The sequence below is a fragment of the Monodon monoceros genome, unplaced genomic scaffold (genome assembly GCF_005190385.1).
Source record: "Monodon monoceros isolate NGI ecotype Baffin Bay Population unplaced genomic scaffold, NGI_Narwhal_1 Super_Scaffold_14, whole genome shotgun sequence".
NCBI lineage: Eukaryota > Metazoa > Chordata > Mammalia > Artiodactyla > Monodontidae > Monodon > Monodon monoceros.
This window is the reverse complement of record NW_021703770.1, coordinates 64,295,639-64,418,178: the sequence shown is the minus strand read 5'-3', so window position 1 is coordinate 64,418,178 and position 122,540 is coordinate 64,295,639. Positions and strand designations below refer to the sequence as shown.

General features: G+C 38.4%; 2 protein-coding genes across 4 annotated transcripts; both read right to left on the bottom strand.

Moving 5' to 3' along the window:
- Positions 1-45,237: 45,237 nt before the first annotated feature.
- MYBL1 (MYB proto-oncogene like 1) lies at positions 45,238-79,264 on the bottom strand. 2 transcript variants are annotated; one of them, XM_029222425.1, is made up of 16 exons: positions 78,837-79,264; positions 70,269-70,374; positions 69,880-69,951; positions 68,348-68,440; positions 66,740-66,960; positions 64,538-64,709; positions 62,049-62,123; positions 61,336-61,440; positions 57,951-58,181; positions 56,204-56,572; positions 53,872-54,014; positions 53,330-53,444; positions 49,970-50,086; positions 49,777-49,881; positions 49,156-49,335; positions 45,238-47,865 (listed from the first exon to the last, which is right to left on the bottom strand). In XM_029222425.1, exons 1-16 carry the CDS (start codon positions 78,854-78,856, stop codon positions 47,740-47,742), a joined length of 2,250 nt encoding a protein of 749 aa, XP_029078258.1. In that variant the 5' UTR covers positions 78,857-79,264; the 3' UTR covers positions 45,238-47,739. The 2 variants fall into 2 exon arrangements, with proteins under 2 accessions (XP_029078258.1, XP_029078259.1); XM_029222426.1 differs by lacking the exon at positions 49,156-49,335.
- An 11,119-nt stretch (positions 79,265-90,383) lies between these two features.
- On the bottom strand, positions 90,384-116,928 carry VCPIP1 (valosin containing protein interacting protein 1). Of its 2 annotated transcripts, XM_029223199.1 has the most exons (3): positions 113,968-116,928; positions 103,835-103,921; positions 90,384-95,722 (listed from the first exon to the last, which is right to left on the bottom strand). In XM_029223199.1, the coding sequence occupies exons 1-3, from the start codon at positions 116,678-116,680 to the stop codon at positions 94,854-94,856; spliced, it is 3,669 nt and encodes a 1,222-aa protein (XP_029079032.1). In that variant the 5' UTR covers positions 116,681-116,928; the 3' UTR covers positions 90,384-94,853. The 2 variants fall into 2 exon arrangements, with proteins under 2 accessions (XP_029079032.1, XP_029079033.1); XM_029223200.1 differs by lacking the exon at positions 103,835-103,921.
- Positions 116,929-122,540: the final 5,612 nt, after the last annotated feature.

Below are 122,540 nucleotides of genomic sequence, written 5' to 3'. Positions count from 1 at the left end.
GAACCTACAACCAAGATTACCCTACCCAGCAAGGATCGCATTCAGATTCGACGGAGAAATCAAAAGCTTTACAGACAAGCAAAAGCTAAGAGAATTCAGCACCACCAAACCAGCTCTACAACAAATGCTAAAGGAACTTCTCTAAGTGGGAAGCACAAGAGAAGAAAAGGACCTACAAAAACAAACACAAAACAATTAAGAAAATGGTAATGGAACATACATATCAATAATTACCTTAAACGTGAATGGATTAAATGCTCCAACCAAAAGACACAGGCTTGCTGAATGGGTACAAAAACAAGACCCATATATATGCTGTCTACAAGAGACCCACTTCAGACCTAAGGACACATACAGACTGAAAGTGAGGGGATGGAAAAAGATATTCCATGCAAATGCAAATCAGAAAAAGCTGGAGTAGCAATACTCATATCAGATAAAATAGACTTTAAATAAAGAATGTGACAAGGACAAGGAAGGACACTACATAATGATCAAGGGATCAATCCACGAAGAAGATATAACAATTATAAATATATACGCACCCAACATAGGAGCACCTCAATACATAAGGCAACTGCTAACAGCTATAAAAGAGGAAATTGACAGTAACACAATAACAGTGGGGGACTTTAACACCTCAATTACACCACTGGACAGATCATCCAGACAGAAAATTAATAAGGAAACACAAGCTTTAAATGACACAACAAACCAGATAGATTTAATTGACATTTATAGGACATTCCAACCAAAAACAGCAGATTACACTTTCTTCTCAAATGCGCATGGAACATTCTCCAGGATAGATCACATCTTGGGTCACAAATCAAGCCTCAGTAAATTTAAGAAAATTGAAATCATATCAAGGATCTTTTCTGACCATAACACTATGAGATTAGAAATCAATTACAGGGAAAAAAACGTAAAAAGCACAAACACATGGAGGTTAAGCAATACGTTACTAAATAACCAAAGACCACTGAAGAACTCAAAGAGGAAATCAAAAAATACCTAGAGACAAATGACAATGAAAACATGACGATCCAAAACCTATGGGATGCAGGAAAAGCAGTTCTAAGAGGGAAGTTTATACCAATACAAGCCTACCTGAAGAAACAAGAAAAATCTCAAATAAACCATCTAACCTTACACCTCAAGGAACTAGAGAAAGAAGAACAAACCAAACCCAAAGTTGGTAGAAGGAAAGAAATCATCAAGATCAGAGCAGAAATAAATAAAATAGAAACAAAGAAAACAATAGCAAAGATCAGTAAAACTAAAAGCTCGTTCTTTGAGAAGATAAACAAAATTGATAAACCTTGAGCCAGATTCATCAAGAAAAAGAGGGAGAGGACTCAAATCAATAAAATTAGAAATGAAAAAGGAGAAATTACAGCGGACATGGCAGAAATACAAAGCATCATAAGAGACTACTACAAGCAACACTATGCCTATAAAATGGACAACCTGGAAGAAATGGACAAATTCTTAGAAAGGTATAACCTTCCAAGACTGAACCAGGAAGAAATAGAAAATATGAACAGACCAATGACAAGTAATGAAATTGAAACTGTGATTAAAAACCTTCCAACAAACAAAAGTCCAGGCTCAGATGGCTTCAGAGGTGAATTCTCTCAAACATTTAGAGAAGAGCTAACATCCATCCTTCTCAAACTCTTCCAAAAAATAGCAGAGGAAGGAACACTCCCAAACCCATTCCATGAGGCCACCATCACCCTGACACCAAAATCAGACACAGATACTACCAAAAAAAGCAAATTACAGGCCAATATCACTGATGAAAATAGATGCAAAAATCCTCAACAAAATACTAGCAAACAGAATCCAACAACACATTAAAAGGATCATACACCATGATCAAGTGCAATTTATCCCAGGGATGCAAGGATTCTTCAATATACACAAATCAATCAATGTGGTACACCATATTACAAATTGAAGAATAAAAACCATATGATCATCTCAATAGATGCAGAAAAAGGTTTTGACAAAATTCAACATCCATTTATGATAAAAATTCTCCAGAAAGTAGGCTTAGAGGGAACCTACCTCAACATAATAAAGGCCATATATGACAAACCCACAGCAAACATCATTCTCAGTGGTGAAAAACTGAAAGCATTTCCTCTAAGATCAGGAACAAGACAAGGATATCCACTCTCACCACTATTATTCAACATAGTTTTGGAAGTCCTAGCCACACCAATCAGAGAAGAAAAAGAAGTAAAAGGAATACAAATTGGAAAAGAAGAAGTAAAACTGTCACTGTTTGCAGATGACATGATATTATACATAGAGAATCCTAAAGATGCCACCAGAAAACTACTAGAGCTAATCAATGAATTTGGTAAAGTTGCAGGATACAAAATTAATGCACAGAAATCTCTTGCATTCCTATGCACTAATGATGAAAAATCTGAAAGAGAAATTAAGGAAACATTCCCATTTACCACTGCAACAAAAAGAATAAAATACCTAGGAATAAACCTACCTAGGGAGACAAAAGACCTGTATGCAGAAAACTATAAGACACTGATGAAAGAAATTAAAGATGATACCAACAGATGGAGAGATATACCACGTTCTTGGATTAGAAGAATCAATATTGTCAAAATGACTATACTACCCAAAGCAATCTACAGATTCATTGCAATCCCTATCAAATTACCAATGGCATTTTTTACAGAAGTAGAACAAAATATCTTAAAATTTGTATGGAGACACAAAAGACCCCAAATAGCCAAAGCAATCTTGAGTGAAAAAAACAGAGCTGGAGGAATCAGACTCCCTGACTTCAGACTATACAACAAAGCTACAGTAATCAAGACAATATGGCACTGGCACAAAAACAGAAATATAGATCAATGGAACAAGATAGAAATCCCAGAGACAAACCCACACATCTATGGTCAACTAATCTATGACAAAGGAGACAAGGATATACGATGGAGAAAAGACAGTCTCTTCAATAAGTGGTGCTGGGAAAACTGGACAGCTACATGTAAAAGAATGAAATTAGAACACTCCCTAACACCATACACAAAAATAAACTCAAAATAGATTAGAGACCTAAATGTAAGACCGGACACTATAAAACTCTTAGAGGAAAACATGGGAAGAACACTCTCTGACATAAATCACAGCAAGGTATTTTTTGATCCACCTCCTAGAGTAATGGAAATAAGAACAAAAATAAACAAATGGGACCTAATGAAACTTAAAAGCTTTTGCACAGCAAAGGAAACCATAAACAAGACGAAAAGACAACCCTCAAAATGGGAGAAAATATTTGCAAAAGAATCAATGGACAAAGGATTAATCTCCAAAATATATAAACAGCTCATGCAGCTCAATATTAAAGAAACAAACAACCCAATCCAAAAATGGGCAGAAGACCTAAGTAGACATTTCTCCAAAGAAGACATACAGATGGCCAAGAAGCACATGAACAGCTGCTCAACATAACTAATTATTAGAGAAATGCAAATCAAAACTGCAATGAGGTATCACCTCACACCAGTTAGAATGGGCATCCTCAGAAAATCTACAAGCAACAAATGCTGGAGAGGGTGTGGAGAAAAGGGAACCCTCTTGCGCTGTTGGTGGGAATGTAAATTGATACAGCCACTATGGAGAACAGTATGGAGGTTCCGTAAAAAACTAAAAATAGAATTACCAGATGACCCAGCAATCCCACTACTGGGCATATACCCAGAGAAAACTATAATTCAAAAAGACACATGCACCCCAATGTTCACTGCAGCACTATTTACAACAGCCAGGTCATGGAAGCAACCTAAATGCCCATCGACAGACGAATGGATAAAGAAGTTATGGTACATATATACAATGGAATATTACTCAGCCATAAAAAGGAACGAAATTGGGTCATTTCTAGAGATGTGGATGGATCTAGAGACTGGTGTACAGAGTGAAGTAAGTCAGAAAGTGAAAAACAAATGTCGCATATTAATGCATATATATGGAACCTAGAAAAATAGTATAGATGAACCAGTCTGCAGGGCAGAAGTTGAGACACAGATGCAGAGAACAAACGTATGCACGCTGAGGGGGGAAAGTGGCAGGGGTTGGCGGTGGGGGTGGGATGAATTGGGTGATTGGGATTGACATGTATTCACTGATGTGTATAAAATGGATGACTAATAAGAACCTGCTGTATAAAAAAATAAAATTAAATTCAAAAAAAGTAGCCAATATCCATGTATATTAAAGCAAAATAGGAAAAAAATACATATTTACATGGATTATCTGAAATTTAAAAATAAAGTAAAACATTCTTGGTATGTGTTCATGTACTTTAATCCGTTACTTAGTCATATCTATCTAACTGAAATATTTTGAAGAATGTATTTTTTATTGCAGTCTTGAAGATTTTAATTATTTAATGAAGTTGCCTGTAATTTTCTGCAAAGTTGCATTTTACGATTAATAAATTTTAAATTGTTTATATCTTCAATTGGTTTCTCTATAGACCACAATATTTTTATTTGGAAAAATACTCTTTCTACAGATGCTAAAGTACTTGGTAAACTGAGAACAAATTCTGCTAAATAGAAGAATTTATTCGTATAAATTCTAATTCACAATTCTAATTATTTTTCTACATTGAAATATGTAAATAATTCAGACCAAATACGTTTATAGGTACTATCTCTTTTCTTAGGTCAAGGTACATTTCTTTTTTTTCTTTTTTTAAACTGAGATATAACTGACATACAACATTATATTAGTTTCAAGTGTACAACATAATGATTTGACATATACATATTGTGAAAAGATCACAATAAATCTAAACATTCATCAACACACATAGTTACACATTTTTTTTCTTGTGATGATCTACTTTCAGAAACTTTTAAATATACAATACAGCATTGTTAACTAAAGTCACCATGCTATACATTATATCCCCATGACTTATTTATTTTATAACTGGAAATTTGCAAGTTTTGACCTCCTTGACCCATTTTGCCCAACCCCGACCCCAAAGTACATTTCTTTTTCTCTTTTTTTTTTTTTTTTTTTTTTATGCGGTACGCGGGCCTCTCACTGTTGTGTGCCGTTGCGGAGCACAGGCTCCGGACGCGCAGGCTCAGCGGCCATGGCTCACGGGCCCAGCCGCTCCGCGGCATGTGGGACCTTCCCGGACCGGGACATGAACCCGTGTCCCCTGCATCGGCAGGCAGACTCTCAACCACTGCGCCACCAGGGAAGCCCCCAAAGTACATTTCTTTAACAAATACTGTGTAAGATAAATCTGATCAAATTAAGTTGTATCTATTTATGATTCTTTTTAATATTTTGCCAAATGTAGATGCTGCAAAATTGTAAGCCTTCTAGATATCATTCTATTCCACTTCAGAATCTAAATCTGTACAATTAAAAGTAAGAGTTTTGTCAACAGAGCGCCACAAATCAAGATCTTCCAAAGCACAAGCATGAGTATAGATTTTTAAAATTAAATCTTGTACAACATCTGAGCCCTCAATGTTTAATTGTTCAATTTCTCCTTTGCCTTTTTAGGGATAATTTTCAGTATCTCCCTATTTGCAACTTGGTTTTTGATGGTTTCAGTTTGTTAAAAGCTTCCAACATTAAATTTTTTTGGTCCTTCCTTCATTGACTACTTCGATTAAACATTTAAAATTGATTTTAATCCAAAAGTAATCAGAAGACTTATTTATAAAAAAAAAAAGTTTCTTCTGCTACCAATGAAGCCACATTAATGTCAATTGCTTCTCTTTTTAGTATATATATAAGAAAACTTGGAATTGAAAATGAGTGAAATTAATCTAGAAGAAATGGTATTTGATCTAAATAAAAAGTCACGCTTCACTGAGCAATATGTAAATACATCTTCTGCAGCTGAGCAAAACTTTTAAGTAGATGCTGATGCAGCCTCAACAGATGTGTGTCTTCCGCTTTTTCTGTAGTCAGTGATATCATTATGGTTCCCCCACTGTGGACAATAAATGTCGACAAATGCTTTGTTCATGTTATAGTTTCATTATCGACTATCATTAAGACACAGACATCTAAGCATCTAATTTTTCATTAAGTACGAACTTTTCATGTTTTTAGCTGATTGTTGGCAGAAAGATTTACTGCAAAATAAAGAGGCATTCTTTTTTTTTTTTTTTTTTGCGGTACGCGGGCCTCTCACTGTCGTGGCCTCTCCCGTTGCGGAGCACAGGCTCCGGACACGCAGGCTCAGCGGCCATGGCTCACGGGCCCAGCCACTCCGTGGCATGTGGGATCTTCCCGGACCGGGGCATGAACCCACGTCCCCTGCATCGGCAGGCGGACTCTCAACCACTGCGCTACCAGGGAAGCCAAAGAGGCATTCTAAATGGGCTAGTTTCCCATTGCTGCTATAACAAATTACCACAAACTTAGTGACTTAAAATAATACGAATGTATTGTCTTACAGCTCTGGAGGTCAGAAGTCCAAAATCAGTCTCACTGGGCTAAAGCCAAAATGTCAGTTAAGCTGGTTCCTTCTGGAGGCTCAGAGGGGAGAATCCATTTCCTTGCCTTTTTCAATTTCTTGAGTCCACTTGTATTCCTTAGCTCATGACCCCTTCCTCACATCACTCCAAACTCTTGGTTTGGTGATAACATCTACTACTGACTCTGAGCTCCTGCGTCCCTCATATAAGGACCCTCGAGTACATCAGGCCCACCTAGATCATCCAGAATAATCTCTCCATTTCAAGACCCATAACTGACCTACATTTTCAAATGTAATATATTCACAGGTTCCAGGGATTGGGACACGAACATCTTCAGGGGGAGGAGGACATTATCCAGCCTACCACACTAAACAATATAAACACTAGATGCAGATTTACACAATACGGTAAACGACACAACCAATGTAGCAGCAGCTTTCAGATACTCCCTATAAGCTCTGAGGTAGAATTTCTTAGCCTCTTTCCTGAACATATCTCAAGTCCACCTATATTAGCCTGTATTTTCTCATATTTCACCTTGGCCCCATTGACTGCAGACTGGCACTTTGAGGGTACAGCATCACACAGACCAAAGGATGGGTCACAGCACAACTGGCTGGTTTACCAAGTCAGCAGCGGCAACCAGCACCTGGTCCAGTGGCATCAACTACCAGCACCTGGGAAGAAAGGGCGTTCGTTATCCCCAGCTGCCCCTGTCCAGAGCGCTTCATTTTATCAGCAAACATGCTGCATAATGTCTTTGAAAAGGAGTCAGGCTACATCTGGAAAGCTACAAGAAAAGAGGCCTGATGCTTAGCTGTGTTTCAGACTTAACCATGCATTGAAGGGAGAACTCTGGCTGCTGCACTGTGTCTCACATACGATTGGTCAAGGAGTAAAAGCTACCAAACCCACCCCTGCTTATCTCTGTACTAGTAGAAACAGTACCTCCTTTAAAAAGGAACATCTGGGGACTTCCCTGGTAGCGCAGCGGTTAAGAATCCGCCTGCCAGTGCAGGGGACATAGGTTCGAGCCCTGGTCCAGGAAGATCCCATATGCCGCAGAGCAGCTAAGCCTGTGTGTCACAACTACTGAGCCTGCGCTCTAGAGCCTGCGAGCCACAACTACTGAGCCCGCATGCCACAACTACTGAAGCCTGTGCGCCTAGAGCCCATGCTCCGCAACAAGAGAAGCCACCGAATGAGAAGCCCACACACCACAACGAAGAGTAGCCCCCGCTTGCCGCAACTAGAGAAAGCCCACACACAGCAGTGAAGACCCAACACAGCCAAAAATAAAGAAATAAATTTATTTAAAAAAAAAAAAGGAACATCTGGGACAAAGGCTAATCCAGACAGGATGCCAGAATAAGAGGCAAAATCAGGGACTGTCTCAAGCAAACCTAGACCTATAGTTTTACTCTTAATAAGTATGATTCCTTTAAATTAGAAAAATTCCTTTCAATTAGGAGAAAACAAAAAAGCCAAGACTTAGCTAAGGAAAGACTAAAAATATAATTGAGCTTAATGTCAACGGAATTTAACCTATATTTAGTTACTCTAAATTATGTAGCACTTTCTTTATAAGCAGCAGTTAATAATAGCTTATTTTTTACAAACGAGATACATATTTTACAGGAGATTTCTATTTTAGAGGAAAATGCTAAGAGACTGGATGGTAGAGCGATCCATCTATGGTCTCCTGGTTATTCATGAACCAATCAAACTTAAGCAGAGCAGTACCTACTAGCAACTATCCAAACTGCAATAACTATACCTGGCAATTCAAAATCTAGCAAGTGACGACAAAATCTAGTAACTCCCCTTAGATCAAAACCTACCTTCTAGGGCTTCCCTGGTGGCGCAGTGGTTGAGAGTCCGCCTGCCGTCTCAGGGGACACGGGTTCGTGCCCCGGTCCGGGAAGATCCCACATGCCGCAGAGCGGCTGGGCCCGTGAGCCATGGCCGCTGAGCCTGCTAGTCCGGAGCCTGTGCTCCGCAACAGGAGAGGCCACGACAGTGACAGGCCCGCGTACCGCAAAAAAGAAAAAAAAAAAACACCTACCTTCACTGTGTGTGTTTATATCCCATACTGGCTCCTGCACGGAATCCTCATGATTGCATTCCCTTTCTTCAAATTTGCTTCCCAGGCTTCTGGCCCCAGAGCACTCCCGGGTTTCCTTATCTTGACTTTCTCTTTCCTCACTCCTTGGCTGGTTTCTCTTCCTGCTTCCACACCCTAACTGTAGGTGTCCCGCTAAAACCAAGGTCTCAGTCCTTAGCTCCTCCTCTTCACAAGCACCCTCTTGGAGCTTCACTTACCATCTGTCTCACTGAGTAACATCTCCTCCTTTCTTGATTCTCACACAGACTCCAGGTCCCGCGCTCACGTTTCAGCTCAAGTCTGTCTCCAGACCTCACTATTTCCTTTCTGTGAATTCTAATAGCATTTATAACCCATACCACACAATCTGTATGTACACATGCAAACATATATATGTATGCGTGTATGTATCTCCTATGTTTTTCTCGACACATTTCCTGTGTGTACCTTTGCTCCCTTCCCAACCAGAGAGAAAGGTTTTCAGGCATGAAGGTGAGGTCTTTCATTCATTCATTCAACAAACATTTATTGAGAACCTACTGTGTGCAGATACTTAGATACATAAGTAGATAAATAGAAGATCCCTGGCTTACAGAGCTTATACTTTAGTGGGGTGGGGTGAGGTAAGGGCAAGGAGAGACAAGGAACAATAAGCTAATAAATAAGTAAATTGTGTTTAGTACATTACTGAGTGGCAAGTACTCAACTCACGTGGCTTGTAGCTATCGTATTGGATAGCGCAGGTCTAATGTCTTCACTCCTTGGATGTCATTTAACTTAACCTGGAGAAAAGTCAGAAACAAATCAAGCTGCCGTATTAGCATTCATTTTTCTCAGATGCAAAGCAGCCCCCTGCATCCACGTTTATCCTACCGCAATGCAGGCGGTGGGAGCAGGCTGGGGGTGTTGGTTTGTTTGCTTTTTCTGTTACACAAAAAGCAAACAACAGCACGACCACATTAGCAAATTCAGGTGCACAGTCCCCGGGGCTCACACCCCCCGGGCTCAGAGCCATCAGATGATCCCCTTTCTCAGTTTTAAAAAATGCAACAAAACAAACTGTCTGGCCGACTCTGAAGGCCAATTACAGAGGAGAGGTTCCAAAAACATTTGAGAGATGATGTCACCGGAATGAATGGACTGCTTGCCAAGGTCTTGAAGAGAACAACCCTTAGATTATACAGCTTTCACAGTACTGTCTAATCAGAGACAGGAGCAGGCTGTTCCGATACAGCTTTGGGGGGCAGCGATTTTGCCGGAACTGCCTCAGAACCACCCTGTCAAACACCTCTCTCGGGTATCACCAAACCCCATTTGCACCCCTGACCTTGCTCCATTCCTGCCTCCACCATTTATGGGGGATTTTTGCCTACTCTATTGTTTTCTGTTCTGTGTTAGTCTTATATTTTATTTCCTTTTAATGAAAATTATATATAACATGCAATATTTGTATTTAAAAAGATAGATCATATTTACATGTGCGTGTGCTCGAGGAGAATATCTCTGGAAGGATATTTTTTAAACTGACAAACATCACTGCCTCCGGGGCGGGATGCTGAGGACTGAGGATCAGAAATGGGGACAACTCCCTCCCCACAAACTCTGTATTTTTTTTAAAATAATTTTTATTGGAGCATAGTTGCTTTACAATGTTGTGTTAGTTTCTGCTGTACAGCGAAGTGAATCAGTTATACGTATACATATATCCCCTCTTTTCTAGATTTCCTTCCCATTTAGATCACCACAGAGCATTGAGTAGAGTTCCCTGTGCTATATAGTAGGTTCTCATTAGTCATCTATTTTATACATTATACATTTTTTACCATATGCATCTTTTACTTATTTTCTAAAGCCTTTTTTTTTAAATTTATTTTTGAGCAGTTTCAGGTTTACAGAAGAAATGGGCAGGAAGCACAGGATGTACTCCCTCAGCTACCACACCCCATCACTAACATCGTGCACTGGTGTGGGGTTCCCATCTTACAACTGATGAGCCAATACTAATAAGTGATTACGAAAGTCCACAGTGCACATTAGGGTTCCCTTGATGTTGAACATTCTGTGGGTTTTGACAAATGTATATCGCGTGTGTTTGCCCTTATCGTATCACACAGAACAGTTTCACTGCCCTCAACATCCCCTCTGCCCACCCATTCCTCCCTCCTTCCCTCTAAGCCCCAGCAAAGACTGATCATTCTACTGTAGCCATAGTTGTGCGTTTGATTTTTCTTTTGCCGTGTGTATCTTTCACTCATTTTTCAAAAACCACTTTTAAGGCAGCAAAAATATTTTGGAAAAGTCTATTCAAACTGAGTCTCACAGGAGGGTCCCCTCCAAACTGTCATCATAAGGGAATTTAACAATATTGAACAAACCTCTATAAAATGTGTATTGAGAAAATTATTAAAAACAAAAATGAACATTTTCCGGACAGCCTAAGGAAAAAGGACTACATTGTGTGCCAAATAACTTCCTTTCCTTCCATCCCCTCTAGTGTCTAAGGAATAATTAAGTTGACATAATCAAGAAACTTACACAAAGCAGAGGTATTTGCCAATCTATTATTAATCGAAAGTAATAATTATGGATGTTGCAACTCAAAGAGCAAAATTAGAGGACACGAGACAGAGAACTCCCAGATTCTCAGACAAGAAATGACACTCAGGATGACAATGCCCTTCCTGAGGGCACATAACTGCTGTGTCGTTACTAGTGATTTTCCAACAGCTACCGCCCACCCTGACGACCTGACACACCCCTGGTGCCCAGCTTAGTCCCATCTTTACATCAGAGGAGCTCCGGAGGATTAGCACGGAGGTGATGTTCTGGGACTGAATGGGCGGGGATGGGTGAAGCTCTTTGTCTTACTTCATTTGGTAATAAAACTAAAAAATAAGAGATTTTTTAAGGCTTTTTTTTAGGCTTCATTTTTAAGCCTGTATCAAATGTACTTGTATAAAAACAACGGTGTCAAAATGCCATGTGCCCTCCTCGACTTAATGGGATGCTAGTACGCCTCTTGCTCCAAGGACAGGAAGTGGAAGCAGACACAGGTGGAAGGACCGTTCGGCCCCCAAAGTGCACGTCGTAACTTACACAAACCGATTTCCCTGGATTAAATGCGCTCCACCCAAACAGAGTTGATTCATTCATTTTGCATTCCCTGTAGAGACGCTCAGAATTTCTGAATTTTCTAAATCAATGCCAAATAGCAATATCAGAATGAATCTTCTTGCTTGCTTCTAATCACAGGCTGTGATTTAAAACCCCATTGCTGCAATTCTACCGTCTCCACGGTCTTCCTTCCAAAACACATGTCAGTTCACCACCTTCAGGCTTAAAAGGTTTGTATACAGAAACCAAAAAGGGGTGTGACAAATGCCAAACATGGGTCTGAGGTCTCCTGAAGGAAAAACCGTGACCACAGCAGGGAGACTTATTTCTCCACAGCACCTTTTGTTAGTTTGACTGAGTTAAGAAAAGCAGCTGAGTCATCCTAAACTCTTAATCCTTATAAGAATCACCCGATGAGTTTGTTTCTCACTAAGTTACACCTCCTTTCTTGATACTCACCCAAACTCTAGGACTCCTCAGCTAGAGATCATCCTAGGTTAGGATGGGGCATTAAAGGGGATTCTGACGCTAGTGGTCCAGTTGGCTTTCAATCCTCAGTGAGTGAATGAGTTTCATTCATTTTTATTTTACCTTCACTTCACTGTGGCCCACATTCTTCTGGAGAAGAAACAGAAACCCAAAGGACAGCCTTATTTAAATATTCAGTTATATCATGGATTATTTGCTTGTAATTTATATCCAAACTCTTTCTAGAATTGCTTAAGCACTTCAGTGCCTGAGGAGGATTTTGATGAGAAAGAAGCGTTGGGGAAAACTAGGTGCTGGGACCTCAGGTTCGGCAAATATTTGTGAGCAGCTACTGTAGGCTCAGCACCTGTTTTCACAAATGCGTGCTCGCAGGTAGTCCCCCCAGCAACCTCATTTTCTAAATGAGGAAGTGAAGGCTCAGAGAGGTTCGATCATTTGTCCAAGGTCACACAGATACTGGGTGTGTTTGTGTTGTATCAATCCTAGAACCGTCAATTACCCACAAGTGCAATCTATCTAAAGAAGGAAACATGCAAGCGTGAAATCACCTGTCTTTAAATTAATGGCAAAAGAAAAAAACCTCTTGAAAATATTTTGAAATGATGGCTCCATGAGCATGACCAACAATAACCCCTCTGGAAAGAGGAAATAATCTGGCTACTTGTGGTTCGAAAAATGCTGCCCCACCCTCAAAGTCATACCTACCAAGTCCGCGAGCTCCCTACATACCGTGCGCTCCTCTTGAGTCATATAAAGGAACCAGGGACAGGAAAGAGGGGGAATTCCATTCGACACTGAGGTCTTGTTTCAGGAATGAGTGACTCAGATGCCTCTGACAGACTTCCTACCCAACCAACAGCCTTATTAAGGCGGCACCGGCTTTCAGCACATACTTTATGGGACTTAGGCTTCCAGAGCCCCAATTTCTAGCATATGGGTCCCACATCTGCAGACAAAATCTTCAGAAAGCTCTGGGGCAAGTGACTTAGCTTCCCTGAACCACAGCATTCCCGTGAACACAGTAAGGTTAATAACACCTACCACGCAGAGAAGTTGTGAAGAAGAAATAAGACAGGAGGTAATGAGGTTGGCACAAAGCAGGTCCTGGATTGATGGAAATTCCTTCTGGACGGCCAGGAGAAAGGAAGAGGGATTATCGTGAATAGCGGTGGTTAAAGTGCTTTCCCATGGACTCCATTTCTTCAACGAGCATGAGTTGGGTGCCCACGGTGGGGCTGAAGACAAAAGGGGAAGGTAGGTGGGCCAGAGTAGGGCTCCATCGATAATGCAATGGGATGAATGAAGAAACAGAGGAGCATCAAAGAGGCAGGGCCCCCGGAAGACTGACTTGTTCTTTCTGGAGTTTCAGGAGGACCCCAGGGGAAGGTGGGATTGGACGATTGGACAGGGCGGGGAAAGGGAGGTTGCCAGGTGGAGAGAAGGCATTTTAGGCAAAGCAAACAGGAAAAGCAAACACACGGAGACTAAGCATGTGCTCAGGGATTGGAAAACAGTCTTTTTGGAGGGAGTGGAGATTATGGTGGCAAAGGCTGAAAGATAAAGCGGAGAAAGGCCACAGGGCGGGCACCTAAGGGCCTAGGAGGCCCTGCTCAGCAGGGGTCTTGACTCTGGTTGGCAGTGGGCAGGCATTTGAAGCCCAGGAAGACAAGGGCTCTGAAGAGATCTCTGTTACAGTAAAGCTCTCACTAGCAGCTCTGCACATGACATGATGAATAGTGCCAAAATGTTGAAAAGTGACCAAAAATAAACAAGGAGGGAGAAATAAGCAGAAAAGGCTAAGAGCCTGGATACTCCATGGGTTCTATAATTAGCATTTGAATAATTACACAGGATTGTAGTGAGAAGTTGCCAGAGGTTCATAACACTAAACCCCAGTGTATGGTGACTGCCATATGTTATGTGGTGTGTCCTTCCTAGTGGCACATTCCAAAGTATAACTGGGAGCCTATGGTATTCAAAAGGGCATATGGTCCAGTCAGTTCAAAATGGTCCCTCTCCCTAAGCAATGAGGTCAGCTCCTGACAGAGGTCAGTTTCCATCAAACACCTTGATTTGTTTTCTTGGACTCAGCTTTCTCTGAGGGGCACAACTGTGCCCTGGAATACAGTTTTATAGTTTTGCTTTGCCCATTCATTCACTCACTTATTCATATAACAAACATTTGTGAAGACTTACTGTGTGCTGCTAGTATGAGGGTTATAAAAGAAAATGTGAAGATAACAGGAAGAGATGGCTTCTACCTTCAAAGCAATTGCTCCTAACGTATACATAGCTATAACAAAATGAAGTCTCCTAATGGGCCTTAAGAAGAGTGCCAAAAAATTTACCACAGCCAAGACATTGAAGCAACCTAAATGTCCATTGAGAGAGGAATGGACAAAGAAGATGTGGTATATATATATATATATATATATATATATACACAATGGAATATTACTCAGCCATGAAAAAGAATGAAATAATGCCATTTGCAGCAACATGGATGGACCTAGAGATTATCATACTAAATGAAGTAAATCAGACAGAGAAAGCCAAATATCATATGGTAGCATTTATATGTGGAATCTAAAAAATAATGATACAAAAGAACTTATTTACAAAACAGAAACAGACTCACAGACATCAAAAACAAACTTATGGTTATCAAAGGGAAAACGTGGGAGGGGGAGGGATAAATTAGGAGTTCGGGATTAACAAATACACACTACTATATATAAAATAGGTAATCAACAAGGACCTACTGTATATCACAGGGAACTCTACTCAATCTTCTCTAATAACGTATATGGGAAAAGAATCTGAAAAAGAATGGATATATGTATAACTGAATCACTTTCCTGTACACCTGAAAGTAACACAACATTGTAAGTCAACTATAATATAAAATAAAAATTTTAAAAAAAGGACAGCACCATTATGGGGGCTCAAAGTGAGAAAGGTGATTTGAGAAACTTAGTTACTGCACATAATTTGAAAATCATGTATTTCTCAAGGTGTGGTCCACAGAACCAGAGCACAGGCATCACCTGGGAGCTTGTTAGAAATGTGAAATGATAGACTCTACCCAGACCTACCAAGTCCGATTCTGCATTTTAGTGAGATCCTCCAGAGGTGTGTATGCTCATCCAAGTGTGGAAGGCACTGGCTTAGAACCTCCAAGGTCCTGAAGTTTGTTTTAAATATGATGGTTGTCTTTTTTAAGTAAATGATAAGCAGAAAGTGATCAAAACTAAACTCCTCATATTGTGAGATTAACCTAACCACAACATAATCTTCAAAATTAGTACTTCTTTTCCTTAAGTGCCCCTTGTATTTCCAATTCTTCCTTTATTCAATATGAGAAGGAGGCAGGTGTGTGGGGCTCAAAGAAGAAAAGAGAAGGGGAAAAAAATAGGTCCCCTCTGGGAGGCAGACAGGGCTGGCAAGCTACCAGCAAATTCTGTTCTGGAAAATAAAGCCTCTGTGCTTTGAGGTGGTCTGAGGCCATTTGCTCTTAGATCTTTGTTTCACCTGGCCTGGCAGCTGTCCTGCACTCCTACATCAGCACCAATGCATGGGCTTTTTTGCCACTTTTATTTCATATGTGGATCTAGAAACATTTGTTGAGCACCTACTAAGGGCACAGCATGGGCTAAATGCTCTAAGTTCCACATAGGCATAGTCAAAGGTGTGTAGAAATAATTATAAGAATAGATAGAAAGCAAGTTGTACCAAAAGAGAGATACAAACCAAAGGCTATGAATGCTCAGATAAGGGAGGGAAAATTCCTGGCTCAGGAAATCCAGGAAGGCTTCATGAAGGAGGCACCAAAACCAGCTGGGCCTTGAATGATGATGAGGATTTCAAGAGGTAATTCTGGGATTAGAGTTTTTGAGAAAGAGTATCTAGTCCAGAAAAAGTAAGGAGGTGGGAAGATGAAGGATTTCTCTGAGGAGGAGTGTGAGAGAGAAAGATGGAAAGAAGATTTGGGGGTAGTTATAGATGGCCCCAAATGCCCAAATGTGGGCAGCAGGAAGCCACCAAGGATTTTTGAGTAGGGCAATGACATCGCCGTATCTGTGCTTTGGAGTTATACACCAGGCACTCTTTTCTGGGGAAGGAGGGAGGAAGAATTTGTGAGACTCTCCTATTGCTTCCTAGATTCCCAGTTGAAGACACAGTTATTATCCTCTTCTTTCGTGTCCTTCTATCTCCCCACACCAGTACCACCCTCGCCTTCCTGCCAACCATGTAGTTAACAGATGCTCAGCATCTCAAAGTTAACTGGGGCTGGATGACACTCCAGCCCCAACTGAGGCCTGCCCTGAGGCTTGGGAAGCGGTACCAGCCCTGTGTCCAGCAAGACAGCCATGGAGCACGGGTGTGCTCTGACGGCAAGTATGAAAGCAAGAGATTTATCAAAGTCAAGGGCTGTGATGATTGTCATTGGGCATGTTTATCATCAGAAAGGAGGGCTATCAAATAAGAAGCCCCATATGACAGTAATCTCCTTTCACCTATACTTGTTTCTGGGTACGTGCTGTTCTAAGAAGAAACGTTCAGTCCTTTTTCCCGTGAACCTGGTTCCCCTGAGCCGGCTGTTTCTTCTTTCTCCTAATAGTATCACAAAACTTGGGGACTGGATGGAACTGGCGAGTCCATCTTGCCAATTCCCTTCTTTAATGGGGAGGCTGAATGACTTGTCCAGTTGCAGTTGGCCAAGCCAGAGGACAGCCTTTTAAAAATATATAAATTATAAAAGCTAGAGGGGGCCCTCCCATCCTCCCACCCTTGGAAGTGAGGGTTTCTCTGTCAACCGTGTCCACAAGGCTGTTTTGTGTCCAGGAAGGGCCAGCTCCAGCCTTACTCTGGGCCGCAGGCCAGTGGGAGGGTCCTCCCACCAGGTGCCAGGGCAGCAGTACCTCTGACAGCAGAAGAAGGCGTCCCACCCGTGGGACCCAGCCTGGACATCCCAACCCCTGGACTGACTCCCATCCAATGTTCTGAGACCCTGCTTTCACTCTGAAAAACAGAAATGTAATGGAATTTTAAACTGTCTAGACGAAAATTTTAAGCTAAGAAAACGGAACTTATTCTGCCTGGCCTAGACCAAAGTACAAAGAGGTTGGTGTGAAATCACTTCCTTGGTGAGAACTAAGTGAGACATCCTTGGTTGCTTCCCAGAGGGGGTGAGAAGTAGTTATTCTCCCTAGGCATTCTTGTGGAGAATCACTGTACATGCGGGGGACAGTCACTCCTGATGAAGTGCTCAGAGAGGGAAAGAAAGACACCTTCTCCAACATGTGGCCACGAGTCTCACTACATCAAAACATTCCCTTGGGCCCTAACCATCTTCTGCTTTGATTTAAACTTATAAAGGAGAAAAGCAATGGCCAGTTAAATAAGGCATGAAATACAGGAAGGTCTTGGCAGATTTTCCTTTTGTCCTGGGCTTTCTCTAATCACCTGTGCTAACACGTAAGGTGCAGGAGCCAAAGCCCCATTTCTGAAACAGCATGGGTCAACCTGAGGGCAGAGCTTTGCTTTGGTCTTGATTTATAGAAACAAGGCAAGACTCACAGCCTCAAAACAACCTCATGTCAGAAAACACTGAAGCCAGAAAAAAAATATAAAACAAAACAAAACAAACAAAAAAAGAAAAAGAGAAGAAAACACTGAGGCCAGAAAGACTGAGTTTCCTAAAGAGTAACATAAAGGCAGATCAGAGCATTCTGTCACCCAACCAGCCAGGCTCATGAGGGAGGATAGGGCCGGACAGTAAGAAAGGTAAGCTGTCCTCAGTGTCCATTGGAGGCTGGTGCCAGAACCCTCCACGAACACCAGAATCAGCGGATGCTCAAGACCCTTATATAAAATGGCATAAATTTACATATATTCTCTACACACATCCTCTTGTATACTTTAAATCATCTCTACATTACTTACAATACCTAATACAATGTAAATGCTATGTAAACAGTTGTAAATACACTGTAAATGCTGTGTAAATACACTGTAAATTCTGTGTAAATAGTTGGAAATACAATGTAAACACCATATGAATAGTTGCTGGAGTAAGGCAAATTCAAGTTTTGCTTTCTGGAACTTTCTGGAATTTTTTTTTCTTAATATTTTCAATCCATAGTTGGTTGAATCTACAGATGTGGAACCTGAAGATACAGAGGGCCAACTGTAGTCTTCCTGATATTTATGTTAGTGTCCAATTTAATATAATGCATTCCATATATATAATTTTAATTTTTCTAGAAGCCATACATAAAAAAGCAAAAATAAACAGAAAATTAATTTTCATATTTTTATTTAGCCCAATGTATCTAAAATATTATCATTTCATCATGTAGTCAACTTAAAAATTATTAGTGAAATCTTTCACATTCTCTTTTGTACTAAGTCTTTGAAATCTGGCATGCATTTTATACTTAGAGCACACACCATATGATCCAGCAATCCCACTCTAGAAAAGATGAAAACTCTAATTCAAAAAGCTACATGTACCCCAATGTTTATAGCAGCACTATTTATAATAGCCAAGACATGGAAGCAACCTAAACGTCCATCAACAGATGAATGAGGAACATGTGGTACATATATACAGTGGAATATTACTCAGTCATTAAAAAGAATGAAATAATGCCATTTGCAGCAACATGGATGCAACTAGAGATTATCATACTATGTGAGATAAATATCATATATCACTTACATGTGGAATCTAAAAAAATGATACAAATGAACTTATTTATGAAAGAGAAATAGACTCACAGACATAGAAAACAAATTTATGGTTACCAAAGGGGAAAAGGGGGGCAGGGATAAATTAGAAGTTTGGGATTAACAGATATAAACTGCTATATATATTAAAATATATAGATATAGATAAAATAGATAAACAACAAGGACTTACTATTAGCACAGGGAACTATATTCAGTATCTTATAATAACCTATAATGGAAAAGAATCTGAAAAAGAATATGTACATATAACAAATACATATAACTGAATAATATAAGAATATATAATATATATAACTGAATCGCTTTGCTGTACACCTGAAACTAACACAACATTGTAAATCAATCAAACCAGCCACATTTCAAGTAATGAACAGACACATGCAGTTAATGGCTATTGTACTGAACCTCTCAGAGTCAGGGAATTAAAAATAAAGGGAAAAAATAATCTAAGGACACCAGTATTCATCTTGCCTGCCTACTGCAGTAGGGGAAGAGGCCATCGTAAGTATTGATGGAAATATCACTGCCATCTGCATGGTCTTCAGAGAGCTTGTTCCACCTTCACCCTGACCCTGTGAACTGGGGATTATTCGCTCCTGATTAACAATAAGGAAACAGGGTCAGTAGTCTGAGGGTTGGTCCAAGGTCACACCATGAACAAGTGGATGTGGGATTCAAACCCAGGACTCCTGACTCCTCGAGCTGGTCATACAGTGCTCTGGAAGAGCCTGCTTCCAGGCGACAATTCCTGAAACTCCAAGGGACTCTCGTGGCTTTGTTCTGTCCTGTCCCACACAGAATTCACTCTCTTTTTAGATGACCCATGACACACCACCCCAATGCAGATGGACACCTATGCATATCATCCAGGGTTACTTCTTAGAAATGCAGGGTTAGGTGGGAAGCTGGGATCCAAGCAGGCTCTCCCGGGGCACACGTGTGGGCAGGGGCTTTGGGAGTCCCCTGGTGCACCCTCTCTCTTTGCCCCACCCCCCAGTAGGACCTGCTGGGCCCTCACCTGCTCTGCCTGCCCTCTCTCACACTCACCCCAGGCCTCTCCCAGCTCCTCGAGTCCCCGTAGTGCATTTGCGCTGGGAGCACAGCTCTCCGCTTAAGTGCTGGGATGTGCTAACGTGCTAGACTTGGGGACACCACTGCCAGCACAACAGGGGCCTCCGGAGGGAATACCTAGACCTGAAGAGGGCAAGGCAGTGGAGCAGATATTCAGAAGAGAGAGAGGGGTTTTCACACAGCCTCCCTCATGTCTACTGGTCCAGGACAGTGATGCTCTAGAACTCAACGCTCCATTCAGATCTAAACAACAGGGCCTTCACCACTTCATCTAAACGATGCCCAAGCTGCAGTCCTGGATAAGTCACATTTACTATAGTTAGAAAGGGTCACCCCAGATGGTGGAGACCCTGGGGCATATGGCAACAGATAGAGGAAGCCTCTGCTTTCCTCTGCATCTCCCACCACCCTCCCCTCATCTCATCCTCACACACACACACACACACACACACACACACACACACACTCTGCAAATCAACAGTTGGTCAAGGAGCTGCCACATCTCCTACCTGCCAGGTCTTGCTCTGCCCATGAACACTAGGTTAAGATGTAAATTGGGGGATTCTCTCTGGGGGTTCCCTCCTCACCACCATCCTTTCTCTCTGCACGTGCAGGCCCCCTGGACCCGGTACAAATCCACCCCTCGTTGACATCCTTTGCATTCTGTCCTCCTAACAAGGGCCAGCCGTGCTCACCGGAGTGCAAACACCGCTCCGTGCTCCGCTCCCTGAAATGCCAGATGGACAGCCCCCCACCCCTCATTTGTGGGTCCACATCTGACAGAGCAAAAGGCTTTTATCTCAGAAGGAAAGAGACCGGTTCTGAGCGGCAACCCCGCCCCCAAGCACACATGGAGTCAAAAAGACATTTGTCCAAAGGGCCTGTCACAGGGAAAACTTTTGTTTTGTTTTAAGCATTTTCTCTTCCCGCCAAAATATCTTGTACCCGATGCAGCAGCAGCAGCAGCAGGTCCGTGGAAAGCCTGCCATCTGACCTGCTCGCACGTCCCTCTTCGCGTCCCATCTGGTGTCTGGCGCACACAAAGGCCCCCGGCCGCCCCGCCCCACCCTTTCTGCAGCCTGGGGTGCTTTGGGGCGGCCGCACCCCGCCAGCGGCCACCGGTCGTCCCGTCCCTCAGGCCCTCCCCATGCGAGGGGCTGGTCCCCGCGCGCCCCGCGGCCCGAGGACCGACAGGCGATGTCAGCGGGTGTCCGAGCCCTGGGACCCATCAGGCGCTGGCACGAAGGATTAACACGCGCGCGCCTCTGACTCAGCAGTTCCCAGCTCCCGGGAACGAACGCGGCCTGGACTGCAATTTACGAGGGCGCAAACACTCAGCTGCCACGGAGCCTCTGCACTACCTTTCTGCACAACAGCAAAAATCTGGAAACAACTCTGACAGTTAAGAATGGGTTGGGTTTCATCGATCGTGGAAATAGCGATTACAGATGACGCTGGAGACCTGTGTGTCTGTTGGCATCAAAGGACATGCACAAAAACACTCTTAAATATCAATAGCAAGTTTCAAAGTAATATGTATAATGCGTTGATTCTGTTTTGTTATATTATATATATATATATATATATACACACACACACACAAATATATGTATGTATGTAGAAAAAGTATCTATGCCAAGAGGTTAAATGATTATTTCTGGCTATTGAGTTTATGATTGATTTTATCTTCCTATATTTGATCATATTTTCTGATTTTTACACATGTCCTTAATTGTGTAATAAAAAAAGAAATTTAAAAAATGAATGCTGGAGACAGCTTTCTCATTTACTTACAGATATTATTTAAAGCCATGGACCAGATAAGGGGAAATATAGAAAAGAGAAGGAGGTCCAGGACAGAGGCCTGGGGACTCCAGGGTTTAGAAATTGGACAGAGGAGGAGAAGACAGGAAAGGAATCCAAGAAGGGGCAGCCAGTAAGAAGAGAGAAAAACCAGAAGGTTCCCAGAAGCCAAGAGAAAGAAGTGGCTCAGTCACTATCACTTGTCCCTGAGAGGTCAGAGAATAAGATTAGGACAGCAAAGTGGGCATGGGTTGGCAAGATGGAATTTTATCAGATAAGAGGGAAGGCAAGGAAGTGGAGTTCTGCAGAGAAATGCGATATGTGGAGGGCAGTGTCCACCAAGGGAGGGTTGTTTTCTCAGAGTGGGAAACATTTCAACATTGCTGTAGGATGATGAGAACCGTTAGGTAAAGAGGGAGTCAGTGATCCAGTAGCTAGGGATGCTGGGCAGAGAAGGAGGATTTGCAAGGGCAACCAGCTAGGGCGGGTGAGAGACCAGCGGTCCAGCTCCTGGGACAGCTCACCCTCCACAAGGAGAAAGAAAGCAGAGCTTAGGTGCAGGCAGTTCGGGAGGTGTGGCCGGGGTGAGATGAGGTATTTCTAGGATGTGTGGCAGCTGCCTGAGCTTGGACATCGATGTACATTTTACAAAAGATCAGCTGGTACCGTTGTGTGTTTGCCTCTAGCTGCTCTGCAAAGTGCTTCAGCCCATTACTGGAAGGAGCTTCTCCCACCCCTGCCTAAAGCCTATTCTGATTTAAGACTTAAGGGCTGCACCCTCCAGAAAGGTGAGGGAGGTGCTGTCACTAAGCCTGTTTCTAAAATTAAACTAGGAGGTCCTTTATCTCCTGAATTCTTAGTACAGAACTTAAAAAACAAAATAGTAGGAGCTCAATAAATAGGTGTTGAAGGAAGGAAGGGAGGAAGGGAAGAAAGAGGTGGGGGAGGGAAGGAGGAGGAAGCGTCTGTGTTTTAGAATTGAGGAAATCAAAGCTCAGAAAGGTAAACATAGGTCTTCTGATTCCAAACCCTGCATATAAAATCAACCAAGAGTTGCACAGAAATATGTATTGTATTATCAGACACAGTTAGAGCTGCAGGGACCTTGCATATGATTACTGTCCCCATGCACCACATTTCAAGCTCCACACTGTCCCTGGGTTAGGTGATCAATTATTTGGTCTCCCAGTTATACTATATAGAGCTACTATAGCAAGTCAACAAAGGCCCCCTGAGTCACTGTCCCTTGAAAACACTCCCTCCCATTGGCACCTTGCCAACCGAATGGAGTCATCAGTGGGCACTGAGTTCCGACTGGGGGTGGGTACTTGAGTCAAAGCATTCAGAACCACCTGCAAACTGAAAATTCAACCTTTATCATACTCTCATTTGGTTCAGTATCAGATTCTCCCTTTTAACCATCCCTGCATAGCCCTCAGTATTAAATATGAGTGTGAACTGGGCTACCTTATTTTTATTTTATTATTATCATCACTTTTTTTTTGGCCAAGCCTCGGGGCATGTGGGATCTTAGGCCTCCCCCGACCAGGGATGGAAACCGCACCCCCTGCAGTAGAAGCATGGAGTCTTAACCAGTGGACGGCCAGGGAAGTCCTGCTGTATTGTTTTTTCAATGTTTTGCTCCTACTCTCTTATTTTGTTACTGTTTTACTGATTATACATTCCAAACAAAACTAGATGAATTCTTAACACCTTTTTTGAGGTATAATTAATATACCATAAAATTCGCTCACTTTAAGTGTTCAGTTCAACGATTTTTAATAAATTCACAGAACTGTGTAACCAACACTACAATAATTGGATTAATTTTATTTACACAATGGAAATCATTCACATCTTGAGTTTCCTATTAACATGAATTACTTTATGCACACAACTCCATCCCCAAATATATACTCCATATACCTCTCTCTCTCTCTCCCCTTGAATTCTGCACTAATTTATATCTGTCTCAGGAAATGACTTCATCTCAGTGCTTAATAAATGGGAATTATAAAATAATGATTATATTCTCGAGCATAATAGTCTGTATTTTTTTCCAGGACACACCCCATCTTATGTTTTCATGCAAAGGGGGGGAAATATCATAACTGAGAAGACAGCTCTCCCCTTACAATGTAGGAGACAGGCAATGGCTGACAACTGATGATTTAATTACGTGCCTCAGAGAAGTTCTGCCTCCCAGGTCCCTCTCATCCCTCTTCTCAAGCGCTGTACCTCCTCAGCCACCCACTCACCCTTTATGGTTATTAGTAAACATACACACCACCTTGTCACTCAGAGCCATTTTCTCTGCATTATAAGAGAGGATAATGCATGCAGCTGTGGGGAATGCAATGAGCCTTATTTCCCGTGAGCCTCTTTGATATTTGTCACAGTCAACATTCTATATGAGGATTAAGGTTGAAATTTGCCGATTAACTTCTCTTTCATCACAGGACCTAAAAAGACATCACTGTGGCTGCACTGATTTCTACCACCACCATGTTCTTCTACATTAATATTATGAAATCAGCTACTCTGCTGACTGCAGTGTCTGATATCCATGTGCCAAGAAAACTTAACGGCAACAAGGGCTAAATCCTAACCTCTCACCAAGCTTGATGTCCTAGTTCACTGGCCACCAAACACATTCAAGAATATCAACAATACAAGGAAGGACTTCTCTGGTGGTGCAGTGGTGAAGAATCCGCCTGCCAATGCAGGGGACACAAGTTCAAGCCCTGGTCCAGGAAGATCCCACATGCTGTGGAACAACTAAGCCCGTGTGCCACAACTACTGAGCCTGTGCTCTAGAGCCCGTGAGCCACAACTACTGAGCCCACATGCCACAGAGCCCGTGCTCTGCAGCAAGAGAAGCCACCGCAGTGAGAAGCCCGTGCACGGCAACGAAGACCCAAAACAGCCAAAAATAAATGTTAATTAATTTTAAAAAAATACAAGGAATTGCCTAGAAGAGGGTAAAAGTCTTTCTAGAACCCTCCAGCAAAAAGCTATGGAGATGATATTTCTTACCCAAGAGCCCCAGGAGTGGTTCTCAAACTTTCAAATTTCATGGACCTGTAAGATTTCAAAAATATTGAGGATTTGGGGGAGTGACATAGATTTGAAGTCTGGCATATTTTGTCAAATAAAGACATCCTCATTGTTTTAAAAAGAAGGATTACTATTTAAACACCCCCAAAATGAGACGAACATGTTCTCAGAATAAATGACTGTTTGATAAGTGAATTAAATTTTGTTTTATAAATGAGAATATATATATGTATAAATGAATCACTTTGCTGTAGAGCAGAAATTAACACAACACTGTAAATCAACTGTACTTCAATTTAAAAAATCTTTTTTGTTTTACTTAAAAACTTATGCCCACCCACTTTCATCAAATAAGAGCATATCCTCACCCCAAATAGACCAATATTGTCTTTCATGTAGACAATGGAATCAGAAAAACATTTGTTTCTAATTCTCTACCTAGATCAAAAATTTATAAAAACGATTCCAAACTGAATGCTAGAATTCAGGCAATAAAATATGGTGCTGCAATTCTAGTGAATGCCAGAGATCCTATGTTCTTATCCTATCCATCCCCACCTCCTTAATTTGCATGATGGCCTAGGGAAATAATTCCCTTTGCCACTCTTTCTCCATCAGCAAACCTAAGAAAACGTTCATCTTTATCACCACATCGTGAAAAGTTACAGCAAAAGAAACTGATTAAAAGACTCAAAGCCACACAAATAAGTTCCCACTAGACCTACAGAGCTCAGCCATTGCAGGAAGTATATTTTATCATCACGTCTATCCCCCAGATTCATTTATGACACCCTGGTGACATCATACACTTTCTCCTTTAGAAAGTAAACAGTAAACCAAATATGAAAGTATAAATCACATTTACTCCTTTACATTGGTTACCTGATGTTTATCAACCACCTGCTGGTGCACTGCCCTTCCTGTGTCCTGTGAGGGAACAGACGTGAATTTGATGCTGTCTCTGAGAAGGAAGATGAGCTGTGGACACAGAGCACAGGGCTTCTGAGCCAAAGGGTGGAGGCCCCACTGGGGGCACAAGTTTTACATTATTACGATTATAGTTCTCATATCCAACTTTTTTTTCACCTGATGTTCTCTTTATACTTTTCTGTGTTTGTATCTACATAGTCTGAAAATAGAACAGGCCTTGGAATCAGAAGACCCAAGTTCAAATGCAGCTCTACCACTTACCACCTACCTGCAAAGGCAGATGTAGGTCTTATGGGGCCCAAGGCTTGGGGGCCACTCTTTAAGAATACAAAACTGAGAGCAGAATTGAATATTTCTTTGGAATGAAAAAGGAAATCACAACACATTTCTCGAGATTTCAGTCTTTTCTTCTGAGATCTCTTTAGACAATTTACCAGAAATGCTAATACAGAAATGCTCTCTGATTACAATCTGTTCCCCCCACCCCCGTCCCAGCCACCACATCCCACCTCCCCATGTGACTTCCCTGCTCACAGGGACCCATGCAAGTGGGAACCCTGAAGTTTAAGCTTCATTTGCTTTATAGTAAGTCCACCCCCTCTGTGTGATCTTGGGCAGGTCACAGAACTTCTCTGGTCCTCAGTTTGCTCATCTACAAAATGGAGTCATAATAGCTACCTGCGAAGGTTGCTGTGAGGACCAAAGAAGACAATGCAGAAATCAGTGCTGGAACCCGTGGGGACCACACAGTCTGGTTATTATTCCTCTAATGCCAATGACTGGGAGGTGGAGGCTATGTATGGGACACCCTGCACTGTTCCTCATAGAGACCAGTTTCCTTCCAGTTACATAGATTATTGTCATTTTTCAACAATCTATGCCTGCCTTCCTTATGTCACTTTTAATGGATTTTTAGACCAATAGATTTTGTGAGTTTTTATAGAGTCTTCTCTAGCAATTTGCAGTTAAAGGAGGAAGTAGGTAAAGCAACAATTTATCTGGGTCATCCCCTTAATTATTTCTTCTGAAAACAATGCCTGAAAAAAAATCTTTTTCTGGGGGGGCGGGGATGCATTGAAGCAATTAGAAAAATGTTAAAGGACTCAAGAGATTCAACGGCTCTGGCCTGTGAGCAGACGGGCCATTCATAACTTTGTAGTTTCTAATTCAGAGCAGTCTCAGATGAATTTCCTACCCAAGCTGGTCTGCTTATGGAACAAAAGCCTGGAGCTGTGTCTGTTTCACGCCCCATTGGAGGTGCACACTGCCAGGGCTGGCCTCTCTGGTGGCCTATATTCAACAGAGGGACTCGCTGCCCTCAGCAATTTGGCTTTTACAAATCACTGCAGGGAAATCCAGTTTAGACAACACATAAATGCTTTCCTTTATACCACTGGGACTTCGCCACAGTCCTTTTTATCTTATAAGTAACCCACAAAGGTTTCAATGAACTATTTCCTGTTACTGCAGCCTCACCAAGAAAGGCACCCTCTTCTGGGGCAACTTTTCCAAAATGCTAAAATCTGAAGGTGACCTCTGAAAGTTGTCCCTAAGTGATCTCTTCCAGGTTTATACAACATAGAGCCCTCCAACGATCATTTTCATGCGGCTGCATTTTACCTGATATCCTACTGGCTCTGACAAACAGGGATTAATTAGGTACCTGTAAAATAATACACAATCTGGGAATGGTGTTAATACCTCAACAGGCAATAGATGCCAAGTGTCTCATTTTAAACAATTTACCTCGGTTTTAGTCCTGCCTTTATGAAAAAAAAAAAAAAAAAAAGCTTCTGCAATTACAACTACTCCAGCCTCAGCTCAGTTACCTTACCTACATAACAAAGGAGGAAGGAATGGAGCCCAAGGACCACACGGTGGGCAGGAGAGATGAACGTAACAGGGAGGCTGGGCGCCACCTTCCAAGCAGATCAGACTAAGGGACAGGAGGACGGGCCAGATACCACCTCTGTGTGCTGGAGAGAGGAGACAAGAAACCAATTAACTAATTTTAAAGAGTGGGTGGTGAGGCATAACTATCACTTCCCAGGATTTTCCTGAGACTACAGTTTTTGCTTTCTAATTTTAAAAGTATATTTTTTTAATATTTGGAGATAATTGAATACTTATAAGTGAATTTCCTTAAATACTGAAAGTAAATATCTAATAACGGTGCCTTCTGTTAGAGAATTGACCTCAAATTTTAAATTAAATTTTCCGAAAGCTTCAACCCAGGTTTCTTCTCCACATCTTGAATTTTGGCTTTCATAGTCTTCAAACGTTAGGCTGACCTGATTTTTCTTTCCGGTTACATCAATGTAACATGATGAATTCCTAATAAGGAGAGTGTATCCAACTTTGTAAAAAAAAAAAAAAGTTAAGAATGGAACTAAAATACCGTAATAGAAAAAAGAGCATTTAAGATAAAGACCAAACAAATTTTTTAAATTCTTTAAAGATAAAATTCATCTTACAAGGGGCTATCTGGATAGCTTCTTTTCATTGACTACAATTCCTGAGCATTATGTCATTTGTGTTATATTTACTCCATTATTAAAAATTTGCCCATGGACTACATATCTACCACAAATGCAACAATTCACACTGTTAGAGTAGCCTAATATGAGAGGCTGAATAATGACCCCCCAAGATGTCGATGTGCAAATCCCTAGAACCTGTAAACATGTTACCTTACATGGTAAAAAAGGACTTGGCAGGTGTAATTAAGTTAAGGGTCTTGACATGTGGAAGAGTAGCCTAGATTACCCAGGTGGACCCAGTGTAATCACAAAGGAGACAGAGGGAGGTTTGACTAGAAAGAGAAATGTCAGAAGGATGTAGCATGAGGAAGGTTCCACCAACCACTCCTAACTTTGAAGATGGAGGAAGGGGCTAAGTGCCAAGGAACGCAGGCAGCCTCTTGGAGCTAGAAAATGCAAGGAAATAGATTTTCCCCTGGAGCCTCCAGAAGGAATGCAGGCTTTCTGACACCTTGAGTTTAGCCCGTCGAAACTGACTTCAAATTTCTGACTTCCAAACTGTAAGATAATAAATTTGCATTGTTTTAAGCCACTGAATTTGTGGTAATTTGTTACAGCAGCAATTGGAAATTAATACAGCAGAGTATAGTGTATTAATTCCCATTTTACAGAGAGAGACCTAAGATCTTTCTATTTCAAACTTCTATGAGCCAAAATAGTTGAGCACAGTGACTTGAATAAGATGAGTTGATATTGTTACCAAAGCAGGTCCGTTGGCCAATTCACAGCAAGCCAAGTGCTGAGATGCCAAGGTTCACAACCAAGAAAGAATTTACTCACAAGGCAGCCAAGTACAGGGATGGAAGAACAAGTCTCATAATCCACCTCCCTGAAGTCGATGGGTATATGGGATATTTAAGGGATAAGCAGGGAGGTCTTAGGCGTGGAAAAAGGTGACTGGGGGCAGGGGAAAAGGTAAGATAATGTGTTCTGCACAGGCATATCTGGGTTACATGCTTCTCATATTCAAAAATGGAGGCACTTGGGACTTCCCTGGTGATCCAGTGGGTTAGACTCCACACTCCCAATGCAGGGGACCCGGGTTTGATCCCTGGTTGGGGAACTAGATCCCACATGCATGCCGCAACTAAGAGTCTGCATGCCACAACTAAGATTCTGCGTGCCACAACTAAGAGTCTGCATGCCACAAATAAGTCAGCATGCCGCAGTTGAAAGATCCTACATGCCACAACTAAGACTGGTGCAGCCAAAATAAATAAATAAATAAAACTATATAATAAATAGCAATATATAATGTTATAAGCAATGAATATACTGTGTATTAATTGATTGATAAAATTTTTTTTAAAAAATGGAGGCACTTAACATGATCTTAGGGTAGAGTTCTCCAGTCCTCTGATGTCAAAAGACCATCCACTGGACACCTGCACAAGCCCAGTTTTAGGGTCAGTGGTCCCAACCAGCCTTAGCCGGCTGGCACTGGACAAGAGCTCCCTCCAATTTCCTGTAAAACAATGGGGCTATGTGAAGCTGGGAAGGCATGCAATTAAAGAGAGAAAAAAAAGGAAGGAAGGAAGGAAGGAAAGAAGGAAGGAAGGAAGGAAGAAAACAAAAGCCAGCTTAATCAGCGAAGGCAGTTTAAGAGCAAAAGGGTTTTAACAAGCTGTTTCCCTATCTGTTGCTCTGCAAGGCAATCTCAAGAATTCCTGTTAGCCACCAGCTTCTGTTCACTCTATGGGACCCGGTTTCAATATTCCTTGAGCAGGAATGACAAGATTATGGGCAAGAGCCAGGTGGGTGATAAAAACCAACCAATAAAAGCCAACCAACCTAGAAGTTAAAATTGTCTAAGGAAAATCCGTTAACATAATCCAATGAGACCCTTTACTTATTATTACATTGTTTTTAAAGAAAGAATTCACCCAAAAACTGCTTTTATATGCCTCTCAAGCCATTTCAAGTTTTTAAAAAAAAAATACTATTTCAATAAATTCTAGAGTCCTATGGGACTTAATGATAATAGTAAACACAGTATTCTGACAATTACAATAACTGATAAGGCCCCAATAGTATATGTTGAGCTTGATTTTTCTAGATTCAATATAGTTATAGTAATAGACTGCACATGTTTGGAGAGGAAGTTTCGGCCAGAAGTAGCTAGAGGTGGTAATTGAGAACCAGAGGTCAAAGAGCTTTCCTGAGAGCTGGCATTCCTTCTTCCAACACTCCCCAACTAGGTGCCCTCCTGAAACTTTGAAAGATGCTGAGGTCATGTTCAGGCATGCACCCTACACATCCTGCAGCTGTGGCCTCTGATCTTAGAATGCGGTGTTTCAGTGGATGCAGTAGAAGCCGAGAGAGCCTGCCCTGCTGAGGGGGTGTGCAGACTGGAGGTGTGTTCAACATAGAGCCTGGAGAGCAAACGCCAGCTAATAAATAAGTTTAGCTTCATTCTGTTCATATTCTTATATTTTATCTCTCTCTCTCGGGAGAGATTCTGCTCAAGCATCATTTCCCTGGGGAAACCTTCTCTGCCTGACCACCCATCTAGTTGGCATTGTAGACATGCATAAAACATGGCATTCCTTTCCTTCAGAACGTTCATCATGGTTTGTGGTTATACACTCATTAGGGTCATTGTTTGTTTAGTGTGTCTTTCTCCCCACTAAACACTAAATCAGGTAAGACTGGAACCAGGTCTGATCTGTCCCTACTAGTTTACGGTTATGGTCAACACTTGTTGAGAGAATGAATGAATAAGAACATGGGATGTAATCCTCTAAAGCAGCCCCGCTACTGGCCTGTCAGGGAGAACGGTATACTCTATACAGCTGGAGCTTGAAACTCTCCATTTTTGGATCCTAGAATAACGCTTTCCTTTGCTTCTGAACCAAACTTGGTCTCATTATATTGGTGAGCAAAACATTGGTCAGGAGGACCCTTGTTCGGCCTGACTCCAAAGGGTCAGTAACAATGGCATGAGATTGAAACGAAGACTTCCTTTCTAGAAACCCAGGTTTCTCATCCAAACATATGTATAATTCTACTTAGTTTGTAATCATAATTGTTGGTTCCCAAAACGGCCCCTGTACACAGAGGGAAAGGAGAGACTGAAGAAAGAGGCAGACCACCTACCTCAGACTGTTCCAAGTGACCCAGCTTACATAGTGTCAAAGCACTGGGTTGAGGGGGCTGATCTACAGTCATCATCTATCCAGACTGTCGCCTCGCTGGCACGATCTACACGGAATGAAAAATTCCTTAGGGGAGACCCTCAAACGTGGAGATCACCCTCCTCCCCACAAATACATAAGAAATACATCTACTCGTGGAACAACTCCTACAGAACACCTACTGAACGCTGGCAGAAGACCTCAGACTTCCCAAAAGACAAGAAACTCCCCACGTACCTAGGTAGGGCAAGAGAAAAAAGAAAAAACAGAGACAAAGAACAGGTACGGGACCAGCACCAGTGGGAGGGAGCTGTGAAGGAGGAAAGGTTTCCACACAGTATAAGCCCCTTCCGGGCGGAGACTGCGGGTGGCGGAGGAGGGGAGCTTCGGGACCGCGGAGGAGAGCACAGCAACAGGGGTGCGGACGGCAAAGCGGGGAGATTCCCGCACAGAGGATCGGTGCCGACCGGCACTCACCAGCCCGAGAGGCTTGTCTGCTCCCCCGCCGGGGCGGGCGGGGGCTGGGAGCTGAGGCTCGGGCTTCGGTCGGAGCACAGGGAGAGGACTGGGGTTGGCGGCGTGAACACAACCTGCAGGGGGTTAGTGCGCCACGGCTAGCCGGGAGGGAGTCCAGGGAAAGTCTGGACCTGCCAAAGAGGCAAGAGACCTTTTCTTCCCTCTTTGTTTCCTGGTGCGCGAGGAGAGGGGATTAAGAACGCTGCTTAAAGGAGCTCCAGAGACGGGCGCGAGCCGCGGCTATCAGCACAGACCCCAGAGACAGGAATGAGACGCTAAGGCTGCTGCTGCCGCCACCAAGAAGCCTGTGTGCGAGCACAGGTCACTCTCCACACCTCCCCTCCTGGGAGCCTGTGCAGCCCGCCACTGCCAGGGTGCCGTGATCCAGGGACAACTTACCTGGAAGAACGCACGGCACGCCTCAGGCTGGTGCAACGTTACGCCGGCCTCTGCCGCCGCAGGCCCGCCCCGCACTTCGTGCCCCTCCCCCCCCCATCGGCCTGAGTGAGCCGCAGCTCCCGAATCAGCTGCTCTTTAACCCCGTCCTGTCTGAGCAGGAACAGACGCCCTCAGGCGACCTACATGCAGAGGCGGGGCCAAATCCAAAGCTGAACGCCTGGGAGCTGTGAGAACAAAGAAGAGAAAGGGAAATCTCTCCTATCAGCCTCAGGAGCAGTGGATTAAACCTCCACAACCAACTTGATGTACCTGCATCTGTGGAATACATGAATAGACAACGAATCATCCCAAATTGAGGAGGTGGACTTTGTGAGCAACCGTAGACTTGGGGTTTGCTTTCTGCATCTAATTTGTTTCTAGTTTTATGTTTATCTTAGTTTAGTATTTAGAGTTTATTATCACTGGTACATTTGATAATTGATTTGGTTGCTCTCTTCCTCTCTTTTATATATATAGAGAGATACAGATATTTTTTTTCCTTTTTCTCTTTTTGTGAGTGGGTATGTGTATGCTTCTTTGTGTGATTTTGTCTGTATAGCTTTGCTTTTACCATCTGTCCTAGGGTTCTGTCTCTCCTTTTTTTTTTATTACTTAAAAAAAATTTTATTCTTAATAATTTTTAATTTTTTTAAAATAACTTTATTTAATTTTCTTTCTTTCTTTTTTTCTCCCTTTTCTTCTGAGTCGTGTGGCTGACAGTGTCTTGGTGCTCCAGCTGGGTGTCAGGCCTGTGCCCCTGAGGTGGGAGAGCTGAGATCAGGACATTGGTCCACCAGAGACTTCCCGGCTCCAAGTAATATCAAATGGCAAAAGCTCTCCCAGAGATCTCCAACTCAACTCTAAGACCCAGCTCCACTCAACAACCAGCAAGCTACAGTGCTGGACACCCCATGCCAAACAACTACCAAGACAGGAACGTAAACCCACCCATTAGCAGAGAGGCTGCCTAAAATCATAATAAGGTCACAGACACCCCAAAACACACCACCAGACAGGGTCCTGCGCACCAGAAAGACAAGATCCAGCCTCATCCACCAGTACACAGGCACCAGCCCCCTCCACCAGGAAGCCTACACAACCCACTGAACCAACCTTAGCCACTGCGGACAGACACCAAAAACAACGGGAACTATGAACCTGCAGCCTTCAAAAAGGAGACCCCAAACAGTAAGTTAAGGAAAATGAGAAGACAGAGAAACACACAGCACATGAAGGAGCAAGGTAAAAACCCACCAGACTAGGGCTTCCCTGGTGGCGCAGTGGTTGAGAGTCTGCCTGCCGATGCAGGGGACATGGGTTCGTGCCCCGGTCCGGGAGGATCCCACATGCTGCGGAGCGGCTGGGCCCATGAGCCATGGCCGCTGAGCCTGTGCGTCCGGAGCCTGTGCTCCGCAACGGGAGAGGCCACAACAGTGAGAGGCCCGCGTACCGCAAAAAAAAAAAAAAAGAAAGAAAAAAAACACCAGACCAAACAAATGAAGAGGAAATAGGCAGTCTACCTGAAAAAGAATTCAGAGTAATGATAATAAAGATGATCCAAAATCTTGGAAATAGAATGGAGAAAATAGAAGAAACGTTTAACAAGCACCTAGAAGAACTAAAGAGCAAACAAGCAATGATGAACAACACAATAAATGAAATTAAAAATTCTCTAGAAGGAATCCACAGCAGAATAACTGAGACAGAAGAACATATAAGTGGCCTGGAAGATAAAATAGTGAGAATAACTACCACAGAGCAGAATAAAGAAAACAGAATGAAAAGAATTGAGGAGACCTCTGGGACAACATTAAACCCACCAACTTTTGAACTACAGGGGTCCCAGAAGAAGAGAAAAAGAAAGGGACTGAGAAAATATTTGAAGAGATTATAGTTGAAAACTTCCCTAATATGGGAAAGGAAATAGTCAATCAAGTCCAGGAAGCACAGAGAGTCCCATACAGGGTATATCCAAGGAGAAACATGCCAAGGCACATATTATTCAAACTATCAAAAATTAAATACAAAGAAAAAATATTAAAAGCAGCAAGGGAAAAACAACAAATAACATAAAAGGGAATCCCCATAAGGTTAAAGCTGATCTCTCAGCAGAAACTCTGCAAGCCAGAGGGGAGTGGCAGGACATATTTAAAGTGGTGAAGGAGAAAAACCTGCAACCAAGATTACCCTACCCAGCAAGGATCTCTTTCAGATTTGATGGAGAAATTAAAACCTTTACAGGCAAGCAAAAGCTAGAGAATTCAGCACCACCAAACCAGCTTTACAACAAATGCTAAAGGCACTTCTCTAAGCAGGAAGCACAGAGAAGGAAAAGACCTACAATAACAAACCCAAAACAACTAAGAAAATGGTAATAGGAACATACATATCAATAATTACCTTACAGGTAAAAGGATGAAATGCTCCAACCAAATGACATAGACTGGCTGAATGGATACAAAAACAAGACCCGTACATATGCTGTCTACAAGAGACCCACTTCAGACCTAGGGACACATATAGACTGAAAGTGAGGGGATGGGAAAAGATATTCCATGCAAATGGAAATCAAAAGAACGCTAGAGTAGCAATTCTCATATCAGACAAAACAGATTTTAAAATAAAGACTATTACGAGAGACAAAGAAGGACACTATACAATGATCAAGGGATCAATCCAAGAAGAAGATATAACAATTGTAAATATTTATGCACCCAACATAGGAGCACCTCAATACATAAGGCAAATACTAACAGCCATAAAAGGGGAAATCAACAGTAACACATTCAGAGTAGGGGACTTTAACACCCCACTTTCACCAATGGACAGATCATCCAAAATGAAAATAAATAAGGAAACCCAAGCTTTAAATGATACATTAATCAAGATGGACTTAATTGATATTTATAGGACATTCCATCCAAAAACAACAGAATACATTTTCTTCTCAAGTGCTCATGGAACATTCTTCAGGATAGATCATATCTTGGGTCACAAATCAAGTCCTGGTAAATTTAAGAAAATTGAAATTGTATCAAGTATCTTTTCCGACCACAATGCTATGAGACTAGATATCAATTACAGGAAAAAATCTGTAAAAAATACAAACAAATGGAGTCTAAACAATGCACTACTTAATTACCAAGAGATGACTGAAGAGATCAAAGAGGAAATCAAACAATACCTAGAAACAAATGACAATGAAAACACGATGACCCAAAACCTATGGGATGCAACAAAAGCAGTTCTAAGAGGCAAGTTTACAGCAATACAATCCTACCTCAAGAAACAAGAAAAATCTCAAATAAACAACCTAACCTTACACCTAAAGCAATTAGAGAAAGAAGAACAAAAAAAAACCATAGTAGAAGGAAAGAAATCATGAATATCAGACCAGAAATAAATGAAAATGAAATGACAGAAACAATAGCAAAGATCAATAAAACTAAAACCTGGTTCTTTGGGAAGATAAAAAAAATTGATAAACCATTAGCCAGACTCATCAAGAAAAAAAGGGAGAAGACTCAAATCAATAGAATTAGAAATGAAAAAGAGGTAACAACTGACACTGCAGAAATACAAAGGATCATGAGAGATTACTACAAGTAACTATATGCCAATGAAATGGACAACCTGGAAGAAATGGAAAAATTCTTAGAAAAGCACAAATTCTTAGAAAAGCACAACCTTCCGAGATTGAACCAGGAAGAAATAGAAAATATAAACAGACCATTCACAAGCACTGAAATTGAGACTGTGATTAAAAATATTCCAGCAGACAAAAGCCCGGGACCAGAAGGCTTCACAGGCAAATTCTATCAAACATTTAGAGAAGAGCTAACACATATCCTTCTCAAACTCTTCCAAAATATAGCAGAGGTGGGAACACTCCCAAACTCATTCTACGAGGCTGCTATCACCCTGATACCAAAACCAGACAAAGATGTCACAAAGAAAGAAAACTACAGGCCAATATCACTGATGAACATAGATGCAAAAATCCTCAACAAAATACTAGCAAATAGAAACCAGCAGCACATTAAAAGGATTATACACCATGATCAAGTGGGATTTATCCCAGGAATGCAAGGATTCTTCAATGTACGCAAATCAATCAACGTGATAAACCATATTAACAAACTGAAGGAGGAAAACCATATGATCATCTCAATAGATGCAGAAAAAGCTTTTGACAAAATTCAACACGCATTTATGATAAAAAACCCTCCAGAAAGTAGGCATAGAAGGAACTTACCTCAACATAATAAAGGCCATATATGACAAACCCACAGCAAACATTGTTCTCAATGGTGAAAAACTGAAACCAGTTCCTCTAAGATCAGGAATAAGACAAGGTTGCCCACTCTCACCACTATTATTCAACACAGTTTTGGAAGTTTTAACCACAGCAGTAGGAGAAGAAAAAGAAATAAAAGGAATCAATATCAGAAAAGAAGTAAAGCTGTCACTGTTTGCAGATGACATGATACCATACATAGAGAATCCTAAAGATGCTACCAGAAAACTACTAGAGCTAATCAATGAATTTGGTAAAGCTGCAGGATACAAAATTAATGCACAGAAATCTCTTGCATTCCTATACACTAATGATGAAAAATCTGAAAGAGAAATTAAGGAAACACTCCCATTTACCACTGCAACAAAAAGAATAAAATACCTAGGAATAAACCTACCTAAGGAGACAGAAGACCTGTATGCAGAAAACTGTAAGACACTGATGAAAGAAATTAAAGATGATACAAACAGATGGAGAGATGTACCATGTTCTTGGATTGGAAGAATCAACATTGTGAAAATGACTGTACTACCCATAGCAATCTACAGATTCAAGGCAATCCCTATCAAACTACCAGTGGCATTTTTCACAGAACTAGAACAAAAAATTTCACAATTTGTATGGAAACACAAAAGACTCCGAATAGCCAAAGCAATCTTGAGAAAGAAAAATGGAGATGGAGGAATCAGGCTCCATGACTTCAGACTATACAACAAAGCTACAGTAATCAAGACAGTATGGTACTGGTACAAAAACAGAAATATAGATCAATGGAACAGAATAGAAAACCCAGAGATAAACCCATGCACATATGGTCACCTTATCTTTGACGAAGGAGACAAGAATATACAATGGAGAAAAGACAGCTTCTTCAATAAGTGGTGCTGGGAAAACTGGACAGCTATGTGTAAAAGAATGAAATTAGAACACTCCCTAACACCATACACAAAACTAAACTCAAAATGGATTAAAGACCTAAATGTAAGGCGAGACACTATAAAACTCTTAGAGGAAAACATAGGCAGAACACTCTATGACATAAATCACAGCAAGATCTTTTCTGACCCACCTCCTAGAGAAATGGAAATAAAAACAAAAATAAATAGGACCTAATGAAACTTAAAAGCTTTTGCACAGCAAAGGAAAACATAAACAAGACGAAAAGACAAGCCTCAGAATGGGAGAAAACATTTGCAAATGGAGCAACTGACAAAGGATTAATCTCCAAAATTTACAAGCAGCTCAGGCAGCTCAATATTAAAAAAACAAACAACCCAATCCAAAAATGGGCAGAAGACCTAAGTAGACATTTCTCCAAAGAAGATATACAGATTGCCAACAAACACATGAAAGGATGCTCAACATCACTAATCATTAGAGAAATGCAAATCAAAACTACAATGAGGTATCACCTCACACCTGTCAGAATGGACATCATCAAAAAATCTACAAACAATAAATGCTGGAGAGGGTGTGGAGAAAATGGAACTCTCTTGCACTGTTGGTTGGAATGTAAATTGATACAGCCACTATGGAGAACAATATGGAGGTTCCTTAAAAAACTAAAAATAGAACTACCATGCGACCCAGCAATCCCACTACTGGGCATATACCCTGAGAAAACCATAATTCATAAAGAGTCATGTACCACAATGTTCATTGCAGCTTTATTTACAATAGCCAGGACATGGAAGCAACCTAGGTGTCCATCGACAGATGAATGGATAAAGAAGATGTGACACATATATACTATGGAATATTACTCAGCCATAAAAAGAAACGAAATTAAGTTATTTGTAGTGAGGTGGATAGACTAAGAGTTTGTTGTACAGAGTGAAGTAAGTCAGAAAACAAATACTGTATGGTAATACATATATATGGAATCCAAAAAAAAAAAAAACCAAAAAAGATTCTGAAGAATCTAGGGGCAGGACAGGCATAAAGACACAGATGTAGAGAATGGACTCGAGGGCATGGAAAGGGGGAAGGGTAAGCTGGGACGAAGTGAGAGAGTGGCTTGGACATATATACACTACCAAATGTAAAAGAGATAGCTAGTGGGAAGCAGCCACACTGCACAGGGAGATCAGCTCCGTCCTTTGTGACCACCAGGAGGGGTGGGATAAGGAGCGTGGGAGGGAGACGCAAGAGGGAGGAGATATGGGGATATATGTATATGTATAGCTGATCCACTTTGTTATAAAGCAGAAACTAACACACCATTGTAAAGAAATTATACCCCAATAAAGATGTTAAAAAAAAAAAAGTAAATGAACCAGAAAAAAAAAAAAAAAAGAACATGGGTTGAGGATCCAGGCTCCTCTCCTCCTCCCCTAACAAATACTTGGTTAAGTTATAAATGGAGTCAGCGTAGGTGAGTCAAAATAAAACCGGAACACAACATCCTGGAACATTTAGAGAATATATGTTGACGGCCCAGTGGGAGCTGGAACTCTTCAGAGAGCTACAAGTCCGCAAAAGGAGCTAAGGCATACATAAAAAACTACAACAAAAAAACAGAAGTGGGCTTCCCTGGTGGCGCAGTGGTTGAGAGTCCGCCTGCCGATTCAGGGGACACGGGTTCGTGTCCCGGTCCGGGAGGATCCCGCATGCCACGGAGCGGCTGGGCCCGTGAGCCATGGCCGCTGAGCCTGCACGTCCAGAGCCTGTGCTCCGCAACGGGAGAGGCCACAACAGTGAGAGGCCCGCATACCACAAAAAAATGCCAGAAGTAATGACAACCAGCAGTGAGGGACAGATAAAGTGCATTGGGAAGTCAGAAGAGGCAAAGTGAGTTCCAGTGGAGGTTACCCTGCCTAGTCCGTGAATTACCTCTCTTGATAACGTTCCACAGTCCCTTGCCCCTCAGTCTTTTTGTCCCATACATTTGGCAGATGGATACGCTGTCTGCTTCCTCTGCTGCTGCATGTGATCAACGGGCCCCTGTGGTGGGCACCAAGGGCAGAGCAGACACACAGCCCTGTGTCTCGGTGCAGGGCCCTGCCTGTGGTTATGCGCCCATCCAAGGGGACAAGTGGGGCTGGATGAACACAAAAGCATCATTACGGACCTAGCAGAGGGCCTGAACTCACACCTGCCAACCTGGGACTTTCCTCATGGTCCAGGGGTTAGGACTTGGCGCTTTCACTGCTGGGGCCTGGGTTCGACCCCTGGTTGGGGAACTAAGATCCAACACGCCATGCAACACAGTCAAAACAAAACAACAAAACAACAACAACAACATCAACAAACAAAAAACCACACCTGGCAACCTAAAACAAATCCTCCATGCTGCTTGGCAGTTCTGCTGTGTTTCCCTGATCAAATCCCTTCTCCATTCTTCTCAAGAATTGTTTCAGAAACCCTTTATTCTCCTCAGATCTCTGACGGTGCCTCTAACACCAACCATTCCTCCTTTTTTTCTCAGCAGAAGACCCTGCCTCTTACTCCACAAAGAAACTGAAGTCAAAGAATTGCCTCTGCTGAGCTAAGTGCTCGCCCAAGGCAGGCCCCCATCCTGGGGAGCCCACTTCCAATGGTAGACCCAGGGCTAGAAAGACTTGGGCTCCTCACCTGACTTGGAACAACTTGAGGGGCCATCCGAGCCTCAGAAGTCCCCATGGAGCTGGCCAAGGCCTTCTCCTCCCTCTGCCCAGTCCTGCTTCCTTCCCTTCCTCAGGCGTTGATTACAAGAGGGCTCCCTAGTTCACTTCTCTCTCGCCTGCTAATCCCCACCAGGGTCTGCTTCCCAGGGCATGCGTGTCCTCCCCGCTCTGTGCCCTCTTCCTCAGGAGCCTTCTCTGCACTGTCCTCCTTCTCCACTCATCTCAACACTTCAGCCCCTCTGGCCTTAAGGATTTTTGCATGTGGAACACTAGCTCCCTCCATGGGACCTTAACCTGCTGATCCCCAATCTTCTTTACCTAACTACCTCCTGCCTATCCATCTGGCAGATCTCACTTCAAACATAACTTTCTCCTGAGAAAAACGGATCAGTTTCCTTTGTCACAGCCTCTCATAGGATGCATTTCTCTCCTTCCCAGCACTTAGAGTTCTGTCTGTCTCCCCTCCCAGATGGAAGCACGCTCCTGGGCTGCTTGCTTTTGCTATTGCATCCTTTGCGTTTTGCACAGCTCCAGGCGGTGTGCTAAATTCTGGACACATTCCCTTGGAGCTTACAATCCACTGAGAGAGACAGTCAGTCATACGGAGGTTAAAGAATGTAGATGTCCCCGGCCCCTCGGTCAGTAAGGAGAAGAACTGGGATTAAATTAATGAACTCCAAAAGACTTAGGCCGAAAGGAGGGGAAGAGGGAAGGGAGAGTGGGAAGAAGAATTACAATGACTATAACTTCTGAAGTTGTTCTGCTGTGGCCTGAAATAGGCAGTGTTTCTTCTGAATTACAAAACATTTTCTCTGTAAATTCCTAGTGATTTAGAACTGCACTGCCCAGTGCGGTAGCAACTGACCACATGTGGCTATTGAGCCCTTGAAACGTGGCTGGTCTTAGTTGAGATGTGTATAAAATGCACATTGGATTTCAAAGATTTGGCATGGGAAAAAAAAGAATGTAAAATACCTCATTAATAATGTATATTAATCACGTGTTAAAATGATAATATGTTGGATATATTGGGTTAAATAAATTATTGAACTTTTAAAAATGTAGATGCCCTCTTATCTGACATTATTTGCACTCATTGTTAATTGAGCAAAAGTGTTCCAATAACCTGGAGAAGGCCTGTTAGCTTACTAACCGTCAATCAGATGAGTAAGTTAAGTGAATGTTGGTTAAGAGGACGTCAATACTAGGTAATTCCCTGGCGGTTCAGTGGTTAGGACTCAGTGCTTTCACTGCTGAGGGCCTGGGTTCAATCCCTGGTTGGGGAGCTACGATCCCACAAGTCTCGCCGCCAGAAAAAAAAAAAAAAAAACAGCGAGAGAGAGAGAGAGAGAACATCAACACTAAATAAACAAGGTAATAACACATTGTGCTATAAAGCAATGTAGCTGACAAAGTACAAAGTAACTAGTGGACCACATTAGAGAGACGTATAATTGGAGAATATGGAAATTTCAGTGGGGCAGGAGTGAAAGCTTGAACTTTAAGGTGGCGGCAAGGTTCAGAGATGTAACTGGACTGTTATGGAGGACTCTGACAAAAGTTCATTCGGTGGAGTGTAGGAAGCTCTTACAGGTCAACTTTTGGTATATTTGGTATATACAGCCCAAGGAAATAGTCACTTATTCCATGCAGCACTTTAACATAAATTTACCAGAAGAAATGGGCCCAACATATACTAGAGAATAATGGTGAGACATCCATAACAGTGCTAGCATTGTAGACTCTTTACATGTAAGCATATGAACGGAATAGTGCAAGGCATAATTCGTTTGTATTTTCCTCTACTATCCAACCTAGGCTTAATTTTTAAAAACGTGTCATTGAAGTGTAATGTACATAAACACAGAAAAATGCACATTTAATAGTAAAGTTTGAATTTGTATAAACATAAAACCATCCATAAAATCAGCACCCAGGGAATTCCCTGGCAGTCCAGTGGTTAGGACTCTGTACTTTCACTGCCGGGGCCCGGGTTCAACCCCTCGTTGGGGAACTAAGGTCCCGCAAGCTGTGTGGTGCGCTCCCCCCCCCCAAATCAGCACTCAAAGCAAGAAATAGAGCACTGCAGCACTCCAGACACCCCCCTCAAGGTTCCCTTCAACAATCCTCCCACCCAGGGTACCACTACCTGACTTCTAATAGTATACATTAGTTTTGCCTGTTTTTATACTTTTAGAGAAATAGAATCATATATGTATTCTTTCGTGCCCTATGCTTAATTTTTAAAGAATCAATCCAAATCTCAGATGACTGAATGAATCCAGGCTCAGCATTTTACTGAGTTTGGACAAGCCTCTTAACCTAAGCCTGTTTCCATATCCATAGAAGTGGATTATAAAATGTTTATCTAATAGAGTTGTTGGGAGGATTAAATGAGATCATATATGTGACTGGCACACGGTTGCAGCTGTTACTTGTACTCAAACTTCCAGTCTGTGAACTTCCTGGGAGGTGGAAGACCCCTGGGCACAATTCTCCATAGTGTAAGGGAGGAATCCACACTATCTGGGCGGAACTTGGCTACTTGATCTCACTTTTGGCCAAAGGAGGAGAGATGTCATTTCTGTTACATATTTATGCATCTCTTCTAGAATATCAGCTTCCTCAAGGGAAGCTATCCTGTTTACCACAGCATCCCCAGTACCTAGTGCCAGGTACTGTAAACACACAGTTAAGTATTGGTTGCTAGTTGAACAAATAAATAAGTGCTAACTGTACTGGGGCTTAGGAAATTATGTCAGAAACTGATCCAGTCTTTTGAGCTATGGTTGGCAAAATTACAGTAGCAAAACCAGAGTAAAGTCAATCTCCCTCCTTCTTTCCCTGTGCTGGCAAGAAAAATCCACTCAAATCTAGCACATTCTGTACTTGGAACTTGAATAAGTATACCGGATCTGAGACCTTCAAAAATAAGGGCAGGATAGTACACTGCTTTTAATATGGAGTTTGCTCAAACTCAACAGCTTTTAATGTACTGATGCCAAGATGCTAAAAAGTTTTTGAAAACACTCTCTTCCCAACATGTCAGCCATGAATAATTTTTTTCCTGGTGTACTTTATCTTGGTTTTCCACCAATTTTTAAAAAAATCTTCTTGACATTATCCATTTATTAAGACAAACAAACAAAAACGGCCAGGGAAGGGGAAAGTGTAATGTTCTGATGGAATTGCCCTTGGTTCCTTTTACCCTCCACTACTTAATTAAAAATAACTTTTCACTTCTCACAGAGTCACAGAGTGGGAAGTACCTCTTCAAAACCTCCCATCTGTTTTATATTACAATTAAAAGTCTGATTGGCTGGCAAGCCTACCACTCTATAACTGGATAAATCAGGCAGGAAATCACATGGTTATAAAATGAACTAAAAGATTTTAACAAAATAATAGCTTACTGACTATAAAGCAACACTGGTTTTATGCAGATAACTGAGAGGCCAAAGCTATTCACAACTGTTGTGTAAAATAAGTATAGTTAATATTCCCTAAGCATCATGACTCCTTTTATAACATTCTTTCAATTTAACACTTACTGAGATTTTCTAAGCACCACGCTAGACACAGGAGCTGTAAATAGCAATCCCTACTCTTCAAAACATGAAGTCTAGTGGGAAAGTTTTATGGAGGCACCAGGATAATCAGGAAATGATTCACAGACCTGTGCCTTGAAGGCTGAGTAGGATTCTAACAGGTAGGGAGACAAAGAAAAGCAGCCATGAGGAGAGGCATGGAGATAGAAGCATGCACATATATGTTCCGGAAAGATCCAAGTCGCCAGGTCCAGATTAGGAAGTGAAGAAGTCTTATTATTTAGGCAACAGACAATTATGGAAGATCTTTGAATAGGAGAGATGTGATCAAATCTGTGTGTTTTTTGTAAGTTTCTTTACACTCACATATAAGCAGTTGTATTTCCTCTCAGCAGTTATATTTCACACTGTAAATTAATAAATTAGCATTCTGGTTTCATGTGTCAGTCTCACACACTTGATATAGGCATTCTAGTGAGAGGTAAACTCATTTTTGGTGCGTTAATCCATCAGATTTCTAAGGCTAAAAGTAAAATCTAGATGGTGACAAATTCACCGAGGTGATATAATACTGCACAAACCTGACTGGGTGACCAGTTGGCTTTGCCCAGGTGACACCCTGATGTCACAGAACAATTTCTTCATATTTCTGTAGAATGGAGATCAGAGTGATTAGTGCAATCATCTAAATAAAAGATGAAGGAATGGAATTACAGCTGTGCCTTTATGTGGGCTGAGATTTTACAACAGATTTCAATGTGCAGGGTGAGGGAGAAGCACGAGATTTCACAGTGGGTGATCAAAGGGAAAATAACACCACTAAGAGATAGAACAAAGAAGGGGCAGGTCCAAGTTGGGAAAAAGAGAACATACTACATTTAAGGTACCCACAGAAGAGTCATGGAGAGTCATATCTAAAGGCAGTTGAGGGCTTCCCTGGTGGCGCAGTGGTTGAGAGTCCGCCTGCCGATGCAGGGGACGCGGGTTCGTGCCCCGGTCCGGGAAGATCCCACATGCCACAGAGCGGCTGGGCCCGTAAGCCATGGCCGTAGAGGCTGCGTGTCCGGAGCCTGTGGTCCGCAACGGGAGAGGCCACAACAGTGAGAGGCCCACGTACCGCAAAAAAAAAAAAAAGGCAGTTGAAAATATGGCTCTAAATGAGGCTCAAGTATTTCCATTTCTTGAGTAAAGACGTCAAGCTGTGTTAACAGATAAAATCACCTGCAAAGGGAGCTCTAAAGGAGAAAAATGGTCTAAGAACAGAATGTTGGGTTAAGTCCTTAAAGGTTCGATCAATACCATAAAATACAAAACCAAAGTGAAATGAGCAATGCCATGTCAGCTTGTACACAGATGTTTTATTTTGGATGTTAACAGTCAACATTGTATGCAAGATTCTCTTACAATGGAAAGGTTTCCCATACATCAAAAAACTGAATTTAGTCAGGGTAATTGCTGTATTAATGCGAAAACCTTATAACAAAATGTGGTATTATATATGTGTAGTCAGTTTCCATGCAAGTATGGCTGCTACATGTATGTCTGGCATTTTTATAACATACTGAAAGAAATTCAAAGGAACATAACGGTATAAAAGGTGATTTAAGATGCCTGACATGTTTAAGATTAAGAAATCTTCTTGCAAAAAGCAACAAAGCAGTTAACTAGAGGATTCAACCAATACCAACCCAAATATGTACTCTGTCCAAAAAGCCCAAGCTGATTTTCAATATATTACATGTGGGATAATTTAATGCTCAAGAAAAATTATGCTTTAAAAAAATATAGCTCTTCCAAGATATTATACTTTGGTAATTGGAGACTATGTTCATCCAAACCAGCTAAGGGCTACATAAAAAAAAAAGGAACCATTATATGTTATTCAAGATAACTGAAATTGAAATGATCCAGTATGATTTTGCTACAATCACTGGTTTTACAAAGTGAAGTTTCTGTGAGAAGTTCACTAATTAGGAAGCATTCAACATACTTAACAAACATGCTAAGAAGATTCAAATTGGTTCATCTATTTGTATCAACAAGGCATAATCTTAGTACCACACATTTTCTTCACTTCTCACTACATATAATATGCAAAAATGAGCAAGTAGATTTAAATAGCTTAAAACCCTTTTAGGTCTACTGTTCAAAAGCTAGGCATTAAAATAGTATTTCCATTTCTATCAACATAAAAACATCAGAGAATCTTAAGCTGTTTTTGTTTTAAGGCATAGCGTTTTAATATTTGCAAGAATTTGCCTGGTAATGGTTGATTCCATTAAGTTAACTTGAGAACTTGCCATCATTTGCTTTTTATCTTTTCACACAGTGCAAGTGGCGGTTGCTCTTTCCTTCTCTCATAGCAGCAAGCCGATTCTGCTATCTTCTATAGCAGCATACTTCAGGAGTGGAGAGGGAGAGAGTGTGTCAATTACAAATAATTAAAACTACAGTGTACAATTCTATTTACCTGTCAGTGTTTAAGTTGACAGCACACCATTATATGTCTCAAAAAAAATTACATAAAATCTCTACACAAAAGCAAATAAAGACATTCTTTCAAGAAGAAATAAAATAAGTGCAAACACCTAAAACAGGCAACTGAAGCAACTGTTGTAACCTGTAGAGAAACACAAAACATTTATAAAAGGACATATATTTTTATAAATAAAAGATAATGTTCTCTACTTCTGAAACATTGAGTAAATATAATAAACGTCTAAGTGCAGACTGTTTTTAGGGACTAAGTACCATATTATTTTTTAAACAAAATGCAAAAATTTCAAACACATATACAAATCACCAGATTAAATTATATGACCCCCCCATATAATTTAAAAAGAAAATATTAAATTATTATTTAGTACATTTTTAGAACTACTTTATATAACCAACATGATTTAAAGGACATAGTGCAATATTTAGGTAGATGTGACATACAGTATAGATATTGTATTCTTTGCAGCTATAACTTACTATTGTTTCATACTTAAAACTCAAAACTGTTCTTTACTATGTTAGCTTGTAATAACAGGAAACAACATTGGCTTCTAGACACCCTGTATAGGTATAAATATCTACATTTAAGCTTTAAAAATGAAAATAAATTATAAAAACAGACTTCTTTCCAATTTACAAAGTTTTCCTGCTCCTACATACTGTACAATACATTCAACAAAACTCTCAGCTCTTCTGAGATTTATGAAGAAAATACTGACTCTTTACTAATAAGGAAAAAACCTTTTTGCAATGCCTTTTGTTTTTAGTACTATGCTCAAATAAATACATTTAACACTGTAGCTAATTTTACTGTTTTTTGAAAAATACCAAAAATTAGTAGTGCGACTTTCTTTCTTTTAAATTCCTTTCCACTGTGTTTCTTTGTAAATGGTAGCCTAAGTAAATCAGCAGATAGGCAAAAGTACTTCATAAAACCATGAGTGCTTTCTATACAGAGACTAGTTTCAGAAATCATACATACTCATAAAACCTATCTATAACAAAACCGCAGCATCAGGAGAGTAGCAACATATATCTTCTGAAGAAAATATGTGAGAATTTACTTTTAGAATACCCAGGAATATTCTAATATGATTTCCCCATCCTGTTCTTTAAAAACAATTTTTAAAAATCTTACGTCTTAAAAAATAAACTGTGAAATTGCCTACCCCTTACTTAAGTGCCTAGCTTTCTGCTTGCCCAATATGAAAAAGGATGCAAACTGTTTTAGGGCTGTATTAAAACTTTAAAAACAGTTAATCAACAAAAAAATTTCATTGCAGCCTAATTTGGTATAGAATCTAATAAGGAAGTGGGGCATTTCATCCGTTTTAATAACAATCACAGTATGAGAGCTCTTGAGGTACTGCCTGTAGCTGTATAAGTGCTCAAATATCTTCTTGCTTGTTCCGTCATGATAAGTTGGTCTTCCGTCTTCCCATAAACCACTGTTTCCCATTCACAAGACTAGGAAGGCAATATTAATAGTGATGTGAAAATTACTAAGATAACTATCCATTCTACTTCACAATTAGACTTTTAAAAAATCAATTAATTGATTGGATATTTAATAAGTTATTATTGTAAAAAATGTTTTTGATAACAGTATTGTGATTCTTTTTAAATAATGATGTTTCAAAAATACATACTAAAATATTTATGATCAAGTTTTTAAAGTCAATTTTTTAGCTATCTATAGGACTGTGGAGGCAGTTTAAAATTTCTGTTCCCACAACTGCCGTCAAATCAAATCAGTCTAAACATGGAAAGAAATGTCAGTCTTTACTGCTTCAAAGTTTTGCAAAAGATTTAAAGAGAGAATGCAATGTCAAAAAATGAACCAAGAATGCTTTACGTCTCGCAAATTAGGAAATATATCATAACACAAAGTCAAGTTTACGTTTGTTTCATTTGTTTTCTTCCCCTATTATAGAGTGAAGGTTACTACTCTATAGGTATGACCTGCTATGTAATAAAATTTCCTGAAAAGTTCTGTGTTAAACACTGGTAAATGGGGATTCAGAGAATGTGTTACATGGCTCTGTGAAGAGCAGTGGCTCAAGAAAGAGAGGAGGTGGCCACATCTGATTGCCAAAGATGTTTTCAAGGAATGCTTGAATGTCAGGAAGGATAGCTCTGCAGTCACTGCAGTGTAAAGAAGAAAACTTCCTCCTCAATGACCTCTCAAATTCTCTTGGTTGAATTCTTAAGATAACAAAGTAAAAATTTCTCCAGCCTTCATTTGCAGTTACGTAATGGCTGCATAGCATCAGAAAAAAGGATTCTGTTTTACAACTTTGAGCCAGAAAGTTCACTGGAAACCATTATATCGATACCAACAAAATCAAGTTTGAAACTGCTTCCAACCACTTACCCTTTAAAAGTAGCAATTAGGGCTACAATTATTTATTACAGAAGAGGTGCCAGAAGTAGATTTAGATATTTTTAGTTTAAAAATGAAACAGTGCTTAAGAAATCACCAGAAGAGTGATTCCAATTGTCTTTACTATGTTAGCTTGTAATAACAGGAAACAACATTGGCTACCATTCCAATTGTTTAGTTTATATGTGCCCTGATGAGCGAGTCTCTCAAAAACCCAAATCTAGTTTGAGTGACAAAACAATGGTGAATGTCTAGTTACTATTATAGTCAATTTTGAATTTAAAAGAAAAAGTATAATTTCTGATCAGTAGGTCCAAAGTAATAATTGAATGAACAACAACAAAAATCACTGAAAGAAATTTATAAATTCATACCTGAAGATTCTTTTCCAATGTGACAACTTTGGAAGTGTTAGGGTTTGGTTTCTTTTTATTAAGTGTATATGTTTTGTTGGTTGAATTTATATCTTGTTTTTCAGGAGTCAAGTTGCACCTATTGTCATGTATTTCCAATAATGGTATCATTAATAAAGATGTTGTAAATATATTTTCTGACTAAGAGAAAAAAGAAAGAGGAAAATAAAATAACTAATTCAAAAATGGAGACAAATAGAGGGACTACTGAGTAAGTGGTAGTGGAAGCCCTGTTCATTTCCCTCCAAGAAAGCTTCTGGTTCCGATGAAATTTCTAGTAATGCAGTAAAATTAAATATTTAAGAAATGAACCAAAGATATTGAAATTTAAAGCTTTGAGAACTACCATTTTTTGACATCATACATAAGGGAGCTAACTCCCCTCAAGACCAAACAAATATAAAAAGCAAGGAAGTAAATAAGATATTCTCTACAGTTAATTGTTTCTCTCTGAATTAGGCAGAATACTACTAAAGGAAACCGTCTAAGAAGCTCTAATGAATTAGCCACACAATGAGTAAAACACAAGAACCACTAGGACATAAAGCAACCATCTTAATATAAGAAAAATTCTTTACAAACCTGCATGCCTGAAAGATCTTCAGTTACTAGTTGAGTGGCTGGTTCTTCTTTTTCCCAATTATCTAAGACTAGTGATTTTCTGACCTTCTTTACAGAAGCAGTATGCTAGAATGGATAATTTACAACAGGAACATTATGGTCAAGTCACTTGAACATGGTAAGACTTTTATTAACAACAATACTAAAAGATCACCTCTTGTTTGCAGCTTTTGTAAGCTGGTTCATCTTCCTCTTTGAGGAATATGTCTGTTCCAGTTTCTTCTTTTAAAACTTCCCGAATATCTTCTTCCAAGAAGGCAAGTGGCTGTGACTAAATTATTTTTAAAAGGGTTTTTAAAAAGCCTTTTATAGCAATTCCTTTTTCTCCCCATATATAGAAACCCATCTTTTATACTTTTTCATTATTGGCATAATTTTCTCCCAGTCCCTATAGATACATACACAGATGAAAAAGAGGTGATCACTGCTCTCAAATAGCTATGGCAAAAATAATATTGCAAAATATTATTGGCAAAAATAATACTGCACATTGCAAGCACTGAATGAAGTGTGCCACTTTCTTCACGCTAGGGCACTAAACAAAAGTCTTCCTTTTGGGGAACCTATTACAGCTCCTGCTTCAATCAGGATCCTCAAAATTAAACAGAAAAGCGATTATTTCCCCAAGTATTTTTATATAAAAATAGGAAACATAGAACGAATTGGGACTACAGTAGCTCTCCTTCTTCTATTTTTATTGTACTTATTGCATAGTGTCTAATTACTAGTTTACATGTTTCTCTTACTACTAAATATGTGAGCTATTTGAGAGCAGTGATCACATCTTTTTCATCTGTGTATACATCTCTGCACACCCAGCCTTAAGCTTAGAGCTGAGACACAGTGTTCAAGAAATGTGTGCATGTGCATGTGTGTCTGTGTGTGTCTATGTGTGTACTGGAGTGTGGGAAGGTAGGATACAAAAAAAACGTGAATATGGGCTGAATGATGAAATAGTCTCAAAAGATTATTTATCTAAAAAAAAAAAAAGGCAATCAAAGCACCACTAAACAAAAGAACAAACTGGCAGCATGTAATGACCAGCAGCTTATGTTCCCAGTCAACAAAGTTAGGGAGAGTAGCATTCATATATAAATAAGATTTCACAGCACTTAAAAAACTTTAAAAATGGAAACAGAATTTTTTTTAAGTGCTCTCATCTACAGCCTGAGACATGCAGGAATTATGTCAGTATTTCTGTGTGTTGCTCCAAGAGGTCTTGTTTTAAGGATTACATTTCACAAAGAATATAGATAAGGTGTTCTTAAAAAGAAACCTGGAATCTATTTTTCCCCTGTAAGAATACAAGTGTCCTAAGATGTGGTGCATATGTACAAGGGAATAATACTCAAGCCATAAAAAGGAAGGAAATAATACCATTTGCAGCAACATGGATGGACTTAGAGATTATCATACTAAGTAAAGTAAGTCAGACAAAGACAAATACCACATGATATCACTTACATATGGAATCTAAAATAGACACAAATGAACTTATCTATGAATCAGAAGCAGACTCACAGACATAGAAAACAGATTTGTGGTTGCCAAGGGGGAAGAGGGGTGGGGGAGGGAAGGATTAGGAGTTTGGGGCTAGGAGATGCAAACTATCATATATAGAATGGATAAATAACAAGGTCCTACAGTATAGCATAGGGAACTGTATTCAATATCCTGTGATAAACCATAATGGAAAAAAATATGAAAAAGAAAGTATATATATGTGTGTGTGTGTGTGTGTGTAACTGAATCACTTAGCTATATAGCAGAAATTAACATAACACTGTAAATCAACTATACTTCAGTTTAAAAATAAAAAAAGAAAGAATACAAGTGTCCTAGAAAGCCAACCTCTAAGAAGTGCCTTTGACCCACTGTAAGATACACAAGAAAGCTCAGTGGTTAGCACATAGTAGGTGCTCAGTAAATAACTGGAGGAGGAGGAGCGGAAGGAATGAAAAGTCAGCTCGCTACAAATGAGCCTACAGATACTTTAGAAATTTTAATTGCAAAATCAATACTTTCTTTTTATCTTAAATTGCTGATGAAAATGACCTGTTTTGGCAATGGATAAATTCTTCCGAAACATGAACAAACTGACAGGGACTTAGATATCTGAAACCTAATTTCTTATGCACTATTATTAAAATGATAATTTTTACTCAATGTATACGTTGACCAAATGACCCTGACGCACTGTCAGAATTTTTCAACTGTCTTCAAATTATTGCTTATTTGTCGAATTCCCAATTAGGCTACACACCCTTCTGAAGGCAGGAAGCATACCTGACATGTTTAACATTACATCCCCAAAAGCCTAGCTCAGCGCCTGGCACATATTAGCCACTCAATCAATATTTATCAAATTAATGATAAATTTTTTAAACGAATAACAAAATGCTGAAACAGATTAAATCAATTAGGTAATTCCATACAATGGACTAATACAAAAACATTAAAAATTATGGGATAAATATATACAATTTATTAAATTTTAAAAGGTTACAAAAGAGTACACAGTGTGATCCCACTTTTATTATGTATATATTCATAAAAACTAAAAAGTTTAGAGAACTCTAAAGAGAATATAATTGTTCATAGTAGCATATGGAACTAAGTGACAAAAAGACTTGATCAATCCTACTATGTACCCTCTAAAACAGTATTTCAAAAAAAAGGAAAAGACTAGGAGATTTGAGTGTGAGACACGCTCTTTGGTAGAAAATTGATTAAATCAAGTAAACTAGAATTTATTAATTGATTTACTCAAAAATGTGACTAAAAATAGAAGATAACTAAAGTACCCTAGAAGTGACCAATATTTTAAAAATCATATTTTAGTTCTAATATACCTAATTTGTCAGATATCTTTATCTGCCTAGAATCAGAGTGCCCAAGGTTCACCTAAGGTACTTCAAAATTATCTGTGTGCTAACACAGGTAACAATTCCCACCTCCGTTCATGTACTACTATTGTTACCACTATTATTAAAATAATAATAGCAGCAACTAAGCACATACTACTTGAAACTTAGTACCAGCCTCTTTATTTCTATTATCTATCTTCACAAATAACCTGCTGGGGTGTTTTATGATATCCACTGAATAGAAGAGGAAACTGAGCCTTAAAGAGGTATCATGATCAATCAGTTTCATAAATATTATTAGGAAAGTACTTATGTATATCAAAATATTAAAATTATTTTATTCTACTGTAGGTAACTGCTACTGAAACTACTAAAAGGTGGGTTTTAGTATTAAGCAATGTTCTACTGAAACTTGACTTGCCTTCTCTAGACGATATAAAGGAAGTCTGAATTCAAAAGAAGCCAAGCAAAGGTTTACTTACAAGGAAAAAGATTAACACAAATTCAAACTTATAAATCGAGATAACATTTTTTTAATCCAGTTCATTGAACATCTTTTTTAAAATGTTAAAAATCAAGGATAAAAATCAAAATTTGTGTCTTATTAAAATTAGGAAAATTCTTAAAAATAAAAGGAGTATACATACCACAGTTTTAAGAGGTCCATATTTTTTCTCCTGAGCAGCAAGCGCATTCTTAAAAGGAGTGGGAGTTCTTGGTGTGGTACCCAATATAGATCTTCTAATAGTAGGTGTTCTAAACCTATCCAATCATTTAGATATTTGTATTACAGTCAAAATTTGATTTCATATGAGTTAAGGAAGGCAAAGCCACAATAAAAGCACACACTAAATTTTCCTGTATATACACATGCTTTATTTAAACATTCCAAGACTTTTAAAGCGTGCCTGCCTAAACTATTCTTATTCCAATCAATCATCTTAAAATAGAAAAAAGACTAATGCAGAAATAAGTACTAAAAATGTTGTTTGCTCAAGATCAAAGTTTTATACTACATTTACCTGGTTTTCAGTCTCCTAGGGATAAAACATAAGGTTATGATTTTTTTTAAATTCTAAATTCCATATGGACAGGGATGATGATATATGTATAAATGGACAAAAAGCTAATCTGCTCTTGAAATTGTGCTTCCCATTTTCTCTAACATAATTATTTAATATGTACTTACCCTACATTTTCCTTTTGATCTTTGGGGGTTGTTTCCTTATGAAGAGGAGTTGTAATGAGAACTTTCTGCCCACAAATAGGGGTTGATGTGAATGAAGGATTTTCTATATTAATTTGTTCATTTCCAGGACACGTGTTGAAAAACTAAAAAAGGAAGAGAGTTCAAAGACAATTTCTAAAATGTCAAAATCCTACACAAATATCAAACTGATAAGATTTTCAAATTATTTCTCCATTCCTTTTAGGAAAGGATTATCAATAATACATTTACATTCCATTCCATAAAAATTAAGCTCCAAGAGGGCAGGCATTTTTGTTTTGTTCATCACTGCCTCCGCAGAACAGTGTTTAAGATGTAACAGGTATTCAGAAAATAGCCGCTTAACAAATATTCAAAAGTAACAAAACACAATAAAAAAATTTCCAAACAGTGCATCTTATCAAATAGGAATCTATAGAAACCATAAATAGCTGCTGTGTTAAATGTAAGCTTTGTACAACAGTGTAACTGAAAAAAATGTTTTATGATTTTATTAATAAATGATCTTAAGTGTTCCTTTCTATAAGAATATTTAGAACTCAGAATATAATAACAGTGCTTTGCTAAGAAGAAGTACAGCTGTCTGGCAAATTTGCCCATTTAGAACACAGCTCAGAACCTCTGAGCAGCCAAAATCGGTATCATAGAGCCTGTTTTCCAAACGACACAATTTACTCATTGGATCTTAACTTACCATACAATTGTGAAATACTACTTTATTTCTGTAGCCAACAGAGTAGAAGCAATGGTAAGAAAAAGTGGAAATTGCCAGGGACTTTCCTGGTGGTCCAGTGGTAAAGAATCTGCCTTCCAATGCAGGGGACACGGGTTCGATCCCTGGTCGGGGAACTAGGTTCCCACATGCCGCGGGCACCAAAACTACTGAGCTCATGCGCCTCAACTAGAGAGCCCGCATGCCGCAAACTACAGAGCCCAAGCGCTCTGGAGCCTGCGCATCACAACTAGAGAGAGAAAACCTGCACGCCACAACTAGAGAGAAGCCCGCACGCTGCAAGGAAAGAAGATCCCGCATGTCTCAGTGAAGATCCCGCATGCTACAACTAAGACCTGACGCAGCCAAAAAAAATAATAATAAAAAATAAATTAAGAAAAAAATGGAAATCTCTTTAAGGTTGCTTATAACTGGAATGAATTCTATAATAGCTCTATCACTTCTGATGCCCATAAATCATAGGATAAAATCCAAGTTCTTTGCCATGGGATATACAATCTTTATAATCATGCCTCACCTTCTCAGCCATTTTCCACCTTACAATTTACTGTTCAATGAAAATTGCAGGTACACAAAACTCCAAAAATAGAAAATTGCTAGTCTGCTCAAGCCTGGTTCACCTTCCTCAGGATACTCTGTAACTCTTGGGGTGGGGGGTGGACACACTACCTGCATTGTAGCCTATGTAAATAGCATCCCCTGAAGCAGAGGGGGTGCCATTTTCAGAGAAAACAGTGGCTGTATACTTACTACCAGATCCTCATCTTCCCAGCATCAAAAACGTACCTCCAATAATATCGCAACATCCTCCAAGTTTATTTGGCCATTAAACTTCCTTCTTCTCCTATTGGACTTTTTAACCTCTGTCAAGACACTTTAAGTAAACACCAGCTTCATCTCTTTCTTAATAACTGACCTTGGACAAATTGCCTAACTTCTGAATTTCATTTACCTACCTCTAAGGTTTTCTTAAAGAGCATTAACTAAGATACTATAAGAAAAATGCTTAGCGCACAGCCTGGAACACGGTGTTCATTAAGAAAGACAGTATTATAAAATAAAAGGTACAGTTTGCCTTGACAGAAATATCTGCTCCCCAGGGATATAACTACAGGAGAAAGCTGATAGTTCCTGACATCCCTCAACAACCTACTGACACATGAAATTCTTACAGGGAGCAGTTGTCTATGAATATATACCTGATATCTCGTGAACAGTCAGTCAGGAAACTGGCTCCCAGTCTCAGCTCTGCCATTAGATAACTTTGGGCAAATCATTTTATCTTTCTGGGCCTATTTCCTGATGAGTTCTATAAAGATGTAGAACTACATATCTAAAACATCCCTTTCCGCTCTAAAAATTGTAAGATAAAATGCAACTACTACACTTTGTGAGATACTTTTCTGATTTACCATAGCTCAGCACTCTCCTGTATACATTTAAATACATTATCCATTTTTATGTGTTATCAAAGCAAGGAACTGTTAGTATGGATGTTAAAGATCTAATTTAATCCAACTCGTCAACATTTGGAAACATAAATAAAAATGACACTACTACCTGTGAAGGAGAAAATGGTAGTGTTTTCACCGGTGTGTGTTTTAGTGCCGTATTACCACCATCATTGAATGAGCCATCACCAGGGTTGCTGCCTGGGGACTGACCCACTCGCATTCTTCTCTTCTTTCTGAGGATGGTTGGTGGAGTGCTAAACTTAGCCACACTTGGGGATGTTAAAGGAACAGCCTCACTGTCTGCACTGTTACAACTGTTTTTTTTCCCTTCAAGTACAAGACTGACGTTAAATTGACATTCCATGGCTCCTTCGTTGTGCTGAATTCGCATTAGTTTAACTGGTGTGGACTTGACAGGAGAAGCAGCAGCATCAGAAAGATCAAAGCTAGTAACATCACTCCATGCTACAGGATCCTGCAATAAATTAAATTCTTAACTAAAGTTATTAATATTATAACCTGGTTAAATCTAGTCTTGAACATAGGATGATGATTTCCAGAGTTAATTAACTACTCATTTTTATCAGTAGAAATAGGCTTTCCTTGGTTCATCTTTTTTTTAAGCAAGCCCATTCGAGAGGAACAGATTATGCTTTTACGACAACTCCAGTTGGAACATTCCAAAGTAATATTTCATCTAATTCTAAGTAGCTGAAGCTTACTGTCAAAGTACTTTAAATGAAAATAACAAATTATTTTAAGTTATTTTTATAAGAGAGTACAGTTCGTCATAAAACTTCACATTCTATTCCACATCAGAAAACTTTACACTATATTCCACATCTACATAATCATTTGGTAATATGTATGGAATATCTTCAAAGTGGTCATACACCGTGATCCAAAAATTCAATTTAACCTGAGGACATAATCATGATTTTGCACAAAGCTTTACGTATGTTCTTTAATTTGTAATACTGAAAAACTGGACACCACATAAATGGTGTAAATAAATAAATAATAGTATGTTGGATAAATAAATTTTGCTACATTCATATGACAGAATACCATGAAGCCATTAAAACTCAAGTTTAAAAATGAGTTAGGAGGGCTTCCCTGGTGGCGCAGCGGTTGAGAATCTGCCTGCCATTGCAGGGGACACGGGTTCGAGCCCTGGTCTGGGAGGATCCCACATGCCGCGGGGCAACTAGGCCTGTGAGCCACAACTACTGAGCCTGCGCGTCTGGAGCTTGTGCTCCGCAACAAAGAGAGGCCACGACAGTGAGAGGCCCGCGCACCACGATGAAGAGTGGCCCCCACTCGCCACAACTAGAGAAAGCCCTCGCACAGAAACGAAGACCCAACACAGCCAAAAATAAATAAATAAAATTATAAAAAAAAAATAAAAGCAAGGATGTTTACAAAAAAATGAGTTAAGAAAACAGGGACATGCTCATGATATAATGTGGGAAAAAAAATTCACAAACATAATACATTAGTGTATATTTGGGTTTAAAAATGTATACATATATGTGTGTTTTATATGTCTATAACACAGCCTGCAAGGAAATACCTCAAATTATTAACTCTGGGTTTATGGGGGTTTTAATTTTCTTCCTACAGTGTTCTCTACTTTCCAACTATCTCTAATATACAACTTGTATAATAAATACATAAATATATATATATATATATTTTTTTGCCAGAAACCACTGCAAAATATCAGAACAAAATTAAGCATGACAAGGTAATGTGTAACATAAAACTGGTCAGTGTCCATTAAACTGAGTTTCTGAACATGAAACCACATAACTAAAACTGAGCTTTTGATAATCTCACAATTTCAAACTTACAGATTCAATAAGTTCTAGAGTCTCTGCAAATTCTGGGATGGTCTGTAGAGAGGACAGCACAGCGTTTGCCTCCACGGCCAGGAACTTTGTGGGTGAGTTCTGCTGAGCAGACACAGCCTGATTTTCATCCAGACCGTAAAACTCACTAGTGTGCTCCTCGAGGCTTAGAGTATTAGACATGCTATCATCCATGAGGAAACTACCAGACCAGCTAGAAAAGCTTCCAGGTTGCTAAAAGTACAAAAGAAATTTGAACATTATTTGTCATTCCCAATCTAAGCAAAAATTTGGATTTTAACTAAAAATTTTTTCTAGACCAACATACTTCACAACATTTCAGCTAAAAATATAGTAGCAAATATACCATCTTTCCTCAAAACTGATATAAAAACTTTTTAAATTAAACCTCATCTTGACTATATTTTTTTCTAACTAAATTTTTCTTAAATCTAATAAAGTCATGGTGAGATAAAACTAGTGATGTACCATATATACTACAACATAAGGTCCAAACTCCTAGAATCTGTCTTTTCTCTACCTTTCTAACTTCATCTCCCAACTCAAGCCCCCGCTCCCAGGGAATAGTGAATACCCAACTATAGTACAGTACTTGCAATTCCCTCATAAGTTTTGGTCTTTCACCCTGGATAAAGGGAGCAGCCTTTGCACACACTGCTGCTCCCTTCATCTGGAATGCTCAACCTACTGACCAGGGAAAATTCCTATTCCTCATTTAAGATACAGTTCAAATATTGGAAAGTACCCCATCTGATTATACACTTCTACCTGTTTCTGTTTATAATAATGTCCTAGTTCATCTTTTTGCTAATACATAATCACTGCCTGTCTTTCAAGACTGAGCTCAAATAGGATTTCTTCCAGGAACCCTTCTGACTACCTAAATCTCAATCTTCTATGAACTCCCATAAAACTGTGTTACTTATTATATCACACTGGATGCTGTTTCTTATCTGTGTCCCCACTGTCCTTTGAATTCAGGGACTGTGTCATTTTTCTTTATCTCTCTAGAGATGTACACTGGCCAATTTACTTATCTTTTGAGCCTAGTTTCCTAGTGTCTCATAATGAAAAACAAGAAGAGAGACCTTGAAGAGCCATGGTCAAGAAACATTATGTAATTTGAGAACTGTTAACAATAATAGATCCCAAGAGATCTCATTACAAGGAAAAAAACATTTTTTCCCTTTTTCTTTCTTTTTTTGGTACCTATATGACACAATGGATGTTCACTAAACTTATTGTGGTAATCATTTTACAATATGTAAGTAAAATCATTATGCTGCACACTTTAAACTTATATGGTGCTATATGTTAATTATATTTCAAAAAAATTAGGAAAAAAACTGAAAGAAACAGGATGTAAAGTGTATAGCACTGTCCAACAGAATCTGTGAGGTGATGAAAATGTTCTGCACCTGAAACTGCTCAATATGGGCGCCAGCCACACGAGCAACAAGAATGTGGCCAGTGCAACTGAGGAGCTGAATTTTTAAATTTCGAATTAAATGTGTCTAACAGTTACCATATTTTGGAGAGCACACTGCTCAGTCCATAGGAAGCACTCCATAAACAGTACCTATGACTATTAAATAAAAAATTACTAGAATATGCTAGATATTCACAATAGCAAAATGTTAAGTTTCGAGTTAAGTAAGGTGAAAAAACAAATTTTCAACATTGTTGCAAAACAGGTTCCACCTGTTTTAAAGATTCCTATAAATAAAAGAAATTAAAGCAATCTTATTTCACTAGCACAGCCACCTTCCGAGTTTACAATCACTTTCTGGAGATAACTTCCAAACATATACATTTCAACTAAGTTTGTGGGCAGGAAAAAGGTTCAAAGAGGGAGGTTTACTAGGCCCACTGGCCCGATTCTGAATCCCTTGCAACCAACCACCTAATTTGCAGGGTTAATATAAGGATCACCAGGAATACATATAACACATCTACAACAGTGGAACGTAATGAATACTCAGTAAAGTGGCAATCATTATCATCACATAATTGTCTAGAATAAATACTTTATATGCATATGGAGTCTATTATACTGGGTGCAGCAATTTCCCTCTAGAACCTCCAATCTCCCTATTCAACCAGATCTTTATGAGGGTGGATTTTAGACAGAAACTATGAAAAAAATTAATAACTTTATTTTTAATGCAAATGGCAATTCTTTTAGCTAATTATATTTTCCTGTTATAGTAAAAATGATAGACTATTATCAAAAAATTTAAAATGTGCTTAAACATGATACCCTACAAATGTGAACTCTGTAACCATGATTATTTATTTGCAGCTTCTTAATAAAACTGTAATTAACTTTAAAATAAGTACACTTCAGGTCTCCCTATTTGCCCACGGTTTTTGCAGTTTCAAAACAAAAATTACTTTTCTCATGGTGTATATCTCATCTACTACAATTAACAAATGTCATTTTTATTAATACTCTCTGAAATGGTATAAAGACATCGCCAGTTGCCTCATAATACTATTTCAAGTCCTCAGGTTATTCTATTTAGTAATTTTGTATTAGTCACTCTAAATATATTGTCCCCTCATTCAGCCCCAAACCAAGAAAAACACTTTCCTAAACGTAAGAAGGCCCAGGGTATTAAACTTTTTAAATTGTCATTTAAATATAAACTTTGTTTTCCTTTTAATCCATCTAGCATAGCCTGTTTAACTTAGCTAGAATCATTACCATTTATCCTGATTTAATACTCCTAGTTGTTCTTATCAACCAAATCTCAGACAATACTTTTCATGCCTGATAACCAAAACCCACCATCCATAGAAAAATTTCTTTAGAGAGCATAAAATCTAAATGTTTCCTTTTCCCATATTTTTAACATTATAACTTTTTCCAATTTACTGAATTTGTGTTCTAAATATAGTAAACAGGAAAACATTTTCAAAGAGAGAATAAAAATAATTCTGAAGCACATAAATCTGTACACATCTATTAAATTCCTTGTTTTTTAAGCTTTTTTTTTCTATTAAGGCCATTATCACATGGAATGTCCAAAGTAAAACCAAAGCCTAATCTGAACCACATGACATTTTCACAGATATACATATTGAAGGTTATACCTTAAGTCTGTTTGATATTTATGACTCAAGAAGCATCTTAATACAGAACACTGTAAAATATGTTCAAAGAGATGCATATCAAAAACAGGCAACTTCAAAGTTGCAAATTAGAAAAACTATTTTTAGTCCATATTAAAATCTGAAGTCACACTGAATATGCTTTTTCCACTTGCTGGCATATGAAAGTCAGTCCTGATTAAAACTATAAGAGCATATAAAGCATATAAAAGATTCTAACAATAAAATCTAAACACTTAAGCTTATTTCTTACTGATGGAACTCGCTTTCTTCTAACTTCATTCTCAGCTGACATAAGAAGCAACTCAAGTTCCTTTATTTTTTTTTCCTTATCAGGGTCTTCATCAACAAAGGGTTGCTAAAATAAGTTAAATAAAAGAAAAAAAACAGGCTACTTACAAAATTGCTTTATTATTATTATTAATGTTCTAATTTTTATTTTCTTCTATGCAACACAAAATCTATTTTCTCTAATAAAGCTTAATACTACTAAATCCCAAATACTCAGTATCACAATCCTTCTGGTATCTAAAGAGGTGCTGGTAAATATTTTCAATTTAACAGAAAGAATGTGGGAAATTTAAATGCATGAAAAACCTTACATTGTATCATCTGTATCAACTGAAAAACTTATGTGTGGAGTCTGTTTTAATTTATTGAATCTTAATATGTTCTATCCAATTTAGCAAAAATATGTCCATTCATAATCTGAATGCTCTAAGTTGGCAGAATGAAAGAACCACCTTACTCTTGTTGTGAACTACTTTTCATTTGTACAGTTTATATTTCTCAAACACACAAACTTTCTCCTTTAATGTTGTAATACTCAAAGTAAATAGACCAGATAGTACTATTTTTGCCCTAATTTTAAAGATGAGGAAACAGGCACTATTAGATCTGAAAATGTTTGAAAGTGTTTCCTTTGGGTTTGTTTTGGTTTTTTGCTTTTTATAAATAAAAAGTTACCTGAATAAAGGCAGAAGAAGGCTGAACATGTTCTACACAATTGCCTCCAGGTGACACATACTGATAGCCCGGGATCTAAAAAGTAATTAGAACATTAACATCATACATATAATGCTCTGGAAATTTTTAAAAATCTGAGACAAAGCACAAAAACTGAAAATCAACATGAAAAACTCAGTACCTCTGTTAACTTTGAATATTTATACATATTAATAGTTCCTTAATAACTACATCTTTAATCTTAGGACCTACTGATTAAAAGTCATAACTCAGCAAACACCTATTTTCTCCTGAATGAAATATAAGAATTATCTGGGCTAGATTTATCACCCAGTCAGTCTATCTATTATCTACAATATCCACCAAGTATTTTTTTTTTCTTTTTTCTTTTTTTTTTTTTTTTTGCGGTATGCGGGCCTCTCACTGTTGTGGCCTCTACCATTGCGGACCACAGGCTCCGGACGCGCAGGCCCAGCGGCCATGGCTCACGGGCCCAGCCGCTCCGCGGCATGTGGGATCTTCCCAGACCGGGGCACGAACCCGCGTCCCCTGCATCGGCAGGCGGACTCTCAACCACTGCGCCACCAGGGAAGCCCCACCAAGTATTTTTTAAAATCTGCTATTAAAGGATTGCTCTGCCTCCTGCAGAAGACAAAGTAATTGTGTTCCTATCCTTCAGAGGAAGGGGCTGGTCCATATGAAGCATTCTCCAAGTTAGAGCCTAAAGCAAGTCTTCAATATTCTTAACTCCTACTTCTACCACCACCCCATGCCAATCTCTGTACAGAAAGATATGAAAACAGAGGCTGCTTCTATTACTTGTCTCAGAAAAACAATCAGAATCACTCATGTACTTTTTAATACTCTGAAAATAGACTAAGGATTATTCTGTTTCTTTTCTAAAGCATCTGTAATAAAATTTCTGAAGTTGCATGCAAACTTAGTGAGCAGTGGTAGGGAGAAATATGAGAAGTGTTTTTAAAACCTTAAAATCTAATAAATATAAATATGAAATTGTCTATTTTCCATAATGGACTACCTAAATCACTACATAATGCAGAAACATTATATATAACTTCTAACATGGAACTTAATTTTCACAACACTTCATTAGTATCAGTTATTGCTCAGCTTCCAATGAATTAGAAACTTATCTTTCTCAAACTTTTCATTTTAATCTGTGACAGGATTTCAAACCAATCCATTTTCTTCTCTCAAGTCAAAATTAGAATTATCTTTTTGGCAGTTTAAATGAATTGAACTATGAATACACAAACCTGTCAAGAATTATTAAAAGTAAGGTAAATAATTCTTAAAGTACAAGAAATATCCTTACTTTCCAATATATTTTGATTGAGTGTTAAACACTCCATTGGCCCCAAATAAAAAAAATTATCTTCCTATGAGTTAAAAAAATACATTTATATGATAACCTTTCTAAGATAGAAGCAGAATGTTTCAGCTTATGCTGCTGAAATCTAGGACTCTAAAGAAAAATGTAAAGAAACAGACCATAAAAACCTTAAGGTACTGAGTATCAGCAGATAACTGTACTGTCTTTACGTGTTTCCCTATTTGTAAATTAAGATCTCACTACCTTTTTTAAGTGATTCTTTTGAAATTATGGCTAAAAAAATGTCCACTTAGTGGAATAAAATCAAATCTGTGGCATACTAAGCACAGATTGTTAACAATTAGCCAATTTTTATCTTTTGGTAGATACTTTATCTTGTCACATTTTATGTGACAAGAACCAAGAACTGCTCAACATGAAAAATGGCATGACAGACAAATAGACAGGAAAACGTAAAACAAATCTTATGAAAACTCCTAATTTCTTGCAGGTAGGAAAATGCATTGTAAGGAAAACAGAGCTTGCCCTATGATGAACGTGGGTCATCTCCAATGAACCTGTCTAAACAAAGGCTGAAGTCACTCAGTCAGTTGAGTGATGAGGGAAAAGCAAAGTTGAATGCCATCAAAGAACCAATTATTTACCGCACACTCCAAAATGATGGCTTGAATGATTTTTGACTATCTTCTCCTCTAAACCATTTTATATACACTTACCTCTTAGAGGTAAGCAATACTACAATTACACAAAATTTTTTTAAAAAGTAAACCACAATCACTATTAAAGCACAAATCATCATTAGCTTTGAATCATGAAGATTCAAAGAATGATAGTATTAGGAAATGTACATACTAAGTTTCTTAACTAGATAACGTAAAAATTATATATAAAAGGAAATACTTTAATGAGTTTGTTCTCAAAATATTTATCAATCAAAACAATAGAGATAAACTTCCACTAATGGTTTAACAGCTAGTCATGGCCTATTTCTTCAGTTTGGAAATTTAAATGTCTATTCCTCTTAATATATGTTGTTTTTGTCTTATTAAGAAACTAAACACCTTCCCTAAAGAAACTAAAGAAATATAGCAACTAAAGATATTTTTTAAATAATAAAGGTATTAAAAATATGTGCCTGAACAGGTATGTAAAACTGATTCTGGGTTTGCAAATGGTCCATAGTCGCACAAGGTTTGTGAAGTTTAGATGAAGATCGTTCTGATTTTATTCCATCTTGTAAGTAGCCTTCCTGCTCCACTTTTCTTCGCATGGTAGAATTCCAATGATTTTTGATAGAGTTATCAGTCCTAAGAAAGTATATATTTAAAAAGAAAAAGAGGATTCCATAAATGTTAACACTGTATAAAGTATACGAAGTACTTAAAACAAATTTTTACAACTGGTGAAATTAGACACTTTTTTTAATTCAAAAAATAAACTGTATGTCTCTATGTCAGATAAAGCTCTAAACACTGGAGATACAGCAGTGAATAAGATAAAGAAAGTTCCAGCTCTCATGGGGCTTTACATTCTCACTGGAAGCATGGGGGCAGGGAAGGAGGAAAGAAGAGAAAAACAAAAAAATAAATAAGAAGAAAAATAGTGCAATGCAGATCATTTAAAGTAGGATAAGAAAAGTGAGTAACTATAGTACTTTTGATTAGGTGGTCCAGGAAGTCCTGTGAGGTTACAGTGAAGCTAAGATCTGAATGACAAGAATGAACCAGCTATACAAGAACAGAAAAAAAAAAAAAGCATTCCAGGCAAAGGGCATAGTGAGGGCAAAAGCCCTAAAGCCAAGATCAAACATGGTCATAAAATGCAAACCACAAAATACAGAATCCCAGTATTCTTTTTCACTTCTTACAACAAAATACCTACGAAACAAAGAGTTCATTGGCTCCCCTTTTACCTAAGTTCCCCTTGTAAAAATGGAAGTCTTCAACCTACAGCTACTTGTGGTATAAATTTTTAAAAATACATAAACATTTACTGAGAATCTACTTTATGCTAAGCACTAAGCTAGGTTCTATGGACAGTAAAAAGATGTATCAAAGACTGAAAACATCAGAAGTTCCTACACCAGGTTCAGTAACTTGGATAAAAAAACTTAACACTATGCTTCAATTTCCTTATCTATAAAACAAAGACAGCAATGTTTGCTCTGCATATTTCACAAGTATATGAAGATTAATTAAGAACATACAGAATACAACACGCTATCTCCAAGTTTCAGCAGGAGGGTAGGAGCCCAACTTTAGCTGACCTGGCTCCAAGTTGTAAAACTACTTTCTAAAAAAGATATGAGAAGTTTGTTTTTCCTTTATATAAAGCCAAGTAACTAACACAGATGGCTACTCCAATTGCTAGGTAAGTGTACGACAGGATGAACTATGTGAAATAAAATGGTGCTGTCAAGTCTTCTGACTTAAGGACTAGTTATTGTTTATCTTGAGAACCTGTATGTAATGGGTGGTATCTGCTAGGCTATGTGGGTGAAAGGTGGGATTTCTCTCCGTTTTTTTTGCAATCTCTTATCAGATTGCCTATGATGGGCATCACATTCTGATTTAATGTTTATTCAACAGTAAAAGTGTTCTCTTTCTCTAAAAAAAAAAAGAAAAAAAAGAATATATGTAAAAAGCATTTTATAAACTATTAAGGACTATACAGAGATTACAGCAATAAAAAACAAGTGCGTATCTTCCGAGTGAGGTATGGATTTTCCCAAGATTGTTGGTCTACTGTACTACAGACAGCTAGGAAACATTTGAACCAGTGCCATGTATAGTGTACTTAGCACATCAGTGCCCCTGAAGGAAGTGCTATATTTTAGCCACATGGATATATACACACTACTCATGATCTGAATGATACCATAATTAATTAAGAATTGAATTTTCTCTAATGTACTTTCGTAACAGTTTTTTTCAGCCAGTGTATTTGTTATTCTCTGGTCTTATACACAGAATCCAATACGAAAGAAATCTCTTCAACTCAGATTCCACTCCAACTTAGTTTGTACAAAGAAGGTTGCTTAAATGGCACTGATGTGTAAACACAATTTTGGGAGTGCATTAAACGTTCACATAATCTAAAGGTCCATCATTTTGTTGCACAAATTACCGCTATAAAATATTTCATTAAAAAACTAATTATATCCCTTACCACAAAATGTACTGATATTACAAATAACGCAAAGGGTTGCTTGTATTCTGCAGTCTAAATTTTAATTATAAATAAAAGTCATGGGGTACTTATAAATATATTTAATAGTAACATAATAAAGATCAAGTTTAAGTAAAAATGAAAAATGTATATACATTTATATAAGTACCTTCCAGGAAGTAGTTTGGCAATTTCCGCCCAACGATTTCCCAACCGCTTATGTGCTTCATAGATAATCCTGTCCTCCTCTTCTGTCCAGGAAGATTTCTTTACCTCAGGATTCAGATGATTATGCCATCTTTCTCTACACTGCTTGCCTATTCTTCCTTTTAAATGTTTTGCAATTAAAGACCATCTTTTTGGCCCATATTTCTGAACTAATTCAATAACCTAAGAAGCAGAAAGCAAAGTTTAAAAAAGCATTACCTTTTTTAAAATAAATAAGTCATGGGGGTAAAATGTAGAGTATAGTGCCTACAGCTAGTAATATTGTATTGCATATTTGAAAGCTGCTGAGAGAGTAGATCTTAAAAGTTCTCATCACAAGAAAAAAAAAATTTTTACTACATATGGGGATAGATATTAACTTGACTTGTGATCATTTTGCAATATATACATTATTTTGTACATCTGAAACTAATACATAATTATATCTCAATTTTAAAAAAGCACTACCTTCACAGAATTTTAAAACATAACTCAAGAATGCCATTTTTAATGCATTAAATCCAAACCACAACTTAAAAAAAAACAATTTTACTAGTAACTATTCCTTCAGCATTTGCCATCTTTTTTTGCAATCAAAAACTGATTCCAAACTTATCTAAAATAAAAGTTGCTAATTAAAGTGACTTGTAAGTTAAATTGTTTCATACATTAATATGAAATAACAGTAAAAACGTTGAGACTTAAGCATTTTCTACTCTTACTTTTTTTTTTTTTTTTTTTAAAGCTTCAGCTGAAAGCCTAATAAATCATTATGGAAGCAGGAAGGATCTACAGTTACTGTCTTTTCATTTCTTCCTTTCTCAGACTGAAAGGATACAAATCATACATTTTAAAACTTATCATTGGCTGTCAAATAAATCAGATCAGTTCTGAACCTAGTGAAGTTTGGGGTTTTTTTGTTTTGTTTTTTGTTGTTTTTTTCTTTACTTTGAGTGGCAGGAAGAATACTCTAATTTCCCAACTACATTAACAACATTTATGCCATAAAGAGCATGAACTAAAGAGCAATTCTCAGTAGAGGACAGCAACTCTCCCATTCTTCTCACACTTTCATAACACAAAGAATTACCTTGATTTTTGAATCATCCAACTCTTTGGGAACATGATGCTCTGATATCTATCTTATTTGGAGGTTCATTATAGGTCAAGAGGGAAAGTTAAGAATGACTTCCTTACACCTCACATTTTCAGATAAAATAGGAATAAAATTAAATTCTGTTTTTAAAATGCTAACTCAATTTTCACCAAGAAATTATATCCTAAATGTTGCTAACCTAAGCTCTAAAGAAGGTGACTAAGCTGATAGTATTTTTCCTTCTGCAAACCAAACTTCCAGACAGCAAAGGCTATATATATTATATTTGGTTTGACTCAGTTCTGAAAAAACTACATTTCAAGATACTCAAATTTCAATTCTTATGCCAGCAGTAACTCAGAGAACAAATCAAAGTGATTTAAACATGTATTTATGTGACAAAAAACCAATGTATTAGGAAGAAAAAAAGCAAGTCCACCTACACAGTGAAAATAAAGAATATGAACATGTTACCCTCTGATCTTCCTCTTTAGTCCAGGGACCCTTTATCAATTCTGGATTTAAAACTTTCTGCCACCGATGCTGACACTGAAAATCAGAACGATTCTGAAAGAATTCAGATGATTTTGTTATTGAACAATTGTCTTCCAGAAAGCAAGTCAGCCCAAACTTATATCTCACAACCTTAAGAAGAAAGTTTTTCGAGAAAAATGCATTCAATAGCATTCTTGAAAAATGTAGTATTTATTTTACATGCCTGTGCCCCAATTCACTTTTAATTAAAGTTGTCAGCATTGCTTAGACTATAAAGACTATATATTTGAAGTTAAATTATGTATCTCTATACTCTGCCTTATAACAGCAAAAAGCAAAGCTACAACACAGATACTGCCATAAAGAAATGTACTGATGAATAAAAGGGAGTAAACAGACAACTATACAAAGCAGACATACGAACTCAAACAGCATAGCAGTCTGGATTCATATAGTATAGCAGTACATAACTCTAGAAAATTAAAAAATCCTGAAAGGCATTATTAGACCACTCATGGTATTTAAAGGATGTTTATAAATGACAACCTCCAAGTTATCAAGTAAAAACTAAATATACCTAGATAGAAGATGTGCATTATATACCAGTTAAATTATTTAAGTGTTGAAGTTCAAAAGGAAAATGAATTTACCAGGATAAAACCTTATGTAGAAACATCCCAAACTCCAAAAATGATTCATAAGTGTAGCCTTATTTTAGTCAAGTCACAACCTAGTAACTCCTATGTATTACAAGGATAATAATAATAACACTTAACTTTTCATTAGTGATTCAGTTTCCAAAGATATTAGCTCATATACAGGATTACAGATGATTTAGAAGCATATAAATACAAATACTTTATTTACCAATAGCTCTGTCCTGGTGCCTAGTGGACTTATTTTTATTCAAACTGAGCTTCTTCATTTACAGCTTCTGTACATCAATGCTGATCCATTTTAAGGTTATCAATTTTTCAAAATAATTAGGCTGTTCCTGTATAGCCTTGTAGCATTTCTCTGTTCACTTCATTTGCTGTTATACCATTGAAATTAAACTGATAAAGCTAATGTAAATAGCTTTTCTAATTTAGCTTCCATTTACTGAACACATGCTAAATGTCAGGAACTGTGCCAAACATCCTATATGTTACTTCTAATTCTCACAGCAACGTAGCTTTTTCTGGTTTTATTAATTAGGTACCGAAATACTTCAATATATTTAACTTCTCTCAAAATGTTTTAACATTTATCAGCAAATATTTATAAAGCCCTACCCAAACTTCGTATCATTTTTGTTTTAGATTATTAATCTTTTTAGATCCCTGGATAAACTAATTACTAGAAAATCAGACTTTAAAAGCTTCCAACTGTAGGAAGATCAGAACAAAAGAGATGTTTTTAGGAAGGAAATCTAAATCTAAAATAATGTAGACACATTTCTGAAAAATAGCAAATGTAACCCCATGGCCTAAATCATTCATGTCAACAATAAAGGATAATGTTTCACTTACTTGAAGATGACTAGCAATTAGAGTCCAATCATCAGTTCCATGTTGTTCAACCAACTTCTTTAACTTATCATCCTATTAAAACAGGTATGAAAAATTAGAAAGTTCTCCCTCACCCTATTCCTGAATATAGATACTCTCCAATTCTTCCATGTCATATCTGGTGGCCATTTTTAGAAGGACTGAAGCCATTATAACACAAGTTCTCCCATTTACTAAACTGATTCTGTCAGTCTCAATATCAACCCGCTATTCATGTATGGTTGAAGAAAAATAATGTGCAAGTTAGTTGATGGATAACTCTTCTCATGTTTTGTTTCTAAATATCTTTAATATATATTATTAATCATTAAATACGAGCATGGAATTAGTAAGCCTTATCACATAATTACCTCATCTCTTGTCCATTTTACTCTATTCCAGAGTTTCTTCAACACTTTTTGTTGCGGGACTTCATAATCATGATCAGCATACTGAAGGTCATCATCCTCATCCTCACTGAAAAGAACACAATTGTGAAATCAAGAATTTTACTTAGGGCTTCCCTGGTGGCGCAGTGGTTGAGAGTCCACCTGCCCATGCAGGGGACACGGGTTCGTGCCCCAGTCCGGGAAGATCCCATATGCCGCGGAGCGGCTGGGCCCGTGAGCCATGGCCGCTGAGCCTGCGCGTCCGGAGCCTGTGCTCCGCAACAGGAGAGGCCACAACAGTGAGAGGCCTGCGTACCGCAAAAGAAAAAAGAATTTTATTTAAAGATGTGAATTCAATCACTGAATCTGAATACACAGTTACAACGAAAAGAAGCCACTCAGACTAGCAGACATATGTCCAACGAGATTATTCAAAGTATAAAAAAAATTAAGAGTCATACAATGGAGAGGAGCTGTAGTTCTTACTGACACAGAGGAATGAAGCTAGATATGTCAGCAGAGGCCAAGTGATAACCTTTATGTCATGCTAAGGAGTTTGACCTTTATTCTTTATTTGACCTTTAACCTAAAGAGTTAAAGGAATTTAAGTAAGGGAGTAAAAGACCAGTATCTTGTGTTTCAGCAAAAGTCACTGGCAGGAATGTGGAGAGATGGAGGAAGGAAGACCAGTTGGTAATCTTTCACAATACCCCAAGTAAGAAATTATTAGGGCCTGGCAACGATAATGGTAAAATACAAAACAAAGTCAGTTAAAAGACACAATGGAAGAAATGAGCCATTTACAACACCAACAAAAAAAGTTAAAATATGTAGAAATAATTTGAGTATACAGATCAAGTTATAGTAAACAATGAAACACTATTATGAGACACAGAAGACAAATGAAAAAACATTCAGAGCACATTCTTGGAAAGGAAAACAATATTACAGATGTCCATTCTCTGTAAATTAATTCATAAATTTAGATTAAATGAATAAAAGTACGAATAGATTTTCAGAGGAACTTAGACAAGCTGATTCTACAGTTCATATGGAAAAATAAACAGGCAGTAATAGCCAAAAAAGTTCTAAAAAAGGAGAGAGAGAATTAGCACTACCCAATATCAGAATATACTGTAGAGAAACAATAAATAAAACAGAATGGTACTGACACATGTGCAGATACTCAAATCAATGGAACAGAATAGAACATTCAGGAAAAACACAAAACCCATATGGGAATTTGGTAAATTGTAACATATCAATCAGCGGGGTAAAGATGGACTTTTCAATGAAGGGTAAGACACTGGGTAGCTATCTCAAAAAAATAAAGCTAAAGTCTTACTTTAAAATAAAAACTTCAGATGAAGCAAATATTTTACACTTAAAAAAATGAAAACACAATAGTACTATAATACGGTTGAATTCTATTTTTTACATCCTTGAGTAGAAGAAATCTAAATGTGACAAAAATCAAGAAACCATAAAAGAATAAACCAACTAAGGTCGTGATAGTAGTTACAGAAAGAAGCACATAAAACTGAGATATGAAAAAGGTAGAAACAAAAGGATTTTTCAACTGATGAATCTGAGAGACATGGGAGGAAGATTCAAGGACGACTCCAAAATTTCTGGCTTTGGGAGCATAAATAGAGCTATCCACTGAGATACGGAATAGAAGGAGAAACAGAACTTTGGAAGGTAGAAGGGAATGAGGAGAGTAAGCAATTTGGACTGATTTCAAGGCACTTGAGAAATATACAGGTGGATACTGGATATATCCAGAACAGCACTGTCCGATAGAAATGTAATGCAAGCCACATATGTAATTTCTTAGTGGCCACATTTAAAAAAAATAGAAACAGGTGAAATTAATTTTAATAATAAATAATATTTAACCCAATATATTTTTTAATTGTCAATTCAACATGTAATCAACATAATCACAAAATCTTTTACATTCTTTTCTTCTTACTTAAGTCTTCAAAATCTGGTGTGGCATTGTCCAGGAGGGAAGAGAGTGCCAAAGGCAAAAGAGAAAGAGGAAAAAAAAAACAAGAAGATGAAGCTGATAGAAAGAGCCCAGGAGCAACAAAGTGAATTCCTAGCTACAGGCAGAGCTAATCCGAAAAATAAAAATTAAATTAAATTTTAAAAAAATTTTAATAAAATAAAATTAGAAGTACATAGCAATTCCGACTAGCCACACATCAAAAGCTCAACAGCCACATGTGACTAGTGGCTCTCCTACTAGGCAGAGCCTATCTAGAAGACAACTGGGCACATGGATCTTCTGCTCAGGTAACAGGTTTAGGGTAGACATACAGTTTTGGCAATCACCAGTACATACAGAACAGTTAAAGCCATGAGAGCACAAAACCCCAGAAAAGAGGGCAGGTCTTTATGATAAACTGAATTAGAGGATTTTGAGTAGTCAATGGACTGAATAAAGTTATGAGTATCTGAAAATAACATGAGCTAATATTTACTTAACGTTTCTAAGTACCAGACATTGTAGAAAATGAAGGCCTAGATTTAATATATACTGTTTACAGATCCTTTGCAGAACTTCTAATTTCCCTTGATTTGTCAATTCCATTAGGACCAAAATTATTCTTATCCGACCAAACAAGACACCAAAATCCCCCACCCACCTACCTATGGCACCTAACTGCTTCTTTAGTTTGATGCACTTCTGTATTCCAATACTTTCTCCCCTAAAGCCAATGTCTATTTTAATAATCTGCCAGTCCTATTTCCATATATGATTGTTTTGTTAAACTATGCTGAAAATAAAAGCACAGGTTTAATTAAATACCTGTTATTTGCAGCCATCTTCAGCTATCAGAAATATCACTTGATTAGCCACGATTAAACTGTTAAATTGGAGATGGTTCAGGATCCAATGACTTCATAAATTTCTAAGAAGGCTAGTAAACCAGATAAAACACCATACTGAAGCTTGCTGTCCACTGTACGCACTCATGGAACTCACCCATCCTTCTCAGTGCTATCACACTTGTCGACCTTCCCAACCAAATTGTAAACTCAGGAGTACAAAGACCGTGTCTAATACGTTCACCTCTCTTCATCAAGCACAGTACCTGCCATTCAAACATTTGTAAAATTACTGAATGTTCTTGCTTACTCTTTCACCTCCTCCAAGTATTCTGTATTCCAAAATTACCTCACTCCTTCCCAACCCAATCAAAACTTTTACCTCCCTTAATACAGCTGATCTCAAGTTGACATGAGAAAGAAAACTTTTTTTAACAAATGCAAATACCTCTAAGAGGAGATAAAAAGCATTCCCATTTATTAAAAAGAACTTTCAAAATCCAAATGCACCTCCAAGTGGTAGAATTTTAAGCATAACCTGCTGAAACAAACATAAAAAAAAATTCAGTACAGAAGGGGTTCTTTGGGGTGTCTACTAATATTGCCTAACCTTTCCTAGAACTGTCCCCTGCAACATTATCACTTCCTGTCATCCCAAACAGCCCTCAGTAATGCTTTTTACAGGTTCCCATCTCTTCTTCCCTCCCCTCAGACCCCAACACCTTCCGTAACAGCATGTTTGAGGTTGCTTTAAAAATTAGGTTACTTGAAAACAATTTCTAATTTGGGGACTCACCCATATAAATTTTGAGTATTCACAAAAATATTTACATCACATCTAATCTGTACAAAATTCACCTTATCAGTATTCTTATCAAAATATGTTAAGTTAAAGATATGAATCCAAAAATGTTATTTTGGTCAAAAGACTAGTTTCCAAGGAGTAATATTCCTGAAAACGTGTTCATTTTAACTTTAAAAACCTGCCTTATTTTTTAACCACATACTTGATTTGTGAGAAATTTCTATTTCTACAAGAGGTTTCATTCTCTGTCTTGCATCAGTATGGCCATCATGTTCAGGAAGCTGGGTTTTTTGAGTGGTTGAGTGTGAGGGAGGATTAAAGTAGAATTCTTAGAATCCATCTCTCTACCACTGGGACTTCCCTAGAATCTATCTACCTCTTAGTTTTAGCATTAAGTTATTTCTATATTATTTAAGTAATTGTTGAAAGGATGATAAAACTTTCAAGTAAGCGTCACAGAAGAAGATCCTAGAAACTCATCAGTAGCTAAAACATAAAGCTGCCTGAGGGGCTTCCCTGGTGGCACAGTGGTTGAGAGTGAGAATGCCTACAATTTGCGAATAAAAACGGGAAGAGATAAAACCCCACAAATAACTTCATCAATATTCTACTTTCACCATTTAACAATGAAAAAGTCCCATTGCTTAAAAATGGTTAGACACCATCAAAACAAATCATTATTTCATTTTCTTTATTTGTTGTTTTATTTGCTTTATTTTTCTGCTTTCTACTTCATTTTTTAGTATTTCTGTATTGTAGCTATCAATGCTGGTAATATCTAATAGTTAAATAAAATCAACTTCCTACTATCTATCTGTAAATAGATAAACCATTTTTAGCCTAGGGTGACTAATCTAGAAGACAGTAAAAATAGGTGAAATTATTTCTCCAGTCACAAAGCAAAAACCGAAGAGGAATTTGGTCTTTGAATCTCCATTCAGGACTTGGTTTCCAGAATCATTCTGCCAGTTTTATTTTTTAAGTCAAATAAAATATTTATTCTGTAACTGTCTAATGCATAACCTAAGTACCATATTCAAAAACTTTTGTAGATTATGAATGAACAAAGTGATTAGGGTGATTATGAAACTGCAAAATGAAGAGCATATGCACACACACAAAAATACTATGACTCATTAGGCCAGGAAAATGGTTAAGAGTAATTCTACACTGGGGTGTAAGCTAATAGGATGTGATAGTCATAACTTTCCCTGTGAAATAATACACAAACTATTCACACTTGGGAATATTAAGATAAAACATTCGAGAGAAGTTCAACTTTAAAGGACATCAATTATTCCACCTAAAAAAGAGTAAAACATGGTGTGTCAAAGGAAGAATTTGAAATTTTTTTAAAATTTATTTTTATTTGAATAGAAACTGATTTGAATTAGAGAAATATCAGTAGTTCTATAAAATTTGCTCCAGTAAAATCACTTCAACTTGATAATATTTTAAATCAAACTGCATCAAGTCTGAATATTTTTATCATAATCAAAAAATACATCTTTATTATACTGTCTTGACAGAATAACTGAATTTTTTTTAAGTTCAGTCGAATTCAAGGGATGAAAATTTACCAGTTTGATTTAATAAAGTGAAATCAGGCCACCCAGTGGTTAATACGATGTACTGCATACATGAATATTTTATTTCCAAATCTGCAAACTAGCATCATTATAGTAAGACAAATTCGACTTTATTTGACCGTTAATAGCAATAATGAAATAAATACTGAAGGGATTTCTACCTAGCTATCCATAAACAAAAACAATGCGAGAACATTTCTATTTTATTCCATCAGTGTGTGTATATTTTTAAATGAGGAAAGATGATTACAAAAAGAGTTCAAAATAGGAACTATATTAAAGCTAGATGGTACCTTATAGACCACAAAATCCAAACCCCTTATATTAACAGACAAAAAACAGGGCTATAGAGTTTACTTGCTTTCCCCAAACAATATTGCTAATTACAAAGTTGATTTAAAAATCAGTTCTCCTATTTCAGTATTCTTCACCCACAACACCCATCTCACTAGAAACAACACAATAAAATTGCTTCCTACAACACACATACCACATACCTAAAGAGCTGGCTTTTGTCTTTCCAGTTTAGTATAGTCACCAGTCATCTCAACTGTAAATACCTGAATCTGTTCCTACTTAAACAGGCCTTCTAGCGTCTAAATGACACTTTTTAAAGCTTATTTTTAAGAGTAGAACTGGCTTTTAAAACCTAAAATTAATTACTTAATACATAAATATGGTTAAAAATCAAATACATGTTAATAACAGATATACCAATTTTAGTATTGCCTGTAAATTATGTCATTAAAACCCCCAGTGGGATCTAAAAACTATTTAAAGTCACAACACCAAATAAACCTTTTCCTTTATGTAAATCCAGATCAGAGATACTATAGCTATCTTAAAGATCAAAAGAGCTAACATCCTTTAGTTGTTTAAACCTGAGGTAACATTTTTTACTCCTTTTTTTTTTTCAGATCATACAGGAGAGGTTATTACAGGATTTATGCCTGTAGTTTTATGCAAAACTTTTATACAGCGAGTATAGTTTTCAATCAAATACTTAAATGGTTGTATAGTGGAGATTTTAAAGTGACTGAATTCTGTCCTTTTTCATTCAACTATAAATTAGGTTCATATTTATTATTAAGATATTTAGTTAAAGGCATGAGACTGGACTTTGCCCAATAGATTATTTATCCTTCAAAACATTTCACATCCTATTATTTTCTAAGATAAATAAGTCATATTTACCTATACAAGAAATATAATTTAGAGCACAAAACACATTCAAGTATGAAGACCCTAAGAAATACACCATTCACAGATGATAATTCCCCATCACATCTTCTACCTGTATACTCCCATAGGGAGTGTAGCTTCACCCCACCACATTTAACTACTCCAGACTTATGACTCTTTCAATCATTCTGTAATACATTTCAATTAATTTATATAGCTGACAGGAATAAAAGTCAACAGTGCAATTAATGTTTAGATCTCAAAGCTCACAGTGTTGTCAATAAAACAACTTATACAGGCAAATTAATCATTAAATCACTTCTTTCTTAGCCTATTATTATGAAGCATATGCAAATTATGGACAGAAAAACTACCTGGAGAAGGCAGGGTTCTGACATTCAAGCATCCATGTCTAACCATAACTAACTGCTAATGACAGAATTAGCCAAGAAACTGTTTCAAATAAGATTAACATCAATACTGATAAGTAGATAATGCCACACATTGAATATAAACTAACTCCTGTTATTGACTTGACAATATTCACTTGTCACCTTGCTTAATGAAGGTATATTTAAAAATTCAAAAGAAAAGGCCTAAATCAATACCTCAGTAATTATAGTTACAGGAGATTTTAATATCTATCTTTTCTGAAGACTGAGAAGTCAGTCAGGTCCTTGATGTTCTAGAGTAATAATTCTCACCTGGGTGATTCTGGCCCCCAACAGACATTTGGTAATGTCTGGAGACATTTTTGGTCGTCACACCTGGGGGAAGTGGGGTGTTACTGGCATCCACCAGGTAGAGGCCAGGGATGCTGCTAGACATTCTACAAAGCACAGGACAGTACCCCTCCCACCCCGCCTTCCCAATACAAAGAATTATCTGATCCAAAATATCAAGTGCCTAGGTTGAAAAGCCTCTTCTAGAGAAGTGTGTGTGTGTGTGTGTGTGTGTGTGTGTGTGTGTACATTTGTTCCACCTCAAGAGTTTGATCTATTCTGTAGTTGCTACAAAGTAATAATCTAACAAAGACTTAACTACATTCTATGCTGATTTCTGCAAAAGATGCTTTACATGCAGCAGATACTTAATAAATGAAGAGCAACAAACACTATGTGTACTTATTGCCAATTTTTAACAGTAATCTGCAGTGAATGAAGCTAGTACTAAATTTCAACTTGGGAAATACACCTCCAGTTGAGACTTTGAGGCTGTGGATCTAGATACATAAAGCCATTTGGAAATCCTGTCAAACATCTTTTCACGTTTATTTAATAATACTGACAACTAAAAGGTACTGTAGTTTTTTGTCATCTAAGTAATTCCTACATACAATTTAGGAGTAGCTACTATAATGACATAAATAAAAATGAGAAGCGTAAATTCATCCTAGCAAGTTTTCCAAAAAAACATGCCCTACCTCTTTGCAACACTTAGGCACAGTCAGAGCCCAACAGACACACAAAATATTAAGTGACTCAAACACATTGTTTTATTTTAAGATCAAGCTACTGGTGGTAACAGTGTGGCATCTTCCCAGTAGAAGATATTAAAAATACATACATAAAGCTGAGAACATGGGTATGGTAATTACAGTAAACATCAAAAAAGGTCCTCTCTCCTCAGCTATTCCTCAGAGGACTTCCACACCTTTCAAGGGAGCAAAGACGGCAGAGGGGTCCCCACCCAGGTTTATCACAAAGTTCCTATTTTTAACTGGCCCAGTCATTCTGAGAAAAAGGGGCCCTCTGAACACCATTTTCAGGTCGTCCAGGCAGGACACTTCCCCTTTCATCTGCGGAGCGTATTCCCTGAAAGCGCACAGACTTACCTGTCAACTCCCACCAAGAAGTGGCTGTGAGCGTTTGGGGGTCTGGATGTGCGCTGTGGGGAAAGTCGACTCAAAAGAGCAACCTGGGCATCTGTTAGTCACTTTCTGAGTCTGAAACACACTGGTCCCCAACTCCACACGTCACGGCTGCGCTGAGGCCAGCGGGCCGAAGCGGCTGTGGAGCAGCGGGAAGAAAACCTCTGCCCCGGCTGGGGAGGGCCTGGTGCGGAAGCAGCGGGAAAGGAAAGGGAATCTGAGCCGACACTGTGCCGACGGGCCCGGGCGAAAGGGATGTCACCCACCTGCGCGACCTCTTCGCCATCCTTCAAGTACCGCATAGGCGCGGGCTGGGCGGGGACGCAGTTCAGCCTCCTCCAGCCTCAGGCTAACGCTCCTTCTCCCCGACCCTCCCTCCGCTTCCCTCTCCGAGGTCCCTCTCCGCGGCGACCGAGTGCGGAACGCACGTCCCCGGCAGGGCAGGACAGAAAGACTGAGGCGCGGACCGCGACCCGCCCCTGGTCCGTAGCGCCGCTCCTAGCCCCGGCCCGGCCCGGTCACGGATGCCCCCAACATGTCAGCAGGCGCGCTCCCGCCCTCCGCCGGCCCCTCCCGCCACCTCTCAGCCTCCTCGCCGCTGTCCCAGCGCGGCTCCGCCGCAGGCGCCGACCCCCGCCCTCTCCCCGCAGCGAACAGCCCGGCAGGGATCACAGCCTCCTGCAGGGTTTTGTCCGCACCGCCGAATCTCGCGCCCAGCCTCCCTCAAGAGCCGCCGTTTGAATCTGCGCACGCGGCCCCGAATCTTATTGGCTGTGGCGGCCGCACGCGGGGGGACGAGGGCGGGGCGGGGAGAGCGCGCGCGACTGCGGGCGGGGGCTGGGGAGCTGGAAGTCGGGACTGGAACCCGCGGGAGTCGGGGAAGGAGCTGGGAGCCAGGGGGTGGGGCCGCAGGCCAGGCTCGCAGGTCCAGCAGTGACAGGACCCGGAGCGCGCAGAGCGCCGCACCCGAGGGGGCGGGACGCCGAGGGCAGCGCGGGGCCTGCTGGGAAAGCGAGTTCCAGGCTCGCGGAGAGGCGTGTCCGGAAGCGGCGGCGGGAGCCCAAACTTCCCGGGGTGAGCGGACGGTGTCCCTGAGGGTTGAGCTGTCCCGCCAGGGCATGTCCCCGCAGCCTTCTCTCGGCCTCAGCTCTTCAGTCCTCGGGTGCATCCCTCCTCACTAGTTAGGAGGCTCGGTCTTCGGACTTGAGACAAATCTAACCATAAAATTTGCGCGGCCGTTATTGTTTAAGCAAAACTGCGAGCTATTTTTGCCAAACATTGTAGCTGCTGAACTAGCGAAGACCGTAGCAGGAAACCGAATATCAAGAATGAGCAGGAGTGTGACAGGAGAAAAAGTTTTTAGCTGGACACGTGCTTGGAACTGAAAAGGGAAATAATCCGGGTCGGCGGCTGGTCTCCAAAGTGCGTAATCTCCTCCCCGGCTCTACGGGAAGTAGCTGCTGTGCGCGGTGAAGGAGCCCTGATCCAGGAGAAGAATGCAGGAAGACCGGAGCGGACTGGGAATTTCGCCCAGATAAATGAGTACGGTCGTCAACAGTAGAAGGTGACCTTCCTTCTCAGGAGAGACAGGAGGACGGGGCAACTGCACTGGAGGAGCTTCTGGCAGTTAAAACTACTCTAGAGGTTTCAAGTCTAATAACTACAAACTGCTCAGTTCAAGTAGCGTTAGAATAGATTAACTACAGTAAGGATTAGAAATGGTAAAGGACACAAATTTGCAAGGTAACATGCTCTACTGCATGGAGCACGAAACCACAGGTTAATATTGTAACAAACTTACATTTTGCTATTTTGAAAGTTTACGCATCAATTTTTGCAAATAAGAGATGCAGGTGCAAATGTGAATTAAGAGGAGCTTGCATGCACTACTTTTAAAACTTAAAACACCTGCCTTTTTATAGTTCCTTTTTCTCAAGGTATGGGTTCTGGGAAGGTAAAACAGCTTTTCTTTCAAATCATTCCTTGCTGTGTTGCTAGTTAACTTAAAAAAAAAAAACTAATTTAGAAAGTAATGTCGTTTGAAAACAGTGTTTTCTTTACTCTTGGGTCACACATCACTCCGCTTATTTACATCCTAACAGGAAGCAGAGTTTCTACTATATTTTAGGCTCTAGTCTAAAAGGTATACAGAATACGTTTTTAGAGCTTGAAGAGAGTTGTTTTAGATTTTGACAGCAAACTAAGTCCCTCTCATTTTAGAGATAGAGAAAAACATAATTCCTCAGAAAGATAACATCGCAAATTCATTTAAATTAGTTACAAAAAAACACAAAGTGTGGAATTAAAGTGGTTCACAGTCATTTGAATACACATACTCAAATATAACCTGTGACTTGCGTTTTTTTAATCAAAATATATTTAATAAAGAATTTTAATTCAGAGTATATAAAGAAATCTCAAAACTCAATAATGAGAAAAAAAAAAGAAGCAATAAAAAGGGCAAAAGATTAGAGCAGACACTTCACCGAAAAAGATAAGTAGCATGAAAAGATGCTCCACATCATTAATCATTAGAGAAATGCAAAGTAAAACCACAATGAGGTACTACTACACAGCTATTAGAATGGGGGGAGGGGGACTGTAAAAAGTGTTGGCGAAGACGAAGATGCTGAGCAAGTATAACTTTTCATACACTGCCGGTAGGAATGCAGCTGAAACAGCCACTTTAAAAAAGATGTTTACAGTGGCTTTATTTGTAATCACCAGAAGCTGAAAACACAAGGAACTTTGTCATGCATTTACTCCTCAGCCCCCAAGAGTTAGTTTTGAATAGTCTGTTAATGCTTCTCAAGTCTTTCCACAGAGGTATAGGGGGGAAAACCAAGGGGATACAGGGGTTGGGGGCAAGTGCTGGAAATTTCTTTGAAAACTCATTTTTTATATTTAAAAATGAGTTTTTAAATTATTTATTTTCTTACTGCAAATCTTTAAATAAATCGCCTCATTATTATTAAATAAATGAGCAGAAGGTTCACCATGCTCATCCTTCACATGGCTGCACCAGCCTCTTATCCTCCTGCAAAGGCCAAATACTCCAGAGGTTTGCTAACTTAGTTTGAAAAGCTTATGCTGGTTTAATATAGCACCTAATAGACTATAGTTTTCATAGAGCTGTATCAACCATTCCCATAAGTAGATTTTTGTCTGTTCTATTTATTGTTAGATCCTCAGTCCCTAGAATAGTGACACACCCAGATGCTCAATAAATATAACTGTAGAATGAATGAAAAAATATAAATAAGTGCATTAAGTAAATATTTATGCTTACAGGGATGCAACAAGTACAAATTAAACCAGATTTGAAACACGATTTTATGACTACTAAGGTAGCAAAATTTTTCTAAATCCTGCCAACAAAGTTTGAATAATTCCTTGATGTTAGTATTGAAACTGGTATAATCCTTTTGGAAAGCAATACCAAGCAAAAGCCGTAAATGTGTGCACAGCCGTTGACAAAAATTTAAAATATAATTCAATACAAGCAAAAAAGATGTGCTTGAGTGCTTATAGTAGTGTATTCCATTAGAACCCCAGTTTGGAAGCATTCACATTTTGAGGCTAGTTTAAATGGTTCATCAACAGGAAAAAACAATTATATAGCCAATAAATATAGTGTAATATTAAGACAATGCCATTAAATGGCTGTTACACTACTAGGCCCTTCTAGGTGCTTTGCATGCATTAGTCTTTGGTAATAGCCACAACTTCTATAATTGTAACAACCCTATGAGATAGGTACCGTTACTTTCCTCCACTTTATAAATGAGGAAAATTGGGCACAAGGAAATAGCACAAGTATGGTATGTAAAACTTGTCCCAATATTGATAATGCTAAATAAATATGCCTTGGCAGAATAATGAAACCATATATTATGTATTTGATACGAAAACCAAAATCAGGTTTAGAATGCTACTTTGAATACATAAATGTATGGTCCAACATCTGTCTCCCCACCACCAATATATTTTGCTAATCTGTACATTTAGGGCGCTATTTTAAATTTGATGGGAATTATAAATAGAAACCGTACTAACATAAGCAGCTATAGAATTCTTAGGTTGGCTTTTAAAGGCAAAAGTAAGGGTGGTTGAACTGCAAGAAAAAAAAAATACTGTAAGAGAAAAAAAATGTTTTAAAGTGTCCCAGTTTCAACCCAATATTCCTTGCTCTACCCTTTTCTGGTAGATAGAATAATGGCCCCCCAAATATGTCCACGTCCTAATCCCCAGAACCTGTGAATATATTACCTTAATGGCAAAAGGGACTTTGTAGATGTGATTAAATAAGGATCTTGACAAGGGGAGTTTGGAATATCTAGGTGGACCCGATGTAATCACAAGGGTCCTTAAGAGTGGAAGATGGAAGCAGAAGAGTCTGAGGAGATTGAAGATGCTATGATGTTCGCTTTGAAAATGAAGGAAGGGGTCATGGGCCAAGGAATGCAGGCATCCTTTAGGAACTAGAAAGTCAAGGAAACCGATTCTCCCCTAGAGCCTCCAGAAAAGAACACAGCCCTGCTGACACCTTGACCTTAGTTCAAGGACATCCCGTTTGCACTTCTGACATCCAGAACCTTAGAATAATAACTTTGTATTTTTTAAAATTGTATTTATTTTTGGCTGCATTGGGTCTTCGTTGCTGCGCGCGGGCTTTCTCTAGTTGCGGTGAGCGGGGGCTACTCGTCCTTGTGGTGCGCGGGCTTCTCATCGCGGTGGCTTCTCTTGTTGCGGAGCACAGGCTCTAGGCGCGCGGGCTTCAGCAGTTACGGCTCGCGGGCTCTAGAGCACAGCCTCAGTAGTTGTGGCGCACGGGCTTAGTTGCTCCACGACGTGGGATCTTCCCGGACCAGGGATCGAACCCGTGTTCCCCACATTGGCACGTGGATTCTTAACCACTGCGCCACCAGGGAAGTCCCCTTTGTGTTGTTTTAAGCCACTAAATTTGTGGTAATTTGTTACAGCAGCAGTAATACAATAATAGGAATAGGAAACTAATATATCTTCTCTGAAATTTTCAACACTTTTGGCCTATCATAGTAAAAATAGTGCTTTCTCTTCAAAAAAGAAATCTTTCATAGTGTTCAAAATTTAGCCCTTACTTACAGCAAATGAGCCTACTAGCTGAAGGCTTTAAACAAAGGATAGGAACTCCAAGTTAAGGGAGAGGGTACTCAGGGCACTGAAAAAGAGAGAGAATTTACCGGCATATCACAAAATCCTTAAGGCAGAGCTATCACTGATCTGTGGGAAACATGACATCTGCCAAGATATGAATGTGTGTGCTTGTCCTCTTAAATCCTAAATTTTCTACCTCTACTCTCAATTTTATCACCTCCCACTGTATCAGGGACAATAATCTATCTTGGCTTTATTTCAGCCTCCTCTTCTCCTCTGGTCTAGCACATCCAGGCAGTCCCAAAGGGAACAGTGAATTTGGGAAATTTTAGGGGAATTTCTGGTTATTGAAGGTCCTTACTGCCATTTAGAGTGCCAGGCCTAGGAACATAAGACTCTTGCAGTGTCTGAGACTCCTACACAAGGAAGAATTATGTTGAGTTCCATTCAAAGTTCAACCAGACAGTAAGTGAAAAGCCTGGTGATAATTATTTTAGCCTAGAACCAACTCCTTTTTACTTATAAACAGAAGTACACAAGTATTGGGGGATTTTTCACTGTTTTGAAATACACTGAATATTTCCAGAAACACAAGTACTATATAAACCGGGGGAAGATTGTATTTTATTTTATTCAGACTTCAGCAAGAGTTGTTTACCTATTTTAGAAAATCACACCACTGAAGGTATTAAGACACTCAAGATTTTAAGTTGCTAATACAGCCCACTGATATCTGTATTTGTAGCTATTGAGTTCATGGTGAGTCTACGTATGTATCAGTTGGATTAGTTGTGCTTGAGAGGGGTTTTATTATAAATCTCTTCTGTTTCTCATATTATAGGTAGAGCATTAAATTTTTTTTAAAAAATTATGTCATCTATGTATTTTATTTTAGTAGAGTATAGGGACTAGAATATATTGTTATAAAAAGGGGATATTGGCTCCAGTAAGGTTGAAAATATTGATCTAAATATTATCTAAAATTATCTAAAATCCACCCATCCTTCCCTTAACCCTGTATCTGCAGTATTCTGTTCTTCCCTTTCAGTCAAACTTTTTTTTTTGGCTCAAACTTCTTAAAAGTTGTCTTGACTTCACTATCCAATTAGTCTTCAGTCCTTTCACAGTCTAACCTTTACCACCATCATGCCATTGAAATTGTGGCTATAAAACCAATGGACACTTGAAGAAGGAAATCAATTTTGCCTGAACTTTCTACAGCATTTGACATCATTACTGCCTTTTGTTTGAAACTTCCATCCCTTGTTTTCTGTGACATCACCTCCATGATTTCCATCCCTCAGACTCCTTCACTAGTCTCTGTTCTGCCTGCTCCTTAAAAGTTGGCATTCCCCCAAATTGCATCTTTAGCGCTCTTCTCACTTTACACTTCATCCACTCCTGTGATTTCAGTCATATCCTATGATTCACAGATCTTTACTTCCTATCCCCGCCCCTCTCCTGAACTCCATCTCTCTCCATCTGGAAGCACTAAACACCCAAAATTCAACACGTCCAAAAATGGGATTCACTTCCTACCCACCAATGTGTAATTACCCCTGCATCCAATTCCAATTTAGTAGCACCACCATCTAGCCTCACATCACAACCTGAGAGTCTGGATTGACTCTTTTACTCTCCATTATCCTCTTCGCTCCATCCCCACTGCCAGTGGATCAGTTCAAGCTCCCATCTTTCATCTCTTATCTGGTTACAGCAAGTCTTTAATTGATCTCTCGTCCCAATCCAGTATATCCTCCACTTGGCCACCTGTGGGATCTTTTAAAACATAAATCTGTTTAAATTACAATATCTGCCTTGGGAAAGCTCCAACTTCTAGTCGGCATCTCAGAAAAAAAAAAAGTCCTTCTCATTTTGACATTTGAGATCACCTCAGCTGTTTATTAGCTTAGTCAAACTATACTTTAAAGCAATTATGGCTACAGAACATATTTTGAATATATAAACCTTGATAACATAGAAGTAATAGTATAGCTAATAAAAGGAAGTAGAATGGAAAGATAAGGCACATGATAAAGTATAGAAATGTTAATTTCCTCATTTTATATAATGGAGAGTTAAGAGGTAATGTCTAAAGTTGATGGCTCAATAAACAGAGACTTTATTCAATACATTATATAAAGTTATAAAGAAAACCTAAAAAGAGCAATGGGACTCAGCCTTCATAATGGAGGAATCAAATACTGTCTAAAGTTGATAAATCAAGAGATGAGGGGCTTCCCTAGTGGCTCAGTGGTTAAGAATCCGCCTGCCAATGCAGGGGACACGGGTTCGAGGCCCGGTCCAGAAAGATCCCACATGCCGTGGAGCAACTAATCCCGTGCACCACAACTACTAAGCCTGCGTGCCACAACTACTGAAGCCCGCGTGCCTAGAGCCCATGCTCCGCAACAAGAAAAGCCACCGCAATTGAGAAGCCTGCGCACCGCGACCTGCGACGAAGAGTAGCCCCCGCTCACGGCAACTAGAGAAAGCCCGCGTGCAGCAACGAAGACCCAACGCAGCCAAAAATTTAAAAAATACATTTATTTAAAAAAAATTTTTAAAAAAGAGATGAGACCTGTAAACATCTTACTTAAGTTATAGAGGTAGCCACCAAAAGAGAAATGGTTGATTTAGCAACTGAGATGGGGGAGCTGGGTGTTTTTCTGTAGTTTTTAATTTTTTTTTTTTAACCATGTACATGCATTGCCTTGAGAATAACTTTTTAAAAGGAAAACAATTAAGTCCAATTTCAAGGAAAACGTTTACAGATTACTTCTTTTTCAGATTTTGGTTTAAGTTTTCTAATGACTGTACCAAAAATAAATTTAATAACATTGTTAAGTTTACTATACAAAAGAAAAAGCCAAATCACTTGCTATAAGAAAGATAAAATGATAATTTAACTTGAAAAGCAATATTGTAAGCACAACTTAAGATATACATTGGTTACTAGCCACTTAGAGAGTAATACTGCTTAATGGAAACCAAGAAGGTGACAGATACTGGGACAGGGCCATGAGAAGCTAGAAGAAGAAATGGAACCATCTTTCTATAATCCTGGTAATGTTAAGTCAGAAAAATTGAGGGCTTCCAGCTTCTAATTTGATTCTTGCTTTACTATTTTGTTTACATTTTTATTATGCATCTAATTTACACTGATCATATTCAGTAGCAGAGACACCTATAAGCTCATGTTTCTGAAGTGGTTTCGTACACTGAATTTAGAATCTCAATCTCTGTTATAATTTGTTTCCCTTTCCTTATCAACCCTATTTGCACAAGCTTTCTCAAACTTTTTCATCCTTATCCATTCAACTGGATGGGGTCTAAAGTATGGCAAACATAAGCATCCAACTTAATTTTGCTTGATGGACTGACTTAAGTAAATAAAACATTTTTGGAAGTGCTGTATCTTGCAATTTGATTTTTTTTTTTTTTTTTAATGGTACGGGGGCCTCTCACTGCTGTGGCCTCTCCCGTTGCGGAGCACAGGCTCCGGATGCACAGGCCCAGCATCCATGGCTCACGGGCCCAGCCGCTCCGCGGCATGTGGGATCTTCCCGGACCGGGGCACGAACCCGTGTACCCTGCATCGGCAGGCGGACTCTCAACCACTGCGCCACCAAGGAAGTCTGGAATTTGATTTTTAAACATCCTATTAATTCTTTAGGTCTCAGCTAACACATCACCTCTTGGGACGCTTTCTCTAACCACTAGCAGGTCAGGGTAGTTCCTCCTGTAGTGTCATCCCACACCACTCAGTATTCCCCCTAGATTTGCACTTGCTTATTTAAATGTCTCTCTCCTTCACTAAAAATATAAGCATAACAAAGGCAGGTAAGAAATGTCTTTCTCATATATATATATATGTATATATATATATACATATATGTATATATATGAATCACTGTGCTGTACACCTAACACAACATTGTAAATCAGCTATGCTTCAATTTAAAAAAAAAAGATGTATGTGACCACCAAATTTTACTTCTTTGCTAAATTACGAATGTAGCACTGAGGTTAAGAGCACAGTGTATGGAGTCATAAACATCTAGGTTTAAATCCCAGCTCTGCCATTAACTTCAGGACCTTGGGTAAACTACCTTACCTACCTGAGCCTGTTTCCTGAAAGATGAATAAAATTATGGTACTCAACCACAAAGAGTTGTTTTGAGGATTAAACTAATTGTTTCATGTTGTGTTTTGCCTATTGCCTGGATATATGGAAAGGGTCACTAAATGATAGTTATTATGCTCGTGTTCACTGCTTGTCTCCATTATTGCGATGTAAACTCTAAGAGCCACGTGGAAGTTGTCTCATTTAGAACAGTTTCCCCAGTTCCTAGAACAGAAGCTTGGCATTTGATCAGTGCTTAATAAAAAGTTTTAAATGAATGAAGGATTCAAGTATAATATGTTGGTCCCATAAGCCAAATAAGTATGAGGTATATCTCATACTGCACGTTTCTTTTTTTTTTTTGCTTTTTTAAAAATGTTATCCATTTTATACATATTAGTGTATACATGTCAATCCCAATCTCCCAATTCATCCCACCACCACCACCACCCCACCCCCCACTTTCCCCCCTGGGTGTCCATACATTTGTTCTCTGCATCTGTGTCTCTATTTCTGCCTTGCAAACCAGCTCATCTGTACCATTTTTCTAGATTCCACATACCTGTGTTAATATACAGTATTTGTTTTTCTCTTTCTTATTTCACTCTGCATGAGTCTCTAGGTCCATCCATGTCTCTACAAACGACCCAATTTCGTTCCTTTTTATGGCTGAGTAATATTCCATTGTATATATGTACCACATCTTCTTTATCCATTCATCTGTCAATGGGCACTTAGGTTGCTTCCATGTCCTGGCTATTGTAAATAATGCTGCAATGAACATTGGGGTGCATGTATCTTTTTGAATTATGGTTTTCTTAGGGTATATGCCCAGTAGTGGGATTTCTGGGTCGTATGGTAGTTCTATTTTTAGTTTTTTAAGGAACCTCCATACTGTTCTCCATAGTGGCCGTATCAATTTACATTCCCACCAATATGTACATGTTTCTTTCTATACATATAACTGACAAACAGGAATAATCCCCCCAGATTCTCACACTATCAGTTTTTAGATAAAGAATTATGTGGTATGATAAATGAACCAAAGGCAGGTTTAGTTCCAAAGAAGAAAGAGTACAAATTTGAAAAGCACGTAAGTTTTTCACCTGAGTATACCATATACAGTTTAGAAAATCAATTAAAGACTTACTTCAATTTTTCTATATACATTTTTAATGATTAGAAACAATCAACTATGCAGTCAGAATTGCAGTTACTGTGGTCTGAAAAAGCCAGTCAATAAAAATAAAATCCATACTGAACTGTCATAAGTAGGATGTTTGTCTTAGTCACTGAAGTTTTTGAGAGCTCCAAACTATGTAGTACGTGACCAGTGACATGCATGTACAAGACCTCAAGTCCAAGTTTGGGACAAGTGTAGCCAAATCACAAAGCAAAGCTAATTATGTTTAGTTATCTTGGGGCTCATACCAATGTCATTTTTCCCATCAGCACTATGCCTTCAACAAGTGAGACCACAATGACGTGGTCAGCAGAACAAAAGGGTAACAACTGTAAAACAAGTTTATAGTAGAAATGGAGGTCTTGAAAGGCTCGTGACTTGCCTTAGGTCACAGAATAAGTTAGTCACAGAGCAGAGACTGTCAGTTCTCCAGATTTTCAATGTTGCATGTGATCATAAATCTCTTGCATAAACACTTGGACACATAACCAATCCGTTTTTAGCTCATTAATTATATACCACAAATAAAGCAAGTTTTAACATAAACTATTTAAATAACGTACGCCCTATGTAAGATTTGTCCTACTTAAATGGCAACTGAGCTCTACTGAGTTATTTTGATGTATAAATAACAATAATAGCAAACATTTTAGTGTTTACTATATGTCAGGCACTGTTCTAACCATCTGATATGTGTTAACTGGTTTTATCCTCACAAAAACCCCAGTAGATGTCATTATCATCCTCCCAGAGAGGAAACTGAAGCACAGAGGTCACATAGTAAGCAGCTGCCAGGACTCATCTGTAAGTCTGATATCTGGAGCTATGCTCTGACCACTAACTTAAACAGTCTGCTCTATCAAATTGGACATTAAAACTTAAAAGTTTTAATGTATCAGTTGTGTTGATTACTAAGCTATACAAATGTAATTTAGTGCCATTTTCTATATTTCCCTTCATTTCCTCATTATCTCTAACAGTTTTTTTAAAAGAATGGAACAAGTTTTCTCTTTGTTAGAACATATATGTTTTAAGTATTCAGTAAGCATCACATGACCCAATTATGTAATATGTCTAAAGAAATGCTGCTTACTCTTTTCTAATTGGGTCCATTTCATTTGCATTGAAATCTGCACTAAGGGGAGAAATCACTGTCCCTATATGATATCCCAGTGAAGGAAGTTTTCAAATAAACTTTATTATACTAAGAATTCCTTTATGAAAATGAACTATATTTTCATGCATTATAATAATTAGGTATAATTCCAGGAAACTATGTATTAACTTACAGTTTTATTACTGATATAAAAGAAAACTTCAAATACTGTACAGTGGAGTGTGCTGTAGAACTCTATATAGATGGAATACACTATTACCAATTATTTATTACTCAAGTGTAATATATACAGCAATCACAAAATCAGAAAATAATGGATAACAGCCAGTGCTTTAGGGATGGTAGAACATCTATACTATTTTATTGAGCAGTTAAAGCACTTGCTATTTAATTTTTTCTAAATATTTACACTATTACACTTATTTTTACATATTCTTAATAACATTTCCCTCTAAAAAGCAGACTCTCCAGCTCTTGGCACTAATTCTTAAAGTTAAATAAACCTGAAAATACTGACAACCTTTTCAGTCCTTTATTGCTCTACCACAGGCATAAAAGCTCAGGAAGGGACTTGTGCATTCTAAAGAAAAGTATGCAATACCTTAAAATTTTTAAATACTAAGTAATTGATACTCACAAGCAGATAACATCAACTAAAACTTTTTTTTTTACTAGTTTTCCTTTTCTTTTACAAGAGAATAATCATCGTATTAATATTATACTAAAAAGCATGTAGACTCCATAATTTAAAAAGTTAAATGTCAGATATACAAGTAATGGCATTTTCTCCAATAATTCACAATTTTTACAATTTCTGCTATTTTGGAGCAAACATTAAAATTCTCACAATTTAAGTATCATTAAATATGAATTGAAACACTTAGCATCTCAAAGAATTATTAAGAATGGCAGAACTTACAATTAACTACAAATCTTACATTGGTGATATAGCCCCTTTTGTTATTTCTTAAGTAAACATTCTACTGTGGTATGTTCTCAAGTGAATAGTTCTGGTTTGAAAAATTATATTAAGAGCCTTGAGGTTATGCAATTTTGTTAAATTACATGATAACCTGGAAATGTAGGATATATCTACCCCAACTTAGAGTATGTATCTCACTACTACTGTTACAAGAGGTAATTTTAAATTCATATTAAGATGAGTGGAGATTAATCTGATTTTGCAAAGGCTTTTATGAAAATCTTAATATGGAAACCTTGTTTTGAGAACCACGAATCTCTCAATATCTACTCTGCAATATTTTATATCTGGGCCAATTAAAATTCCTGTTTGAAAAATGAAGACCAAATGGTATTGATATTCTGAAATAAACATTTTATAATATTGTCACTATACTGACCAAAGCTTAATTAAAGACAGAAGTTGTAAGTTTATTTCATACTTAAAGCTTGGTTAGTAGTGAGGTCTAAATTTTTTAGAGAAATGTTCACTAGCAGCCAGTTATTAGTAGGTAACTACATAAAATAACACTGTTATAAACTTTGCAGTTAGTAGCTAACATGTGATGTCAGTACAATTCTCAGAAACCTGTCATTAGTATGTGAGTTGCTAGTAAGTGATCTTCCCTGAGGTAAGAGACCATATGCAAAAGTTTGCTAATTTCCAATAAAGTTAGATTCTTAAAAATAATGGCAATAAGGACCTGTGTGGCTGGGAATCATAGATGCATTTCAGTTTGTTATCTTAATTGCAAGCAGTAGGCTTGACTGTAAAAACGAAACTAAAAATCATGAGAAGATATAAAGCAAGTTTCACAGTCAATAGCACTTGCTAAATTTCTCAGGTCTTGAGCTTAACATTTTCCAATAAAATACCTGAAATATAGTGAAAGGAGGGGAAATGGGCCTTAGGCTTGCTCTTTAACTAGTTCCTGAGTAACCATTCCCTTGGAGTTCATTATATTCTTCCTCATAATATTTGACAGTGTCTTGTTTTCTTCAATTTCAACCAGTTTCTCACAACCAGTATTCTAGACACACATCATCTTCAACTCTACCTGGACTTTGGGTCATATAGTCAACCTTGGTATGACTAACTATAAAATGGATTAGTGAAGAAAAAAATTTACAATTATACTTCAATTTTCAGTTAAACACTGCAAATAGAATTTAACTATAGGACTGAATTAGAGTTATGACATTACATGTAGGGCTAAGAAAATATTTCAACTAATTTATGATCCCTAGGTTGGACTCAAAGTTGCGGATGTCCTGGTAGTATTAAAATGGTAGTAATAAAAAAATAAACATTCCTATAATTATGTATTTGATTATGATAACCATATGGAAGGGCAAACGACGATAGTCAAGAACTTAAAGAAATTCTGCTCTAAAACTTTTTTGTGAAGATGATACCTGGCCCACTTCTCAAAAACCATTAATTACTGCAACCAAATTTCAGTTGATCTAAAATAATTTCAAGAAACCTGACCATTCTCAGAATCGAGCCTTTTATTCTTTATCAAGGGAGAACCCAAACTATTATTATAATGTTCACACCTAACCAGCTTCTAAATAGCACTGCTCTGGCAAGAGAAATTAATAGTGTTGTCAAAGATTAGCCTGCCTTCTAATGTTCACAGGTGCGTTCTAGTTTGACTAAATGCAAAAGTATTTAATAGGGAGATAAAATGTGCATCTGATATTTTTACTTTATGCTATGAAATTATATGTCAGTTATTAACGAAACATACTGAGCCACAGGTGAAGAAAATATTTGTTAAAGGGTGATTATATCATTTACCTGGAAGCAATGCATTCGTTTGTTAACCAGTTTTCCTGTATTTAAACTAAAAAAAGTATGTGGTGGTGGAGGGGCGGGAGGGTGTTCAGTGGCTGAAAAAACCCAAAAATAATTATAGTGGTTAGTGATATTTGTAATTTTTAATTTAACACACAGAAGTCACCTGTACTAACCAAATGGGAAATATTATTTGGTAGCTGCAGTTCTTTATGCAAAACTAGTACACAATATAAAAGTTCTAAAATTTCCTTATATTTATAGACATAGAGAGAGGTATCTGAAAGTAAATTTAGAAGAAGAATGGAGACAATATGGTTTTAAAAATGTGATAATGTGATAAAACTAACCCAAATATGTATCTTGCTCAGATATCACCTGCAAAATATCTAGAGTCTCCATTCTTTCCCTATTCAAAATAAAGTAGTTAACTTAATAAGTGGATTCAGTCAGAGATACTTTCATAGAAAGAAACCAAAAACTCCCTTATTTGGAAACACAAGTTAAAGTTCTGTCTATATTCCTTATGAATCAACAGGTTGACGTTTTAAAACACCTGATAATATAATTTCTGATGTACATTTTCTTGAAATGCAAACGGTTCTGCATCTGTTAACACGAGCAAACAGAGAGAGCCAGGCTTTAAATGCTCTAGATAAGAGATTGTATTAACATACATTTTGTCTTTCATCCATTCAAATTCAACTTAATTTCAGTGAACAGAGGAAAAAGATGGATTAACGTGTACATTTCAGAATACAGATTTGCAGAATAGGATAAAATAGTGCAATACCAGTCTCAGGATAAACATTCTTTAAGGAGTAAACGTGAAAGCTGCTTCTTGAGGAAACTGGCACTAAAGATTTAATGAATACACTACTTAAGCAAATGCCTGGTTGATCAGGGTATGACGCAGTCAAATTTGCATCCAAATCCAAGTGAAGCCAACAAATGAAGAAAATCTTATGGATTCTAAGAAAAAAGGGAAACATTTTTGGTTCAAAGGGGCTCAAATACATTTAGCATATACAAGCTTAAATACCATTGATCAAAATTGTAGAACAATGTAACTCATTCATAAAGATAAATTCTTATTTATAAATGCTCTGTGAATCTGACAAACTCTGAAAATTAGAGATTAACTACTGCTACCATTATTTTTATTATTTTCTACCACACATTGCAATCAACTTTTCTGCAAGATTAAAGGACAAAAATTTGGTAGTACTTGACCAGGCCAGGATTCAAAATAATGGTAACATATTATCAACAACAGAGCACACACTTGGCTGTGTTGGCTCAGACAGCAACATTACTGAATCACATTGACTTTATCATTCTAGAATAGTTATCTTCCCCAACCTTGCTCAAATCAGCAAAATGTTGTATCATTACACTACATTCTCAAGATAGTTTCACCAAGAATATATATCTGTATGAATGTGTTCATGTTCACGAAAGTGTCAGGATCCCAGTGTCTAATATATCCTTTTATGAATTTCAAGATACAATTTACTTCAGATAACCTTCAAATTTACATAAATCCTTTGACACGCTAATAAATATGTGGAATGGTTACCCTGATGACATCAACATTAGCAAAATCTTATTTCCCCCCAGCCCTAGCCTTTTCAGAAATCAAACATAAGTAGCAAGAGAATTTTCATGTTTTAAACATTAAGACTTTCATGGAATTAAAATTACAGTGAACCACATATATGGAAGAAAGTCATTTCAGCGGATCTAATAACTAATTTATAGGAATTTAGAGCCAGCCTGGGCAGCAGTATATTAAAAGCTATTGCCAATCACACACTTGCTATCATGCACTGAATAACAAGATATAATCTTTGAATTATATACGTACAAGATTTTTAATGACTAATCAAGTTATGTGGCCCAGCCAACAAATATTACATGTTCACAATAAACATTCTGCCTTTATTAGCCTCTAATTAAATCAAGAGTGATCCATTGGCTCAGTTGTGTTTGTCATCTCAGCATCTTGACTATCCATCTCTTCAGGCTCCTCCACGGAATTTCCCTTTTGTGCTTTTGACCTTGTAGCAAATGCTGTTCCCAGTGCCTCTGCCACACAGCCATCAGTTGTTTCCGTGTTCAAATTTTCAGTGCCACCAGTTAGAGAAAAAGATTCAGGTAAGCCAATCTGAAGACTCCCAGACTTCACAGAAGGACTCACAACTTCGACGTTCCTTTGAGGAAGATCAGACGGTGACTGCTCTGTACTTTGATCCCGCAAGTGCTTGTCCATCGACGCCTGAATAGAAGAAACCATTTCCTGCAATTTTTTTCGCTGGGCCTCAACCATATCAGGATCAAGCTGCCTGCTGTCTCTCATTGTAACTACTCCAGGAGCTATTCGAATAAGCTCACTGTTACTAGGAGCAGCTGTGAACACAGAAGGCTCTGTTTTAATGGAACTACTAAAGTGTGTCCCTGTGGTCTGCTTCCTTACAACTGGAGTTTCCCTAGCTCTTGGCTCAAGGTGTGGGGTACTGGATGCAGTTCCTAGAGAATGCCCTTTTCCCTGAAAGGCAGTCACATTATGAAGCTGCTCGGATTTCTTTTTCACTACTCCACCACTACCTAGTTTTAATAACCCATGTGAGGGACTTGACTCCCTACTTCTTGTCGTAGCCTCTGCTCGAACCTGACTTACAGCCTCTTTGACTAAATCTTCAACATCAGGACCGATGGGGAAATGTCCTGCAGCATCCACACACAACTCCAGCCTATCTTCAGAAGCATTATAGACAAAGGTTTTGCCAGGCAGATGTGGAAAAGTGCAATGCTTGCCATCAGCCATACCTGAAGAGAGGAAAAAGAATTTAACATATTAAAATCTTACTTGAAAGGTGTAGTAAAGACAATTATAATTGAAATAGTAAACTTCCAATAATAATTTACAGGTAACAGCTTTCAAAACAAACTTAATTAGCAAATAATTTATTACACTTATTAATAGAATTTAATGCTATTACAAAATAAGAAATACCACCATAAACCTTAATGTAGTTTCCCAGGGGATTTGAAAAATATGTATCATTAACCTATCACAAGGTTAGGAAAGTTAGGCTTGAAACAAACCTTTTGTTAGGCTTGAAACAAACCTGTTTGTTAGGCTTGAAACAAACAGCTTGCATAAGAAAAACACTAGCAATTGTGTTAGTAAAGCATTTGCTTATAGTAAAGCAATAAGAAAATATACTTTCATTTAGTAAAATTCAAATTATAAACTTTAAAAATACCTATAAGGGCAAAGTGTTGTGTACATATGTTGCGCAGTGTGTTGAATTAAAAATCATAAGTGATTCTATTAAATTACAGAATACCAGAATAAAAGTTTTCTCTGTGTATATATATGTATTTTTCACAAATATAAAAAGTATGAACTTTCAAAATAAGATACTCCATATTAAATAGGTGTGGAGGCATATTTAGGAAAGCTAGGATTAAGGAAGGCACTGTGACTTAAGTATAACTGGAAGAACTGACATTTAGTTACAAAAGATTAATAACATTGTATTCAATTCAATTCCTTTGAAATAGTTGTACTTCATGTTACAACTCTTATTCCTCTCTGGCAGATCAGAACCACCAAAACAAGAGTGAGTTATGGATGCTCTTCAAATGGCCCAGTGCGATATACCTTCTCACAGTCAATGCAGCAGTAGAGGGTAAGAATTTTAAAGCAGGCTTCCCTTTATTTTCTAGCTGAAGAGTTTGGTCTCACTACATGGTATTTCAAATTTTTATACTTTTTCCAGCCTGGGCATAAAAAAATTGCATGTGTGTTTTAAGCTATCCAGTATCTTTACATTTTAAGTATAGACTCCAAATATGCAAAAATAAGGGTTTCCAACTTTTATGAAACCACAGATTTTCTATGTTTTAAAAAAATGAACTTTTAATAATATATGGGTATGTTTATGGTAAAATATAAAGGCAAAAGCAAACTAGTTTAAAATGAATGAGACTGTTAGTAAGTACTATAGAAATTCAGAAAGGGGAAGGATGAGTGAACTCTGGAATGCTTTGTGGGCACTTAGGTAGTCTCTCTCCAGTTTTGCAGGTTATTAAGAATAGGCCCTTCCTCTCTGAAAAAAGCTACAGAGTGGTTCTAATGTATCTTACTGTGAATATTCCAAATAATCAGAGAAAAAAACAACTTCAAATGAATAAATACCATATAGTAAGTTCAAATAAACATTCATTTCAGTGATAAGTGAAAATCTAATGAGAATTTCCTCTTGGCACATTTTTGGCAGAGAGAACTGACAAAAATAGATGTACAAAAATTAAAATCAGAGATGTCTAAATAGTACCTTTCAGAGTACAACCCTTAAATCAGTTTACCTTCTACCAATCCCCTACCTCAGAGATCTGTAAACCATAGCTCAGGAAACAAAGGTAGCAAAAAAGAGAATTTTGAATGGTAAGGCCAGGGATGCCCCAAGGAAAAGCTTTTAAACAATCATTTCAACAGATAACAACTATTGAGCCTCACTATACGCCAGGAGCTAAAGTAGACCCTGAAGATTCCAAAATAAAATGTAATTGTTAGGAGATGGAGACGAGTGTCAATAGACAATTATAATGCAATCAGGTAAGTATAACAATGAGTATAGTACTTATTTCAACTAATTATTTGAGGATTATATGAGAACACATGCGAAGCACATACCACAGTGCCTAATATACATCATGCAGTCAATAGTTTTAATTTCTATATTAGATCACAAGGGTTTGTAGTCGTTTCCAGGCTGCTACGGTGATGCTTTCCCTTGGCTATCCCTGGAAAGAATCACGGTCCCACACGTTTATCACAGTATTACTTACAATGAAACACTGGAAACAATCTAAGCTTCAACAAGAAGAGAAGAGTTAAGAAAATTACAGTCTATCACCTGACAGAAGTAATATGCAGCTATTAATACTGATATAAATAAGTAACCTATGATGCCTCATTGATACAGTAAAATATGCATAATACAGGAAAATAGCAGGAAACAAATCTAAGTATTGGAATTACAATCATGACCAAAAAATGCACGTATAAGACAAGTATTTAGCAACTATAGGTGATATTCCCCATTTCTATAGTTTCTAGACTTTTTACATTATTAAAAAACTTTAAAATATATGTTGAAAAATCAATACAAATACTGTGTTGTGATTAAACAATCACTTAGGTTTTATATAACTTATATAGTCCTTTGAATTTTAAGAATCAAGGTGTATTAAAATTTCTATATCATATATCAACAATTCTATTGCACATATACACCAAAAGACATGTATAATAATATTTATAGCTACATTCTTTCTTACATCAAAAAACTGGAAACTACCTAAAGTGCATCAGAACAATGAATGAATTAATTTAAAAATACCTTTCCAAACATAAAGAATAGGAATATTAAAAGTCTATCTGTTATATTGGGCAATATGTCTGTTCAAATGTAGATATAACCATCCATCTGTTAGGGTGGATTTGAACAAAGTAAGAGAATTATGTTCTTTTCCAATTTTTGGAGGGTATGGGTGTATGTCTGGGGGTGAGGAGGGCTTGTTATGCTTTGATTCTTTGACCACGGGATGATGATAATGATTTGCCACATGAATCTGTCCTAAAAATAGAGGTAACATTTTACCGCAAATATCAGATGAAATTATATTTTGAAAGGTAAAATGATTTTCTGATGGTGACCCATTTCAAATGGCTGTGTTACAGTCAAAAATTTTAAAAATAATTCTGCAAATAACAGCTGGGATTCTAATAATAATAATAATAACAAACATTAGCTAAGTATTTATTAGGTACCAGGCCCTTTGCTAACTGCTTTATGTGCACAATCTCATTTGATCCTAATAATAACCCCGATATTATCACACCCACTTTACAAATAGAGAAACTGAGACTTAGAAGTCACACAGGAAAAAGTAGTAGAACCAAAATTTAGTATCAGATGTTCCTACTCCAGAGCTCTAAACTCCCTCCTAATAAGAATAAATACCACAGGTAACATTTAAAAAATATAACAGCTCTACTGACATATAATTCACACACAACTCACCCATTTTTAAGTGTACAGTTCAATGTTTTTTAGCATATTCAGAGTTGTGTAGCCATCACCACAATCACTTTTAGAACATTTTCCCAGAAAGAAACCCTGAACCCATTAGCAGTCACTCCCATTTCCTCCCCCATCCCATTCCCAGCCCTAGGCAACCACTGATTTACTCTCTCTGTCTCTCTAGGTGTGCCTATTCTGTCATTTATATGACTTTTCATATAAGTAAAATAATACAATATATGGTCTTTTGTTTCTGGCTTGTTTCATGTAGCATAAGATTTTCAAGGTTCATCAGTGTGGTCTGTATCAGTACTGCATTCCCATTCCTTTCTATTGCCAAGTAATATTTCATTGTATGGATATATCACATCTTACTTATCCAGTGTCTAAGTTGATAGACATTTGCATTGTTTCCAGTTCTGACTACTATGAATAATGCTATTATGAACATCTGTGTACAAGTTTTTTGTGGACACGTTTTCATTTCTCTCGGGTATACACCTAAGAGTGAATTGCTGGGTTATGTAGTAGCTCCATCTTAAATCTTCTGAGCAACTGCCAGACTTTCTTCCCAAGCGGCTGCACTATTTTACATTCCCACCAGGATTTCCTTGCCCACCATTCTTAATATCTGCCTTTGTGATTATAGCCTTGCTAGTGAGTATGAAGTACTATCTCATTGTGGTTCTGATTTGCATTTCCCTATGGTTAATGATGTTGAGCATCAGTTCATGTGCTTATTGGCCATTTATATATTTTCTCTGGATCCTTTGCCCATTTTTAACTGGGTTGTTTGTCTTTTTACTGCTGAGCTCTTTATATTCTAGATGCAAATCTATTATCTGATATATAATCTGCAAAATTTTCTCATTCTGTGAGTTGTTATTTCACTTTCATGTTGGTGTCCTTGCAGCACAAAAATTTGTTTTTATTTAGCTACATTTTTTTGCTTGTACTTTTGGTGTCATATCTAAAAAGATTTTGCCTAATGCAAAGTCAAGAAGTTTTATGCCTATGTTTTCTTCTAAGAGCTTTCTAGTTTTAGCTCTCATACTCCAGTTTTTTTATACATTTTGAGTTAATTTTGTATTTGGTGGGAAGGAGAGGTCAAACTTCATTCTTGTGCATGTGGATATCCAGTTGCCCCAGCCCTGTTCACTGATAAAACTATTCTTTCCCGCATTAAATTGTCTTAGCATCACAGCTAACATTTTAAAAATAATTTCAAACCAAAACCAAAAAACTATTTAGAAAATAATCAAGAGCATCATCCCCACACCACCCACCACAACCCTCCCACACACAAAAACAACTGAGGGAAGTTATTTTCAGTCCTATGAAAGACAGTGCATCCTAACCCCAATTACTGGGAGCCCTATCATCAATCATAATTAAGTAATAACTTTTAAAAAACCACTAACTGGGGCTTCTCTGGTGGCACAGTGGTTGAGAATCCGCCTGCCAATGCAGGGGACACGGGTTCGAGCCCTGGTCCAGGAAGATCCCACATACCACAGAGCAACTAAGCCTGTGTGCCACAACTACTGAGCCTGTGCCCTAGAGCCTGCGAGCCACAACTACTGAGCCCGCGTGCCACAACTACTGAAGCCTGCATGCCTAGAGCCCGTGCTCTGCAACGAGAAGCCACCGCAATGAGAAGCCTGTGCACCGCGACAAAGAGTTGCCCCCGTTCGCTGCAACTAGAGAAAGCCCGCGCGCAGCAACAAAGACCCAACACAGCCAAAAATTAATTTATTTTAAAAAAAATTAACTGGTATTGATATATTTCCGAAGGTAGAATGAAGTGAAAGATGGAAAGTTATTTAAAAAAAAAAAAGATGGAAAGTTAAAAAGAAAGGGATGCAGGGCTTCCCTGGTGGCGCAGTGGTTGAGAGTCCACCTGTCGATGCAGGGGACATGGGCTCGTGCCCCGGTTTGGGAAGATCCCACATGCCGCGGAGCGGCTGGGCCCGTGAGCCATGGCTGCTGAGCCTGCGCGTCCGGAGCCTGTGCTCTGTAATGGAAGAGGCCACAACAGTGAGAGGCCCACGTACCGCAAAAAAAAAAAAGGGATGCAAAAAAAAAAGGCAGGGGTATGCTCAGAGAGAAATTTATAGCTTTAAATGCTTATACTAGAAAACAAAAATTTATAATCTAAGCTTCTACTTAAAGAAACTAGGAAGTGCAAATTAAATCCAAAGGAAGCATAAGGAAGAAAAAGTAAATAGCAGAAGACAAAGAAAATGAAATGAGGAAAACAATGCAGAAAACCTATAAAACCAAAGCTGTTTCTTTGAAAAGATCAATAAAACTGATAAACCATTAGCTGGACTAGTCAGCAAAACAAGAAAGGCACAAATTGCCAATATCAGAAATGACAGAGCTATAGACCTTGAAGACATTAAAAGGACAGTAAGGGAATATTATAAACAACTTTATGCCAATAAAATTGATAACTTAGATGAAATGGACAGATTTCTTGAAAGGCAAAACTAACAAAGCTCATTCAAGAAGAAAGGAATAACCTTAAGAGCAGTCTATTAAAGAAATTAAATTCATTGTTAAAAACCATCCAATAAAGAAAACTCCAAGCACAGATGGCTTCACTGGTGAATTCTACCATTTAAGAAAGAAATAATATCAAAGCTATTACAAAATCTACCAGAAAACAGAAAAGGAGTGAACACTTCTCAACTCAATTTTCTGAAGCCAACATTACCCTGATTAAACATTACCCTGATCAATGGGAGAGGCCACAACAGTGAGAGGCCCGCGTACTGCAAAAACAAAACAAAACAAAACAAAAACAAAACAAAAAAAACTAATACTACCAAGTGCTGGAGGAATACAAAATGGTCCAGCCAATCTGGAAATGGTCTGGAAGTTTCTTATAAAGATGAGCATATACTTACCACATTTCTCAGCAATCCCACTCCTAGGTATTTACCAAAGAAAAGTGAAAACATACGTCCACACAAAGATGTGTACACAAATGTTTATAGTGGCTTTATTCATAGTAGCCAAAAACTAAAAACAAACTAAATGTCCTTCAATTGGTTATGGAATTTTTAAAATGTGATACATACATACAATGGAATAATACTCAGCAATAAAAAACAAATAAACTACATGCAACCAGACGGATGAATCTCAAAAGCACTAGGCTAAAAACTGAAGTTGACAAAATTTTTCTGTAAAGGGGCAACCTGGTAAATATTTCAGGTTTTGCAGACCATATAGTCTCTGTCACAACTATTCAACTCTGCCACTGCACTGCGAAAGCAGCCACAGACAATATGTAAACATGAGTGTGGTTGTGTTCTGATAACACAGCAGGCCTGGTATGGCTCACGGGTAGGAGTTTGCCAACCCCTGTGCTCAATCAAAGAAGCCGACACAAAAGGTTAAACGATATCGTCCCATTTATATGGTGATATGAAAAAGGAAAACATACAGAGACAGAAATCAAATCAGTAGTTGCCAGAGCCTAGGGGGAGAGGTAAGGGATTAATTAGAAAGGGGCACAAGGTGACTTTTTTGGAATGGTGGAAATATTCTATATCTTGATTGTGGTAGTGGTTACGTGACTGTATATGTTTGTCAAAATTCACATGCCTGTATTCCTAAAAAGGGTGAATTTTACTGTATGCAAATTATGTTTCAATAATCCTATCTTAGGAAGGAAGGAAGGGAGGAAGGGAGGGAGGGAGGGAGGGAGGGAGGGAGGGAGGGAGGAAGGAAGGAAGCAAGGCAACTGGCTAGCTGGCTATTCTTTGGTCCCCAATTCAATAAATCAAAAGAAAAAACATTTTTTGAGACAATCAAAAATCAAGTAAATTTAAACACTGACTGGATAGTTGGTGATATCTTAAAAATTACTGTTCATATTTTTTAGATGTGATAATGGTATTATGGTTATTTTTTAAAAAGAAAAAAAAACAGTGCTTACTTTTAGAAATACATACTGAAGTTCTTACAGATGAAATTATGTCTGAGATTTATTTCAAAACAGTCCATTTGAGATGGGGTAGGTAGAAATGTACTGATAATTATTGAACCTGGGTGGTAAGTAAATAGGGGTTCATTACATTATTCTTGCTACTTTTATGTGTTTCAACATTTCTACAATAGCCAAGTTGGGTTTTGTTTTTTTAAGAAGGAAAAAGAAGTGCATGAGAAAGAAAAAAAACAAACAAACATAAAATAGAGATTATGTACTTAATATCTACAGAGGTCAGGTAGGTAAGAAAGTGAGATAAGCCAGAGTGATAAAGTCTGGGGCCAAAAGTACTCAGATCAAATTTTTGATAAAACACATGGGGTCCAAACATACATACTGGCAACCTCTCTCTTGAAACTGTGAAGATACAGTTATACACTTGCACATATCTTTATAAACAATGTATACCCAATGTAAAAAGAGGTTAAATGTAAAGTGAGCTGTTTCCTAGAATCCAGAAAATACTGAGGTATATAGTAATCATAGTCAAAACACAACAACAAAAAAACACTGTATTATCTGGTTCTGGGACAGTCACTAGCATTATAAACAAATCAGCCTCTAATTTCACAATTTGTCTTTAGTTGTTAAGGATCATATACATAACTTAAATGAGAAAACAGGAGAAAGAAAGTGATAGGAGATTTTTAGTAATATTATAGCAGAAAACGTAGCTGACCATACCAGGATAATAATCCATTTTAACTAGGCAGACTGATGAAGAAAAATATGTACCTAATATTAACACTGGAAATAGTTTCATAAGAATATTATCTGAACTTTCTTAATCTTAGAATAGCTTGAGTGATATTATCTAAGAATAAAATCAGAAAGCAACTATACCCATGGTTTTCTTCATAATATTGTAGAATACGCCACCCTGCTGGAACATGTGAGGAAGCCCCTTTGCATAAGACCATACATCTTCTCCTGTAAAATAAAGATACAGTATTAGCAACTAACAAGAGAGTTCAACCCAGGCTTGCTTTAATATGGATTAGCCTTGAACAGAGATCACAAGGCAGATCTCCTAAGTGAGTGATGCAGTCTGGTGTAATACAACATATAGGAAGCGATATGGAATGAGGGAACATGACTAGAAAATGCATGGTCCATCTAAGATGGCAGCCATTGCCAAGTGCTGTCATGGAAGAGTAGAGGCCCAATGTTTCAATATCAAATGGCATTTCAAGAGAAGCCAGAAATCCAGGTTTTTAATGTTTAATTCTCCCCCTTTTTTTTTAATGTCTTCTATTTATTTGTTTATTTATTTTTGGCTGTGCTGGGTCTTCACTGCTGCGCGCAGGCTTTCTCTAGTTGCGGCGAGCAGGGGCTACTCTTCATTGCAGTGCGTGGGCTTCTCATTGCAGTGGCTTCTCTTGTTGCAGAGCACGGGCTCTAGGCACATGGGCTTCAGTAGTTGTGGCACATGGGCTCAGTAGTTGTGGCTCATGGACTCTAAAGCGCAGGCTCAGTAGTTGTGGTGCACGGGCTTAGTTGCTCCGCGGCATGTGGGATCTAACCCGTGTCCCCTGCACTGGCAGGAAGATTCTTAACCACTGCACCACCAGGTAAGTCCCCCCATTTTTAAATGTAGGAACTAATTCAAAAATTTCTTTAGGGGCTTCCATGGTGGCGCAGTGGTTGAGAATCTGCCTGCTAATGCAGGGGACACGGGTTCAAGCCCTGGTCTGGGAGGATCCCACATGCCGTGGAGCAACTGGGCCCGTGAGCCACAACTACTGAGCCTGCACATCTGGAGCCTGTGCTCCGCAACAAGAGAGGCTGCGATAGTGAGAGGCCCGCGCGCTGTCATGAAGAGTGGCTCCCGCTTGCCACAACTAGAGAAAGCCCTCGCATAGAAACAGAGACCCAACACAGCAAAAATAAATTAATTAATTAATAAACTCCTACCCCCAACATCTTTAAAAATAAAAAGTGTCTTTAAAGCTGCATGAGTCAATACTGGGCATATTAAACAAAATACATATGAAGACCCAATCCAGTTCAAAGTAAACTAGTATGCAACTGTGGACTAGAACAACAGAAAAGGTTACAGAAAGATACTATGTTTTTAAAGGAGAATATAAAAAATATATTCTATATTTAGGTTAAAACTAATAAAAACAGATGGAAAGGGTTAGGGAGAAAAGTAAATAGGTAGACTGAAGATAAGTAATTAATGTATTTTGTTGTTGCAAAGTTGACTTTTTAAAACAGAAATTTAGGGGGGAAATGACCTATTGATGAGATTTAGAATAAACATTAGAAGCCCACAAAATAGCTATAAGCAACCCACTATTTCACAAAAACGTTGTTTTCAAGAACATTCTTTGACAGTGCCTATTATCAATAAGAAGTTTCAAATAAAAAGTTAAGAATGGGGTCTTCCCTGGTGGCGCAGTGGTTGAGAGTCCGCCTGCCGATGCAGGGGACACGGGTTCGTGCCCCGGTCTGGGAAGATCCCACATGCCGCGGAGTGGCTGAGCCCGTGAGCCATGGCCACTGAGCCTGTGCGTCCGGAGCCTGTGCTCCGCAATGGGAGAGGCCACAACAGTGAGAGGCCCGCGTACCGCAAAAAAAAAAATAAATAAAAAAATAAATAAATAAAAGTTAAGAATGATAACCACTGTTCAAGAAGTTAATAAAGAATGGAAGGAACATAAAAGTTACTTTTTGTTTGTGGAATATGGTTATTTTTGTTTCTTTATACTTTCATTATTTTCTAATCTGATAATGTATATGTACTGCTTTTCTGGTCAGGACTTTTAAAGTTCATTTTAACAAAGAAAGGTTAATTTTTATCTTTCCTACTAGAGGACTACACTATTGAATCTGAGCTTTGAATGGAGGTTATTGATGAAGTGAATTAATCACTACGTACCTACAACCTCTCAGAGCTCTAACCCCTTCCCACACTGATAAACAGAAATGTGAATCTACATGGCAGTTGGCTGAAGTTGCTCAGTATATCAGTTTAAAGTATATAAATTTAAAAAGCCTTGGCACTTAACATTTCAGTTAACTAGAACATTTACTTGCACATGAACACTTCATTCACTAATGATACAGTACTACTAGAATTGCCAATGTTTAAGGGTGAATACAGAAATTTAATTTAAAATTTTGAATATTAATAAGAACTCCCGCACACAGAACGTTAATAACTTCTGACAGAAGTTCTGACTGCTGAATTTATCATTAAACTTTATTTGGATAAATTACTTCTATGGTGGTAATCTTTCATTTATTTATTATTAATGTTATCTTAAATGTACTTAGTATTTTATAGAACACTCTAGGATATCATTTATCGAATACTCTAGAATATCAAAACATATCAAAAACTTAGATGGTAGCATTTAATTTTTTTGGTCAAAATCTAAACGGGGGCTTCCCTGGTGGCGCAGTGGTTGAGAGTCCGCCTGCCTATGCAGGGGACCCGGGTTCGTGCCCCGGTCTGGGAAGATCCCACATGCCGCGGAGTGGCTGGGTCCGTGAGCCATGGCCGCTGAGCCTGTGCGTCCGGAGCCTGTGCTCTGCAATGGGAGAGGCCACAACAGTGAGACGCCCGCGTACCGCCAAAAAAAAAAAAAAAAAAAATCTAAACGGGTGCCAAAATAGTAAACTCCTCAGAACTGAACACCTAAATACTAGTAAGAAAAACGATGTTTCTTAATATTGATACTTTACAAACCCAACTATTTCTTACTTAAGCAGGCAGAACTCTAAAAAGTAATAACTCTATTGAACTGTTTATCAACCTTGTGTTTTCATTATCTACCTAAGAATTATTTTTAGCCATTATCTTCCTAATCTGCCTCAACCATGATATTTGCATACTACACATATACTGTTTATCTGTTTACATACTATATGTATATCTGTACTTTTTTCATTAAATAGAGTAAGATTTATTTTACCCTCCCCCAAGAACTAATTTTCACCCCCTTCAGACCTATATGGCCCCAGTGAGCATGGATACTCTATTGCTTTAAGGGAAGGATAGATACCACCTAAATCTCTATTGTCTACCCAGCTCTGATCAGGCACTTCACATAATTTCGTTTTCTCCTCCTAACTGAGCCCAATTTTACAGAAAAAGAAACAAGCTCAGAGAGTTTAAATAGTTCTCGCAAGATCAAATAGCTAGTAAGCGGCAAAGCCTGGATCTGAATCCTGTATATCGTTCCACAGCTTATACCTTTTCCACTGATACTAAACCTCTACTAAAGGTCAAATCATGTTACAACAAATTTGGCAGAACTATCCATACCCTCTTCTTATAGAAATCCATGGCATCAACAACTGGTTGAAAGAAAAACTAGGCAAATTATTTCCTTTGGTATATACACACTTCCACTGAAGTCATGTTTGTTGGAAACAGAACCAAGAAAAGGGATCAGAGATCAGGAAGCAAGGATTGTGACACTGCACAAGTCCCCCATCAGTCACAGATGGCTCTCTGCTACATTTCTCTCCATTCCTTCTACAACTGACCTGGTTCAGGCCCATCTCCTGCCTGAAGCACTGCCACCGCCTCAAAATTGGTTTTCCCTCTAATCTTACTCTCCTCAAATCTCTACTCCATACAGCCTTCAGAGTTAAACCTTTAATGGTTCCACCAAACCATATGGTAAGTCCAAGCTCCTTTCTCACGGCATAAAAGGCAGCCTAGGATTCCTTACCCTTGCTCCTATCTCACAGCTCTCTCATCATATCCTAACTTGATTTCTACAAAGCAACACCACCAAACTGCTCCAGTTCCCCAAACACCAGTAATAGCTATGTATTCTTTAAAACTCAATTTAGGTGTCACTTCCTCTAGGATTCTTCTTCAGTGGTGGTTAGGTAGGTACCCTCCTTAATGCTCCCATGCATATGAACACCACAGCCCTGATCACACTGCAGGTTAACTCAGTTTACTTTTCTGTTTCCCCTTCTAGACCAGAAGCTTTTCAGAGTCAGGAAAAGGTCAGTGGCCTATTTCACTTTCTATTCCCGGGCCTGGCACAATGCTGGAGAGATAGTAGCACTCAGAATTCGTGAAATGAATACTAGCATAAATGAGGTTTTTTCTTTTAATAATGCCTGAGAGATGTCCATGAAAAGCTTAATTGAAGCAGCACAACGACAACTGCTCTTTAATGTTATATGGATAAAATGTTAACTAATGTTAACTAATGGTACCATCTGTACCTCTTCATGAATCTAATAAAACAAAATCATAGCAAAAACAAAAGTAAAGGCTTTTAGGTACAAACTTGCAGTTATAAAATAAATAAGTGACAGAGATGTAATGTACAACATGGTGACCATACTTAATAATACCATATTTGAAAACTGCTTAAAAAAGGGGGAGGAGGAATAACTCTTCTACCATTTCATTGGAAAACAAATTCTTAGAGAACAGGACTAGTCTGGTAAAGCATCTAACAAATACTATACTAATTCATATTTTTCTGTTAGTCTCCAATTAATTTTGCTTTATAATTCAACTGTTTCTTCATAGTACAACAGTAAAATACTTATATTGAACATACTGTGTATATAAATGTAGAAAAAAGTCTATACCACCACCATAGATAAGCTCTGTTCATACCTCGTCTTCCTTGAATCCTTCCTAATAGTCTTCAGTTCTCTCACCTGAACAATAGTTATTATATATGGCAGTGATATTATGGATGTTTTTTCTTTTGGTTATCTAATTTTTTTCCTCTTTAATAAGAGGTAATTTTTTTAAGTATGTTAAAATTAAACATTTTAAAAATATCATTGTTTTTCTAATTTTTACTACTAGTAACAAATTCATGGGTTAAAAGTGAGTTTAAAAGGTCATCGTTCCAATTTTCTAACTTTAGATATTTAAAAAAGCAATTTGAAGTTTCAACAAGTGAGTAAATTTTAAAATCTAACATCTATATGAAATATATTAAAAAAACAAAACAAATAAAAAATATATGAAATATATTATTAAGTTCCCCCCCAAAATACCTAAGTTAATTCTGAACTCAAGTTCCTATTACCATAAAATAAACTGACCAAAATGTAAATTTAAAGTAGGAACATGGGGCTGTTTCTACTAGAAGAATCCTAAAGGTATTCATTAGCTGAGAAAAATTGTTGCCATCTCTCCACCCTTCCTGCAGTTCCTCCCATCTAAAAATGTATCCACCTTATCAATAGTCAAAACCATTTCTAAGGAAGGCATGCTTGTTTCTCTCCTTATACTCAGTCCCTTAAGTGTCTTTTAGTGTCATCATCAGCCATTAAAAGATATATTTATCTCACACACACACACACACACACACACACACACACACACACACAGAGTCTGATTCTCTCTGGGGAGTGCAAATGTTAAAGGGAACTACTATATTCTACTTTATACATACTTGACTTCTTTGAATTTTTAAAAATAATATTATCTTATAATTGAAAAAAATGTGAAGGAAAAAAGGAAATAGAATTGATGTTTAACTTAATCTTCAAAGTATGATATTATAAAATCACCATTTATCACTTATGTCATAAATGGTGATTTTATAATATCATACTTTGAAGGTACATATTTACCTTAAGATACACCTATATGCATTCTTTTTATTCAACTTTATGACAGCTCCCCCATTAGAAATATGCTGTCTACAAATCAACTGGAAGGGTTACCAGAGTGTATGTTAAGAATAACAGATGCATTAAGTTCTATCTAGATTTGAAACTGTCCTTCACCCAATATTTGAAGAAAAAATTCAAGATGCAATGATATTCAGACCCCAAGTCATCTTAAAAATAAGTGTTTGAATACCACGTGTGATTTTGGAAAAGCCCAAGGCAGTTACAACATCAAGAAGTACTATGAAATTATAAAATATTGTGCAATTTAAAAATGTATACTAAAAACTCATACAGTTCTTTAATAAAGACAGAAGGTATATAAAAATCACACAAGTTTCTCAACCCCTGAAAGGATGCTAACCTTTGTAAGTAAAGTGGGGTAAATATCTCACAAATAGCCTAATTCCATTACAGCAACTCTGACAAAGTATGTATAAAAACTGACAAACCGTTTTTCACAAATCTGTCTTTATCTCTTAAAAGGGAAAATTAACTAAAAAGTTAGTGGAATACAATATTAATAAAAAAGAAATTAGCCTAGTATTTATGGTGGATGATGTACTACTATCTATCATATCTACCACAAAACAGAATCCACAAAAAACTGGTCTATAAGAAAATTTAATTACATATTTTGCAATGCCAGAGTTAGAGTCACTCACATACTGTATAAACAATGAAGATAACAGTCTGAAAAAACTGTTTAATAATGTCCAAGTGGTCTCGATAAAGCAGATTAAAATCTGTGAAATATTACAGGTAGAACACTGTTATTTCATTTTAAACTACCATTGTTAGATTCAAAGTGACTAGTTCCATGAACTGAGCAAAAGACTGATGTACTCACTTAGTCTCGTTGATACAAATAATAATAGATATAAATTCTATTTAATAAATATCCTACTTAAAAACAGTAGACAGGCAACACACACGTCCCTGGCTATCAAGAAGTCAGCCTATTTAATGAAGACACACAATCCTATATCTATCTATCTATCTATCTATATATATCCCCCATACTTTTGTAGCTTTCATCAACAGATCTCCAGCTTCCTTTTCTCTATGTATAAAAATTATAAATGAAAACTATAAAAGTATGTGATGCCCTCAGTTGAGACCCTGCAGGTAAGTTTATGGAGGGCAAGGACCATGTCTCATTCATCTTTGTACCTACAACACAATCTCTAGCTCACAGCAGATGTTCATTTTGCTGACATAATCTGCATTCATTCATTCAACAAGCATGTACTTGGCACCTAATAAGTGCCAGGGCCTGTACTAGGTGATAAAGTATTTATCGGTGAATAAAACAGGCTACTGTCTCTGCCTCTGTAGAGTTTATAATGGGGGAGGCAAATGAGTAAGTAAACCAACAAACAAGATAATGAAAACTTATAACAGGTGCTAGGAGGGAATTGAACAGGGTGCAGTAATAGAGTGGTTTAGCAAAGGTCTCTCAAACCCTTAGATAAGGTGGTCAGGAGACAACTTCTTTAAGAAAGTGGTATTAAAGCCTTAACCTAAGTGAGAAGGAGGCAGCTATCTGAACAGCAGAAAGCTTGATGAGCTATTTTCTAAACCAACATACCAGCAGCTTAGCTCACATTTGGTAATTCACAAAGTTATTTCTGCACTTTGAAATTTGCAATTTTCTAAATAAACCGTCGTTTTCCATTTTCCAGCCCTCTCCAATCTAAACATCAAGAGTTCCTCAGCACTCTTTACACGGGGTTGTGTGTACTTACTTAGCTAACCCCAAACTGACATTTTTACAAACCTATCACTTTTAATTAAGAACATCTTCCAGGGAATTCCCTGTCAGTTCAGTGGTTAGGACTCTGCACTTCCCCTGCAGGGGGCATGGGTTCAATCTCTGGTTGGGGAACTAGGATCCCACAAGCCAGGGGGCCAAAAAAAAAAAAAATATCTTCTACGTAATTCAAATACAGTTATGAGAGAATTAGAGGTAGAAAACTAATGTTTATAGAGGAACTAATACAGGCCAGGCACTGTCTTGGTACTTTAAAGCAGAAAGTCTCTCAAGAACCACCACCATAAAATTAGCAAAACACTCTTTTTATGCTTAAATTCTGTGTCAGAAGTAGAAGTGGGAGACTTAAAGAAATGTGTGGGTTTGTAGGGGCAGCAACATAAATGCTGGAGGTGAAGAGGGAAGAGATCGTAACAAGAAGACGTTATCTTGGTCAACTCCTTGCAGTCCACAGTCCAGTATTCAGATATTCAGGTCCAGAAACCTCAATCCAACCTCAAAAAGTGACTAACTGTAAACGAGAATTATATTTTACTAATTTTCATTATGAAACATATTATGCTGGCCAGACTTTTAGACTACTGATCATAATCTCACCCGTGCCAATTTATTAATGTACATGGAGAACACAGCCTTCCAAGTGAATATAATCCTCACCTGCACTCTCACCTGTATTATCAATACTTATATCAGGAAGCTAAATGAGTGATCAGACTAGATGCTTGGTGACTGTGCAATCAGTAAAGGGATTCAGATCTTTGAGCCAGGCCACAGTGAGGACTGATCAAATACTCCTGCCCCTCAATTGAGACTACCTTTCTAGTTACCAGAATTTTCACGAACCCCAGTTGATGTATCTTTTCCCCTTGTATAGCAGTGTATAAACATTGCCAAACTCTGCTTTTCAACTCTTTTTCAGTGTTCAGTGCTGACCATCCATTCCATTTCTGCTGACACAGCCTTTCTTTGGATATGTTAATGTCATCTATTTAATTCAATCAAAAAAAAAACATTTCAAAGTGCCCACTCCCTGCTGGGCACCATACCAGGTGCTGAACATCCAAGGTTATATATGAGCCACATCCTCAAGAGTTCCTAAAAAAAAGAGACCTCTTTTCCTGTTTTGACCTGGGAGATTGTTGGTTTTCTTAAAAGTGCCTTCAGCACATATCTAAGTTTATCCATTCTGTTATTAATGATGTTATTAAATTTTCAGAGTTCTGGGAGTACTTTGCTGTTGCCCTATGTACCAACTACAAGGGGTATCTTGTGGATAGGAGGCAACTGAAGTACTACTGGGGAGTTAAGCAGCTTGCCTGAAATCACTAAATTAACAAGTAGTGGAGCTGGAATTCAAATTCTAGGTCTTTCTCACTCCAAAATTCACAATCTTTTCCTTTATTCCATGCAGTCTCTAAGAAACTAAAAACTCTTAGGAGATAGAAAAAATGCAAAGTGCCTAGCTAGTACATTTCTTGACATAGCACCCAATTCAATGACTATGTCTGCCAAAATAAAGTCAGCAATATTAAGTTATACATTTGTATAGGGCTTTTAGATGCCCTATTAACTACTAGGCCCCTAAACTTAACAAGCCAGAAATAAATAATCTTCGTTTTGGAAGGTCAAGGACCAATTCACTGATATTTAGTACTCTTAGAAAACACAATCAAAACCCAGATCACTTTTCCAGTTGAAAGCTCTCATCTCAGCAAAAATAAGACCCCTCTAATATGTAATGTATTTCAATTTTACTTCTATTTCAAGCCTTAATAAAGCATATTAACAGTAATTTAAAAACAAAGATTAGTCAATAAAAATAATGTAAAAAGTACACCATTGGATTATTTCCCAAATCATCTAAAGCTTTAAATCATATATTTGATTGATAATCTATTTTCCTTTAATTTGTGTTGAATTATTAAAAAGAAATGCTTCTTAAGCAACCCTGTTAATATCTACCTCGGTTCCTTATGTTTCTCCTCAGTTATAATAGTTCATTACAATTCATGGCAAAGAGTCACCGAGCAAGGAAATTACTTAAACACAAATCCTAATGTACAAATAAGAAAAATGTGATGAACTGGGAAACGGAGAACAGGAAATGGATGAGAGAGACCATTAGGTGGGAGTACAGTGAGCATATAAACCCAGAAACTGCAATTCATCAAACAGGAAGTCCTGAAATCACATGACACGCAGGAAAATGAAATTTAAAAATAAATGAAAAGGGACAAGGTGGGCAGGCTCAATAGAGCCAAGGGGGAAAAAATGAAAAAGCCTTTAAATGGATCCATTACAAGCCTATTTTTAAAAAAACAATTACAAGAATACGTTATATTTAAATAATCTGGTGACAATTAAGGGACTTTCACTTTCTTAGTTACGTTTTCCTAATATTTACTCAATAGAAAATCACACTAACATCTATCCACTAACTGTCAAAAAACTAAAGAAAATAATTTTCTTCTAAAATATATAATCAGATAGTTTTTAGGATGACCATTTTTTTCCATGAAGACATCAGAAAAACTCAGCATATTACATTCACAATTAAGAAATACTGTCTGAGTTAAATTGATCTTACCCATTAACGTTGCTAAAAGACACAAGGAGTACATTTCTTTGTCAGCTTGCTCCTGAAGTTCCTTAGATGACAGTTTACCCGTGACAGCACTCTCTTCTTGTTTCACAGTGTGGGCCGAGTGTGTTGCTGCAGACTGACCCCCTTCGGCTTTACTTTTTAGAATCTCTATTGTAATTCTGTCACCATGTTGTAAAGGAACTGGCTCCTTTTCCATTCCTGCCTGGGGTGGCATTAACTCTTTAGGAGGAAAGCCATATCGAATACACTGTAAATATGGAGGAATGTTGAATTCTCTGGCTATGCTTTCCTGAAGTTCAAAAAACGTTGTTGAAGATTTAAGTGTAACCATGGACTGTCGTCCATCATTAGTTGTTATTCGGATCTTCTTCTCCTTAGAAGTGGTTGGTGAATAGGGAGCCTTGGTAGGGGTGGCAGGTGCAGAGGAAGGACCATCACGAACGGTACTGGGAGAAACAGTCCTGGGCTGCCCCTTTTGTTCTTGTTTTAACTTCTCTGTTTTTCGTTTCTGCATTACAGAAGCCTGTTCCGTAATATTCTGTTGAATAGTTCTTTCAGTCTTACTCATATTTAACTCCTCCTTGTGCAAAGTTTTTGTTTTCTGTCCAGTAAGAATAATTTTAGTTGGGAGCTGGGACTCCGACTCTTGTCCTTGTACGTCTCCAACTCTTTGGGCATGAGCACCATCTATATTTACAGGAGTATAATCATCAGGATTCTTTTTGGCAGTCTGATGCAATATAGTGTGGACAACTTTCTGAACCAGGATTTCACTCCCAAATTCACCTGGAAAGTGCTTGGTAACAAGTTTCATGGCAACATCGTAAACATTACTATTCAAAGATGCATCACTTTCATACTGGAACCAATATACTGTTTCTCTGACCACTCTTCCACCCCATTCCAAAGTAATAGGAAAAGCTTCTGGTAGATTGTCATACTCTTTACCATCCCAAAAATGTTTGAATCCACAACCACATTTGCCACCAGTGGACCTAGCATTAGTTCTGTCCCCATCCAAATACACAATAGACCCATCTCCTCTGACTCTTCGCACAGATGTGCCATGGCACCAATTACAAGCTGTCAGGTTACTCAATCCGTAGTCTGGTACCAGAACATCTTTCACTGAATCATATGAGCAAACCAAATTGTTCAAGGGAAAGCTATAATTTTTGTCAGGCCTCAGCTGTCCATGAGTACTTTTTGCCAGGTTATACAGTTTCCCTCCCGGAGCCAACCACTCTGGAGGAACATGAAGTTCAGAAAGGGCACCACAGAGCAAACATTTGTGAAGGCGATTATCCATTACTGCTTTTTTAGCAGCTGCTGTGACTTCTTCAGGCTGAACTCCTATCACCCCTGTCCTCCTGTAGAAATACTGATGGACATCAGCCACCAAACTAGGATGGATACCATGTATGTCCATAAAGACTTCTTCCATAGCAGCAACAAGCCTAAGTAAGTATTTATCCTGCAAACTTCTGTCTCCTCCAATAACACAACCACCGTCCTCCTCAAGTTTGATGTACTTCTTAATGAGGTCCTGAGGCACACCCCATGCTTTAGGAAGCAAATTCATAGGCAGTTTGGGCAAAGCAGCCCCTTTTATGCCTACCAAGGGGATATAATGGTTTCTACCAGAGCTACTCCAGGCAATACAGATGGGTTTGTTCAAATGACCATCTCTCCCAGTGCACTTCTCTGCAGGGATGAGCCCTGGCAGAAAGGTGGCTGAATAATCACCAGAGCTTCGCATGCCACTGAGTGAATCTAACAGAATAATAGGGCGATGCAGCACATTGGCAAGGCCAAATATGTGGATGTTCCTCAGGCCCAAGGGAACACCCTCAGGTGGTACAAACAGAGGGTCACACTCATTGATAATGTCCTCCCACTCAGCGGCATCAATGAAGTCATGGAACAGGGCTTGATATCGGGCCAGGTGCTGCTGAAAGTGCTGTTTAAGATTCTCTCTCAAGGCATGCCAGAAGAGCTCCCGGCCTACTAGAGCCCGGGACACAGCATGCACCAGGCAGTGTCCATCCCCGTCCACATGCACTGGAATGAGGCATTCCTGACTCTTATTGGCCCGCTTGATGTCCTCAAGCGTGTCATGCAAATACAGGAGGCTTCCGGAGCGGTCCTTGCCATAGCCCACCGTGTTCACATGCTCTGGTTCGATAAGGAAGGCGCGGTCCCCCAGTAAAGCGCAATCGAACAGCTCGCCCTGGTTCATGTCCCGGAGAAGCTTAGCCCGGCCTGTCTGCTTGTCCATTCCGTAGCGAGCTAAGATGGGCGACAGCAACTTGCAGTGGTAGTTGGAAAGGCCCATCACCTTTACCAATTCCGTGTTCTTCTTGGGTGCCCCTGTCACCCCGAGCAGCGCGTTCCGCAGCAGGTTGTGCAGCACTACGTCCGGGTCGGTCACCTCCTCCACCCCCAGCAGCTGTTGCTGCTCGTGCCGCTGTCCGCACTCGGTACACTCGATGCTGACAGAACCGGAGGCCGGGAAGAACAGACGCGCCTGGCACTTCGGATCCGGGCAGCTCCCGGAGAGGATTCTCCGGTCTCTCCGCTTCGAGAGCACTCCCGGAGCAGCCGCCGCCGTCGCCGCCAGGGACGGCGGAGTCTGCGGAGCCTCTGGGGGAGGAGGCGGCGGCGGCAGCGGAGGCGGCGGCGGCGGCTGAGACATAGCTCTCGGCTCCCGAGTCTCGCTCCGCGTCCCAAGCGACCCTCAAAGGCTCATAGCCAGACCCCCGCCGGCCCGACTCGGTCTAGTCCAGGCCCAGGGCGAATCACTTTCCTTTCCCTACCAGCTCCTCCTCCTCCTAAGCGAAGGCGGAAGCGCCGGACGTTGTTTCCCTTCTTGCTTCTCCACTACCGTAGCCGTTGCCCCGAACGTAACGGCCACCACCCTAGCCCGCACTCACACTCACTAGCTCTCGCTCTCTCTCCCTCAGACACACAGACATACACGCCCTCACTGAGACTGCGCAGGCGCACCTTTCGCTCTGCCCTCTGGGAATTAGAGTTTTCTAGCCTCTCTCCTGGCCATCAAGTGCCAGGATCCTGGGTCCATAAAGAACTACAAATACCGTGAGGCCAAGAGGTTCGGCGCCTGCGGAGAGGAGGAAGAGGAAGGCACTCGAAATGGGGGCAGAAAGGCGGAGAGTCGCTCACGTTGCCTGCCGGGAGTTGTAGTTTTAACTGTATGTCTTCTGTCGTCTTCCCCACTCTGGGGCCCAAGCAAAATGAGTATGAGAGACCACATTTCCTAGGATGCCCTGCGGTGCGACCAGACTCACTTCCCCCTTAGGCGGAGGGAAGAATATAGGGAAGCTTGGTTAATATCAGAGTTAAAGGGAATGGTTGTCGGAGGCAGAGGTTCTGAAGTTCACGACTCCTAGAAGGGGAGGGGAATGAAAGGCTCTCAGTGAAGAAGGTACAGTAAATAAATGTCCAGCGACATGGCGGGATGGGAAGTTGAATGAAATGGTCTAATCTAGGCAGGAGGTCATAAGAGAAAAAGGGGGAGAATAGTGAATTGATTCTCAGAGTATTTTTTTAAGTTTTTTCTTTTGTTTCTCTTCTGTCACACTCCTCTCTTCTCATTCCCACCGCTATTACAAGCCGCCGAGGCTCCTGAGCCCCCTTTCTGCCTCTCGTCCCCCCCTACTAGTAGTCATTGAGGCGCCATTTGTTTCCTCGTTCCATGTACGTCTTTGCAGTTTACAGTACAAATAACAATACCTTGGATGTGTACAGAATTTAAATATATATTCAAAGCCTTTTAAGTAGATATAATATTGTTTGATCCTTACAGTCCTACCCTCAGAGAGTAATAACAGCTATCATTTATTGCGTTCTTGATATATGCCTGTCACAGCATTTACATACATGATATCATTTGATCTTCATAATGTAATAATAACCTTGCTAGAAAACACACGTCCAGAAAGGAAATGACTTGCTCAAGTTCACAGGCTTTTGGACCTAGATCGGTACCCATTTTACAGACAGGGACATAGGCAGGAAATGTTAGGGCAGTATTATATAAAATAGTAACTAATTTCTGGTTACTCTTGCTTTATAGTTTACAAAACATGATCACATATATCATCTCATCCTCACAACTGTAATATCTTTACCAGGTATTGTTGGCTCCATTTACAGTTATGGAAACAAACTAGAAGTAATTAAGTTATTTGTCCAAGGTCAAATCACCAGGATCTCTCAGACACAGAGTGCTTTTTTTTTTTTTTTAAGAATATGTTGGGGGTAGGAGTTTATTAATTAATTTATTTATTTTTGCTGTGTTGGGTCTTCGTTTCTGTGCGAGGGCTTTCTCTAGTTGCGCGGTGCGCGCAACTTCATCGCGGTGCGCGGGCCTCTCACTGTCGCGGCCTCTCGTTGCGGAGCACAGGCTCCAGACGCGCAGGCTCAGTAGTTGTGGCTCACGGGCCTAGTTGCTCCGGGGCATGTGGGATCCTCTCAGACGAGGGCTCGAACCCGTGTCCCCTGCATTAGCAGGCAGATTCTCAACCACTGCGCCACCAAGGAAGCCCCGGAGTGCTTTTTATACCACTTCCTATAAGAGAAAAAAGGAGCTGTTAAGCACAGACCTTTTGTTAGGCCTCAGGATCTCCCCGTAGTGAGTCGAGGGGCTGTAAGGATGTTTACCCTTAAGGAGGCCACAGAACTTTATTTTATTTCTTGTGTGCTAGGCAACTGCCTCTTCACGCAAAACACATTCATATGTTAATTGAAAATTAGTATTATTTTAATATTGTACAGTCAGCTCCTTTCACTTATAATTCTGGAAACTCTTGCTTTCTGAAACCTTAGTAAGTGAACTGCCTCAAAATTTCTGAAACATTTGGCACAAAATAGATACATCAGTGCAGTCCATGAGGCCATTCCAGTTTTCTGTAGCTGCCAAGTCTACTGTTTACTTTGTTAAGTTTTTTGAGTAAATAGAATTTGATACTTTGAAATGAATCGTCTGTAGAATAGACATTCCTAAAAGGTATTAGTACCGCCTTTCACCTAATTATTGTCTACAATTTTCTTCTAAAGAAATATGTTTCAAAGAGAAATCCTTTATTTTTTTTAAAGGTTTATTTTTCTTTCCCTGCAAGCACCACACTTGCTATTCACACACCAGTCATCACACGAATAATAAGAACAACAACATTTACATAATGTGAACCAGCAAGTTAAGTTTTTTGGCCGCGCAGTGGGGCATGCGGGATCCTAGTTCCCCGACCGGGGATCAAACCCACACCCTCTGCAGTGGAAGAGTGCAGTCCCAGCCACTGGACCACCACAGAAGTCCTGGGAAATCCTTTAAATGTTAATTATTTTCTTGCCCAATTCTACCTGGCCCCTGCAAAAATAATGTTACCTCTGTACAAGATAGGTAATGTTATTTATCTTGAAGGGAATAATTTTCAATAAAGTTTTTCTTAAAGAATTAATTCATGCAGGAAATTTTATTTATTTCTCTTCTGACAGTAGTTTGGTGGTAAACTACACAAGTGGTCTTGGAACTGATTTTTAATTCTTTATAAGTTGAGAAATTAGATATGCCCTTTAAGTGGAAATTATTTTCTACTGTGACTGAGAATTTACACCTGCAGTGAAATTGTATTTTTCTCATGATGAAAACCTCAGAGCACAGGAAAGATAACAGCAAGTGTGCAGTTCTAACACTGTCATGTACTTTCATGTCAATACCACCAAGCAAAATTTTCCTTATTGATGATACATGCGAACAGTGAAATCGATTTTTAAAATTGCGTCTGAATATTTCATTCTGAATTGTGCCTTCACAGAATAACTACTTCCTACCCTACTGAAGAAATGGGTAGCCTTTCCCTGGCTTCTCAAGCACAATCCATTTGACTGGTCCAGTGTTCCTTTACCCATATGGAACCTAGATTAGTTAGAAACATTCTTCCCAAACTAAATTTGATACCTAAACCCATTTGTTACTATAGTTGTCCTACTTTTAAGGATTATACTTTTGACGGAAAAATATAGAAATACCCTGGTACAAAGCATAGTTAATGGGGGGAGGTAGAGGAGGTAAGTTTTCAAGCAGTTCTGAAAGTAGATCATTTAACCTGAAAGTCATTTATTTAATGAGTCTGTAGATACAAAGTTCAGAAGGTAAGAAAGCTAACATAAATAATATGTTAACCATATTATTATATGTTAAAATGATATTAACCAGGCCAAATTCAATATGTAAAATTAATTCTTTACAGGCACTTAGGCCTGGGTACCTATAAAGCAAGAAAAAGAAAATTTTATTAGGACAAAATATGACATTCTGTTTCTTATAAAACCATAGGAGTGCAGAAAGCCTCTAACCTGCTTATGTGAGATACACATGCTTCCTTCCTCTTCCCCAAATCCCATGATATTTATTGCCTAATAACCTTTTTTGTGGGATAAATAATAGCTCTTGTTCTTGCCTCACTATTCCAGGTGGGAAGAATGAGCTGGGCACCTAATGTTAGCTCTTCTGATACCTACACAGCATCACTTGTATCTGAATTGTCAAAATTAAGTTAAAACTGAAACCCGTTTTCTTCATAATTTCTAGTATGGCACTTCTGAACATCCTGTATTGCTTTTAACAAACCTGGTAACTGTGAAAAGCAAAAGGCCTCCACTTAACAGAGTAACCATCATCGTTTTTTCTCTTTTATGTTGGAAAAAGAAGGGAAGCATAACTTTGGGGATTGTTAGAAGCAAGCCACTTACTTTCTCATATGAAATGTACATCTCTACTGAGACTTGACTCTGTCACTCCAGATCCCTACCCCAGACAATCACAGGCTTTTGTTGAAGCTTGAGGTGGATGTAAGAGGGACTTAATTGCTGAAGTAGGTATTGTAGGAACTTAAAGGGATGCAGAAGGCCATCCCTGTCCCAAAGGAGCCTAGAGTCTAATAGAATAAATAGGCTAAACTAAGTTGTTCATAAGTACAAGTAGAATAAAGCATATAATCAAAACAATACAAGAAACTAAATACCACAAAAGCTATGAAAAATTTATTGAGGACTTATTATATGGCAGGTGTTTTTAAGTATATTATCTTAATCTTTAAAACAATCCTGTGAGATAGGTAGTATTGTCCTTATTATACAGATGAGAAGATTTAACTCTGAGAGATTAACATTATTATCATTATTACCACCCTGCTAGCAAGTAGCAGAGCTGGGCTTCCAATCAAGGTTTTCTTCCATGTTCAGCACTCACTCTTGCCACTACATCATAGCTGCTTAGTGATTTGAGAGAGAATTAGCCAAGAAGTGAGTGTAAATGGTGGCCAGTAGCCAAACTTGGCTTAGGTGTGTTTTTGTTTGGCCAGCAGCAGTTTAACTTTTCAAAAAATTGTGAACATCTTTGGGCAGTGGCCAGCACTTCACTCTTTAAGGTCGTACACCAGGCCCCCTTGAGACAAATTACCTGCCTGGCTCCAGAAGGCATTTGCATTTTCTATTGCCAGGCAGTAATTGAGGATAGGAGCAATAGCTCTCAAAAGGCTCACGAAGAAGGTATGTCCAAGGGTGGAAAGAGGACACTGCGAACAAGAGTTGCAGAGTATTTGAGGAAGAATGATTGGCAGTATTTATCACTATATAAAGGTGAGAGAGGTCAAGTACAGAGCTACAAGTCATGCCTTAGCACAGTAGTTCTCAAACTTTAGTGAGCATCAGAATCGAATATAAAGCTAAAACAGGTTGCTGGGCTCCACTCCAGAATGAGTACATCTGGGGTGGACCTTGAGAACTTGCATTTCTAGCAAGTTGTCTGGTTCTGCTGATGCTACTGGTCCAAAGATCACACTTTGAAAATCACTGCTTACCAGGCTGTAGGGCACTTTTGGGGAAGGGCTTAAAGCCAAGATTTTGTTTCTGTGTTTCTGTTGTTTTAAGTACAAAAAGAATTACTTGACGTAGAATGTCTATAAGTAAAAAAGAAGAAAATTAAAATAAGTCTGTTATCAATTAGAGGTTACAGTTGTTAACATTTTTGATGGACTGTTCAAGTTCTTTTTTCTAAAACAAAAAGCGGGGGGTGTAGTATCCTTTTTTAAGCAACCAAAATTGTATCATCCTCAGCCTCAGCCTTATCATAACAGCTGTTACCACTTACTGAGCATCTACTGTACACCAGGATCCTTACATATATTTACTTAATCCTTACAATATCTTTATGAACCAGGTACTATTCTTATCATTTTTATTTTACAGATAAGGAAACTGAGGTGCAGAGAAGTTAAGTAACTTACTCAATGTGTCATTGCTAATAAGTGACATAATTAAGATTAAAACCAAGTAGTCTGGCTCCAGAGTACATGTAACTATTATGCTATACTGACTCTTAGGCTATTCTGACCGTTATGCTATACTACTATGCATACTGTTTTTAACCTGTATTTTTTTTTTTTTAATATTTTATTTATTTATTTGGCTGCACCGGGTCTTAGTTGCGACATGTGGGATCTAGTTCCCTGACCAGGAATTGAACTTGGGCC

Coding starts and splice junctions, on each gene's coding strand:
- VCPIP1 (XM_029223199.1), bottom strand. CDS start 116,680: ATGTCTCAGCCGCCGCCGCCGCCTCCGCTGCCGCCGCCGCCTCCTCCC. Junction 103,922..113,967: donor TCTTTTAGCAACGTTAATGG/GTAAGATCAATT, acceptor TTTATTTTACAG/GAGAAGATGTATGGTCTTAT. Junction 95,723..103,834: donor TATTATGAAGAAAACCATGG/GTATAGTTGCTT, acceptor TCCTCTCTTCAG/GTATGGCTGATGGCAAGCAT.
- MYBL1 (XM_029222425.1), bottom strand. CDS start 78,856: ATGGCGAAGAGGTCGCGCAG. Junction 62,124..64,537: donor AGTTTTACATACCTGTTCAG/GCACATATTTTT, acceptor ATTACTTTTTAG/ATCCCGGGCTATCAGTATGT. Junction 56,573..57,950: donor CTCTAGAACTTATTGAATCT/GTAAGTTTGAAA, acceptor AATTTATTGCAG/GATCCTGTAGCATGGAGTGA.